At 40.3% G+C, this 144,179-nt stretch overlaps 1 protein-coding gene and 1 long non-coding RNA gene across 5 annotated transcripts; one reads left to right on the top strand and one right to left on the bottom strand.

The window, feature by feature from the left end:
• Nucleotides 1–31,792: 31,792 nt before the first annotated feature.
• Nucleotides 31,793–78,065, bottom strand: top2a (DNA topoisomerase II alpha). Of its 3 annotated transcripts, none has more exons than XM_059956416.1 (36): nucleotides 77,847–78,065; nucleotides 77,711–77,758; nucleotides 76,577–76,723; nucleotides 75,833–75,923; nucleotides 75,684–75,747; nucleotides 74,951–75,096; nucleotides 74,420–74,517; nucleotides 72,422–72,634; nucleotides 71,766–71,939; nucleotides 67,665–67,766; nucleotides 67,075–67,212; nucleotides 66,721–66,859; nucleotides 64,265–64,422; nucleotides 63,047–63,172; nucleotides 61,257–61,367; nucleotides 61,043–61,148; nucleotides 60,494–60,603; nucleotides 60,317–60,409; nucleotides 59,660–59,774; nucleotides 58,147–58,268; nucleotides 56,548–56,696; nucleotides 55,508–55,739; nucleotides 55,163–55,297; nucleotides 54,460–54,660; nucleotides 53,266–53,461; nucleotides 52,125–52,216; nucleotides 50,905–51,045; nucleotides 50,498–50,581; nucleotides 49,043–49,240; nucleotides 47,294–47,387; nucleotides 46,365–46,523; nucleotides 45,195–45,327; nucleotides 45,008–45,090; nucleotides 38,142–38,345; nucleotides 37,066–37,289; nucleotides 31,793–32,311 (listed from the first exon to the last, which is right to left on the bottom strand). In XM_059956416.1, exons 2-36 carry the CDS (start codon nucleotides 77,735–77,737, stop codon nucleotides 32,138–32,140), a joined length of 4,779 nt encoding a protein of 1,592 aa, XP_059812399.1. In that variant the 5' UTR covers nucleotides 77,738–77,758; nucleotides 77,847–78,065; the 3' UTR covers nucleotides 31,793–32,137. The 3 variants fall into 3 exon arrangements, with proteins under 3 accessions (XP_059812399.1, XP_059812401.1, XP_059812400.1); XM_059956418.1 differs by having other exon boundaries at nucleotides 77,711–77,755; XM_059956417.1 differs by lacking the exon at nucleotides 77,847–78,065 and having other exon boundaries at nucleotides 77,711–77,821.
• A 149-nt stretch (nucleotides 78,066–78,214) lies between these two features.
• LOC132384841 (uncharacterized) lies at nucleotides 78,215–126,148 on the top strand. 2 transcript variants are annotated; one of them, XR_009509012.1, is made up of 3 exons: nucleotides 78,215–78,346; nucleotides 82,545–82,631; nucleotides 124,836–126,148. It is a non-coding gene; the product is annotated as an uncharacterized LOC132384841 (long non-coding RNA). The 2 variants fall into 2 exon arrangements; XR_009509013.1 differs by having other exon boundaries at nucleotides 78,243–78,387.
• Nucleotides 126,149–144,179: the final 18,031 nt, after the last annotated feature.

The raw sequence follows: 144,179 nt of genomic DNA, 5'->3' as shown, positions 1-144,179 counted from the left end.
CATGTCCTTAAGATGCTGTGTAGAGCTGAAAGCTTTGCTTCAATAGAATTCTCCAAGGCAAATTGGATCATTGTGAATCACCCTCTCACTGCACATTCATGCCTTGCTCCATTCAATTCTTCATTGCCATTAAACTAGAATAATCCATTTTCCGGTTGTTCACAAATCCTAATAGTATGGCATTTGATTCACTGCACGAGTGCTGACTCCTGATCTATTTTTAAATTTATTTATTTATTTTACACACCTGGACTCTACTTCCCATACTCCCTTTCAACTCACCAATACTCTGCAGAGCTCCCTTTAAACACACAAGATCCTGTTTCTTGCCCTTCCTTTAAACTCACTGAGCGCCTGGTTCCTATACTCCCTTTAAATTCACCAGGTCACTGGCACATACTTAAAAAAGCAAAATAAGAGTGTGTTGGAGTATTGATACGAGTAACAGCCCCAAAAAGCTAAACCAAGCACCAAAGCCCTGAGTCTGCGAGATTATAAGGGCTTTATATTTCTCATGTGCCCACAGTGGCATGGAGAATTCCCAGGCCTGCTAGATGAGATCATTTCTGTTGGCGTTAGGAATAACAGTGAAATCCAAAACAAAACTCCAAAAATACAGCTTTTCTTCCCCCCCCCCCAAGTCACACACTCCCCTAATTTAGCAATTAATTTTCATTGCTTGATTTCCGACAAGTTAGAAGTCACTACAGGAACTTACCAAAACAGGCTCTCAATACTGTTTCTTTCACCCTCATGACCAAGAAAGATACAAGTATGAAGCACAGGGAACAGCAGGTTTATCTCCAGATTGGTCACCTCCCTGACTTGGAAACGATCACTGCTCCTCAATCATCACTGCATCTAAATTGTGGAACACCACCTGATAGGGCTTTCAGAATTACTTCACCAGAAGAACCGTAGCAGTTCAAGACAGTGGTTCCACACCATCCTAATCACTGTGGATAATTAGGAGTGACTATGAAGTAGATAAACTAAACATTAAATAAACTCTCAAAGCATCCAACTCATTGGAGTTGTGAGCACAACTTGGAGTATTGTGAGCAGTTTCGGGCTCCATATCTAAGAAAGGATGTGCTGGCATTGGAGAGGGTCCAGATGAGGTTCACAAGAATGATTCCAGGGATGAAAGTGTCAGCATACGAGAAGTGTTTGATGGCTCTGGGCCTGTACTCACTGGAGTTTAGAAGAATAAGTGGGGGGGGGGGGGGGAAATCTCATTGAAACCTATTGATTATTGAAAAGCCTAAGTGGACATGCAGAGGACATTTCCAATCATGGAAGAATCTAGGACCAGAGGGCACAGTTGCAGAATAGAACAGAGATGGAGAGAAATTTCTTTAGCCAGAGGGGATGAATCTGTGGAATTCATTGCCACAGACGACTGTGGAGACTAAGTCATTAGGTATATTAAAAGAGGAGTTGTTGGGTACTTAATTAGTAAGAGCAGCAATGTTATGCAGAGTAGGCAAGAGAATGGTTTGAGAGAAAAATAGATTAGCCATGACCAAATGGCGGAGCATACTCAATGGGCCAGATGGCTTAATTCTGCTCATATGTTTTATGGTCTTATGGCAGCAAAAACAAATCAGACCAAAATTCACATCCTTTCAAAACATTACCAAAGTACATTCCAGCTAATTAACTTTTCTGAAGCCCAGTCATTGAGAAACGAACAGTCAACAGCAGCATTCTGACAACTGTCAGATAATCCACTTTAGACGTGCTCTATCAGGGATAACCATTAGACAGGACACCCCTGCTCTTCGTTTACACCCAAAAGACAGCATTACAGACTATACATTTCACACTCAGCATTGCACCACCATCCTGATAAGCTCTTTATTAGCAAGGAGGTCATAAGTAACAGGGAGAAGGCAGGAGAATTGGGTAGAAAGGGATAATAAGTCAGCCATGATGGAATGGTGGAGAAGACTTGATGGGCCGAATTGTGTAATTCTGCTACTATATCTTATGGTCACATTGTAGCACAGAAACCTGCTGAGGGAGGATGGATCAGAGTGTCATGACTCACAGGAAAGGCAGAACAGTGAAGCCTTTGTTGTGCTTTTTAATCTTAGAAATAATTTCCCTAGTAAAGTAACCCTCTACAATAGGAAGGCCACCCATGACTCACAAGTACCCTACTGACCAGCAAACCAATATTGCAAGCTCTGGACAGGGTCTGAAGTCTTAGTTTGTGCCTTGAAGATAGAGTTGTTACACCAATATGATTCATTTTCCATCCCTATCCATGTATCCCCACTGGCTGATGTCCTAATATGCGGAAGGCCTAATCTGATCTCCAACCATTGCCTATTGTGTGACTTTAACACTTTAGCTTCTGGCTCAGACAGGGGTGTCACTATTCTGGCAGAGCCCCTCCCCCCAGAGCACATCCCTTTAAATTAATCAGGGTTTGTGAAGAACACAGCAAAGACTCATCCTGCAGTCATTTACTTTTATTTTTAGCCTTGTACTGCTGTGTGGCTGACTGCCCAGAAATATTTGGTCCCAGAAAGACACGAGTGCAAGAGATTGAAATAGACATAGCCACTCAACCCTTGTAGCTCCCAGGCAGAATTACTTAGATATTGTGTTTTGCAGATATGAAGATTTACCTCACTGAGAAGGACAAGGTAATGGAGTGCAATAATGGTGAAAAAGAAGAATTAACTATGTTCTTGTAGCTCAGATAAACAGATTCCTGGAATTACTCATTGTAGAAATACTGAACTTTTAATGCTCTTATGTAATACAGACATGCCGGCCTCTCTCCTCTTGAACTGAATTTATGACACAGAGACGTTGGTTCACGCCTTCCAAAAACGGACTTCATTTAAATCCCATATCCCAGCTCTTGGTCCACAGTCTTGAAGCCAGGTGGTCATCATGATGTAATACTTTGGAATTCTGATCATAAACATATTTTGAAATTAATCTTTGGGATGTGTGTAACAAGAAGCAGAGAAACAGGCCTCTACTGACCACAATGCTAGTCCCATTTGCCTGTATTTGGTCATTATCCCTCTATTTCTTTCCAACTACCTGTCCACTTGCCTTTTAAACATTGTAAAACATCTGTTTCCATTACCTCCTCCAGCAGCTCACTCCAAATATTTTCCTGCATCGCTGACAAATTTCCCCCTCTTGTATCTCCAATAAATTTCTCCACTTAAATCTGTGTCCTCTAGTTCTAGATTCTCCTGCCCTGGGAAATATATTCTGACCATTCATGCCCTTCATAATTTTGTATTGGGTCACCCTCAGCTTCCTATGTTCCAAACGTTCATTATAACTGCAGCTCTCCATCCCAGGCAACATGCTGGTGAACACCTTCTGCACTCATTCCATTGCTACCACCACATCCTTCCTGTAGTGTGCAACCTGAACTGTATACAATACTCTAAGTGCAGTGTAACCAATGTGGTGTGCAGTTGCAACATGACATCCTAGCTCTTTTACTCAATTCCTCAGCTATGAAAGCGAGCATACCAAAAGCCTTTTGTCACTACCCTATACACCTGTGTCACCATTTTCAGGGAGCTGTGGACTTTCATTCGAAGGTCCCTCTGTGCAGCAATGCTCCTAAGATCTCTGCCATCTACTCTATATGACCTACCAGAGTCAGACCTCACCCTCGTCAAAATTAAGTTCCATTGCTACTGCCCTACTCATGAGTCTACGTCACCCAACAACACCCATGTGGTCAGTTAGCCTGCTAACCTGTACACCTCTGGAATGTGGGAGGAAACCGGAGCACCCAGAGGAAACCCATGTGGTCACAGGGAGAATATGCTGCTTCCAGACAGTGGCAGGAATTGAACACAGTGCTATGCTAACTGCTATGACCATGCCATGCTGGACAATTTCCTGGAGTCACAAAAGAATGCCTTTTCCACCACACACAAGTGTGTACTACTAAACTCTTCTCCACCTTGGTGCCAAGGGTTAAACTGTCATGGTTTTTTAATATATAAAAGAAAGCAAGCTGCCAAAACCGACAACAAAAAATAATTCTATTTTCTTAATAATTTATTTGGTTGTTATTTGCTCAAATCAAATGCCTCTGAGGCCCAAGGGTAATAATGGAAATAGACAAACATATTTTTACACGATAGATGAAGGCATCTTAATGACACAAATACAAAATTTTATATAGTTTATATTGATTTTTAAAAATAAAAACTTTTAATTCACTGAATAGTTATAGTTTCTCCCCAGATTATGACAGGGCGCTGTTCCTGGGAACTGTCTGTAACCCAAACAGTTCACAAGTCAGAATGTAGAACATTACAGCATAGATCCTCTTTGGCCTACAATGTTGTGTCAATCTTTTAACCTACTCCAAGATCAACTTAACCCTTCCCTCCCTCATAGCCCTCCATTTTTCTTTCATCCATGTGGCTATCTAAGAGTCTCTTAAATGTCCCTGATGTATCTGCCTCTACCACCATCTCTGGCAGCATGTTCCACACACCAAACACTCGTGTAAAAAGTCTACCTGACATTCCCCCCCCATCACCTATACCAGGGGTGGGCAAACTTTTTGACTTGTGGGCCACAAAGGGTTCTAAAATTTGACAGGGGGGGCCGGACCAGGAGCAGATGGACGGAGTGTTTTGGTAATACACCTCATAAGAGAAAATAAAATATCATGGGATATGTAGAAAACATGTGCTTTAATTTCAATTGAAAATGAACAAATGCATTACAACAAAATATCTGTCTTTGAAGTCTCATGGTATTTAGCTATTTATTGAAATGACTTTTAAAACACTGAAAATTAAATGAATAAAATACAGCTTTTTAAAATAGTAACAGTTATTATTTTAAAGCACTGAAAATTCTGTTATCCTTCAAGATATTATCATCATCACTCTCCTCCTGACTGTCTTTATTTCAAAAACGGTAGGAGATGCAGGTCTACTTGTCCTGCTCCTTCTTATTCAATTGTCCCCTGTGCCAAAACTCAACAACGACCAGCCAGTATGCGGAGCGCGTTATTTGATCTGGAGCGCATTTTTTATTTTGAGAACGTACATGCACCTGCGCACTACTCATGTCCATCACTTAAAAGAAATGACATGTAACATGTAAGGCTTATTGAAAAAAATATTTTCAAATGCATTTTTTACATAACACAACGAAGAAACTTATTTTTAATTTCAGTGGGAACAGTGTTGTTGGTCTCCCTTTTTAGCCAGCGCATCAAAGTCTGGATTTAGTTTTGTTGTGGCGATTCTCAGGATGGATCTGAGGTGTTGGTCAGTTAACTTGGATCTGTGGCTGGCTTTGTTGATGTTCATGACGCTGAACGCCTGTTCACACAAATAGGTTGAGCCGAACAAAGAGTAAAGCACAAATGTGGAGTAATACGCTGCACCTCAACAAAGGTCAATGTGTAGCGGTGTGCTACATGCAGCGCTAAAATTACGACACGGAGTCGGTAACTGCAGTCGAAGAAAAAAAACTTTATTCAAAATCCCCAGCCTCACTTTTAAGCCTCCCTCAACCTGCCCCCCGTGGCGCAGAGGCTCCAAAGCTCTGTGCTCGCAAACCCCCGCAGGCTATCTCCCTTAGCCGGAACGCTGGCTAATTGTGAGCCGGTTCGGATGTGCCAGGAAACGGGTCGCCACAAATGTATATAGAGTGCGTCATCTATTGGGAAAACACCAGAATTGCGGGGAAAAAACATTAACAAGGTTTATTAATATAATTTCATCAAGTTCTGCGGGCCGCATATGGCCCGCAGGCCGTAGTTTGCCCATGCCTGCCCTATACTTACCTATCACCTTAAAATTATACCCTTTTGTATTAGCCATCTCTGCCCTGGGAAAAAGGTACTGGCTGTCCATTCTAGCTATACCTCTTATCATCTTATATTGTATACCTCCATCAATTCACCTCTTTTCCTCATTCACACCAAAGAGAAAAGCCCCAGCTCACTCAACCTTTACTCCATCCAGGCAACATCCTCCTTTGTATCCCTCTAAAACTTCCACATCCTTCCTATACTGAACACAGTACACAAAGTGAAATCTAATCAGGGTTTTATAGAGCTACAACATTAGCTTGTGGCTCTTGAACTCAATCTCCTGACTAATAAAGGCCAAAACACCGCCACCTTCGTAACCATCCTATCAACTGGTTAAGCTAAAGTCTGTCCCGAGCCTTACAGGCTCATCAGGCCGGTGCTTATGCTGGTTTCCGTGGCGTGAAGTGACTGAGAGTACGAGACTCCCCCTGGATAGGACGCCAGTCTATCACGACACTATCAACTTGTGCTGCAACTTTAAGGGATATATAGATGTGAACCCCAAGATCCCTCTGTTCCTCCACACTGCTTAGAATCCTGCCACTGACCCTGTACTCCACATTCAGGTTTGATCTTCCATTAGTGGCATTAATATTTAAATAGCATAGGTCAACCAAGGATAACTTCTAGTTAAACCAGGGAGTTTAATTCAACCAGATTTCTCTGCAAGTTGCAATAATATTATCACAAACAATCCCATATGGCAGAAAATGCCTGCCCTGCTGGCAAATCAGCTCTCATTTATATATAACTACAGAATATATGGACTGTATATAGAGTGAGCATTCATAACCTGCAGAAGACATTATATGTATAATAATCTGTATATATTATAATCTCTCAGTATTCCCATCAGAATCATACGTGTTTGATGTCAAAAGATTTTACCCAAGATCCTGTTCTCATCTAAACTTTATTCTTCCAGCTGCCCAATAAAAACAACTACAACTGACAGATCATAAACAATAAGAGATTCTGCAAATGCTGTCGATCTTGTGCCTCTCTCTCTCTCTCTCTCTCTCTCACTCACTCAATGCTGCCTGACTTGCTGAGTTCCTCCAGCACATTGTGCATCAATGACAGATCCGCCAGTGCTGCAGCATCTTTGGTTGGCACCTCTGCCCTTCAGCTGTACACATACAAGACAAAATCTAAATCACTAGAAAGGAATACACACTCACTCCTTTCATAATATTTGAGCATCTTCTCAAAACAACCTAACTACAGACACAGTGCACTTAGCCAATATGGTTTCCCCTAAATGGGTTATGTTATGCTTTTCTGACTGCTGTACACTGCAATTGTAAACACTACAATTAACTCTCCACTCAGACAACTCAAGATGAGAATCTTTAGATAGAGCTCCAAAATGCATAAGCAACATCCACATTTATTCATGGTTCTGAAATGTAGTTAGCAAGATGGGTTTAATGAGACAAATAGATTGGTCAGTCATCTCTCCCCCACCGGGCTGGCCAGTACCATGGGCACCTCAAGTTGTTCTCTAAGACCGAGCCTGCTACATACACACCATCAAACCACTATCACCTTGAAAGACCCATACAAGGATGACGTTGAATAGGTTTCTGCACCATGTTGGGTCTGAGATGTTGGAGTATTGGGTAAAATTTGGAGAAGAGAGGAAAAAACTATTGGAAAAAGACTAAAGAGGGGTTTATTTCAGTTAATAAGATACTTTGCATAACAAAGTTTCAGCATTCTACTGACAATCATAAGTCCACTGGCTTCATTCTTGTGGTCTACTCTTATTCAGTAAATAGTGTAAATTACAGCCTAGCAATACAAAGGTAGTGTTGGTCTCTGTTTATGATTCAAAGTCCATCTTACAATGCAAGTCAGTGCCCTACACATTACACTTGTTCAACTTTCCATCAAACAGGTCAATTTAATTCATGCTCCATAACTAATGAAATATGTGAATGCAAGTTAAAGGCAGGGCAAGGTCATTATGTCCCACTATTCCATTCCACAAAACAGCAACTAGTATGTGTAACCTTACTTTCAGTAATCTTTTACCCCCATCCTTGTCAAGAATCTATCTTGCCTTAAAAATATTCATAGACTCTACTTCAATGACCTTTAAAATAAGCCATCAACTCCAGTCTCTCTCTTCTAAAGTCTAGTATATATAACCCTAGTTTGTTAAATCTTTTCTCATAATGCTATCTACCTGTATTGGGTACCAGTATACTAAACCTTCTTGGAACTGCATCCAATTATTATTTATATCCTTTCTTTTAATAAGGAGACCTCTACTGGTCATGCTGCTCCAGATGTGGTCTCACTAAAGCCTCACATAATTGAGCTTAACTTCTGCACTTTTGTGGTAATTTCCCTGAGTAACATACAATCATATTAATTACATTATTCTTTCCTAATTACTTGTTTCCTTACTCAGTAGCCATTTGCAAATCATGCACTTGGCATCTCAGAGCTCTGCTATCTTTTCCCACTGTGATAATGTGTTTCTTTTATTTTTCCCACCAAAATGGACAATTGCCAGAGAAACTTACTCATTCACTTAACCCAACTATCCTTTTGTAGCCTCTTTAGGTCTTCACAACTTTGAGAACTAATTACAACATACTGCTAAAGATTGGTATTAAACAAGTTAATGTGCAGACTACAAACACAAGAAAATCTGCAGATGCTGGAAATCCAAAGCAACACACACAAAATGCTGGAGGAACTCAGCAGCTCAGGCAGCATCTATGGAAAAGAGTAAGCATTCGACGTTTCCGGCTGAGACCCTTCATCAGGACTGGGAAAAAAAGATGAGAATGGGCATTATCTGTTTTGGTGATGCTGCTTGAAAATAACTAATAATCAGGACATTGCTTAAAAATTTCCTTACTCTTTGAAAAGCACTTCCTTCACTTGGTTCCTTTTTTTCTAAACTTTTTTTATTGCATTTTTAAATGGTTACAAAGTATGAAAAAACAATGTATATAACCCTTACCCCCTCCCCTTAACCCCTCCCCCCTAACTGCCCTACAGAAAAAAAGAAAGAAAGAAAGAAAGAATGCCTGGTTGTTGGAAGATCTCCACATGCTCCATGGAATTCGTAACAACTTTAATATGTATATTTATTTCTTTCCCCTAATAACCAATTGTTTCATCTTCAGAGCATCTATATATTTAATCCTGTCTTTTGTAAATAAGGGCTCCAAATTTTCAGAAATGTTTCATATTTATCTCTTAAATTATAAGTAATTTTTTCTAATGGAATACAACCATAGATTTCTTTCTTCCAAGAATCTATACTTAAATGTGTATCCGATTTCCAAGTAACTGCAATAGCTTTTTTGGCTACTGCCAGTGCAATTTTTATAAATTCTTTCTGATACTTATTTAGTTTGAGTTTGAGTTTGAGTCTCATCAGTACAGCATAACTTTGACACTTCACTACTGCTTGGGATGTTGAATTATGTGTCGAGTTCTTTAGAGTTTGATTTGAACCAATATATTTCTGACCGAGAAGCCCTGACTTTAAAATGTTTAACATGAAATTAAAACACAAGATCCTAAACATGGCTCAAGAAATCCAGCATGATCCTTTTGACTCTTACCAATTTTTACCAATGCACCATAGAAAGAATTCTGCCTGGATGCATAATAGTTTGGATTGGTAATTGCTCTGCACACGACCATATGAAACTGCAGAGAGTTGTTGACACAGCTCAGCACATCACAGGAAACAGCCTCCCCTCCATGGACTCTGTCTACACTTCTCACTGCCTCAGTAAAGCAGATAGCAGAATCAAAGATCCCACCCCCTGGACAATCTCTCAAGATTCAAGATTGTTTAATGTCATTTCCTATACACAAGAGTAAGGAGAACAAAATAATTGTTCCTCCAGATTTGATGCAGCACAAGAACACAAAAGATAAAGAACACAATAATAATAAAAACACAATAAATACAATATAAATACATAAGATGGCTGATATACATAGATTGATTGTATGCCTATAAAATGATGCTAGGCGGTACATAAGGTGACTGAGGGGAAATAATTAAGTAGTGGAGGAGTTAATAGGTGGAGGTGTTTATTAGTCTTACTGATCAACTCTCTTCTCTCCACTTACACAGGGCAAAGGTTTAAAAAGCCTGAAAGCATGTACCACCAGGCTCAAGGACAGCTTCTACTGCACCGCTATCAGACTCCTGAATGGACCTCTTGTACGATAAGATGAATCCTTGGCTGCCCAAGTTACCTCATTATTATCTTTCATTTTATCATTTATATCACTGCACTTTTTCAGTTGCTTTTACATTTTATTCCGCACTATAATACTATATTCTAGCTCAATACATTGTGTTGATCTGTATAAAGAGTATGCAAGACCAACTTTTCACTGCATCTTGGTACGTGACAATAATAAACCAATACCAGCTTAATTTGTCATGTCACACAGATTAGCATTGATACATCACACTTAAAAGCATTGCATATTGGATACAAAAGAAAGGAGGTTATGACTTTCTGTAGCCTCCAACCTGATAGCATGAACATCAATTTCTAACTTCTGGTAATTTCTCCCCCACCCCTTACTCTCCTTCCATTCCCCATTCTGGCTCCCCTCTTACCTCTTCTCCTCACCTGCCTTTCACTTCCCCCTGGTGCTCCCTCCCTCTTTCACTTTTTCCCGTGATCCACTCTCCTCTCCTATCAGATTCCACATCAGTGGATGTTCGTTACTTGGATTTTCAGAAGGCCATCGATAAGGTCATTCAATGGTGGAGAACAGGCTCGGGCAAGCACAGGCTGAGGTTCAAAGCAAGTAAGAAACTTTCTAGCAAGTATTTTTCCCTCCCTGTTAGTGCATAGCTAGTGTGCTGAAAATGGATCTGGAGGCAGTGTAATGTTCCTTGTGAGAGATGGTGGGATGTGGGAAATTTGGGAGACCTCCAGTCTCCCTGTTAACTGTATCTGCATGAAGGTCATCGAGCTGCAGCTCCTTAGAGATCATGTTAAGGAACTGGAGCTGCAGCTTGATGACCTTCAGCTCATATCGGAGCACGAGGAGGTGACAGGTAGGAGCTGCAGGGAGGTAATCACGCTGAAGATGTAAGAGGCAGGGTGACTGTCAGGAGAGGGAAATGGAGCAGGCAGCCAGTACAGAGTACCCCTGTGGTCTTTCCTCTCACTAATAAGTACACTGCTTCAGATGCTGTTGGGGATGGGAGGGGAATGGGGCTACTGAGGGGAACCCAGCGACCAGGTCTCTGGCACCAATATCCTCTGTGGTTCAGAAGGGAAGGTGGGGAGGAGCAGAGCAGTAGTGACGGGGAATTCCATAATTAGAGGAGCAGAAAGCAGGTTTTGTGGATGTGAAAGAGACACCAGATGGGATGGTGCCTCCTAGGCGCCAGGGTCAGGGATGTCTCAGATTGGATCCACGACATTCCAAAAGAGGAGGGTGAGCAACCAGAAGTCGTGGTACATATAGGTACCAACAACATGAATAGGTAAAGGGAGGAGGTCCTGAAGAGAGAATATAGGGAGTTAGACAGAAAGCTGAAAAACAAGACCTCCAGGGTAGTAATCTCTGGGCTGCTGCCTGTGCCAGAGCAAGAATAGGAGGATTTGGCAGATGAATGCATGGCTGAGGAGCTGGTGCAGGGGGTAGAGTTTCAGATTTCTGTATCATTGGGATCTCTTCTGGGGAAGATACTTTATGACCTGTACAAAAAGGATGGATTACACCTGAACCCAAGGGGGACCAATATCTTTGCAGGCAGGTTTGCTAGAGCTACTGGGGAAGGCTTTAACTAATTTGGCAGGGGATGAGAATCCAAGTGATAGGTCTGTGGATGGGGTGGTTAGTGTACAACTAGATGCAGTGTGCAGTGAGACTGTGAGGAAGGACAGACAGATGATAGGGCAAAATTGCAGTCAGTGGGATGAGTTGAAGTATAACAGGGGTAAAATCAAAAAAGGGTGATGAACACAGGACTGAAGGTGTTATATTTGAATCCACTCAGTAAACAGAATAAGGTAGATGATTTTGTAGCACAGTTACAGATTGGCAGGTATGATGTTGTGGGCATCTCTGAATCATAGCTGAAAGAAAATGATAGTTGGGAGCTTAACATCCAAGGATACACATTGTATCAAAAGGACAGACAGGTAGTCAGAGGGGATGAGGTGGCTCTGTTGGTAAAAGAAAAATCAAATCAAATCCTTACAAAGAGGGGAGATAGGATCGAAAGGTGTAGAATCCTTGTGGGTAGAGTTAAGAAAGTACAAGGGTAAAAAGACCTTGATGACAGTTACTTATAGGACCCCGAACAGTAGCCAAGATGTGGGATACAAATTACAACAAGAGATAGAAAAGGCATGTAAAAAGGGCAGAATGGTGATAATCTTGGGGGGTTTCAATATGCAGGTAGACTGGAAATATAGGGTTAGTGCTGGATCTCAAGAGAGGGAATTTGTAGAATGCCTACAAGATGGTATTTTAGAACAGTTTGTGGTTGAGCCCACTAGGGTGTTATGTAATGACTCAGATTTGATTAGGAAGCTTAAAGTAAAGAAACCTTAGAATTGATCCTGCAGTTTGAAAGAGAGAAGATAAAGTCTTATGTATCAGTATTACAGTGGAGCAAAGGGAATTACAGAGGCATGAGAGAAGTGCTGGCCGAAATTGATTGAAAAGTGACACTAGTAGGGATGATGGCAGAACAGCAATGGCTGGAGTTTCTGGGAGCAATTCAAAAGGTGCAGGATAGATGCATCCTAAAGAAGTAGTAGTATTCTAAAGGAAGGATGAGGCAATGTGGATGATAATGGAAGTCAGCATAAGACAGCATAAAAGCAAAAGAGTGGGTGTATAATATAGAAAAAACAGTGGGAATATAGAGGATTAGGAAGCCTTTAAAAACTAACAGAAGGCAACTAAAAAGTCATAAATAGAGAAAAGATTAAATATGAAGGTAAGCTAGCCAAATAATACAAAAGAGGACACAAAAAGTTTTTTGCATATATAAGGAGTAAAAGAGAGATGACAATGGGTATCGGACCACTGGAAAATGATGCTGAAGTAGTAGTAATGGGAAACAAAGAAATGATGGAAAAACCTAATAAGTATTTTGCGTCAGTCTTCACTGTGGAAGACATTAGCAGTATGCCAGAAATGCTAGCATCAGAGGGCTGAAGTGAGTGTTGTTGCTATAACTAAGGAGAAGGTGCTTGGGAAGGTGAACAGTCTGAAGGTAGATAAGTCACCTGGACCAGATAGACTACACCCCAAAGTTCTGTAAAAGGTAGCTGAAGAGTCTTAAAAGAACATTACTAATGCTTCCACAATTTCTGCCCCTGATATCTTTGTCCTCCATTATTACCTGTCCTATGTTATCTTCCCGTGTGGCCTGATATCCACTCTCACTTCTCTTTTACTCTTTATATATCAGAAAAAAAGCATGTGGTTATCTCTTTTATATTATTGGCTAACTTACTTTCATCTCATCTCTTCCTATGGCTTTTTTAGTTGCTTTTTGTTGGTTTTTAAAAGCTTCCCAATCTTTCCCACTAATATTTGCTATATTATATGTCCTCTTGTTTGCTTTTATGCTATCTTTGACTCCCCTTGTCAGCCATAGTTATGTCATCCTCCCTTTAGAATACTTCTTCATCTATCTATTCTGCAGCTTCTGAATTGTAGGTGGGTTGGACAGGTCAGACAGAGTAAGATGGGGTTGACTGAAAGAGCTAAGGTTGAATGTAAAGAGGCTTGTTCTTGTGAGAGAACTTAGAACTAAGTGGTTTGACAGGGAGAGGTGTTGAATGGAGGGAGGATCACTGAATAAAAATAAAAGGTTGTCCATTTAAAGCTGATGAGGTAACTTTTTCCCGCTCAGAAGGTTATAGCTCTTTGGAATTCTCTTCCTCAAAAGGGATTGGAAGCTGGGTCTTTGAATAGCTTTGAGGTGAAGACAGATTCTTGACAGGCAAGGCAGGGATGTAATGTTGAGGTTACATTCAAGTCAGCCACAATCTGGTTGAAAGGTAGAGAAAAACCAAGGAACTGGTTAGCTCTGTCCTGCTTCTGGGGCACATGTCTGTATGGAAGTATCAAAGGAGTTCTGGACACATTTATTTCACTTAAGTACTTAAAGAGTCTGAGGAAGAATGGGTTGACGAAATATCATTCAATTTCTCAAGTCCAAAAGTCCAAACCTTCCACTGACAACATATACATTTTAAACCCACTCTTCTCTGTTCTATATATTAAATAGGTCAAAGAAAATTCTGTTAAAATATCCTCTTCCTACTCCCCTTCATTACAGGAGTAGGGTCATAGAGTGCAGAAACAGGCCCTTTGCTCCATCCAGTTCATGCTGAACTGTTATTCTGCCTAGACCCATCGACTTGCATGTGGATCACAGCTCTGCATACTCCCATCCATGTACTTATCCAAATTTCTCTTAAGTGGATGTGGGTTGCAATCAAACCCACATCCACCACTTCTGCAGGCAGCTCAGTAACAACAAGAACAAAGAACTGCAAAACAAAAGTCTTGCTCGTAAAACAAGGCGGCATTGTCTTATTATCTCAGTTCATCAAACTTCAACTTGTTGCAGCCATCAATCTTTTGTGTTTACTTTCAAAGTTTACAAAATGGTCATTAAAGCAACAACTCCATTAATTCCACCTAGCAGAAATTAATGACTGATCTGGACTAGTAAATGTGTCAAATTTATGAGGTCTTGAAGGCCTCCGTCAGTCAGAGTCGACCATGGGTGTTGCATCTTTTTTGTCTAGATATGCAAGCCTGGGCAGTATGATATCGAGAGCAAATTGTTGCCCATGTAGCAGGCTCCCCCTCTCCATGCAACTGCTGAAGCCAAAGGAACAGCAGAGACCCATACAGTTTGGTACCAGCAACATTGCAGGAGTTACCAGTCAGCACTGAACTCAATGTAGGACTGCCTTAGGGACTCCAGCTCTGGATCTTTCCCTCGGGGTTTACTCCCGAAGCCTTCCCCATGAGTGGGTATAGTCACAAAGCAGCGGAGGTTTGAGATCAGAGTTTTCCTTCTCCTAGGTGAGTTGCCAACCACGGCTAATGAGCCCCATCTGCCCAAAATGACTGGCTTTAAGGCACCAGTAACCCACCTTTGCCCCTTGTCCTGTCAGTAGAAACTGTTCTGCTGGGCTTAGTAACTAAGTCACACATGAAGGCCAGGAGATGGACTTGGTTGTCAGAGGCTGTTTGAGGCACATGCCATTGGGAGCATTAAATAGGTGGTGAGAGCTTGTCTTCTACAACAAGCTTAAGTTCTTATCAGTTAGTAATTCTATTGGTCTTATGATTTATAGCAGCACACTCAGTGGCTACTTTATTACACCTGCTCATTAATATAAATATCTAATCAGCCAATCATGTGACAGCCACTCAATGCATAAAAGCATGCAGACATGGTCAAGAGGTTCAGTTGTTGTTCAGACCAAACATCAGAATGGGGAAGAAAAGTGATCCAAGTGACCTTGACCGTGGAGTAATCGTTGGTGCCAGACAGGGTGGTTTGAGTATCTCAGAAACTACTGATTTTCATGCAATATAGTCTCTAGAATTTACAGAGAATACTGCGGGGGGGGGGGGGGGGGGAGGGAAATCGAGTGAGTGGCTATTCTGAGGCCGAAAACACCTTGTTAATGAAAGAGGTCAGGAGAACGATCTGACTGGTTCGAACCGTCAGGAAGGCAACAGTAACTCAAATAACCACACATTATGACAGTGGTGTGCAAAAGAGCATCTCTGAATGCAGAACACTTTGAACTCAAAGAGGATGGGCTACAACAGCAAAAGACCACAAACATACTATTACTTATTAATAAAGTGGCCACTGAGTACATGTTTCATAGTATTACCATTAAGGTGTATGATGATACACAATGAAACATACCCAATGATAATAAGATCCAAATTTTCATTTCCATTTTAATACTTGATTTTATCTGGACAGTACTTGTAGGGATGACAACTGAACTCATTGTTACTGGATTAATGAAACAGAAAAGCCAAATTCAGGTGGGTATCTTGACTATTGTGGTATCAGTTTATAATTGTGATATACACTGAGATACAGTGAAAATCCTAGTTTTGCAAGCATCCAAAACACACGTTCCTGGAGATAGTACAAGGGAAAAGCTATATCAGATTGCAGAACAGTGTTACAGTCAGAGGAATTACAGAGCAGGTAGACAATAATATGCAAAGGCCAAGTAGGTAGATTGTGAGGGCAAGAGTTCATCCTTAATATGCAACACATCTATTCAAGTGTTATAACAGTAGGACAGAAGCTGTCCTTGAGCCTGTCGACATGGGATGCTTGTTAATTCAACAGGAAACAGTAGAGTTTCTGTGACATACCAGTTGGTTTTTTAACTGGTCATTGTAAACTGTCCTGTGATTAGGCTAGGGTTAAATCAGTGGGTTGCTGGGTGGTGCGGCTCAAAGGGCCAGTAGGGCCTGTTCCGCCCTGTTGCTCTAAATAAATGAAAATAGTTTTGCTAATATAGGGGGCATACAAAAGAATTCTGGAGATGACACAAATACTAGTAGTGAAAAGGAAAGCTTTAGACTGCAGGAAGATACAGATCACCTGGCCATTTGAGAAGAAAAGTGGCAAGTAGAATGCAATCCAGAGAAAGCCGAGGTAATGCAGTTGGTGATGTGCAACAAGGCAAGACAATGTTCTGCTCTGCTGGGTGAGAAGCTGACGGTGATGCAGGTGGATGCTTCCCTGGTGTCATGGATTATTGATTACCTGACTGGCAGACCACAGTACGTGCGCTTGCAACACTGTGTGTCAGACTGAGTGGTCAGCAGTACTGGGGCTCTACAGGGGACTGTCCTGTCTCCCTTTCTCTTCACCATCTACACCTCAGACTTCAACTACAACAGAGTCTTGCCATCTTCAGAAGTTTTCTGATGACTCTGCCATAGTTGGATGCATCAGCAAGGGAGATGAGGCTGAGTACAGGGCTACGGTGGGAAACTTTGTTACATGGTGTGAGCAGAATCATCTGCAGCTTAATGTGAAAAAGACTAAGGAGCTGGTGGTGGACCTGAGGAGGGCTAAGGCACCGGTGACACCTGTTTCCATCCAAGGGGTCAGTGAGGACATGGTGGGAGGATTACAAATACCTGGGGATACGAATGGACAATAAACTGGACTGGTCAAAGAACACTGAGGCTGTCTACAAGAAGGGTCTGTGATGAACTATGTGCCTGTCTGGACACGCCCCCTGCTGACTGCTCCTGTGGCTCCTCCCACAGGCCCCTGTATAAAGGCGATCTGAGGCCTGACGCTCGGCCTCAGTCTCCAGGACATAGTATGATGGACACTCACTCCTGGTTCCTTCTTCCAGTCAATAAAAGCCGATATCTCGCCTTACGTCTCAGTGTGAGTTATTGATGGTGCATCAGGGTCAGAGCCGTCTCTACTTCCTGAGGAGACTGAGGTCCTTTAACATCTGTCGGACGATGCTGAGGATGTTCTATGAGGCTGTGGTGGCCAGTGCTATCATGTTTGCTGTTGTGTGCTGGGGCAGCAGGCTGAGGGTAGCAGTCACCAACAGAATCAACAAACTCATTCGTAAGGCCAGTGATGTTGTGGGGGTGGAACTGGACTCTCTGACGGTGGTGTCTGAAAAGAGGATGCTGTCCAAGTTGCATGCCATCTTGGACAATGACTCCCATCCATTCCATAATGTACTGGTTAGGCACAGGAGTACATTCAGCCAGAGACTCATTCCACCGAGATGTAACACTGAGCGTCATAGGAAGTCATTCCTACCTGTGGCCATCAAACTTTACAACTCCTCCCTCGGAGTGTCAGACACCCTGAGCCAATAGGCTGGTCCTGGACTTATTTCCGCTTGGCACGATTAACTTATTATTTAATTATTTATGGATTTATATTGCTATATTTCTTCACTATTCTTGGTTGGTGCAGCTGTAATGAAACCCAATTTCCCTCAGGATCAATAAAGTATGTCTATCTGTCTGTCTGTCTTCAATAAACTGGAGCATATGGATAGGCATGGAATAACAGATGGACCTTGAATTGCATGTTGAAAAGCTATATGGACAATTTTATTTTATTAGAGGTCCAAAATGCAAGAGCAGAAATATTATGCCAGAACTACATATAGCCCATGTTAGTTCACAGCTCAAATATGGAAGGCCTTATTTTACAAACCTTTTTTGATAGATTTCAGTTCTGCATGGAGTTATAAGGTACTACGGCACAGAAACATGCCCTTCACCCCATGGCTATGCCCATGTGCATGTCCTTTATCTACAGAGTCATAGAACATACAGTATAGTATAGGTCCTTTGGCCCACCATGTGCCGAACTTTTGGTGTACGCCAAGATCAATTTAACCCTTCCCTCCTGCGTCGTCCTCCATTTTTCTATCATCCATGTGCCTATCTAAGAGCTTCTTAAATCATTCTGATGTATTAGCTGGGTGTTCCACACATCCACCACTCTATAAATCATCTACCAGTAACGTTCACTCAATTTTCTTCTTCACCTTCTGTAAAGATGAACTATTTGTAGTGCTACACTCCATATTTTGGCTACACTCCCCTGATTACTGTGTGAAAGGGAAGCTGATCTCTACCTTGTCGAGGCCAGGCGGCAATTCTCATACCTACCCCTCGGAGAGGACCCCACTCTGGACTGCCAGAAAACTGTCCAAGCCTTCCCTGGTAATGCTCCCCAACTCTTCTTCCACTACATTGACAATTGCATTCAGTGGTGCTACTTCATGCACCTATGCTGATCTCGTCAATTTCATCAACTTTGCCTCCAACTTCCACCCTGCCCTTAAATTCACTTGGCCCATTTCTGTCTCCTTCCTCCCCTTTCTCACTCTTCCTGTCTCCATCTCTGGAGATAAGCTGTTTACCAACATCTTTTATAAGCCTAGTTGTTCCTACTGCTATCTTGACTACACCTCTTCACACCCTGTCTCCTGTAAAAATGCTATTCCCTTTTCTCAGTTCCCAAAACATCAGAGATTACCTCCTCCTTCAAAGGACTGGGTTTCCTTTCCTTCACCATTGATGTTATCCTCACCCACATCTCCTACATTTCCTGAACATCCACACTCACCCCATCTTCCCGCCATCTTAACAGTAATAAAATTCCTCTTGTCCTTACCGACCACCTCATGAGCCTCTGCATCCAATGCATCATTCTCTGGCCATTCCCATTCTGACATATTTGGACATGGTGACCACTTATGCAACGATGAGGCCACCCTCAGGGTGGGGGAGCAATACCTTATATTCCCAACAACTTGTGGAATATGGAACTGAGCCACAAACTATGCAACATCTCCCGCAATGCCCGTCGCTAGAGGAATCCTGTACTGTTGCAGATCTTGCCAAATTCAACAAGGCAGAAAAATGTGTCCAGTTTTGGTTGGGCCATGCATGTATAGACTGTCTGTGGCACAATAAGAAGAAAACCTTATATTCCATCTAGGTAGCCTCCAACCTGATGGGTTGGGTATCGATTTCTCCTTCCGATAAAAAAAATCCCCCCTCCTCCCCTCTTCTTCTATTCTCCACTCTGGCCTCTTACCTTTTCACACCTGCCTATCACCTCCCCCGGGCCCCCTCTGCCTTCCCTTTCTCCTATGGTGCACTCTCCTCTTCTATCAGATTCCTTCTTCTCCAGCCCTTTACCTTCCCTACCCACCTGACTTTATCTATACCCCCCTCCCAGCTCCTGTTTATTCCTTCCTTCCTTTCCAATCCTGAAGGGTCTCATCCCAAAATGTCAACTGTTTATTCATTTCCATAGATGCTGCCTGGCCTACTGAGTTCCTCCAGCATTTTGTGGGTGTTCCTAAAGGAAACTGTGAAGGCGATAGACTCAGTAGACTCCTGCACTACTGCCTATTCCTTCTGTCCCTTGTTCCTGTACACATGGTGTGACTATCTTTCTAGAACTCACCTAGAAAAGCTTGTAAATTGTGGCTCACAAACTAGGAAGATAGGAAGTTTTGTGCCAAGCACCCTACACCAGTGACTATATTCTCTTTCTATCTCTTTCCCTGTGAAGATAATCAGAGATAATTTTAGTTTCTTATGATAGCCATTGACATTTACTGGAAAATGCACTTTGTTCGGCATGATTGTGCTGCGCCTATTTCCTTTCGCCAATATACCTCCTGTCAATAAATTAACCTATTAACACAAGCAAAAACACAGATCGACTATTTTGGAGACTAAGAAGATGCTCAACATCTGGAAAAGGAGCTAAAACTATTTCAGTTTTCGTTAATTTGGGATCATACATCAGCGCCTCAGTTTGACTATAAAAATGTTTCATGCATTGAGACCCATCCAGAACATTATCAGGTAGCGTATTCACTTTAAGAGGTATGCATGGGTTGCTAAGGGCTCTCAAAACCATCCGTTTCATCATTAACAACATACTTGTTGCTAAGATTTGAAGAAAACTTGCGATTTTTGATAGCTACATTGACACCGTCCATGTTCAAAAATGATTTTATTTCGACTTTTCCCGCCGGCAGGTAGTCCGCTGTAAAGTTTTCACTCTAACATTGTGCTTCAGCTCCCTCTATTAAATCCAACCTAAACGGTTTTTTATTTGTTCCACTAGCAGCCGCAGACATTGGAAAACAAACCTCTCATTAGACCGAGCAGAGAAATGTGTCTCGTTACAAATTTAAATTTCGTAGGCGGACCCTCCAAATAAACATCTAGTAAATCGGACTAAATTATAACATAAAAGACCGTGCCTTTTCAATAATTAATATATACACTGAAATGCTAAACGAAAACAACGGAAAGAATGGTTAAAGAAAGTGAGCGGGAAATCTTCGAATTTAAGGCAAAAACTTTCCATTGCAGAACCCACCTTATAAAGTCTTGACACTCCCTCTAGCTGCGTATGGAATCACGGTTCCATTTTCACCTATTGCCCGCAATTCGGCTGTCCGGGAGGGTAATGAACGATTCTGACGATCGCAAAACAGCAAAATTCGAGGCCTTCAGTCCTTCTTACTTTTCTTGCCTGAGGTTAACAATTCTTTTATAGATGTCAGTGCGAAAAATCTTCGTTTCAAATGATTTTCTCTTGCTGAACCTTTAAGAGCGAAACGGCGCTAGATTTTTTTTTACAAAATTAATCTTTAAAGAAAGGACACTCGTGGTTTCCTTAACTGGTTTAACAAGTGTTAAACCATACTTTGTCTAGTTTGCAAGCGAGTACATTCGATAGCGTGAGGCTTTTAAGAAATATTACCAAGTCCTCTGTGCAAGAGCTGTATTAGTAAGTCGAATGACGATATCAACAAGCCATGCTTACTTATATGATGCCAGTTTGTCTTGGACTCAGTCACGCTTCCTAATCAGCACTCCAAAAATATTTCAAAGTAAATTGATAAGCAGTCAGCAAGATGAACAGTTACATTTTTTTTCGGGTGTTGATATCGAAACTCGTCCTTACAACAACTTGCAATTACATAGCGCCTTTCCTATTAGTTAGAATGTCAAGGGACTTCTTTCAGGAACAGGTGAACGAGCAAGACTTCGACATCCCAGCAGATAAATGCTGCCTGACCTGCTGAGCTCCTCCATCAATTTTTTTTAATGTGTTAATCTAGTTTTCCAGTATCTGTAGAATCTCTTATGTTTGTGCAGCAGATAAACCAAGTGTGTGATTTAGTCCAGGTTGCAAGAACATTTTAAAAATTTCAGAGCTTTAGGGCCTAACTTTTTAAGGCACGTGCAACAATGGCAGAGGAGATATCCAACCTGTGGTTGAGATATATTTTTGAGAATTATAATAGAATGGTCACTGCACAGGAAAGCTTTTTGAGATGGTGAATGGAGACATCTTGGGGACAGTCCACATTACAACAGTAGTGCTGAATGCCTTAAAGTGTATGCAGAGAGGTAAGTGTCTGGGACATAGGATAAATCTAAGAACACCTTATGAAGCTGAGACTTTAAGGCACTGGTCAGCCACACTTATGAGTGTTGCGAGCAGTTCTGGTCCCCTTATTTAAGAGATGTGCTAGCATTGGAGGGGGCCCAGGAGAGTTACAAGAATGATTCCGGGAATGAATGGATTAACGTCTGAGGAGCACGCTTGCTAGTTTAGAAGAACGAGGAGGGATCTCATTGAAATCCATCAAATATTGAAAGGCCTAGACATTGTTGATCTTTCTTATAGTGGGGGAGTTTAGGACTGCAGGTCGCAGTCTCTGAATAGAGGGACATCCATTTACAATAGACACGAGGAGGAATTTCTTTAGCCAGTGGGCAGTGAACCTGTGGAATTCATTGCCACAGACAGCAGTGCAGGCCCAGTCATTAGATATATTTAAAGTGGAGGTTGATAGGTTCTCGATTAGTCAGGGCATCAAATATTATGGGGAGAAGGTACGAGAATTGGGTTGAGATGATGGAATGGCCTAATTCTCCTCTCACGTCTTATGGCAGAGAAATTACAGGAGGACTGGGTGAGATATATGCATCCGTGGGTGAAGTGCCAGAAGACTGAAAGGTGGTAAATACTGTGCCTTTATTTAAGAAGGTCTGCAAAGAAAAACTTGGGAACCATAGACCAGTAAGCCTAATCTGTGTGGCAGTTAAGTTACTGGAGGGGTTAAGATACACATGTATTTAGATTAGGTATGTCTCACAAATTTGATCAAGCTTTTGAAGAAATAAATAAGCAGATCAATGAGAGTAGGCTGGTTTAAGTAGTCCTTATGGACTTCAGTGAGGCTCTTGATAAGGTTCTACATAGTAGGCTGGGAAGTTTAGATTGCACTGGCTTCAGGGAGAGCTAGTTTATTTGATAGACAATTGATAGGAAGCAGAAGGTGATGGTGTTACATACATTTTTGGACTGGAAGCCTGTCACTAGTGGTGTGTGCCCGGGGGGGGGGGGGGGGGGTGGTCCTGTAGTAAGCCCACTGCCATTTGTCATCAATGGTCAATGATTTGGATATGAATGTACAAGGTGAGGTTAGAATGTTTGCAGATGACGCTAAAATGGTGGTTGTAAAAATAGTTCAGGAGTTAGAGGCAAGTCAGTCAATTTGGAGTTTAATTCAGATGTGCAGGGTGTTACATTTTGGGAAGGCAAATGAAAGCAGGATTTCTCAGTGAACAGTTGGGCCCCAGGGAGTGATGTAGAACAAAGACCTTGGAGTGCAAGCAGATGATTCCCTGCAAGTCACATCACAGGTACATAATGTGGTAAAGATGGCTTTTGGGCACATTGGCCCTCATTACTCAGGGCAATGAGTACAGAAGTTAGGATATTATGTTGCAGTTTTACAAGACATTGGCAAAAATACATTTGGAATACTTGTGTTCAGGTTTGGTCTCTCTATAAGATGTCATTAAACTGGAAATAGTGCAGAGATTTAAAAGGAAATTGCCAGGACTGAGTTATAGAGAGGGTTTGAGCAGGCTGGGCCATTATTCGTGGGAACACAGAATGATGTTTTATAGAGGTGTGTAAAATCATAAACATAGATAGAATGAATGCAGTCTTTACCCATGGATTGAGGAAAATCAAGTAGAGGCCATGGGTTCAAGAGATTTAATAGGAACCCAATGGGCAAACATTTTACTCAAAGGGTCATCTGTAATGAAGTGAGGCAGGTACATTAACATTTAAGAGACACTTGATTAAGTACATGATAGGAAAGGTTTAGAGTGGGGGCTCCCAGCTTTAAAAAAAAATGCCATGGAGCCTTACCATTAACTGAGGGGTCCATGGACCCCAGGCTGGGAATCCCTGGTTTAGAGGGGAATACTGTAGGCTGAACACAGGCAAATGGGACCATTTTAGATGGGCATCTTGGTTGGTATGGACAAGTTGGGCCAAAGGGTCTGTTTCCATGCGCTATGACTACTTGGAGAAAAGTAATATGCATGTTTGAAGATATGATAATACTTAAAAGAATCTGTATCACTTAGTAGCTCAGGAAAAGGATTACAGCATAGCAAATGCTCTACTAAGATCATTGCTTCCTTCTCCACTCAAATCTAATATTTTGAAATAATGGACCGATGTTACAGCCATACATAATTCTACACTTACTAGTGCTTTCATTCCTCTTTTCTAGCAGGGCTCAATGCAAAAGCTGCAGGAGCCAATACGAGTACGTGTACAGCTTTTTGTACCTAGAATGCTAAACTTGTCTTGATGTCATGATAATCCAAGTGAGGAAAATCCTGGGAATAGGTGTAGCCTGTTTGTTCCTGAAATCCTTTCCATCATTCAGTTAGATCATCTCTGATTAAAGATATCAATGAATTACTAATCCTGGTTCTATATCCTTTAATAGTTCCTTAAAGTTTTTCCAATTTATTCCCAACTTTAAGAGCTTTGGGAAGGTGAAGCCCCTGGAAAGCAGTTCCAACTTAAAGATTGCAACCTGTCCTCAATCTAATCATCTTTATTCATTTCCTTAAGTTCTTTATGTTGGGTGTGCTTTGTTGTGTGAGTGAATTTACCAGAGAAAATTACTGGTAAATACAAAACAGCTACTTCATTCGACAAAAGGTACAGCAGGCATCATATGAGATGCTTTCGGTTGAAAGGTCTGCTGGCCCAATATGGGGCTCGGTATTTTATGTGCCAAACATCAAAGGACAGCTCCATATTTACAATGTATGGACAATCTTTCTTAGAAATAACATAGAACCTTCACCCCTCCCGGTTCACATCAACACCACAGACATCTAAATGAATTTTAATCAGCATTGGCTGGTCTGGGATTCAGGGCTTTCAGGAACCCATTGTCCAGAGTTGCACTCCAAATTAAATCCACAATACATTTTTAGATGTTAAGACTGGTAGCCAAAGTCAATTGTTACATGTATATGTCCTAAACCCAAAAATCACTAACAGTCCCTCCTCTTGGACCTCCTGGGCAAAACTTAATTTGTACCTGGAAAGGCCAATCTAAAGGAAGATCTATTCAAAAAATGCCCTATTATTTCATTTGACTCCACACCTACCCTATAATCCCTGATCACTACCTGCTGAGCAATTGATTGTTCCAGTAATTTGAACAGGTCTTTAGAAATGCAGCTTTGTTTGTATACCTGTTGGCTCTTCCCCTGCTGGCCAGATGCAGCTTAATCATATTCCTCATCTTCACTCCTTCATTCTCTGGTAGCTTTCCAGGGGCATCTGCAAGCTAAGTGCATCAGGCTCACATCGATGTACCAGAAGGAGTTGGGGTGCTCTCTATTTGAATGAGCAAATAGAGGCATATAAGGTAGCAAAACTGAATGGGAAGTTGGATGTTTGGGAAGCTTTTAAAATCTAACAAAAGGCAACTATAACCTATAAGGGAAAAGATGAAAAACAAGCCAATAATATAAAGCAGGATACTAAAAGTTTTTTCAGTTATATAAAGAGCAAAAGGGAGGTGAGAGTTGATATTAGACCAGTGGAAAATGACGTTGGTGAGATAGTAATGGGGGACAAAGAAATGGCAGACAAACTTAATGGGTACTTTGCATCAGTCTTCACTGTGGAAGACCCTAGCAGTGTGTCAGAGGCCCATGAGTGAAAGGGAACAGGAGTGAATACCATTGCTATTACAAAGGAAAAAGTGCTAGGCAAACTCAAAGGTCTTAAGGTGAATAAGTCACCTGGACCAGATGGACTACATCCCAGAGTTCTGAGAGAGGTTGCTGAAGAGATAACAGATGCATTGGGCATGATCTTTCAAGAATCACTTGAATCTGGCATGGTCCTGGAGGATTGCAAATATCATTCCATTTCTTAAGAAGGGAGGAAGGCAAAAGAAAGGAAATTATAGGCCAGTTAGCCTAACCTCAGTGGTTGGGAAAGTGTTGGAGTCTATTATTAAGGATGAGGTTTTGGGGTACTTGGAGAATAATAATAAAAAATAAGTCAAAGTCAGCATGGTTTCTGTAAAAGGGAAATCACCTGACAAATCTGTTAAGAGTTCTTCAAGTAATAAGCAGGGTGGACAAAGAATGGACAAAAAAGTGGCAGATGGAATACAGTTTGGTAAAAGGATCGATAGTGTGGACTATTATCTAAATAGGGAGAAGGTTCAAACATCAAGTGCAGAGACTAGGAGTCCTCATGCAGGACTCTCATAAGGTTAAATTACAGGTTGAGTCTGCGATAAAGGCAAATGCAATGTTGGCATTTATTTCGGGGGAATAGAATATAAAAGCAAGGGGATAATGCTGAGGTTCTATGATTCACTAGTCAGGCTGCACTTGCAGTATTGCCAACAGTTTTGGGCTCCATATCTCAGAAAGGATGAGAAGAGTACAGAGCAGGTTTACAAGAATGATTCTGGGAATGAAGGGGTGAGGAGTGTTTGGCAGCTTTCGGCCTGTGTTCGCTGGCATTTAGAAGAATGTGTGGGGATCTCATTGAAACCTACCGGATGCTGAAAGGACTATATAGGGTGGATGTGGAGAGGATGTCTCCTGTGGTGGGGGTATCCAGAACCAGAGGGCATTGCCTCAGAACTGAGGGGTGATCTTTTAGAACAGAGACAAAGAGGAATTTTTGAGTCAGAGAGTAGTGAATCTGTGGAATGCTCTGCCACAGACTGCGGTGGAGGCCAAGTCTGTGGGTATATTCAAGGCAGAAGTTGATAGTTTCCTGATCGGTCAGGGCATCAGAGGATATGGCGAGAAGGCAGGTGTATGGGGTTGAGTGAGATCCTGAAATGACAGAGCAGACTAGATGGGCTAATTCTGCTCCTATTTCTTATGGTCTGCAAGGACCTCTCTCTGGTGGCACCCCCATCTGAGCTGTCTAGTCGATCACTGGCCTGACTACTGAAAAGGCCCAGCTCATTTGTATTCACTTCCCATTCAGGCTGGGGGTGACTGCCTTCAGATGTCGTGTGTAATCTTTCTAAGTTTGCCTTGCTGTCAAAGTTGTGGAATTTGCTGTCTCTGGTTTAACTTAAATCCCTCATCTATTTTACCCAGTATCTTATCTGTAATATGCTGTTCAACTAATCATCTACTTTTAGCAACCAGCCTTCATTAGTGTGATTACCATTACACTTTAGCATGCTTTTCACTGGTTTCTGTCATACTCTGTGTCTTCTGCATTCGTGTTTGCTGTGGATCTGTTTTCATCAACTGTGGTCATGTCTGATGTGGCTGGCTGATGTTGGTCTCTTAGGTTCTCTGTAATTACATGGTTACTGGGTACACTTGATCCCCCTGCTGTTTGTAGGGGCAACAAGAAGATGAGTCGTACAGTTTAACCGGGGTTCAGTGTTTCCATTGGCTACTTCACCATGTTTGCACACAGACACAAGTATCACTTGTAAAAAGTACCATCTGTAGTTCTTATCATCTGGGAGCAACCCCTTCCTTTCAGGTAGCACCCTCACCATGACTTAGTCACCTGGGTGTGGGAGGACTATCACCTTTCCCTCTGGCTCTCTCTCTGATCAGCGATGTGCTCTTGTTGTTTTGCTGTCCTTAAGCAGTTACAAAGGTCTTTCACATAGTGTCATTCTATCCCTGTAAGCCCCAAGCAACCCGTAGTTACTCCAGAAGGGAGTCACATTGCTTGCTCCATCAGTAATTCGTAGGGGCTGAGACCCAGTGTGCAGTTTGGAGTTGTCCATAATCTCATCAGGATTCCTGGTAATACACCAACCCATACCTTTCTCTGTCTCAGCTATAGCTTTGTCTAAGGCATTCATGATTGTTTGGTTCCTTTCTACCATTCATGAATTCCAAGGGCGGTATGGTACATGGAACTATAGTCAAATCTCCAACAGTCAGCACATTTGCTCATCACTTTCCCTGTGAAATGTGCTCCTTGATCTGAATCCACCTGGACTGGGGTTCCCCAGCTTGGGAGGATTCCCTGAACTAGGATCTGTGCAGCAGTGCAGTCCCTTGTTGGGAAAGCCATTACCCACCGGGTAAAGTGATCCATAATTACTCGACAGTAGCTTTCCCCCTGCTTTTTGGAAGGAGTCCTGTGGTACATCTAGATACTTTACCAGGGTCACGTTGGTTGATTTGCCAGCAGTAGCTTTATGCCCTTACCAGGCTTATGCTGGGCACATATGATACAATGGCAGCAGAATTTCTCAACATCCCCGCCCATCATCAGTCCTGCTGGAGGATCGTGATCACGCTCTACCTTCCCTGATGAATCACTCTAGGATACAAATCCAGTATCCTAATACATGGTGGTGCCACGACTCCTTCCTCCTCATGTGTCCAGCTCCCATCTGGTTCCTCCTTTACTCACTTTCTCTTTGCCTCCACCTCTTCAGATAATTTTACTAAACTGTATTCAGTTGTTTCTCCATACACACCTGCAATTTCAATTGCCTCTTGTTCTGCCTCCTGATGCCTGCCCACTCATTTTCTTCCTGTTCCTTACTCTCCCCTTTTTGGTGTTAACTTTAATTACTGCCACCTCTGCTGGCAAACTCACTGCTTTCAGTAGTTGTATTTGGTGCCGATGCTGAATACCTACCCTTCTGCTGTTGGTGACTGCTCTCAGCCTCCTGGTATTCAGGAGCTCTACAATGGTATGGGGTGTGCATTGTAAGAGGTGTCCCATCATTACAATTGGTTCACTTACTCGCACTGCCCATGCGGCAGTCTAAAGCTGTGATGCAGTAGGTAAGCCCTACTGCAATGGGTGTGTGTTTCCTTGAATATGCCACTGGCTTTTCTCCCTATGGTCCTGCACCACTACTGTCTTGCTGCAGTATAGGCAAACTGCATCTGGTAACCCTAGCGTGGGTGTAAAGACCAGGGCTTTTGTGATAAAGCCTTTTTCTCATCTGGCTCCTCATCTTATTTCTTCTGGAGGGGCCTTCTCTCCTTTAATTAAGGCCTGTATCGGGGCCACTGGTACTGAGAACCCTGCTTTGAAATTACAGCCGTAACTGAATAGACCCCAACTCCCTACGTTTACTGGATGCGGCATGAAGCTGTTTGCTGAACATCTGTCATCTGACTTGTCCTTCCTTCCCTGGGGAATGGTGTACGGTTTGCTTTCCTATCTGACCCTTGTGTGGACTTGCAGCATCTCTAAAACACTGGTTATTGCCCCCAAGTGACCTGCTTCATCTTCTGAACAGATTAGATCATCTGCATATTGTAAGCATGTCAAACGCTAGGGCATTAGATTGAGCTTTTCTAAAATCTACACCTTATGAAAAATGGCTGGACTATTGTGGAGTCCCTGGGGTAATCTAGTCCATGTACAATTCTGCACACCTAGGGTGAAGGCAAATCAGTCAGGGGACTCAGGTGCCATGGAGACAGACCATGGACAGTCAGGATTGTTGTAGGGCTTACCACAATGGGATGCAATATTGGCGTGGTCTTAAGGGCAGTATAGTCTATTGTTAATTCAGGTGATCCATTGGGCTTCTTTCCCAGCTATAAGTTCATAGTTGACGCAATTTCTGAATATCACATTGTGTTTTAGTTTCTTCACTGTACCCTAAACAGCCGTCAGGTGCATCAGTTTTTATAGGATGCTGCTTATTGGGTTTATGCAGGCCCCCCTCCATTTTAACTGGGTTCATCTTTACTCAACCACAATCTTGCTTGCATCTAGCCCACACTGCTGGGAACTGCTGACAAAGTAATCCACAGACAACATCCTGGTTCCAATCTCTAATGATCAGGGCAGTTGCGACAAAGCTAGCCAAGTTGTGTATCCTATTGGTTGTACATGGTCGCTGCCCCTGACTAGTCTATATTATTTCTCCATTCCCTGAATCTATAATGGCCCCTGCTTCCTTTAGAATGTCTATTCCAATGATAGTGCCCTTGTTATTTGTACAGTCCCAGAAATACACTGGAAGCTGCACTCCAGGTTCGAGTACCTGCTTTCACTGTTTTCCCTCCTACACCCTTAATATGAATAGCCTGTCCAGCTGTTGGCAAGGGTAGGTCAGTTATGAATACTAATGCCCCCGTGTCCACTAAAATATTGTTAGGGGGCCTACAATGAAATACTGCTGAGTATATCCGTGGGTCAACAGTGCTGGCAGTGGGGACGGCCGCCTTGTTTTCTGACCTAGAAGCCATCTTCACCAGCTGTGATCTGATTGACAGATTGGTCATTGACAGGGTGAGTGATTACATGTCTGCTAATTTCACCTGTTTTTTTTTTGGACACTGCCTCCAACCATGTCCCTATAGGACACAACTGTACCATATCAACATCTATTCCAGTAGTTCCTTGCTTCGTGCCCTGGTTGCTGGCAAACAAAACAAACCCTCTGGGACATCACAGCAGCTGCATCCACTTTACAAATTCTCTCGCGCTTTCTTTGGTCTATCTCACTGGCTCACGAAACTATTGCAGAGGTCGACCTCACCGTTACTGCTAAATCTAAAACTTCCTGGTGGGGTGAGCTCAGGCCTTCCTTCATCATGTTCAGTAAGACTGGGTTGTCCCTGCCTGGATTATCCAACACTGAATACTCATACGCTGGATACTTATGTTCCACGGTTATCTCATCAGCTCTTTGAATCATTGCCATTATTCTTCCCCAGTTACTCACTTCTTTTTCAAAGCTTGCATTCCCAGCAGTCGTCCGTGTACCATCCCATACCCCCTGAGCCATACTGTCCTGTATATTCTTCAGGTACTTTGCTTTTATCAACACATGTTTATCTCTAGGGTGCATCCAGTGAATTTCAATCATTTCCTTGAGCTTGAACCGGAATTCTGAATTCCCACATGCAACTTTAAGTGAGGGTAACTCTGACAAAATGCTCTGTTTCTCCCTGGGATGAAGGGCTTGTGAATGGTCATAATCAGAGTCAAGGGCTGGCTCGGATCATCAGGGTTCTTGACCTGACGTTGCCTGACCTCAATAGGTGCCACCCTGACAGATATATCTGGGTGAAACCTCTCCCTAAATTATCTCCACACTATGCAAAATATAAATGAGGGGTACCAGTTAAACAGCATATACTTAAAACCACAGAGTACTACTCTGCAATGTGCCCTTTTGAGCACCTGAACTCATGATTCCCACTGTATTCCTTTGCATCACTTTTGCAAAACATTTATGCTAAAAATGCAGCTCCCTGAACGAATATACATGCTCCCATTCCAGCATCCCGAACCGTCGGTAACCACCCTTTGCAGCTGGTGGCCTCGTCTCAAAGTTCTATCTTTTACATAAGCACACTTGCATGTGTGCACACACTTTTATATCTACCAGTGCTGCTCTCCATGTTCGTGATACCTCATGTTCCTGTGTACCACCAACCCGAACAGATCCAACTGAGTGCTAATTTTAAAATACTCACCCACTTAGACTGCCAGGATTGCTGGCCACACAATAGGTCGCACGAAGGTATCCCTCTCCTGACACCAAATGTCGTTGTGTGAATGAAGTCACTGGAGAAAAGTACTGGTAGATAGAAAATGACTTTTTTTACTTGACAAAACAAGTTGAAAGGTCTGATGGCCCAAAGTAGGGCTTGATATTGAGTGCCAAGCAAAGGACAACTCCATGTTTACAATGTACAGACAATGCTTTATTTGAAACTACATGTAACCTTCACACCTCCTGATTCACATCCATACCACAGATATCCAAATGAATTTTAATCAGCACTGTCTGGTCTGGGATTCAGGGCTTTTAGGAATCACTGTTCAGAGTTGCACTCCAAACTAAATCCAGAATACATTTTCAGATGTGAAGACTGGTAGCCAAAGTCAATTGTTAAATATATATGTCCTAAACCCAAAAATTGCTCTATGTGTGTATTCACATCCAATGATAGGTCTGTTAAGTGGTTGTAGATTTGGAATAGTATACCATTAGGTTTAAAGAAATCTGATGAACACGAAAGTTCTAATTAAAAATGCAATTTTTAAAATGGACTAAACCAAGTAAAACAGATGTTTATTTTGTGCTACCACTGAAACAATGAACAACTGTTTAAAGAAACAATAATTAAATGCAAGAGTAAGAGGACAGGTTGGAGAGTGTAAGAACAAGTCACCAGCAAATATTTACAACAATTAAAATTAGCCAACAACATTTCAACAACTATCCCCTCTCACCTCATCAAGATAAAATCAAGAACAGGAATTTTGCCTTTTCCATCCACCCAAACCAAAACTAGGAAAACACTGACAACTGAAGAACTGTGCTTAGAACTAAATTTGACATTTCCATAGTTTGTCAAGCTTGAAACAAAATCAGTAGTGCAGTGCTAAAATCGAACCAACTAACTGTCTTCAAATATATCCTCATCCTCCTCCTCATCAGAGTCCTCCTGGTATTGGACAGGCTTTTTTGCACGACCTGTTGTAACTCTGGGTGCTATATCCATGTTAGCAATGAAGTTGGAGTCTCCAGCATTATCAATATGGAAACTGTCATCGTCCAGCATCTTGGATTTCTAAAAAAACAATAAAGATAAAAAACTGAAGATTTAGGTCATGTTTTATCAAGTTGAGTAATGTCAAAAGCACAAAATTTTAAAAAGAAATGCAATGGTTACTATGGACTTTCCAAAATCAACAGCAAATACATTAATCAGCTAAGTAGCAGCATTCATTAGCACTCATTACCTAATACTGCAACAAAATAATCACCACCAATTTATGACTGACACCACAGTAAGCTGGAATGACTGCTCAAATATAGTTTAAGTTTGTAGCAATGTCCAAATTCATCCCCTCATATGCTAAAAGATGGACTCAATCTCCCAATCCAGTTCACTGCAGCCCTTGCACTGTCACCTGCACTGCATTTTCTCTGTAATGGTAACACTCTATTCTGCATTCCTTTCTTTTTTTTTACCATCTCACCGTACTTGTGTGTGGAATGATCTGTCTGGATGGCACACAAAGAAATAGAACTATGCCATTCAGCCCATCAAGCCTGCTCTGCTATTTCATCAAGATCCATTTCCCTCTCAACCTCATTCTTCTGCCTTCTCCCTATAACCTTTCATACCCTGACTAATCAAGAACCTATCAAACCTCTGCCTTAAATACACCCAATAACTTGGCCTCCACAGCAGTCTGTGGCAAAGAATTCCACAGATTCACCACCCTCTGGCTAAAGAGATTCCTCCCCATCTCAATTCTAAATGGACACCCCTCAATTCTGAGGCTGTGCCCTCTGGTCCTAGACTCCCCCACTATCCTCTCTACATTCACTCTATGCAAGTTGTTCAATATTTGATGGGTTTCAATGAGATCACCCTTCATTCTTCTAAGTTTTATCAAGTACAAGCCCAGAGCCATCATTCTTCAAATGATTACCCTTTCATCCCCAGAAACATTCTCATGAACCCTTTCCAATATCAGCACACCCTTACTTAAATAAAGGGGCCCAAAACTCCAAGAAGCCTCAGCATTACATTCTAGTCCTCCCAAAATAAATGCTAGCATTGCATTTGCCTTCTACATCATCGTCTCTTCAGCTACCTCTTTTAGAACCCTGGGGTGCAAGTCCATCTGGTCCAGATAACTTATCTACCTTCAGTTTCCCAAGCACCTTCTCCCTAGTAAAAGCAAATGCACTCAACTCTACCCCTTGACGCTCGAACTTCTGGCAGACTGCTAGTGTATATCTGGAGAAAAAAAAATTTTTTTTTTGGTTTCCTGTTTGATATTGGCTAGCTTAGCTTCATATTTTATCTTTCTCCTCCTTGGTTTCTGTTGGTTTTTAAAAGTTTCCCAATCCTCTAATTTCCCCCCTAATTTTTGCTCTATTATATGTGCACTCTTTTGTTTTTATGTTGGCTTTGACGTTCATTGTCAGCCACAGTTGCATTATCCTGCCTTTAGAATACTACTACTTCTCTGGGACGTATCTATATCCCGCACACTCTGAATGGTACCCAGAAACTTCAGACATTGCTGCTCTGCTGTCATCCCTGCTAGTGTCCCCTTCCAATCAATTTTAGCCAGCTCTTCTCTCATATCTTGAATTTCTTTTATCCATTGTAACACTAATACATCCAACTTTAGCTTCTCTCTCCCATGTTGCAGGGTGAATTCTATTATGACCACTGCTTCCTAAGGATTGCTTTCCCTTAAGCCCCCTAATCCAATCTGGTTCATTACACAACCAAAATAGCCTATCTCCTAATGGGTTCAACCACAAACTGCTCTTAAAAGCCATCTTGTAAGCATTCTACAAATTCCCCTTCTTGGCATCTGGCCGGATTTTCCCATTCTATCTGCATATTGAAATCCCCCATGGCTACTATAACCTTAGCCCTTTTGCATACCTGTTCTATATCATGTTGTGATTTGTAGCTCAGACCTGCTACTGTTTGGAGTCCTGTATATAACTCCACCAGGGCCTTTTTAGCTTTGCAGTTCCTTAAGTCTACCCATAAGGATTCTACATCTTCTAATCCTGTGTCACCTCTTTCCAAGGATTTGATTTCATTTAAAAAAATATATATAAAACAGAGCCACCCCACCCCCTCTGCCTACCTGCCTGTCCTTTTTGATACAATGTGTATCCTTTGATGTTAAGCTCTCAGCTGTGATCTTCTTTCAGCCACGACTCACTGATGCCCACATCATACCTACCAATCTCTTAATTGCGTTACAAGAGTATCCACGTATTCCGTATGCCTCATGCATTCAAATACACCTTCAGTCCTGTGTTCGTCACCCTTTTTGATTTTGTCCCCGTAACACTGTAATTCATTCCACTGACCGCAATTTTGCTCCATCATCAGCCTGTCCCAATAGCCTCACTACATACTGCTTCTCTGCTTGTACTGCCCTGTAACTTCAGTTTCCATTTCCTGCCAAATTAGTTTGAAACTCTCCCAATAGCTCTAGCAAACCTGCTGCAAAGATATTGGTCACCCTCAGGTTCAGATGTAACCCATCCCTGTTGTACAGGTCATGCAGTATCATCCCCAGAAGAAATCTCAATCATAGAGAAAACTGAAACCTGACCCGCTGTGCCAGTTTCTCAGTCATGCACGCACCTGCCAAATCATCCTATTCTTACCCTCACTGGCTCATGTCACAGGCAGCAATTCAGAGGATGCTACCCTGGAGTTCTTGCTTTTCAGCTTTCTACCTAGCTCCCTAAATTCTCTCTTCAGGACCTCCTCTCTTTTCTTACTTATGTCATTGGTGCCAATATGTACCAAATCTTCTTGGCACCTGGGAGGCAATGTACCATCCAGATGTCTGTATTGCATCTACAGAGTCTTGTGTCTACTCCTCTAACTATGGAATTCCCTATAACAACTGCAGTCCTCTTCTCCCTCCTTCCCTTCTGAGCCACAATGACATACTATGTACCCAGCTGCTGCGGCTCCCTTCGATACATAGGATCAGCATTTGGTCATTTGGCCTATTAAGTCTGCTTCACCATTCCATCATGGCTAATTTATTAACCCTCTCAAACCCCATTTTTTTTTTTTACCTTCGCCCCATCCATACCTTTGGCCTCCATGGCTGTCTGAAGCAATGAATTCCATGGATTTTCACTCTAAGTACATTTGGCAAAAATAAACTGCACTAATTCATATTAAAATGTCACCATGGCCACACCACAGCCTGCAATTTCTAAGAGGAAACACTGACCAGGCAAAAAGAATAAAATAGTATGAGTATGAGGTGAAATCACAAGTAGAGCTTTCCCCCTTTAACTAGCTGGTGACCTGTCAAGCATGCAGGTCTCAAATTGACCAAGCCATTATACAAATGCCCCATTCTCTCTTGTCCAAATTTAATTCCCCAACCCAATTATCTAATTAGATTTGTGCTTTGTAAATTTAACAAGACAAAAATAACAATCCACTTTAAATTAAAGCTTTTAAAAGCAACGAAAAGGACATTTCACATCCTTGTTGAACTGAAACCAAGCCAAAATAAAGGAAGAGCAGACTGCTAATCTACTGCATCAGGTGGTTTTCTTCATTACATTATTTATGCGCAATGCAAGAGTACTGCAGTCTCAGCTGTTGCATTTCACTTTAAACCGCAGCCTCTAATGCTCTCAGTTGGACACAAGTTCCCACCTCACTTTTTCTAATAGCAAGAATATTAACCCACAAGTAATGCTTTGACGAAAGAAATGAATGCTATTAGCACAATACTTCTTGGAGTATGCTGGGAGTAAATTAGATGTTGTGCTTCCTATATCCCAAAATTGAAAAGTGCTCTACAGAGCTAGAGCCAAAGACAAAATACACAAGAGTAGGGTTCATGAGATGAATGAGCCAAACTGTCTCGATTTGCATTTGTGCCTACTCCCAGGTGTCTGAAAAGCAGACTATAAGCCACCTTTATGTTTCGACCATCTCTGGATGAGGAATGTTTTCCTCAAATCTCTTAAGCCCTTAATTTAAACCTATGCCCTCCAATCAGACACTGCTGAAGGGAAAGGTTTCTCATCCTTATATACAACCCCTCAACTTCTGTATTAGTTCCTTATAGCTTATATTCTCTAAACCAGGCAACATCCTGCTGAATCTCTTCAGCATTCTCTCCAAAGCCTCCACAAACTTCCTTCAAAGCAGTGATCAGAAATGCACACAATGCTTCATATGTGGCCTAACCAAAGTTTTTATGCAGCTGCAAATCATCTCCCATCTGCGCACAGCCTCAGGATAGAGGGGCGCCCTTTCAAAACAGATGTGGAGAAAATTCTATAGCCAAAGGGTGGTGAATTTGTTCTTGATTGGGCATGGCATCAAAGGTTACGGGGAGAAGGCCCGGGAACTAGGGTTGAGGAGGAGATAAAACAAAAAAAGGACCAGCCATAATGGCGGAGCAGACTCGATGGGCCAAATAGTCTAATTCTTCTCCCATGTCTTTGACTTTTATACTCAAATACCCAACAATGAAGGCAAGCATATCATGACATCTCCTTGTCAATGTATGTACTTCTATTGCCATGATGAGGGAGCTGTGAATTTGTACCCCAAGATCCCTTTGTATATCAATGCTCCTTAAGAACTCTACCAATTACTGTATAATTTCCTCCTCCATTTGGCCTCCTAGTTCCTTAAAAACATACTCACCATAGATATGATAGAAATCTCATTGTTATCCATGAACCCCTATATTATAGTTCCATTTTGTTAACTTCAAAGATGTTTAAGTTTAAAGGTAATCAAAAAAGATTTAAAAATAAAATCTGAAACAATGTATCAACACTCACTTTGGTCTTAGTGGCTTTTACAGGTATGGTTCCAAATCCATCTTCCGAATCTGAGTCAACGACCTTCTTTCTTTTGGGTACTTTAGCCTTAGCAGTCACAACTTTCTTTGGAACTGTGTCTTCATCGGATGATAGGTTAATGCTTGTTTTAGCAGGCAACTTAGCAGGTTTTGGAGCTGCCTTTTTTTTGGTAAGAGCATCAAAGATGGAAGGCTGTTTCTCATCTGGAAATAATTGCATTTTGTTTAGACCAAGTTACTGAGTGTAATGTTACTTTGTTACTATACAATGACAGTACAGCAAATACAACTTGAACTGTACAGGAAATGAGAATGTAAATGAGGACAAGTCCCATTTTGCTGACTGAACTGTTCAGCTGAGCAAAGTCTGCAAGTGATAACAGTTTTACCTCCTCTCCAATAGTAGGGACCAGGGAAATCAAAGCCTAAGAAATTCACTAACACTTGTATATAATTGAGATGATGGTCATGGGCCTGTCACTTACAGCAGCAAGAATGTAGGCAACGGATTGAACTGAAGCTAAATTAAGCAAGTTGATTCCACGCATGATGTGCCAATACAAATGGAGCAAAAGAAAACAAGTTCAAGGGGTGTAGAGCCAGGGAATTGACCAAGGGCTTGCTGCCAGTCTTTCACAATGAGCACAGTTGACACCTAGGTCAGCTGCTGAGCCAAAGCCCTGATGTTAGACCAGGGGATAGGCGGGAGCTACCTTGGATTGTGAGCTTGGGAGTGAATGGGAGGTACAGTTTGTACCATAAGGAAGCTTACTGATAGATGGGGCCCCCAAAAAAGAGAACAGGAGTAAATCAAATGATTTTACGAGTTGAACAAAGACATATTCAGCCCCCACAGAACAAGGATTAATGAAATCCAAGTGTAAAAATTGCAAGGTGGAGAGTATGCTTTGGAATGATGTGGACTAACTTCTCTCAAGAAGAAACAAGTATTACATGAGTCATTAAATGTGCATCTATTTCAAAAGTAATAAGTGTACAAGCGTGACCATGCAGTTGTAAGCCATACCACATCTTTACTGGCTTGGGTTCACTTGCCTTTTTTAGAAGTGGTGGTGGGCTTTTTACCAAGAACACGTTTTTTTGGTGCTGCTTTGTCTCCAAGAGATTTGGCTGCTGGTTTCTGGATTGCTGCTTTAATAAGTTCAGGTTTATCTTCTTTTTCATCTGCTACATCATTCTGCATCACTGCAGCAGGCTCATCAGAATCAGAGGAGAGTGAATCGAGTATGTTTTCTCCAACTGTGACAAAAAGATAGTTCAAGATATTTTCATTTAAATATTACACCTTATATTTACATTAATAGAAAGGTCCTGAATCTTTAAAAAATTCAATACCTGTGTACCATAAAGACCAAATACTTTCCTCAAAGCGGAAAAAATTTAAAAAAGTCTTTTTTACTATCTCAATGGATCATTTTATTTTAAACATACACAGGCTTAAGATTATAATCATAATTAATCAGTGTCATATCATACCAGATTATGCTCTGGAAGACTGATCATCGCAATCATGTTTAACAAGGTAATCAGGCAGCACTGGAAATTTTACTAATACCTGCATAGTTTAGAAAATACAAGTCAAAGATTATCATAAAAGTCAATGAAGATCAATTGCAGAGTACAGGAAAGGTATGCTCCCGTTATAAGGACAGATAGGTATGGAACGATAAGAGAACTGATGAATTTAGTCAAACAGTAAAAGGAAAAGTATGTAAAGCTTCAGAAGTTAGGATTAAACGAAGCACATGAGCATAAAAAAAGCCACAAAAGAACTAAAGGGAATTAGCAAAGCCAAGATGGACCATGAAAAGTCATTGGCAAGAGGATTAAGGTGAATCCTAAGACATTCATCAGGAGTAAGAAGATAACTAAGGAGAAGGTGGGATAAAGGGTGGAACATTTGCTTGGATGTTGAGAATGTGAGTGAGGCACATAATGAGTACTTTGCTTCAGTATTTACCAAGGAAAAGGATATGGAGGACCAGGAGATCAGTGCTGAGTGTGTAAATACGTTAGGGCCATTAGAGGTCAAGGAGAGTAAGTGTCGGGCTTCCTAGTGAGAATTAAGGTGGCCAAGTCCCCAGGGTGTGATGGGATTTACCCCAGGTTATTGAGGGAGGCAAGAGATGAGATTGCTGGGCCCTTGACCATATCTTTGTGTCTTTAGCCACAAGCAAGGTTGTAGAGGACTAACAAGTGGCTAATGTTCTACCTCAATTTAAGAAGGGAATAAGGGATAATCCTGGGAACTATAGACTGGTGAGTCTCATGTCAGCTGCAGGGAAATTGCTAGAGAAAATTCATAGCGATAGGATATATAGTATAAGCATCTGGAAACCCATGGGCTAATTAGGAAGAGCCAGCATGACTTTGTGCTTGGCAAGGTCATGCCAACTTGATTGAGTTTTTTGGCAAGATGATGAGAGATTGATGAGGGTAGAACAGTGGATGTTTGTCTACATGGATTTTAGTAAGGCATTTGACAAAGTCCCTCCTAATCCAGAAGATTAATATGCATGGAGTCCACAATGAATTGGCTGTTTGGATTCAAAACTGGCTTGCACATACAAGACAGAATAGTGGTTGAAGCGACTTATTCGAGAGTGAGGTCTGTACTTAGTGGAGTTCTGCAGGTCTGTGCTGGGACCTCTGCTGTTTGTAATGTATACAAGTGACCTGGATAAAAACGTAGATGGGTGGTTAGTAAATTTGCAGATACCAAGATTGGTGGAGTTGTGGATAGTGTAAAAGACTGGCAAAGAATACAGTGCAATATAGATCAGTTGCAGATATGGGCTGAGAAATGGCAGATGGAGTTTAACCCAGATAAATATGAGGTGTTGCACCTTGGTAGGGCAAGTGCAAGGAGGCAATACACGGTTAAGGGCAAGATCCTTAAACAGTGTTGCTGGGCAGAGAGATCTTGGGATCTAAGTTCATAGCCCCTTGAAAGTGACTACATGGGTCAATAGGATGGTTAAGGAGGCTTATGGAATGCTTGTTTTTATTAGTTGAGTTCAAGGTCATGAGGTTATGTCGCAACTTTAAAAAACTGATTAGGCTACATTTGTAGTATTGACTAAAGTTCTGGGCACCTCGCTATATGAAAGATGTTGAGGCTTTGGAGAAGGTGCAGAAGAGGTTTACCAGGATGCTGCCTGGTTTAGAGGGCATATGCTATCATGAGAGGCTGGATAAACTTGCATTATTTTTTTCTGGAGTGCCAGAGGCTCAGGGGAGAACTGAGCATATTTACAAGATTATGAGAGGCATAGATTGTGTAGACAGAGCATCTGCTTCTCTGGGCTGATGCATCTAATACCATAAGGCACGCATTGAAGATGAGAGGGTGTAGGTTCAGAGGGAATGTGAGGGTCGTTTTTTTTTTAAACTCAGTCGTGGATGCCTGGAACACCTGCTTGGTATAGTCATAGAGGTAAATAAATTAGAGGCTTTTAAGAGATGTTTAGATAGACACATGGATGTAAGGAAAATGAAGGGATATGGACATTGCGTAGGTGGGGGGGGGGGGTGATTCGTTTTTGTGTATTCTTGATTTGCTTCTGTAGCTGTGCTGTACTGTTCTCTGTTCTATATTCTAAAGTCATTATAAGACAATACTCAGGAGAGTGGGATTAAAGAAAGCCTTTTCTGATTGGATGCTGGTGACTAGTGTTCCACAGGGGCCTGTGTTGGGACCATTTCTTTTTACGTAATATGTTAATGACTTAGACAACAGGATTGATGGCTTTGTGGCCAAGTTTGTGGATGATATGAAGATAGGTGGATGAGCAGGTAGTTTTGAGGAAGTAGTGAGATTACAGTAGGATTTAGATTAGGAGAATGGGCAAAGTGTATGTTCAAGCACTTTGGTAGAATAAAAAGGTAGACTGTTTTCCAAATGGAGAGAAAATTAAAAACTGAGGTGCAAAGGGACTTGGGAGCCCTCCTGCAGGATTCCATAAAGGTTAATTTGCAGGTTGAGTCAATGATGATGAAGGCAAATGCGATGCTACCATTCATTTTGAGAGGACTATAATATAAACGCAAGGATGTAATGTTGTGGCTTTATTAAGCACTGGTGAGGCAGTGGTGAGCAGTTTTGGGCCCCTTATCTAAGGATGTGCTGACATTAAAGAGGGTTCAAAGGAGGTTCACAAAAAGGGATTCTGGGAATGTCAAATAAGGAGCATTTGATGGCTCTGGGCCTATACTCACTGGAATTTAGAAGAATGAGAGGTGACTTCATTGAAACCTGATGAATGTTGAAATGCCTCGATACAGTGGAGGTGGAGAGGATGTTTCCTATGGTGGGAGGGGGTAGTCTAAACACAAAAGACACAGCCTCAAAATAGAGGGGCATCCTTTTAGAATGGAGATGAGGAGGAATTTCTTCAGCCAGAGTAGTGAATCTGTGGAAATCGTTACCACAGGCAGCTGTGGAGGTAAGTTATTGGGTATATTTAATGCAGAAGTTGATCGATTCTTGATTAGTCAGGGCATGTAAGGGTATAGGGAGAAGGCAGGAGACTGGGACTGAGGGGAAAAATAAATCAGCCATGATGTAATAGCAGAGCAGACTCAACAGGCCAAATGGCCTAATTCTAGAAACAGAAAACCTACAGCACAATACTGTTGACCCTCCTTATCCACAAGGGATTGGTTCCGGGACGCACCCCCCCCCCCCCGATACAAAAAAAATGTGGATGCTCAAGTCCCTTATTTAACCTATCTCAGTGCGGGTGGACTTTTGGACCCTGGGGAGCTCTGGAGCGTTTCTGTTCCATTGACAGAAAACAATCACGACTGAAAATAAAGTGGAAATAATAAAACGGTCGGAAAGAGGTGAAATGCCATCGGTCATTGGAAAAGTGTTAGGCTACAGTTGGTCAACGATCGGAACAAGTTTAAAGGATAAAGTCAGAATAACGGAGCGTGTGAAAGGCCCTGCCCCGATGAAAGCTACAATTATTACTAAGCAATGTAGTGGTTTATTTATTGAAATACATACGTTTCTTAAGTGTTTTATATGCATAGAAAGGTAAAATAAATGCTATATACTAAGACAAACGTTTGACTGACACTAAATAATACCGGATGTACCTGTTCCGACTTATGTACAAATCCGACTTAAAGACTGCCTGTACTTTAAATTACCTCTAGATTTCTTATAGTACCTAATACAATGTAAATGCTATGTAAACAGTTACAGGTGTTCCTCGTTTATCGAATGTTCGCTTTACGACACCTCGCTGTTACGAAAGACCTACATTAGTTACCTGCTTTCGCTAACAGGTGTTTTCACTGTTACAAAAAAAGGCAGCGTGTGCCGAGCAGCCAAGCTCCTCCCCCAGAACTGCATTCTAGCCAGCATTGCTTAAACACGTACCTGTGAGCATTAGCGATGAGTTCCAAGGTATCGGAAAAGCCTAAAAGAGCGCGTAAGGGTGTTACACTTAGCTTAAAACTAGACATAATAAAGCGTTTCGATCATGGTGAACGAAGTAAAGATATAGTGAGTTTGGCTTATGGAAGTTGATCAAGATGATGTTGAAGAGGTTCTGGCATCCCATGACCAAGAACTAACAGATGAAGAGCTGATACAATTGCAAGAGGAAAGGATAACAATTGAAGCTGAACACATTAGCGAACGGCCCTAAAGTGAAGTCGTCCAGGAACTGAATGTGAAGCAATTGCGTGAGATTTTTGCTGCGATTGACAATGCTACAATGATTGCAGAAAAGTATGACTAATTTTGACAGGGTACGTAGGTTTAGGGCATATTTGCAGGATGGTTTGAATGTTTACAAAGAACTGTATGATAGAAAAATGTGCGAGGCTAAGTAGTCAAGCATACTGTTGTTTTTTAAGCCTTCCACATCAGCCACAGCAGATGACGAAACTTGACCTTCAACATCGAGGCAGGCAGACACAGGTGACCTGCCTGCCCTGATGGAAACAGATGACGATGAGATGACACCCCAGTCTCCTCTACCTCCCACCACCCCAACCTCCAACGACTCAGCCTGACACAGTGTGCTCACTGTTTTCTCAGTTCCGGTAAGTGAAACTACACTGGACGTACATTATTTCTACTTTATATAGGCTGTGTATTTTTATGAGTTATTTGGTATGATTTGGCAGCTTCATAGCTTAAAGGTTACTGGGAAGCGTGCTTCTGCCAAGAGCGCTTGCGCCGAGTGTTTTTGCCACAAATGCTGCCGAGAGCGCTTGCGTGAGATTTTCGCTACGGTGGACAGTGCTGCAATAATTGCAGAAAAGTATTCCTACTTTATATAGGCTGTGTATTTATCAGATAATTCCTGCTTTTACTATGTATTACTGTTATTTTAGGTTTTACGTGTTATTTGGTATGATTTGGTAGGTTATTTTTTGGGTTGCGAACGCTCACAAATCTTTTCCATATAAATAAATGGTAATTGCTTCTTCACTTAATGACGTCCCGGCTTACGAACCGTTTCATAGGAATGCTCTACCTTTGAATAGCGGGGGAAACCTGTACTGTATTGTTTAGGGAATACAAGAATAAAAAGTCTGTACATGCTCAAACAACGAGTGCTGGAGAGAGAACTTCTAGGTTTTCCCAATCTGTGGTTGGTTGAATCTGTGTATGTGGAACCCGTGGATAACGAGGGCCGACTGTACTCAATGTTGTGCCGAACATGTACTTCTGCTTCTATATCTTATGGTCTAATACACTTATTTCGCAGTTTGAAGTTAATATCGCTTCATTATAAATTTTTAAATTTTCTGGTTCTAGTTATTCTATGAAACACTTTGTGCTCATTACTAAGTCAATATTTTGTCCTGAGGGTAGATGAAATAATTATCCCCATGGTGAGCCCAAGGGTTGCCATTGCAAAGAATCAGGAACCAAGTACTTACCAATCTGCTGTGCAATGCAATACCTCATCTTCAACATTTATAAAATCAGTGGCAACAAAAACAAGTATATGGTATTCATATGAATACTCAAGAGTTTACAACTAAATGTAATGGGAAATTAACAATACATCAAATACAATACATGTACACTTAAACTTCCCCCACCCCCAACAGGCACTGTCTTACTGGCATCCTGTGCCACAGCAGTTGAATTTGCTTTTATTGAAAAGCAGAATTCTGTAAGTGCAATAACTTCGACATTAAGTCAACATTTCTGTAATAAATTTTCCCCATCCTTTATCACTTTTAGTTTCCTTATGTTTTAACAGTACAGGTCCCCCCCCCCCCCCCCCCAGTTTACAAATGTTCGCTTTACGCCAATTCGCTTTTACAAAAGACCTACATTAGTAACTTGTTTTCGCATTAGGATTTGCGCTTTTATGATTATGTGCCAAGTTTCATTGCTATTTCACCACAAGAGTATCAATCATAACAGAGCCCAATTATCAAGAAATATCTTTTATAACACAATGTATTGTTTTCCTGTTCGTTAAACAGGGGTCAGCAATACAGGGCAAAGATGAAAAACAACATCTTCATCCAAAGCTTGGCAAATCTTTGGAATTTACTACCGAAGAGGACCATACGTTCTCAATGGCTGAGTATATGTACAGAAAAGATCAGAACTTTAGATTTAGAAGGAATCAAGTTAAGCGGCACTAATGTAAAAGACCAGCTATGATTTTGAACACGATCGAAAGCATAAGATTGAATGGCGTTATCTTACTACCATATCTCACGTTCTTATGTAAACTATTCATACTGTTTTGCAATTCAATGAGCAATTTTATGCCTCAGAATAGCAGTTTTAAGATCAAACGTAAGATCCTGTGTTACATATGATTCTTTTACACATTTGGAAATATAACCATTGAAGCATTTATAATGCTTCAAATCTTACATCAAAATAAATGCTTTAACATGAAAAAACTTACATGCTTTGGAAGATGAATTTGTAGATTGCAAAACTTCATTTGCACGGGGAACAGTTTTAATCAAAGCTTTTGACTGAACTTTCCTGTATGCAACAGAGATTATAGTTACCACATAATATATAAAAAATGGATTTCTATTCCCTAGGTATCAAGTCCACCAGCTTCTAAAATTTAATTTTACACCTACTTGGGGGGATGGCTTGCTTTTGGAGCTGAAACCTCCGAGCCACTGTCAGAAACATGAAATTCATCATCGCTCTCAGCGCTCATTCCAACATCATCATCATCTTCAGATGAAAGCACATATTTGGCCTTTGAAGCTGGTAGGAAAATGAAAATAAAATATCACAAGTCTGGAAAGAATCAAGGACACGAATAGTCGAAAGTGATGGAAGCTTTGAAGTTCAGAATTTGAAACTCAATTGTTAAAAACCATAGCACAGGATGCCAATGTTTAAAAGTAATTATGTCAAGATTACAAATCTAAACCACAGAAAAAGTAATTTGATATGGAATATGCCATAGTTTAAGACCTTTGAAAGGAATGAGCTGCAGCAATAAGCATGATTTTGATAAGAAAAGCTTACAGTGCCTTTTAGATATAACTTGTATTTCTATCCAGATTACTCAATTATCTTTTAACTGGAAAATATGTACAACAGATAAGAAACAAGGAATTAAAGGCTGTCAATGGTACTTGTCAGTGACTTTGCTTCACTGTGCACTAATGCAGATCAGAAACACACATACATTCATAATTGTCAACTCTATACTAATATTCTTTAAAGATATTTTATTGAGAATTTATTTCTTTTACCTTTAAAAAATTAAAAATTTGAAAACAGTTCATTTTAATATGACTAGTGAAGAATTAAATAATGGACTTGTTCAATAAAGGGAAACACTAGAGATACAAGGCGAGCTGCTCGTCATTTGAAAGATCTGCAAGATATCTTTTAGTCAATTTTCCAGGTTTGTCAGTACCCCTCCGCAGCTGCCATATTTCTACGAAAATTTAATGAGCAAGCACTTTGGTTACCTTACTTGATATCCAATGTGACAAAATGTCCATTCAATTCTAATTTAAATGCATTTTATGGCAAATATCACTGAGGATAAAGAAAACAGCTCAAGTTCACTCTTCTGGGTTTCTTTCTCATTTCATCAGTAAATGTATTACTATCCTACCATCATTTGATCTGCATGCCTCATGCCATTTTCTCTAGCTGAAATATTATAGCAATCTTTGACATTTTAGTATAGATTAACCAGTATTTACCATTAATACCAATCTTTAAAATACTGTCCTCTTATGAATTTTAAATATCTAGCATGAATGCAAATTCAAGGACTCTACCTGTCGCCCTTTGTGGTTTTCTTCTGGGAGGAAGATCAACAATTTCCAAATCAACATCTGATTCTGGCTCAGAATCAGACCAAGGGTTCTTTTTCTTTTTTTCAAGAGGTTTAAACTGAAGTTTTGTCTGCTTCTGCGCCATTAGCATAGTCTTGGACGCTAAGTATGGAAGAGAGACTATTCAGTGAAATCACATCAGGAGCACATGGTTGATTATTCCAGGTAGTGACTAATTACACTTGAGTAATGCTAAACCAACAAGAAACAATCGTTTTTCATATAGGCAAAAAGTGTAATGTCATAAGTATTTTAATTTCAGGTACACACGTGGCATGTAAAAGATACAAAAATAATGCACATTACAGAAACAATAAGGAAAATAAGTTGCACCAGAGTCATTCAATGCAAGTCCTAAAATGTTTTAATTTTAATCAGAGGAGAAACACTTCACTCACAGAATCTTTTGCAAAATATCATGAAAGCTGCTGATTGAGAAGTGGTGAACACCTCAAGCATTTAATAAAATTAAGTAAAGAACACAGCAAATGAGGGGACAATAGAAAATAGGGCCAGCATTCATGTGCAAACTAAAAGGGAAAATACATTAGGTAGGTCAAAAAACTTGTTCTCATCATAGGAGTGGCTAAGTTACTCTACTAACTATAATGGAGATCAGTCACTGTAACAGAAATTCAAATTCCACCATGGAAACAGTAGTCTCTTTATTAAAAAATCTGCTGCAACCCCGTCAAGACTTTACAACTCCTTTAATTTTGCACAATCATGGAATCACTCTTTCTCCCATTTCTGAATAATTAATACACAGGACTCAGTAGAGTGACAGAAAATAAGTCTGCACCCCCTTTCATGAGTGTAGCAAAAGTCTTTAAGTTTGATTAATGTTGGTCAAATAACATTAAAAAACATACCTGGTTGTGCTCTTTTAATCAGGCTTACATGTTCAAGAGAATTTTCTTCTTTATCATCAAATTCCATCTTAACAGCAAGCGAATCTGTTTCACCCTGTGAAGCAAAGTTTAAAAACAGATACTGAAATTTTTAAATAGTCTTGACAAATAACTGTCACTAAAGAACCTTATACTCCAGTTCCATAAAATAATTGATCCAAGGCTAAGTGGAATTTTGAATATTTTCCACTCTGGTCTGCAAGGTTAGTTTAGCAACACACATACATAACTGCAACTGATGAAACAAGACATCCAATATACCATACATACAAATAAGACGGTCTGAATTACAAGCAGTGAGCACCTCCTTGGGTTCAAATGAATAGTAACGAAGCATCAGCTTCCTATTGCTCTAGAATTTTAATTTCAAAATACATGAATATTATATTTAACTAGCACATCATAATGGAGGATAAAATAATTGCACTCATGGCTCTGTCCCAAGACCACTCCTTTACTCCCTGTATACCCATGATTTTGTCGCCACCCACAGGTCCAATCTGCTAATTAAATTTGCTGATGATACTACACTGATTGGCCAAATCTCAAAAAATAACAAGGCAGCCTGTGAAGTCATCATCCTGACACAGTGGTGTCAAGAAAACAACCTCCCCCTCAATGTCACAGAAACAAAGGAGCTGGTTGTGGACTACAGGAGGAATGGAGACAGGCTAACTCCTATTGACATCAATGGATCTGGGGTTGAGAGGGTGAACAGCTTTAAGTTCCTTGGCATACACATCACCGATGATCTCATGTGGTCTATAGATCCTGGCTATGTGGTTGAAAAGGCACAACAGTGCCTCCTCATTCACCTCAGATGGTTGAAGAAATTTGGTATGGGCCCCCCAAATCCCAAGAACTTTCTACAGGGACATAATTGAGAGCATCCTGACTGGCTGCATCACTGCCTGGCATGGAAACTGTACTTCCTCAATTGCAGGACCCTGCAGAGAGTGGTGCAGATAGCCCAGCTCACCTGTAGATGTGAACTTCCCACTGATCAGGACAATTACAAAGACAGATGTGCAAAACAAAAAAGGCCTGAAGGATCACTAGGGACCTGAGCCACCCCAACCACAAGCTGTTACTATCCGGGAAGCAGTACCGCAGCATAAAAGCCAGGACCAACAGGTTCTGGGACAGCTTCTTCCACCAGGCCATCAGACTGATTAATTCATGCTGACACAACTCTTCGTATGTTATATTGCTGTATATACTATTTATTATAAATGACTATAAATTGCACTTTGCACATTTAGACAGATACAATTTAAAGATTTTTACTCCTCATATATATGAAGGATGTAAGTAATAAAGTGAATTCAATTCACTGCATTCATATCACATTTTGTATTTTGTAGTTTACCCTTTACCGCTCTCACTGATTTTTATAAGTTGAATAAAGGTCAGAGTAGCATTAATACATTGTCGTAATCAATACATATGGAAGAACAGAATCAAGGTCAGAATTTAAGTGGACAACTTCAGTGACAATCTTTACAGATACCTAATGCAGTAATTAATACTGGTAAAACATGTAATACTCATTATGCACAAATTTCATGTTTTTTGGTACAATGTTGTCAGCACCAGGGCCCATTTATAATAGTAACTGTCAGTGTTTTTGGTAATGCACTTACATTTTTGAATCAAATACAAGTCAAAAACTTTGCCTTAAACGATGGCACTACAAATAGGTGTGCTCACCTTTCCTTTTTTCTTGATAACTTTTTTGCTGGCCTCTGCCTTCATGGCAGTAGTAACTCTAGGGACAATCCTTCTGCCTTGGGGAGATGGCATGGTTTCCTCCAACTGCAGCTTTCTTACTTTACCCTTACCAGCTTTTCCTTTAACAGCCTTACCAATGTGAGCCATCTCATTTTCTTTTTCCTGCATCTCCACACGCTGAATGGAAAAAGATTGTTTTGAAAAGTTAAAAAAGATGTCTCCAGTGAAAAGACAGACGAGCAATGTTATGTGAACTTATTTGATGAAAGATTTCAATGCTAGCTTGTTAGATGCTACAGGGTTTATCTCAAGAGTGTAGGCTTGGGCAAGTGATAGGACCTTGAGGAAGACCTACAGTACAAGAACTTCTGATCAATGGCCACTGAACAGTGACACATTGGTATGAGTCAGACTGGTGGTCAAAAGAGGAATGGGTGACAGAGGAAGAGAGGCAGTCAAGGAAACTTTTGGGGATGGTTTAAACCAAGATGGCAGAGGAATGAGAGATACAGCTTTTGCACTGTTTGGGGATAGGGGAAATACAAAAGGGGAAGACTCATCAAGTCCAGTTAACTTAAGAGTACATGGGTGAAATGTAAAGCTAGATTATCTATTCTAATGTATAGAAAATAACTAATAAGCTAGAAGTCAGAATTGATGAGTATGTGGGAACATATTATTTTGATAGTGTTGCTATCAAACAGTCATGGATACAAAGGCAGAACTTGCAACTCAACATCCCTGGTCATCAAAACTTTAGGCATATTGTAGGGTAGGGAAATGTAAAAGAGATGATACTGCAATATTGATTATGGAGTCTATTTCTGTAAAAATGAGGGAATCCTCGAAGGCTCTTCAAATGATGCCATAAAGATATGAAGCTTAGTAAGAGAATGGTGCATCTGTTTATCAATAGGTCCTTCTGGCCCTTCGGCCCATGCTGCTCCAGCAAACCCAACCCCAATTAACCCCAACCTATTTATGGGACAATTTACAATGACCAATTAACCTACCCAGTAGGTCTTCGGGAGGAAACTGGAGCACGTGGGGAAAATCCACACATTCCACAGGATGGATGTACAGAGACTCCTTACAGAAGAGCGCTGGAATTGAACTCCGAACTTGGGAACATCCTAAGCTGTCATAGCGTTGTGCTAATCGCTACTCTACCTTAGCGTCCATATCACAGACATCAATGAGTATCGGCCTCAGGCACAGAATGTGAAAGAAATCACCTAAGAGGCTAGAGGCTTGGCTTGTGGACAGCTGATTGGACAGGCTGCGATCATGATCTTCAAGCAGTGCAGCGAACATCAGTAGAAATTGTGTTATGTCTGTATTAGTATGACTCAAAACAAAAGCAGGCCTGAGAAAAATTACTGGGTAATCTCAAACACCAAAATAAACCATACATCACCCATCAAAAACAATTACCTCAAGCTCCTCAATAAAAGCTGCCAGATCTTCCTTCCACAAGTTTTCAGGGGTTTTCTTTTTCAGATCGTTTAATTCCCTCTCCTAAAGAAAATAAACCAGAATTTCAAACAAAGCATTACATCAAATTCAGACAGCAATAATCCCAACTCCCAAAACTAATACCATATCAGTGATCCTATCTTTCCCCAACTTAGCTAAAAATGCATTCATGCTTCCTGCCAATTTAAGATAAATGGTTTCACAAGTTTATATACAATACATTTAAAACCAATAAAAATTAGAAACAAATGCAAAAGTCTCATAGTAGCTGAAAGTTTGAAAACACTGATTTGAGACAATATAATTTCCAAATACAAAACTTCATATTATTTGGTATCAAGCCCTTTGAACCTGTAGAAACCTACTTTGACATCTCTCTGCTTAAGCAATTCATCTTTCTTTTCTTTGGTCAGATACCACATGGGCATATTCAAAAGATAATTGAAATCTGGACCAGAAGTGGTTGCTTCTTCCTCCCCTGTATCTTCCAGCTCAGATTCTTGCCCCTGTCAACAAGATATTTAAGACATAACATTTAAAAAAAAAAGATTTCCCTCAAACTTAAGTTGAAATAAAAACTGCTACTTTAAACTTTGCAAATAATGGCTTAAAAAAACAAATTTACATTTCTAAATTCTCGTGAATTTGGGAAGAAAATGCACAAGTTCCTTCTCCTGACATTTTATTTGGGTCTGCAAAGCCTCAAACTATAGCTATTATCAGCAAAACTATGATAATTTAGCCATGGGTTCTCCTGGGGCTTGGTACCACTGAGCCGCAGAATTATTTTGCATCACTATCTACCTACCATTACAAAGCTTTGAATTCCCACAAAATGTAATATTTACCTGCATAATCAGTTCAAAAGAACTAATCTTCAAAGAAAGAATTGAAATTTAGTTTTGTAAATAAATGTTACATACCCTATCAGGCTTAACTGTCCTTGACATACTAGTTGATGCCACTAAGATGGGCAGCCATCTCTTACTGTCTTTATCCATACTTACACCAAATTCATCTCCATACCATCTCAATTTTTGTCTTGGGTCATCACTGCTAAAAACTCGTAACAGCTTCACTGACCTCTTAATTTAACTGCTTTAATGCTACCCAATTTGTCTTTCATATCTCGCATTCCCCATTACCTCAGGTTTAATTTGAATATCTGATCTCTCTACCCCAACTTGCACCCCACCCCCCAATCATTTGCCTATACTCGCTGGCTTAATATTGGTGCCTGGTTTTCCGAGTTATGCTTTTCTGCATTCCCGTAATATTTTGCAGTCTGAAATCTTCAAGGATTTTTGAATTCTTCGGTTATTGCCTCGACTGCTGGAATCCTTGCTCGATCTCATTTCCTAAAATTCACCATCTCACTTTCCTCTTATAATGCTCAAGAAGAAAGAAAAAAATCTCCCAATATCCCTCATCAAATTTTGTCTGAAATACAGCCATGCAAATAAGTTTCACAGCAACTGTAAATGTTTTTACTTTAGTTCTACTTGTGAAATAATTATAAAAACATTAAAATTAAAATTGTCAATGTTTGAACAGTTCAAAACAACTCCTGTTACTCTTCCATCACCTTTTCCTGAGATTCTTTCCACCCTTTTATAGGATCTGAATCGTAACCTCGATCAAGAAGTAATTGAATCAATTCACGTTTTGGCTTGTTTTCTATAAAGAAACAAAATAAATACATAAATAAATCAATAATTCAATAAAATGCCAACAGAAGTGGTTTGCAGTATGGAAGGCCATTCAATCCACTGAGTCCATTTCAATCCCTTTTAGCCCCTTTCCCCACTCTCAGATCAGATCCCTAGAAATCCTTTCAGGTACTTTTCCATTTTCCTTTTGAATGCCTTTCATTCTAGATGCTTCGATCTTGATGAAAAGCCTACTAGCAGCCCTTTGAAATGCCACAAACACGATCAAATGCATATTTCTCACTGATCCTTTGCATTACCTCATCAAAAACTCTATAGCTTGTTTAAAAATGGTTTTCCTTAATCAATGAGTTCTTGCTCAAATTATTTATTCTCCCATTCATGTTTCCACCTCACCTGTGCTAGACTGGTTTCTAAGATATACCCACTATACTCTCTCCTCCAAGATGGTCGATAAAGCTTGTGTCTTTGACCTGGAGTTTAGACTTTTATCCTAATGTTCACATTGTGTCTCAATAGTAATATTTATCTAATCATGTTCCTGTCAAGTGCCCCAGAATACTGAACTATCAGTGCAAACTGAATGTAAATCATTGTTGTGCACATGTTTGAGAAATGCCTGCTAGATTTTGCTGAGAACTCTGTTCCAATTCTATTTTGGTTTCAACAAAATGTTTATATGGATAGCAATCAGATGACCTTCAGACACATTACAAATGTAACAAAGGTGTAAAACTTATATAGTGAAGTCACATAAGGCAGTAATGTTCATGAATGACTTCAATGTTTAATAAATCTAAACATTACCATAATGACTAATATAATGCTAATGAAAGTGTGTTGATATCTTGCCTTTCATAAAGCATCACTAAACTAAGCACATTCTGCCACCAAGTTGATTCCTAGTTATTCTCAGATTCTTTTTAAATATTCCTGAACTTAAACTAAAATTAATCATGTTTCAGAAATTCATCTAAACATGGTCATCGAAATATCCAATGGCAAAATGAAAATAAATATTGCTTAAAGTAAAGATGTGGGCAATTTAAGACGTACCAATGATCAGTTTGCCTTCAATCTTCTCCAAGATGAAACGAGCTTGGTTGCTTAGTTTTCCATATTCTGCTCCCAAAAATCCCTCAAGCCAATCTTTTCTTAAATTATAATATTTCATCCTTAAGTCGAAAAACTCTTTCAGCATTTCTTGTACATTTTCATACTTTTTCAGACAACCAACATGATCAAATAACACCTGAAGAGACAGAAAACTAAAATTAAATGACCAACAATCACAGCAGCTATGACTGCCTGGTGTGCTAACCTACTGCAACAATTATGTGTCTGTTGTTAGAAAAATAACTAGTTTGAGAGATTTTCCATCCACCTATTTTATTTCCAAAGGATTTCCCCCATTTAAGCCCTTAACAAAGCTCATTTTCCCCTCAAAGCATTCAAACCACAAATATTGGTCTTCAGCTTCTTGTCCTTCAGACTCAAAGTGGAGATAAGATGTAATGTGTATAAAACCACATAAAATTATAGTGCAGCCAATAAATCTGGGGACCCAGTCCCAATCTGCACTAATAGCCAGGCCTCTTTACTACAATTTCCTCACTTGAAGTGGGCAAATATATCACCCATCTGATACAAGAATTCCCACAGTCCTCAGTAATTATATTGGGTGGATCTTGCAAATAAATTTGCAAAGGAAGCTTGTGCCTACATTTGTACACTGTTCAGAAATTTATTGGAAAGAATTTTGCAATTATTTTGTTTAAACTATAATAATTTAAATCTAACAACTGATTTGTACAATAACATTAAAGCTAAACCATAAACATTCTTCTAATGCCTACATTGGAACCCACCTCCTGATCCACAAAGACTACAAATTAAAATTACACGACTTAACAGCACATGCTTCCGCTAGTAAACGGTCGCTTTCGAATAATCCCTTTACCTCATGAGAATCTAACCAATGTCCCTTTCTTCAGGCTTTCAATTAAACTGCGCAGTGTGCCCTGCATGTGACCCCATCTGTATATTTAAACAAGGTCAGCTTGGGTCAAATGTCCCAATCTGGACAAGTTATCATTGAGCTATGTCTGCAGCAATAGGAACAGAAGGGCAACCTGAAATATTTAAGTGATGCAGATTCTGAAACTCCATCTAGTGTACAAGCATGGGCACTAGCACGATAGCATCTATATAATTTTGCAATATAAGCGAGTTTACTACAAATTACTTTACCATTGAGTTACATGTAAGAGGAACATTCAGTTTGAAGACTTTATGCAATCCTGCTAATTCAGCTTCAGCCAGCTTCTGTTCAGTCATCGTTATTATGAAACGCACAGTGGTATCAGTGTGATACTCTTTATAGTCAGTGATCAATGACGGAGTCTTGTCTGTTCCATTCAACATTGGTTCAAGTACCTGCTCTTTGTACACCTAGACACAAAATTAAATGCATACAATTAAAAACAAAAAGTAATCCTTTGCAATTCCTTGATCAAGACATGCCAAACCCCCAACATTAGAGACTTCTAGATCGAGTCTTAAAATTTTCTCTCTTCCCTAGTTGTCCACAAGCCAAAAACCAGTTGCAGAATTCATGAATCATTTGCACAAAAAGCAGATAACAAAATGTAATCTGGGCACCATGGTAGCATAGTGGTTAACACGACACTAAGTGCTCGGGACATCATAATTCAGAGTTTAACCACAGCATCCTCTGTAAGGAGTCTCAGTATGTTATAATCCAAAGTCGCATCAGCTAGGTTGTAAATTGTCCCGTGATTAAATTAGGGTTAAATCTGGGCTGCAGGGCGGTGCAGCTTGAATGTCCTATTCCATGATGTATCTCAATAAATAAAATACTCATTGACATATAAAGGCATTTCTACAGAAAATTTATGCTACAGTTTAACAATAAAATACCAACAAAAATTACCTGAGTCCATGTCTTGACAGGAAGTTCTGAAATTTCTACTGTGGTGGCATTCAACACCGAGATTTCACCATTGATCATATACTGATTGGCACCCAACTCAAAAATTGTTCCTTTGAAGTTCTTGTAATTAGGAAGCTAGAGAGAAACAATCCAACATAGGCATTAGAAGAATTTACATTCAGGTGCTCTGTAAGAATAAGATTTATGGTTTGACTTTATTATAGAACAATTCTATTGATCAGCTTAAATTATTATAATCTAAAATAATTGCAAAATTATTTCCAATAAACTTAACAGTATACAAATACAGACACGAGCAAAAGATGATAGTAATTGTTCTCCTACCATAGGGACTGGATCATCTCCATCCAGCAAACGCCTAATATTATTAACAATTTCTCTTGCATCATAATTGGGAATTTTGCAAGCCCATCCCGTGCCAATACCATCAGCACCATTCACCAGCACCATAGGAATAATAGGGATGTACCACTCAGGCTCCACTTGCTGGTTATCATCATACAGATACTTCAGAAGATTATCATCCACAGCTGGGTACAACAGCCGGGCCAAAGGACTAAAGGAAACAAATTCTGATCACAACCACAATTCATGGAAATTAATAAAAACAATTTTGACAACTTACAATACATTTCAATCTCTAAAGTGTCATCTTTAACTACATCTCATGAAATGCACTAAAAAGTGCATTTTAATACTTTAAAATAATTGCGCTGACTAAATTCACACAAAAGAAAATACTGCAAATATAAAAGTCATTGGAGCCTCAAGTGCCCTGAATCTTCAAGGGACAGGATCATGAATTTCTAGGCCACCATCCTTGATATTCACTGTGGGCTTGACACCACCACACCAACTACCCTCACATCATTCAGCTTGGTCTCCCTCCTTTTTTTTTTTACTATGGTTCCAATCTCATGGTGTCATAGACAATCATATAAACATTTTGTGAAGGATGATGTTTTGCATTCTTGGCTCTGCACTTTTCCTACTCCAGACAGGCTCTTCTGGCTCCATTTTGCCTAACATATGCATTTTAAAACCAGCATATTTGGGCCACTTCCAAGTTGCCCTTTTTAAGAAACTCCTCTACAAATGTTCTTTCTGGTTATTAGATATCTTTGATACTTTGATTCAAATCCACAACCTGTATTCCTAAGATATCTTTCTAAAACCAGTATTTTGGTGCTTGTTTAGGATTGAGAAAACTTCTGACTACTCCAAATATGCACTCTATTCTTATCAAGCATACCCTATTTATATTCAGCCATACTTAATCAACTATACATTTACTCTTCAATAAAAATACAACAAATTATCAATCAGATCAAATTACTATCTATAAATATTATGAAGACACAAACCTGAGCATAGTGAAAATGTATCGAGGACTTGCAGCATCTTTGCCACCATTAAGTCTTGTACCAAATTGCCCAATTGGCTGCAGAAGATTGATATTATTGCTGCCTATGAAGTTCTGAGCTAATCCAACAATTGTCATCATGAGGGATACCTAGAAATAACAATCAATTCAGCAGTTAACAAAGTACAATAGAAATTTGACACAAGATCCGATTGAGTTTTGATTAAATACCATGAAATCAATAATTTGTCAATGGTGCCGTTGTGGTATAATTGGATCCTTCAATGGTTTGAGATATGATTTTTACATGTTTCCATGCAACTAAACCTCATTATGAACAGTAAGTCTGAAGTGTACTTTAATAAATTCTACATTTCAGGGTACACAGCTCATTGGACTATAGTTAATACCTTGTTAAGGAACTACACCTCAAATTACAGTATCTATTACATTACATATGAGATTACAACAGTTAATACAATGGAGTGAATTCAAAATGCTTATTTCATTCATATTTTCCATTGCTCCTTGAATATTTAGATTTTAAAAAGCATTACAGAATAATCAAATTTTCAGTAACACTTGTATATCTTAATACCCCCATTATTGCTTTCACTAAGATGTACTACTTGAGAATGTGTGTTCAAATGGATTTAAAGATATTCATTCTGAGCATATAATTTATACAACTCAGTGTGCAATTGTGCAGCAGAATGTCTCGAGGACAGTCATATCTATCTTTTTCTTTTTGTTGCAAAAAGGGTTGAAAAGAGATTTGCTTCTCAAAGTTTAATTTTGGACAATTTGGAGTTTACAAATGCTGACTTTGAAATCATAACATTTCCTGAAGAGTTGTGTTTTTAAACAAATGTTTAAATCAGAAAATGGTTTATTTGTTTTCAGGGGTTCCATAAACCTACAACTCATGTGCATCATTCACCCTAGTTGCCACAAGGTTTTCTTCTTGAATCACTGCATTAATCAACCTCAGATCTTTAATTTCTACAGCCTTCAAAAGTGAACTTTCAATGATAATGCTAAATTAGTAGCCAGTACAATACAGCACAGTATTATTTAACCTTCAAACTAAGCACTAACAGTTAAGCACGGATGGTACTTGAGAATGGATCAAGGAGATCAAATGTGATAGCTTATGTATTTGCTACATATAATAGTTTAAAATGGGGAAAGGATATCTCTGAATAATCCATCATGTCAGCAACCTAACACATACTAAACATTTGTTCTCGAAAAACATTCACTTTAAAGTGACACCATGACACTGTGGATAAAATCTATCAAGGGATTTTAACTTCAGTAGATGATCCTACTGTAAATTACCAAACAAAATAGGGAAAAAGTGTCTTCTGGAAATTTTGAAGGAAGCCACCATCCAACTCTGACATAGCATGGAAAGGCAAAAACTACAGAAAAGTTATTTTATAATTCACTGAAGTGCAAGAAATCAATGTAGAAAATAAAATCTGTTGTTTTTACAATATGATGCATGGCACAAAACTACAACATTCACATGATAAATTCTGAAATCATCATGAATAGACAATGGACATTAAATACCAGTTAACAAATAGCATCTTACCTCACCATGATGATAGGCTGACATCTCAGCAACAGAACCAGCTAGCTGAGCGACCTTGACTTCACGTTTGTCATTCCGCTTGAAGCAGGTAAATAAAACCTTTCGTTGACCAGGCTTCAGACCTTGTAATTAGAGTTTTTTTAAAAAAACGCTAATCAAATACCTTAAACTACAATGCAGTCTTAAAAGTGAAATTTCTTGCTTTGCCACTTTCTGCAGTTGTGGTCAAGATCACCAGGGATCAGTGTCTCAAGAGTGCTGCATGAACACTTGCATGCACCATATGCCAAAAGTGACATGAATGGAAAATTGTGAATGATTGTTTTTTGTTTAATTTACACCTGAACTGCATGCTATCTATGCTTGTTGTAGATGGGGCTATTTGCAGCACCAGGCCGTCACATGGGAAGCAGAGGGGGTGCCCAGAAACAGATTGCTGTTTCCACTTTTCTGTAGGTGTATTGTGGGGAGAATGTATTATATATGATTGCTTCCCATTCAACTGTATAACAAAAACAGGGCAGTTCTGCATGCAACTGAGAAACCACATACAGTAGGTACTTCAGCACATAACTATGGGAACAAAACTTCACGGCACTGCTTATACTATATTTCTGGCCATTTTCAGGATTTTCTGTAAGAAATTGAAACAGGCACTGGCATTATATATAGTAAATGTTTATTGCACCAAAATTAGGAGAAATCCATTTTTAAGTAATCATATCCCATTCTGACTGCATAATAGGCAGGATACTAAAGAGATAACAGTAATTTTATGGAACAGCAATTGGGATGAATGTCATCAAGGACCAATTAGCAATGCAGACTTTGCACAACCAGAAGTTGTGTTATAGAGGTAGACACAATTTCTAAAGACATTCCTTTAGCAAAAAGTGACACTAGTGTGAAGGACAACTAGTACATAAGATTTAAGATAACTAGCAAAATAGTTAGTTAGATAACTATATTTTTCAAAAGATAGACTAAAGTTTTTCTCATCTAGAGGAATTGCATGAAAAAGAATGATAAATGCAGCTTCAACAGGAACTTTCAAAATACGGTAAAGTCTTTTTTTCCCCAGTAAGAGCTGCAAAATGGGCTAATATATGCAATTCCTTTCCTTCTACCAACCTATAACTTGCATTACCAGCAATTCTATTTCCTAACTGAAAAATATGACCAGATTTAGAACGAATAAAACAAATTGTTGGAAGACTCAGTGCAGATAAAACATTAACTGCTAATTTTCATCGATCAGAGGGCACTTGACTCAACAAATTCCTCCAGCAATTTGCCACAAGTTCCAACATTTGCAGTTTCTTGTGTCCCTGAGATTTATAACAAAACAGCTATTTATTCTTTCAATGTCTATTACCCATCACAAATGGCACTATCATAAGGAAGAATGGTGATAATTTATCAATTTTCAGGCAATTTTAAAAGTTAAATAATTCCATTGAGATATTAAGCCTTTGTCAAGGGCTGCACTTAAAAAAAATACCCAAAGACTTACCATCCACAAGTGATGGAATTGACCGTTCATTGTCAGAGTTTGAGAAGAGAACCAATTCCTTATTTATGAAGTCATTGTATGTCAAATATTTTGTACCTTTTCCATACAAGAATTGCTGTAAACAAAAAAAATCAGCTGTTGAGTGCAATTCCAGAAGTATTCCAAAAGCTGGTCATTCCCTAGGTTTTTGACAGGAAAATAAATAGAAGTTATGTCCCACCAGTCATCTCTGCCATTCAAATAAAATAATCGGTGATCCGGTTGTAACCTCAACTCTTAATTATTTTGCATATTCTCTGAGCCTTATTAAAAATAGATCAATCCACTTCTGCCTTAAAAACATCCAGATACTGCTTTCACCACCCTTTGAGGAAGAGACTTTTTAATGGCCTTCATATCTCTCTCTGCAACTTAGTTTCCTAATTAACATTGTCAGCAAATTTACAGCATCTTCAATCCTTTTATCCAAACTATCAATATGAATAATAAAACATTAAAGCCCAGCAATGATCCCTGTGGCACACAACACATTACAGAATTTGTCCATGCCAACTGGGAGTTTGTTTTCAGTAAGTCACATTCAAGATTATAGTTTGCTATATAGCTATATAATAAAAAATTGCTGCAACCTATAGCTGAAAGAAAATTGAAGCACACCTCTGGCAATCCATGTAATTTTCGCTGTCGCCTATCAACCATGAAGTTTGTCAGCCATTCTTTGCGTTCTTCAATTTTTTTCTTGCTAAATGCCTAATGAATGAAAGCAATAGTTAAACAACTACAGTGACAAAACTCTGACTTATGCCAATAAACTGCAAGAATTAGGCCTCTCACCAGGGTGATTGCAGCATCATCTTCTGGGCCACCATATCTAAAGGGGATACGATGTCTCGCCATATCAGCAAAATATTCCTTTGCTTCCTTGGAAGTACTTGTACCCAAACCTAGATTTAGATTCAGTAGCAATATTTAACTCCACAAGCATACATCTAAACAGCAACAAAAAAAAATAACACGCCCAGAAGTCAGCATATAATTTTATTTTCCCCACAGCATCACACAACTGAAAATAGTTTTATTGCCATCCACTATAGTGAAACACAATATGGTTTATTTCCACATAACAGATGCAGTAGAACACTGGAGGGGAACATGAAACTCGCTGCCCTGAGAGCAATTACCACTTGGCACTCCCAGGACTTCCAAGGAATTTAAAACATGAAATTAAAAATAAAATTTCAATCAAAGAACCACCGATCTTAGACTAATCCATTCCCAAATATAGAGTAAGGATGATAAAAGCAGATTTGCAACTATCAGCAAAATTTTCCGCTAAAACAAATTAGGCTCTTACATTGTTGAGAGTACCACCACACAACAAACCTTTGTAGTACTTTATTTTCCAAGTCCTGCTGTTGTCAGTGCTCTTTTTCCATTCATCAAATTCAGGTAGACTGTAAAATGCAACTTCCTCCTTGTTTTTGGACACCTGGGAAAAACAAAATCTTACTTCATAATTGAACAGTTAGGCCTTGTTAGCCATTTATTAGAGGACTGATATTTCAACTGATAATATTCCAAATAGTCATGGACAAACCTTTACAATTGGTGTAATAAATTCCTCTATAAAGCTATGTTTGATCAGTGAAGGCCAGTTGTGATGGATGAAATTGATCAATAAACCCTTGATGTGTGAGCCATCTTGGTCCTGCAATAAAGAAAAAGTAAATTAGGATTTATGCTATGAGAAAGATGTACCAGAACTGCAGAGATTGTTTTAACACTTTTATGGAAGTTATGTGGATTCCCATACTGAAAATTACTTCCAAGGTAAGAGATATCTTGCCCTTTACTACCTTTGCAGTTTGTGGTACCTTTTATGCTACTTCTACCTTTGCAAATATGCTAACTATAAACAGGTAACTTCACATGAGTAATATGTACTTTTGAAGTTTACCATAATTTACTGAAATTCCACACTTCCTAGTGAGGAATTGGAAGGTTACAAAGGCAACTTTCAAACTACAAATTTTAATCAAGACAGCAGTAAAAACAAGGCAGTCTCACTGCAATGCACCACATTTTTGTGCTTTTGTAACTGCTGCCACATAATGGATGCAGCATTAAAATAGTTCTAGCTAAGACTGTTGCAAATAATTTTTCCTGCACTTGATTTGACAATAATCAAATATACTGATTACATGCTCTAAGGTCAGGAATTGTTTCTACTAGCACTAACTTGCAGACAACTAAAATTTCAGGAGGTTGTGGACAAGATTCTAATCAATACCTCCAGACACCTTAAAACTTCATTGCATGGTAGAGCAAAGAACATTTTTGCGGGTCTGTCTGCTGAAAGCAAATTGCCTGAATTAATCTTATGTAAGACAGTCCTTTTGGGTACTTTTTCCCTATACTAGTGCCTGGGTGAGCATATAATTGGTGAGCTGCTGCGAGTGAGTAGAGGACCAGGTACTTAAACAACTTTATAAGATGTATTTGACTTCAAGGATACTACTAGGGAATTCTTAAGTCAGTGTCTCTTCAGTCTCCTTGAAATCATACACTAGCGGGACTTGAAGGTGCTAATGCTTGCTTCTCCTCTAAGAGGACCACAACCATATCATGGTTTGGAGGCTTGCGTGCCTCAATAACCTGGAGAGCTATGTTAACTGGAGCTAGGGGTTTCTGCTTTAGCTCTTGGTAGCATCACCCATGACAAACAGGTCAAAGGGTAGAGGCCAGACCAAGAGAGTCAGGGCTAACAACACTGAATGATAAAACAGAATAGTTGCGGAAACAGCAATGAAGAATACTTCTACATCTGAGTGCAAAAGTATCCCCGAGTCTCCACTCAGACTTGCATGATTGACAGTAGTGAAAATCAAGAGGAAGCTGCTGACATGATGAAGGAAGCCCTGAACACTACCAGAGTGGAAGACCTTCAATGCTGCCCTAAATGTCAGCAGTGTAATGGGAAGTAAGAGCATGCTTCTGCATAAATAGTTTACAGACTACTTAAGTACATGGCTGTACTTATGAAAATTGCACATTTGTTTTCATCAAGTGTGTCCAGGGCTGTACATGCTCAATTGTCAAATGTACAAAGGGCCCATGGGTGAAGGGAGAAGAGACTATGCTGGCTTTGCAGTCAATGCGGAACCATTGCAATTTTCTATCAAGTGTTATTCTTCATAGAAACTAGTGTACAGGGTATGTTTTAGTCTTTAGGAAAAAAAAAACAGGGCCAAGTATTGTGTGAAAACAGAAGATGGTTTGTAGTGTGGCTTCAAATTAACATATGGTAAATATATATCTTTTTTTAAAGGCTGAAATTTTACACATGGTTAAAACAAAACACCATTTCAGAGAATTTAATTATATCACCTGATCTGTCATAATCATCAATTTTCCATAACGGAGAGTTTTCAGAGACTCCTCATCTTCATAGTTCTTCTTGTATTGCAGACCAATTATCTTTATCATGTTGTTGATCTCTGTGTTTTCCATTATCTGTAAATCAAACATTAAAAGTGTCATCCAACTATTTCTGATGGCCCTCTAAAGTATGCACTGAGGTTCAGCCAGCAATTCTCTCAGCTGTATTATAGCATTCTAGAATTGAGACCACTCCACAGACTTGATTCTATGCTGATGTTGCAGTACAGCAAGTGTTCTGATGTGAAGTTAAACAAAGGTCCAATTTGATTGCATCGTTCTGTACATTAACAAGGCCCAGTCATTATTTATCCTTTAACCAACAGCACGAAAACCAGATACAACTGAGATGCACAAATGGTTGGCACCCATTGCCTAAACAGCAAAGAGCATCAAGATGTTCTGGATAAGCCAATAAAGGCACTATAAAAATGCAAGTCTATGCTCCCAGCCAAGTGGTTCTTTAATACTCATGGGAAGCCATTATAAAGACATTTTTTCCCCCGCTATATCAGATAAACTAGGAATTGAACAATTCTGTTTTGACCTAAAGTAGCCAATATAGTCTCAACCTTGTTAAAGAAAATATAGAATTGATGGAAGAAGTTACCTGGGAGACTACAACATGGTATAACAATTTATAGAAAATGGACTCACTTTCAACAAACATTCATTCATGTTCTTGATATTCATTATTATTTATTTTTGTATTTGCAGATTGTTCTTTTCTGCACTCTAGTTGAATGCCCTAGTTGGGCGGTCTGTCGTTGCTTGTTACTGTAATTATTCTATGGATTTACTGACTAGGGCCTCAAGAAAATGAATCTCAGCATTATATATGGTGACATTTTGATAAGTTTACTTTTAACTTTAAGAAAAAAAACTGCTAGTATGCAAGAATTTGTAGAGTCAACTGCACTACCACCAGATTTGACTTCATGAACAGCCATGTTAGGGGCCTAAAAAACAACTCGAAAACATGATCAGCTGCTGATTATTCCTTGTCACAAACACAGCTTATGCAAGATTACAAAATAATTTCTTTGTAACTGCCCAGAGCAAAATAAAACAAATGAGTAAATAAAGTTGATGCCACAAATTTAGATTTTGAATTTATGGAATTATTTGAAACTTTAAAAATAATTTTTGCAACTTGTGCCAACATACCTGTTTGTGAGAAGCTTCTCGTACATTGAGAATTTTCCCTCTAAGAGGAAACACACCATATCTATCCCGTCCAACAACTCCCAGACCTGACACAGCCAATGTCTTGGCTGAATCTCCCTCAGTTAGGATGAGAGTACAACCATGAGAATGCTTAGTTCCTGGGAAAAGGAAATTGCATTGTGATGATCACAATAAAACTTGTATCAAAATATTAATTTATTGGGCAATGGAGATCTTAAAAAAAAAAAGCAATATACATTTCCAAATGGACAAAAATGGTTGAGAAAAAAAAAAAGGAGATGCATAGCAGGTATAGGCAAGTAGAATACAAAGCTTGTATGTGCCTGTCAGGATAAAAGGTAAAGATAACATGCTTAGGGAACCTTCGTCTTCAAGAAATATTGAGGCCCTGGTTAAGGGGGAAAAAAAAGGAGGTACATAGTATGTATAGGCAGGTGTTTATGCAGTTTAGGAAATGCAAGAGAACACTTAAAGAAATCAGGAAGACTACACAAAGACATAAAGTTGCCCTAGAAGACAAGGTGAAGGAGAATCCTAAGGGATTCTACAGGTATTTTAAAAGGATTGCAAAGAACAAAATTGGTCCTTTAGAAGACCAGAATGGTAATCCATGTGTGGAACCAAAACAGATGGAGGAGATCTTAAATGAATTCTTTGCATCTGTATTTACTCAGGAGACGGATACAGAGTCTATAGAAGTGAGGCAAAGTGGCATCAACTTCATGGACTCTATACAGATTAGAGGAGGTGGCGTTTGCTACCCCGAGGTAAATCAGGGTGGATAAATTCCCAGGGCTCGACAAGGTGTTCTATGGGAGGAAAGTGCAGAAATTGCTGGGGCCCTAGCAGAAATATTTAAGTAATCTTTAGGGACAGGGGACGTACCAGAGGATTGGATGATCGCCAATTTTGTTCTGTTGTTTAAAAAACTCTAAACATAAACCTGGAAATTATAGGCTGGTAAATCTGACATCAGTTGTGGGAAAGTTATTGGAAGGTATTCTAAAGGACTGGATATACAAGTATTTGGATAGACATGGACTGATTAAGGATAGTCAGCATGGCTTCGTGCATGGTAGGTCACGTCTTAAGAGTTTTGAGGAAGTCACCAGGAAAGCGGATGAAGGCAAGGCAATGGATGTTGTCTACATGGCCAAGGCACTGTACGGGAGGCTGGTCAAGAAGGTTCAGTCACTTGGCATTCAAGATGAGGTAGCAAATTGGATTAGACACTGGCTTTGTGGGAGAAGCCAGAGTGGTAGTGGAAGGTTGCCTCTCTGGCTGAGGCCTGTAACTAGTGGTGTGCTACAGGGATTGATGCTGGGTCCTTTGCTGTTTGACATCTATACTAATGATCTGGTTGATAATGTGGTTAACTAGATCAGCAACTTCTGGATGACACCAAGATTGGGGGTGTAGTGGACAGTGAGGAAGGCTATCATGACTTAGAGGGATCTGCATCAGCTGGAAAAATGGCAGATGGAATTTAATGCAGGCAAGTGTGAGGTTTTGTACTTCAGATGGACCAACCAGACTAGGTCTTACACAGTGAACATCAGGGTACTGAAAAGTGTGGTAGAACAAATGGATCTAGGAATACAGGTCCATAATTCATTGAAAGTGGAATCACAAGTAGATAGGGTTGTAAAGTTAGTTTTTGGCACATTGGCCTTCATAAATTTATGTACTGAGTACAGAAGATGGGATGTTATGTTGAAGTTGCGTAAAAAGTTGATGATGCCTAATTTGAAGTATTGTGTCCAGTTTTAGTCACCTACCTACAGGAAAGATGTAAGCAAGGTTGAAAGAGTACAGAGAAAATTTTCAAGAATGTTGCCAGGTCTGGAGGACCTGAGATACGAGGAAAAATTGAATAGGTTAAGACTATATTCTTTAGAACATAAAACATTGAGGGGAGACTTGATAGAGGTAAACAAAATTGTGAGGGAGATAGGATAAACACAAGCCAACTTTTTCCTCTGAAGTCAGGTGGAAAAGTCAGGTCATGAGTTAAGGGCGATGGGTGAATAGGAGGGGAAACTTCTTCACATCAAATGGTCATGAAATTGTGGAATGAGCTGCCTGCACAAGTGGAGCATGTGAGCTCGATTTCAATGTTTAAGAGAAGTTTGGATAGGTACATAGATGGTAGGGAAGTGGCTCCGGAGCAGGTTGACGAGAGTAGGCAGTATAAATGATTTTGGCATAGACTGGATGCATCAAAGAGCCTATTTCTGTGCTGTACTTATGATATTAATACTTTTTCCTTACAGTTAAGATTACTATATTTAGTATTAAGTGAGCATAACAATTCAAATCTTTCAAACCTATAAACTTCCTCATTAAACATTCTTCACATACGTATCAATTCTAAACTTAATTGTTAATAATGTCATGCTAGTGCCAAGAGCCCCAAATAAGAAGAATTATTGTACCAGCATCATTAGCATCATCCAGTTTTGGAATTCCCTTGATCTTGGTTTGTTTTGCTCCTGAACATTTTTTATTAAGCATATTTTGGGCTTTAAACCGAACCCAATTCAGGATGCTTTCAATGATACCACAGGTCATCACCTACAACAAATACATAAAATTATTTGGTGAAATAAAATTCTGCCACGAGGATAAGTTTTAATAAACCAAAGCAATTAAGGCAGAATAATTTGATTTCCCATCAAAAATGAGTTTCCAAATTTGCTGTTTAAGTGATGACACAGCTTCAGTGAAGTTCAAGCAAATTGTGCAAATCTAAAAATGCAGTTATGTATCTAGTTAAAAATATAACATACCGCTTTGATGAACTTCTCAGATAATACACATCGTGAACCAAAATTCTTTGCTTGAAGAGTCATGTTCTCTTTAGTCTGGGAGTCAAACGTTGGGTTTTCAATCAAGCTATTCACAAAGACCCAGAGGTGATTCTTTACCTGTCACAATCAAATTCACAACTTAATACAGATACTTTTTCTGTCTTAAAGAACAGATAAATTAGTGCAATCAAAATGCTCAAGTCATAAAAAGCAAAACCAATACATCACTACCAAGCTTTATGAAAGGAAGATTACTGTAACCAGCAACTCTGAAGATTAAAAACCAAGACATTCAGATGGCAAATTGAGAAGGTAACTAAGACTAGTCATCATTCTGTAGCTCTATTTTGTAAAGATTAGTATGCAACTTTATTATTTCTAAAATGGAGGATTTTTCAATATTATGCAAAGTTATCAGATGCCTAGTGATTGCCTTTGAAACGTTGGTAGAATATTGCCAACCCTGAAAGTGAAGATTGAAGAAATTAACACTATATTAGATACAGCTAAAAGATGCAATTCACTTAAAAAATTAAATGTTACCATTCTGCATTTTGGGCAATTCTTACCTGGAATGGTTTCACTGTCACACCACCTTTATTCTTCTTTTTTACAACCTCAATTAATTTGTTAACCAATTGGTCAGTGACATAGTCAACATGTCGGCCACCCTGAAAAAAAGAATCAAACACTTAAGTGCTCTGCAAGTAATGCCCTCAGACAAATGGTACTTAAGTTCTGAAATTCACTAAAACACTTAAGTGAGACTTTGGGGTACTATCGGTTTAAAAGGATAATGAAGGCCAAATCCAGTGGTCTTGTTACCAATATTTCCAAAAACCCTGAAGCTAAAAGCACAACAAATGTTGCACTTTATAAGTATTAAGTAGAGGTCAAGGCACAACTGCACAGGCGCGTGAATGTCAGCGAGTTTCAAAAGACAGCTTTATAGAGCGGGCCTCAGAGTAGGAGGGCTTTGAATCAACGGGGCTTCAGCTATAATAGGTTGAAGTAAGTTAACTCATTTGTGAGGAATAGGAAATATGTCTGCGAGGCCTGTGTTCTGTACTGGGTGTTGGATGTAAGATGTAAGATGTCCAGCCTCCCACATCTGCGCCAGGTGGTTTGAGTTGCAACTCCTTAGGAACTGGGTTAGGGAACTGGAGATACAGCTCGATGATCTTTACCTGGTGAGGGAAAGCAATGAGGTGATAGAGAGCACCTACAATAAGTACTCCTGTTTGAGTACTATTGGGGGCAGGAGGGATGACCTATTTAGCAGTAGCAACAGAGGTACAGTCTGGCCCTGTGGAACCTCTTTTGGGGTAGGTGTGACCCGTACAACAAGGATGGATTTGCACTTGAATCCGAGAAGGGGACCAATATCCTGGCAGGGAGGTTTGCTAAGGATATTCGGAGAGTTTAAACTAGAATTGCTGGGGGGTGGGAACTGTACTGAAGAGACGGAGGAAGGGGAGGTTGGCTCACAAATCGAGAAAGCTTGTAGACAGTGTGAGAAGTAGGATAGATAGGTGATAGAGAAGGGATACGCTCAGACTGATGGCTTGAGATGTGTCTATTTTAATGCAAAGAGTATCATGAACAAAGCAGATGAGCTTGGAGTGTGGATCAGTACTTGGAGCTATGATGTCGTGGACATTACAGAGATGTGGATGGCTCAGGGGCAGGAATGGCTACTTAAGAGTGGCAGGCTTTAGTTGTTTCAAAGGACAGGGAGAGAGGGGCAAGAGTTGGGGACGTGGCACTGCTGATCGGAGATAGCGTCACAGCTTCAAAAAAAAAAGAGGAAGTCATGAAGGGATTGTCCACCGAGTCTCTGCGAGTGGAAGTTAGAAACTGGAAGGGGGTCAATAACTTTGTGTTTTTTTTTTTAAGACCACCCAATAGTAACAGGGACATTGAGGAGCAGATAGAGACACAGGTTCTGGAACAGTGCAATAACAGGGTTGTCGTGGTGGGAGATCTTAATTTCCCAAATATTGATTGGCATCTCCCTAGAACAGGATGTTCAGATAGAGTGGAGTTTGTTAGGTGTGTTCAGGAAGGTTTCCTGATAAATATGTAGATAAGCCTACAAGAGAGATACTTGATCTTGATCTGGAAATGAACCTGGTCAGGTGTCAGGTCTCTCAGTAGGGCAGCATTTTGGAGATAGTAATCACTATTCTACCTCCTTTACCATAGCATTGGCGAGGGATAGGAGCAGACAAGTTAGGAAAATGTTTAATTTGAGTAAGGGGAAATATGAAGCCATCAGGCAGGAACTAGGAAGTATAAACTGGGAACAGATGTTCTCAGGGAAATGTATGGCAGAAATGTGGCAAATGTTCAGGGGATATTTGCATGACATTCTGCAAAGGTACTTCCAATGAGACAGGGAAAGGATGGTAGGGTACAGGAACCATTGTATACAAATGCTGTTGAAAATCTCGTCAAGAAAAGCTTATGAAAGGTTCAAAAAAACTAGGTAATGATAAAAATCTAGAAGATAAGGCTAACAGGAAGGAGCTTAAGAATGAAATTAAGAGAGCCAGAAGGGGCCATGAGAAAGCCTTGGCGGACAGGATTAAGGAAAACCCCAAGCTGTTCTACATGTCAAGAGCAAGAGGACAAGAGTAGAGAGAACAGGACCAATCAAGTGCGACAGTGGAAAAGTGTGTATGGAACCAGAGGTGGTACTTAATGAAAACGATGTTTCAGTATTCACTATGGAAAAGGACCTTGGCGATTGTAGGGATGACTTACAGCAGACTGAAAAGCTTGAGCATACAGACATTAATGAAGAGGAAGGGCTGGAGATTTTGGAAAGCATCAAGTAGGATAAGTCACCAGGACCAGATGAGATAAACACCAGGCTACTGAGGGAGGTGAGGGAGAAGATTGCTGAGCCTCTGGCAATGATCTTTGCATCATCAATGGGACAGGAAAGGTTCTGGAGGATTGGAGAGTTGCAGATGTTGTTCCCTTGTTCAAGAAAGGGAGTAAAGATAGCCCAGGAAATTATAGACCAGTGAATCTTACTTCAGTGGTTGTTAAGTTGATGAAGATTGTGAAAGGCAGGATTTATGAACATTTGGAGAGGCATAATATGATTAGGAATAGTCAGCATGGCTTTGTCAAAGGCAGCTCATGCCTTACTGGCCTGAGTGAACTTTGAGGATGTGACTAAACACATTGATGAAGGTAGAGTAGTAATGTAGTGTATATGGATTTCAGCAAGGCATTTGATAAGGTACCCCATGCAAGGCTTATTGAGAAAGTAAGGAGGCATGGGATCCAAGGGGACATTGCCTTGTGGATCCAGAACTGGCTTGCACACAGAAGGCAAAGAGTGGTTGTAGGCAGGTCATAGTCTGCATGAAGATCAGTGACCAGTGGTGTGCCTCAGGGATCTGTTCTGGGACCCCTTCTCTTTGTGATTTTTATAAATGCTCTGGATGTGGAAGTGAAAGGATGGGTTAGTAAATTTGCTGATGACAGAAATGTTGGGGGTGTTGTGGATAGTGTGGAGGGCTGTTCAGAGGTTACAGCTGGACATTGATAGGATGCAAAACTAAGCTGAGAAGTGGCAAATGGAGTTCAACCCAGATAAGTGTGAGGTAGTTCATTTTGGTAGGTCAAATATGATGGCAGTATATAGTATTAATGGCAAGATTCTTGGCAGTGTGGAGGATCAGAGGGATCTTGGGGTCAAAGCTGCTGCACAGGCTGACTGTGTAGTTAAGGTATACCGTGCATCGGCCTTCATCAACCATGGGATTGAGTTCAACAGCTGAGAGGTAATGTTACAACTGTATAAACCCTGGTCAGACCCCACGAGTACTGTACTCAATTCTGGTCACCTCACTACAGGAAGGATGTAAAAACTATAGAAAGGGTGTAGAGGAGATTTACAAGGATGTTGCCTGAATTGGGGAGCATGCCTCAGGAGAATAGGTTGAGTGAACTTGGCCTTTTCTCCTTGGAGTGATGGGAGGGCGAGAGGTGACCTGACAGAGGTGTATAAGATGAGAGGCATTTATCTTGTGGATAGTGAGAGGCTTTCCTCCTCAGGGCTGAGATGGCTAACATGAGAGGGCACAGTTTTAAGGTGCCTGGAAGTAGGTACAGAAGAGATGTCAGGGGCAAGTTTTTATTATGTAAACATAAAGAGTGGTGAGTGCATGGAATGGGCTGCCGGCGATGGTGGTGGAGGCGGACACAATAGGCTCTTTTAGGAGAAGCTTGGATTGGTACAAGTAGTTTAGAATAATAAGGGCTATGGGTAACCCTAGGTAATTTAAGTATATGTTTGGCACAGCATCGAGGGCCAAGGGGCCTGTATTGTGCTGTAGAGTTTATGTTTCTAAATGCAATCTATTATAATGAAAAAAAGCTTTGATATGTCATTTTTACTTTTTCTAAAAACATCAACTCCAAAGTGGAGTTACAATTTCACAGGCAACAAATAAGCTATTATTTTTGAGTCAGAGTCTGCTGATATTTCTTCAAACTATTGCCTGATTGAGATCAGTTATCCCAACGTAATAAGTTAAAACCGCAGACCTTTGAAGTTTGTGTGGTTCAGTCACTTCACTAATCACAATGAGCCAACAGGAGAACCACTGATGATTCTATTAAGTATCTGAATTACAGTCTAAATTAGTTACCTTTGTGGTAGCAATGCTATTTGCAAAGCTTATCTGCTGGAAGCCTTTCTCACTCATCGTCACACAGACTTCCCATCTTTCGTTAACAACTTCATGCACTATTTTGAGTGGGTTGCCCACTTCATCCACTTTGCCACTTATGTAAAGATCCACGTAACTGCGGAATCCAGAAACCTACAAGTAGTGCAGGATGATGGCATCATTATGGTCTATTTAAGAAAATTATTTTGCTTAAATGCATTTAAGCCAATATCCAGAAAATTACAAAACCATTTATTTACTCTTGCACTGATATTTTTTAAATAGGAAGAAGAGTGCCATATATCAGAGTTCTCAATGTCTAAACTGTTCACCTCCCTTCTTATTGTCTATTGTCTATTATTCAAGAAATTACAGGTTTAAAACTAATGTAAATGGCACAAAATAACCATTCTGGGATTATCTGTAGTGAAAAGAACCAAAGCATTATTTTACTACTCAATATAAATATGCATAATCCACTGTACATGTATAATAGTAAAATTAGAACAAATCAACACAATTACAAAACAAGCACAAATCCCCTTACAATTTCCTGAGTGTGATACATTAAAAAACATTTGACCTCAAATATGTATACTGAGAATTAAATATCCAGTCTATTATATGAAACGTACAGGTAACTTTTTGCCATTTAGGAAAACTTTCACCCCTTTGCAGGTGCCAGCAATATCATATGCTCTTCTTGACATAATTGCCACAATGTCTTTATCAAGAGTTTGCATTTTGAATTTAGGGAGATCAGGTTGAAAGGTGATACAAGTGTAATCATCACCATCAAAATGCTTGATTTTAGCCTCTTGTGCCTCACCCATATTGTTCTTCCAGGTCTACAGAAGAGAGCAAAATAAAATTAGGAATTCAACCCTTGATTAAATGCAATAATATCTTAAAAGTTCATTTATGAAGATTGTAATTGAAATGTAATTAAAACAACAGCTGTTTATTATCAAAATTTAAATAGGTAGACAGTGAGGGAAGCCACTTAACAATTTGACTGAATAGTTTCCACACAAAACACGAATCCTTCTAATCAAAAAGAGTTGCAGAGGCTCAGTAACTGAGTACAGTTCAAGCTAAAGTTTTAAAATATTCAGCTTTAAATGACATAAATCAATGGTACGTCTGATCATATTGCATAGTAGGCTGGAACAATCTATGTACTATTGAATCAAAGATAAGTTTTAGTAGGGGGAGTGGACTTGGGAGTAAGGTTCAGCAATGATCTTGCTGCCGTATGGTGAAAAAAATTAAGGGCCATCTAAACCACCTTTCCTCCTGATGATCGTAACCCACTAAAAATGTGAACATAGATAAAGGTTTCATTACTTAGCGCAAAAAATCTTTAAGGGTACATCCCCTAGCTTCTTTACACTGAATACTAAATATTAAAAGTTCTATGTAAATACAGGTGTCCCGTTTTTCTAACGTTCGCTTTACGACACCTCACTGTTACGAAAGATCTACATTAGTTACCTGTTTTCGCTAACAGAAGGCGTTTTCACTGTTACGAAAAAAGGCAGCACGCGTAAGTCAGCGGGCGAAAAAAGGCAGCGCATGCACCGAGCCCCCAAGCTCCTCCCCCAGAACTGCATTCTTGCCAGCATGGCTTAAACACGTGCCTGTGAGCATTTTAACTTTATGTCGATTTATTTTGTGCATCCATTAGCAAGATGAGTTCCAAGGTATCAGAAAAGCCTAAAAGAGCGCGCAAGGGTGTTACAATTAGCGTAAAACTAGGTATAATAAAGCGTTTTGATCGTGGTGAACGAAGTAAGGACATGAATTTGGCTAAGGGTTTGTGGAAGTTGACGAAGATGATGTTGAAGAGGTTCTGGCATCCCATGACCAAGAACTAACAGATGAAGAGCTGATACAATTACAAGAGGAAAGGATAACAATTGAAGCCGAATGCACTAGCAAAAGTGAAGTCGTCCAGGAACTAAAGGTGAAGCAACTGCGTGAGATTTTTGCTGCGATTGACAACGCTGCAATGATTGCAGAAAAGTATGACTTTAATTTTGAAAGGGTACGTAGGTTTAGGGCATATTTGCAGGATGGTTTGAGTGCTTACAAAGAACTGTATGATAGAAAAATGCGCGCAGCTAAGCATACTGTTGTTTTTCAAGCCTTCCACAGCAGATGATTAACCTTGACCTTCGACATTGAGGCAGGCAGACAGACATAGATGACCTGCCTGCCCTGATGGAAACAGACGACGATGAGATGACATCCCAGTCTCCTCTACCTCCCATCACCCCAACCTCCAACGACTCAGCCTAACACACCATCATCAGTGTGCTCGCTGTCTTCCCGATTCCGGTAAGTGAAACTACACAGGACGTACATTCTTGATATAGGCTGTGTATTTTTATGTGTTATTTGGTATGATTTGGCAGCTTCATAGCTTAAAGGTTACTGGAAAGAGTGCTTCTGCCAAGAGCGCTTGCGCCGAGTATTTTTGCCGTGAGTGCTTGCGCCAAGTCTTTCTGCCGAGAGCGCTTGCATGAGATTTTCGCTACGGTGGACAGTGCTGCAATAATTGCAGAAAAGTATTCCTACTTTATATAGGCTGTGTATTTATCAGATCATTTCTGCTTTTACTATATGTTTACCTGTTTGAAACATTTCTTGTACTCCTTACAAGCAGTTTCCACAGTAAACTTTGTACTGAAAATGTTGCAGAGCTTTGCACCATAACCATTTCGCCCACCTGAAAAGGGAAATTATCTCTAGTTAATTTAAAAAGACATAAATTGATGCCAAAAGTTGCAACTTACAAAGACATTTTATTATTTGTGTTACTTAGAGTATCATACATAGGGCAGTTAAGCATTAAATCCAAATATAGATGAAACAAATAAATATGGAAATTACATTGATATGACAGTTTTCTGTACAGTTCCCCTGGACAAAAACATTAGTTTTAGGCTGGCTTTTCTATTCTGATAGACATGCAATGAAATTGCTTTCGTAAGCTTACATTTTAATTATATTTCGTTTATTGGTTAGAATGATCATGTGAATTTAAATTTTAAACTGAATTCAAAATAGTTTGCAATTTGAAAAGCTACAAATGATTTCTATCTCATACTTAAAATAGTCATCATATTCATTATTACTTGAAGTTCGAAGTTCAATCTCACCAGTGACTTTCTTCTGATCATCATCATAGTTGCTGGAGGTCAGTAGCTGGCCAAAAATGAGATTAGGAACATAAACCTTCTCCACTTTATGCTCCACAACAGGAATCCCCTTTCCATTATTCCATATAGTAATTGTATTGTTCTCACTGTCATAGAGAAAACAGTTATTTTGCTTGCTATAATACACTCTACTTATTGTACCATTGTAAAGATTCCCAGTGGAATCCTTACAGAAAATGGCTAGAGTACAAAGAAAATGGAGTGCACATATTTCTTGTCCTGGACAGCACAATTACCAGAGGACCTAACAATATCTAAGTATGCATAATCAACTAAAGAGAATTAATGTTAATGTTGGGAAATTACAGGCAAGTTAATACATCACCTGCATTCTATTATGCACATTTAATTTACAAGACATAATTAATTTACTATTTCATGGGTACGGTTCTACTATATTTTTGTAATATATCCACTGCTTTGGACTGTGTCAATGGAACAAGTTCACAGCCAAAGAATTAGAAAACAATTTGAAGATATAAATGATTTGGGATTACACTTTGTCTGAAGAGTGGGCACTATTTAATTTTTGAGGTCATCTGACACTATTGCCCTCTAAACCAATGTACATTTTGTAATTAGCTTTAAAGCAATACTTTGTTCACTCATCAACATGTTCAAAACATTTTGGGAAAAAAACAAAGGATTTCAAAATAAATTTCAAATGACTTACGGATCAATGGTGATTTTGATGCAGGACATATTTTTATCTCTCTGCTTGTTATCAGCCGCATTCACTAGTTAAACAAGACATGAAGTTAATTTGCCATTGTAACTTTGTAGCACAAATTTAGAAAGGTAACATAACTATTCCCCACCTACCTAAAATTTCATCAAATATCTTGTATAAACCAGGAACAAAGGTCACTTCTCTGCAATTTAAACCAATTTCTTCATCATACACCCACATTTGCTGTGAAGAAATAGAGAAACATCATTTGTACCCATAGCTGTTATTTTCTCATCTCAAAATGAGCATTCATAAAATTTATAAATTCAGCAGCCTGGAACAAGGAGAGGTCAGTGCGAAAAAGAAATTTAGCAAATTTCTGCTGCTGATTAGTGTCAGTGTGCAGCTTTGAAAAAAAAAACATGTGGACATTACAGCAAGACAAGCAGACCTAGTGTCACAACATAAAACATGAGATTTATAAGGGGGGGGGGGGGGGGAGGAGGCTACCCTTAGACAATATCTTTAATTCCCTCCAAGGAGAAGATGGGTTAACAGCATGTATTTGCTATTCATGCACTCCTGCAAATATACACCATTTGATCTCAATTCTCCCTTCAAGACTGATGTCAAGTAAATTGTTAATACTGAAATACCTTTGAAAACGGAAAAGCACAAGGATAAATCACTAGATCAAAATAAGATAAAATAGCTCCAATCATCTTGAACGGAAATTAAATATTTTCTTAAAAGATGAGTGATGACCATATTTTGTGATTCATTAATTCATCAATTAACAATCTGAAGATCACAAACAAAATAGTGGATGAGTTTGTACAACACCAAAAATATTACTTTAGTAGTTTACATTAATTGTAGACAAGTTAAATCTTTACCTGTGAAACAGGTTCCACAGAGCCAATATAACTGTCTGGACGGAGCAAAATATGCTCTAGCTGTGTCTTCTTCTGGTAGATTCTTTCCACAGACAATCTTCGATCATCACCTTTCTTCACCTTAGTGACCTGATTGGGAAGCAACGGCTGTGGAAAGACAAAAACAAATTAGAAACGTTAATAGCAAAGTAAATACAAATACTTTGTCACCAAACAATTGATTCTAGAGCGTACAATCATCACAGTGATATTTGTTTCTGTGCTTCGCGTTCCCTGAAGTACAAATCGAGGTAAATATAATAAAAATTTAAATTATAAACATGCAAATAATACGTACAAAGCAAGCTTTGTCAGCTAAAGTTAGATATTAAATTCACGACTTCAGTGACCAAAACGGATGGGGAGGCTTCTGCAGACTACACCCAACTTCATGTCGTCTGCAAACTTTGCAAAAAATCCATCAATTCCATCATCCAAATATATAACTTAAAACAATCGACCCAACACAGACCCCAATGGAACACTAGTCACCGACAAGAAAAGGCTCTCTTTTTTCCCCTCGCTCTTTGCTGGCCGCTAGTCGGCTAATTTTGCCTGTAATGAGCCCCAGTACATCCCTAGGTTATATTGGTCGTTGACACAAACTGCGCATTTTACTCTCCTTCATGGACACGTTTTTAAAAAAGCTGAATTGCTTTTCTTTTGTATTACCTCAAAATATCATATACAGAAATGGATGTACATGCACATGTACATGTTTTATGGTAAAAACAAAAAAACGAAGTAAATGCCTAAAAGTAAACTATTAATTATGAAAGGACACTGAATTTTGCCAAGACAGTTGTTTACCGTGTGGTACGCCTTTCGATAAGAGAATGGACAAGAAGCAAACCGTTAAAGAACATGAACTCACGTTTGCAAAGCCCTACAAATTATGTTCAATAATTTATTTTAAAGCCGTTCTATTCACACGAAACAAGATTTCTAACTTTTTACATTAAAGGTTCATTTGAGGGGAAATCCCCAGGATAAATCTTAAGCTTTAAAACCGAAATACTTAACTTCTATCCTTGTTTTTAAGATTCTAACTATAAATAGATCCGAGAGGAAGTCTGTTAATTAAGTTATACTTACTCGTAAGGGACTTGAGGCAATATCCATTGTTCCACAGAAAAAAACCTGCTAAGGGAAAATAATTATTTTGTCAGTGTAGACCAAAAAAAGCACAACGCTCCGCGCTCGCGCTCAAACGCTAATGAAATTCAAAAACCTTCGTTCGTCGAACGCCAGTCCAGTTGCTTTTCAGCGCGCTTATACAGCAGCCAATCACAGGAGACGTTGCGCCTCTGTCCTCCTGAGAGCGTTAACGGTTCAGGCTTCAAATATGATTGGACAGTTTGGTTCACTGCCCGATGCGAGATGCATTGTGGAAGTTGTAGTCCACAATTACTTCACGTAAACAGAATAAGATTGAAAAAGATAAACACAAGAAATTCTGCAAATGTTAGAAATCCAAAGAAAAATACACAAAATGCTGAAGGCACCCAAGGGTTTCGGCCCGAAACGTCAACTCTTTCTTTCCATGGATGCTGCCTGATCTGCCGAGTTCCTCCAGCATTTTGTGCATTGCTTAAGATTGAAAAATGTTCCGCTATGGCCCTCAGACTCCGGAGTCCTGTTGGGGTTGGTACAAAGGACTGAACCTGCTATTGGGAATTGCTCTCAGGCAGTAAAGGGGAGAGATGGCCGGAAGCGACGGAGAAGACAAAGGTAGCGAACAGGAAGTGGTATTCAATGAAATGTGGAGGAAGGTGAATAGCAAAATGGTCGATTAAGGATTGTAGTGGTTTATCGTCCACTGATGAAGGCAGTAGACGGGATTGAAATAAAAGGAAGGAAGAGTTTTAAGTTTTTTTCCAATCAGAAACAGGAGAAAATCTGCAGCTGCTGGAAATCCAAATCCAAGCAGAGCAGGCACTCAGCAGGCCAGGCAGCATCGATGGGAAAATTCACAGTCGAGGTTTCATGCTGAGAGTTTTCATCAGGACAGGAGAAAAAGAGATTAAGAGTCAGAGTTAGGAGGTGGGGGAAGGGGAGGAAGAAACACAAGGTGATAGGTGAAACCAGGAGGGATGAATAAAAACACAAAATGCTGGCAGAACTCAGCAGGCCAGACAGCATCTACGGGAGGAGGTAGTGACGATGTTTTGGGCCGAAACCCTTCATCAGGAGTGAAGTAACATGGGATGGTCGAGGGGGGATAAGAAGTGGGGGGAGGGATAAAGTTGAGAGCTGGGAAGTGATAGGCTGGAGGGAAATAGGCTGGGTGAAGGTGGAGAATTATGGGAAATGAGAAGGAAAGGTAGGGCTGGGGGGAGATTATAGTGGGGGGGAAAGAGAGAGAAAGAGAAACAGACTAAAATATAGATAGGGATGGGGAAAGGGGGGGGGCAGGGGTATCAACAGAGGTCTGTGAGTTGAATGTTCAAGCCGGAAATCAATCCTGAAGCCAGTTGGAGTTAGTTTGTTGCGGAGACATGCACCGAGGAAGGATATGTGACTGTAATACCGGGTCTGGGTAAGCATGTGGTCCAAAAGTTTCAGGGCTGAAGAAATAGTAGGTTGGAAGCAGAGAGAGAGCCTCTCGCTGAACTTCCGTCAGAGAGAAGATCTGAACTTCTTCAGTGTAGGCATCACTGGAAGAGGCTTCACAGTAGTGAATTCAAAGGCAACACGAGTAAATCTGCAGATGCTGGAATTTCAAAGGCAAATCGAGTGAATCTGCTGGGAAGTTGATTGGTGATTGGGCTAGAGAAGGGGGGAGCCTGACAGCAGAAGGCAGAAGGCCATTGAAGAGGGTGGAGCACCAGAGGGAGATGATGGGCAGGTAAGAAGAAGGAAGTGGGAATGAGGAATGATGGTGGCAGACATCCCACCCTGCAAAAACTTTTTAGATAGGTAGCATATCCCCCCCCACCTCGGTTGACCTCCAAGGGTCTATATGTATACAGGACATTTGATTATGAAAGAACACAACAATTTATTTGATCACATATTGAAACTATTTACACACACACACATATTCCTTGTTGAGTTTCTTGTTGGCAGTCTCAACCTCAAAGCAGTCTGTGTCAATGAATTTGTTAATTTTGCAAGACATCAGATTCACAAGTGTTTCGTGAGACAACTGAATTCTGTCTTAATGTGACGCACTATGCTGAATGCCCTTTCTACATCCCGGTTAGAATTTGGCAGCACCAAAAGCAGCTTCATCAACTGACAGAACTCTTTGAATCTCAGCTGCCCTGTACTCACAGATTTTACTTTGGACAGCCTCCCCCAGAACTCATCAACTGGCAAACTTTTGTAGTTTGGCACCAGTCCTTCAAGGTTAGTTGAGACATAGGTCACTGTTGCAAACAGTGCAGCGAGCAACACGGTCATTATTTTTGACCCCTATTAGTGTAGTCTGGGGTGAAGTACGTTTAATATTTTCTTTTTTTGGAACACTCTACCATGGCGCTGCAGGACACTAAACTGAACTGATGGAAAATGAAAGAGAGAGAGAGAGAGGTCAACTGTAAAGCCCGCCCACAGAGAAAACGGACAGGTCTACTTAGCACAAAGAGAGACCAATCAGGATTTTTTCTTTCCCGCTCGTTCTCTCCCTCTCTCTCTCTCTCTCACACACACACACACACACACACACACACACACACACACACACACACACACACAGAGAAAGAAAGGGCTGGGGAAGCACCAGAGATGGAGAACAGGCAAACAACTAAATATGTCAGGGATGGGGTAAGAAGGGGAGGAGGGGAAGTTAGAGAAGTCAATGTTCATGCCATCAGGTTGGAGGCTACCAAGGCTCCCTCTGGTGCTTCCCCCCCCCCCCTTCTTTCTCATGTGGCCTGCGGTCCCATGATCCTTTCCCTTCTCCAGCTCTGTATCACTTTTGCCAATCACCTTTCCAGCTCTTAGCTTCATCCCACACCCTCCGGTCTTCTCCTATCATTTCACATTTCCCCCTCCCCCCACTACTTTCAAATCTCTTACTATCTTTCCTTTCAGTTAGTCCTGACGAAGGATCTTGGCCCGAAACGTCGACAGTGCTTCTCCTTATAGATGCTGCCTGGTCTGCTGTGTTCCACCAGCATTTTGTGTGTGTTTGAATTTCCAGCATCTGCAGATCTCCTCGTGTTGGCGGAATGTTTAGATTAAATTGTGAGGACACTCAGTCCTTGTTTATTGTCATTTAGTAATGCCTGCATTAAGAAATGATACAATGTTCCTCCAGTATGATATCACAAAAACATAAAGCAATTGGATTCAAGATATTTTATGTGATAGGATGATACAAATTTGGGTGGGAACAACATTAAGGAGTATGAGATAGAAAATGGGACTCCACAGGGGACTGTATTTAGACCATTAGACAATAAGGTATAGGAGCAGCATTTAGCCATTTACCCGTCAAGTCTGCTCTGCAATTTCATCATAGTTGATCCAATTTTTCTCTCAGCCCCAATCTCCTGCCTTCTCTGTGTATCCCCTCATTCCCTGACCGATCAAGAATCTATCAACCTCTGCCTTAAATATACATACAGACTTGGCCCCCACAGCTGCTTGTGGCAAAGAATTCCTCAGATTCACCACTCTCTGGCTAAAGAAATTCCTCCTCATCTCTGTTCTAAAAGGACACCGTTTATTCTGAGGCTGTGTCCTCTGGTCTTAAACTCTCCCACCATGATCCTCTCCACATCCAGTCTATCAAGGCCTTTCACCAATCGATAAGTTTCAATGATGTCACCCCTCATTCGTCTGAATTCCAGCAAATGCAGGTCCAGAGCCATCAAACACTCCTCATATGACAAGCCATTCAATCCTGGAATCATTTTTGTGAACCTCCTTTGAACCCTCTCCAGTTCCAGCACATCCTTTCTAAGATAAGGAGCCCAAACCACCAATACTCTAAGTGAGGCCTTGCCAGTGCCTTATAAAGTTCAGGCTACTCCTTTTTAATATTATGATCAATGATATTTTCTTAAATGTTGGCTCAGATATTTCTGAATCATTATATGTTGATGACGAGGCAGTATGGAAGAGAGGCAGGAATATAAATTATATAGTTAGGGAAATGCAGGCAACTATTAATGAAGTAGAGAAATGAGGATGTCAGTGGGGTTTAGATTTTTTGTTGCAAAGACTCAAGTTATTAGTTTTTTTTAAAAAAAGAACATTACACCCACAATTGATTTCATTTTATATGGAAAATCTTTTAAACAAGAGTCAGTGGTAAAATTTCCAAGTACGTGGATGGACAGAAGGCTAACATGGAAGGTGCATGTGAATAAAATTCTAAAGAAGTGCAAAAGAGCCCCTAATGCACTCAGGTGCTGAGTTGACTGTGATTATGGTGTCAGTAGGAGGTCCTTTGTTAGGATATCACTACCATCATAATGTATGTAAGTACATATTTGATATTTGGAAAAGCATTAGACTTTTTGATATTATTTGAGTTTCTTTTAGGGGGTTGGGAAAATTAGTAGATATACTTCCTGTCTTTTTGCTCCACAGGTAGTGGTAATGCACCTTATGCTGGTCTGCCAACTGCCATTAAACTTCACAAGAAGAAAAAGACTGACAAAAAAACCAATGTGCAAAAGAAGAGGGTCTGAACATAATTCAGTATGCAGACTGATACATTCAAGGGTCCAAAACAGTAGGCTGAGAGATGCACTGATGGTGCAGCCACTGCAAAGGCAATGTGAGTTACTGAGTTTAAGGCTCTGCTGATATTGCACACCAAGGGCTGGAAGTTTAAAAACTCCTTAGAATAAAGTAATGCCCAGAGTATATAAGAAATACTTAGCAGGCCAGGCAGGTTTTGTTGACAGGAATGTGAATTCTTGATCTGTTACTGTTTGATTTTAAAATTTCTGTTGTTTTTCCTTTAATACAGTAGATGTGCAGCAGAGGGCATAGTTTGTTTGCAAATCATCGTAGTGTCACAGAGATGGGCCCAAGTCATCCATGCCTTCTTCCGGAGGTAGTCTCATTTTCTTGCTTTAAACCTCTGAACATCAAAACTTTACAATTTATACAGGTGTCCCCCCCCCACTTTACAAAGGTAGAGTGTTCCTATGAAACCTTTCTTAAGCTGAAATAGCGTAAAGCGAAGAACCATTAATTTATACGGGAAAAATTTTCGTAAAAGCGAAAATTCTCTTTGTAATCGAAAACAGGTTACTAATGTAGGTCTTTAGTAAAAGCGAATTGGCGTAAAGCAAACATTTGTAAAGTGGGGGACACTTGTATACAGTTCTGTGCAAAAGTCTGAGGCACATATATATAGCTAGGGTGTCTAAAACTTTTGCACAGTATTGTATTTGTTTTTGTGGAGCAGAGAGTGAGTTTGTAAATCTAGTGGGAGCAAAAGATTTTGGGAATGGTGAGGGTGGAGCACCGTGGGAGGAGCGTGGACAGGCGGATGAGAAGGAGTGCCAGGGTGTGGCATGGCACGGAGACACTAGGCAAGGTAACTTAAGTTAAATTGGTTAAGGATGGCACTGCTAAAGTTCAGTGCCTGTACCTACCAGTGGTTAACAGAACAGAGAATACAGCTAAATACTTTATTAATAACACTTTTTCTGTAAAAAAAAATTAATGTTAAATGATCACCGCAAACAATGAAGTGGTGAGTGAAGTCGAAGTGGAGGAGAGACAGACTCAAGGCATGACCACCTAAACTGAGAGCAAGGTTTGATCGATTTAAGCGCCAGGTCAATTTGGGAAGGTCGGATACAGGCTGAAACGTGGCAGTGGGGTCCAGGCTCACAGCATATCAATGCAACAGGGCTCGAGTCCTAGGGCGAGGAATGACCTGATGTTTTGGACAATTTAAATGCCGGGCCAGATGGATTGAAAAGGCTGGGTGTCGGGATCAGAGGCAAGGGTTGGGCCAGTTCTGCTCGCTGTTCTGTGGCTGTGGCTGCTCCGGGCTTTGTGTCTGCAGGCTCCGTGACGTTTGCTCTACTCTGTGCTGAACTGAGACTGTGGGCTGTTCTGAGTTTCGAGTCTGAGGACTCACTTCCATTCTAAGTGCTATTTGCTTACTTTTATAGTTTGCATGATTTATTTTTTCTCTCTCTGTGCATTGGGTGTTTGATGGTCTTTTTTATGGGTTCTTTTGCGGCTGCCTGTAAGGAGGTTGCATAACGTATACATACTTTGATCTTTAAACTTTGATCTTTTGATTCCAAACAAGAAGCAAGAAGTACACACAATACTCCAATTGTAGTTTGACCAACATATGATTTGTACAACAGAAACAGACCTTTTGGCCCATAATGGCTTCACTGAATACGATGCCAAATTAAACAAAATCTCTTCCTGTGCATCATCCACACAACTCCATTCCTGCTTATCCATGTGTCTACCTAATAGCCTTTTAAACACTATTGTATGTGCTTCCAACACTGTCCCTAGTAGCTGTTCCAGACACCCAACATTGTGTGTAATAAAAACTGCTGCCCTGCACATCTCCTAACTGAGGACACAATAAACTGTTACATGTACAGTATACTTAAAGTACAAGCAGAGAAAATAACTGCAAAGAAAATAACAATTTAAAATATCTCCCCCTTTGATGCTGACAAATCAAAAGTTCAAAGGTTCATTTATTATCAAAATATATAATTTTGAAATTCTTCATCTCCAGATAACCAGAAAGAAAATAACAGCAGCACGATCATCATTCAATCTGACATACTTTGGGCCATTTTCCCAATTGTTCTAGATCCTGTTGTAATCTTAAATAACCACTTTTTCTGTGCACTAATTTTTGTATAATTTGCAAAAATTACAAACATTCTCACCCAAATCATTAATATAGATGATGAACAGCAGTTCATCTGCAGCACACTGCTGGTCATAGACCTCCAATCTAAAAGACAACCCTCCACTACCACCCTGTGATTCCTACCACCCAGCTAATTTTGTGTCCATTTGGTTAGCTCCCCTAGATTCCATGTGACCTACATTCTCATGGATAAAGTCTTCCACTCTGTCCTCATCAATCCTCTTGTTCACCTTTTTAACAAATAAACTCAGTCAACTTCAGGGGACATGGTTTCCAACATACGAAGCTACACAAACTATCTCTAATTAGTCATTGTCTTTCCAAATGCATGTAGATCCTGTCTCTCAGAATCCCCTGCAGAATCTTTCTCACCACTGACATTAGTCTTGTGTAGTTCCTGGCTTATTCTTGCAGCTCTACTTAAATAAAGACATAACATTAACCACCCTCCGGTCTTTGTTATTTTTATGAATGACTTGGATGAGGAAATGGAAGAGTGGATTAGTAAGTTTTCAGATGACACGGAGGTTGGTGGAAGTGCTGCACTTCGGAAAGTCGACCTTGAAAGGTGTGTTCAGGGTTAATGGCAGGATTCTTAGCACTATGGAGGAATAGTGGGATCTCAGGGTCCACGTCCGTAGATCCCTCATGTTGTCATACAAGTTGGTAGGGTGGTTATGAAGATGTATGTCATGTTGGCCTCCATTAGTCAGCGGATTGAATTGAAGAGTAATATTGCAACTCTATAAAACTTTGGTTAAACCACACATAGAATATTGTGTTCAGTTCTGGTCACTTCATTATAGGAAGGATGTGGAAGCTTCAGAAATGATGCAGAGGAGATTTACTAGGATACTGCCTGGATTAGTTAGTATGTCTTATGAGGAAAGGCTGGGTGAGCTAGGGCTCTTCTCTCTGGAGCAAAGGACAATGATACAGAACTTGATAGAAGTGTATGAGATGAAAAGAGGCATAGATAGAGTGGACAGCAAGTGTCTTTTCCCCAGCATGGAAATAGCTATTACATGTGGGCATAATTTTAAGGTAATTGGAGAGGGGGATGATAGAGGCAGTTTTTTTTCACACAGAGAGTGGTGGATGCACGGAACATGCTGCCAGGGATGACGGTGGAGGCAGATACGTTAGGGATGTTTAAGAGACACTGTAGGTAGGCACATGGATGATAGAAAAATGGAGGGCTGTGTGGGAGGAAAGTGTTAGATTGATCTTAGAGTAAGTTTAAAAAGTTGGCACAACATCATGAGGTGAATAGCCAGTACTGTGTTATGGTATTTCACCCATGGCTAATGATGATACAAATGTCTCTGATTTTTTGTTTTGCTCAATACTATGCATCATAAGACCATAAGAGAATGGAACAGAAATGGGCCATTCAGCCCATCGAGTCTGCTTTGCCATTCCATTGTGTGTGTGTGTGTGTGTGTGTGTGTGTGCGTGCGTGCGTGCGTGTTTACATAGTCTTTTGCATAATGGTTGTTTGTCAGTGTGTGTAGTTTTTCATTCATTCTATTGTATTTGGAGTTCAAGTTTACCGTTATTCAACTATACACATGTATACAGCTAAATGAAACAACATTCCTTAGGGAACAAGGTATCAAACACAGTACATATATCACATACAGACATAAGATAATATTAATATAATAATATTAACAGATAAAAAAGTATTCTGTAGATGTCTAAGTTGGCATTTCTTAGTTCTACTGTGAATGCCTGCAAGAAAATGAATCTCAGGGTAGTATATGTTGACATATACAGTATGTGCTTTGATAATAAATTTACTTTGAATTTTGAGCCTGTCAATATATATTTAAGTAAAAACATAGGCCAATCAAGTGCAATGTATGTATAGTTATATCAGTGCTTTTAGAAAAATAGTTCAGATTTCTCTGCAAGATGCTTTGATATTGCTGCAAATTGAGTTCCCATACAGCAGGAGATGCTTGCAGCTCTGCAGCAATCGGCAAATCCATTCCTTCAGTCTTCCAAATGCTCATTTGTATGTATGGGTAGTATGTAAGTGAGGTGCTTATAACCAAGGGAGGGCCAGTACTAATCTTGCATTTACACCTTTCTTTTCTGACATCACATTATGATTTTATAGTAGGGAATACTAAATAGTGAAGATGAAAGAATTTCTTTACCACTTCCTTGGTCAAGGGCACAAATTCTGCTCAGAGGATACAGAAAAGACCGTAAAACATAAACCACAATACAGGAGAGCAGAATTAGGACATTTGGCCTATCTGGTATGCTCTGTCATTCCAACATGTCTGATTTATTTTCCCTCTCAACCCCATTCTCCTGCCTTCTCCTGTTAACCTTTGACGCCCTTACTAATCAAGAACCTTTAAACCTCCACTTTAAATATACCCGAAGACTTGGCCTCCACAGCTGTCTGTGGCAATGAATTCTACAGATTCACCACCCACTGGCTAAAGAAATTCCTCCTCATCTTTGTTCTAAAGGGACAGCCTTCTATTTTGGCCGGCTGGTGGCGCAATGGCATCAGCGCCAGACCTCGGAGCGAAGGCCCCCGAGTTCGAATCCAATTCGCCCCCCCCCCCCCCCCCCCGGGCTTGCTCTCCATCTGTGCCGGGCTGAGCGCCGAGCTAGCCACTCGGCCTCATGAAAAACAAAGGTCGAGTCAGGAACGTTCATATTGTGACCTGGTTGATCCGAAAGGAGACCAATCTTGACACCACGCGCCAGACAAGAATGGCTGACTGTCTGGTGCGACACGCTAAAAAAAATCCTTCTATTCTGAGGCTGTGCCCTCTGGTCCTAGACTCCCCTACTATAGGAAGCATTCTCTCCACATCCACTCTATCCAGGGCTTTCAACGTTCGATAGGTTTCAAATGAGATCCCTCTTAATTCTTCTAAACTCCAGTGAGTACAGACCCAGAGCCATCAAACCCTCCCCAGACATTAACCCTTTCATTCTGGGATCAATCTCGTGAACCTCCTGTGGACCACCTCCAATGCCAGCACATCCTTTCTTAGATAAGGTGTCCAAAACTGCTCACAATACTTCAAACATGGTCTGACCAATGCCTTATAAAGCTTCAACATTACATCCTTGCTTTTATATTCTAGTCCTCTCGAAATATGAAAAGAAAGCTAAACCAACATTAACTCAGTACCCAACCTTTGAGCTTTTCCCGATCTGCATGGTTCACCATCTAACTTACCCCTTAAAGTCTGGATCGGACTGGGAAAAGGAGTCAGAGACTATTCTTCCTATAATGAGGTGACCAATACTCCAAGTGTAGTCTAACCAGATTTTTATAGAGCTACAACATTACCTTGCACCTTTTGAACTCAATCCCCTGACTAACGAAGACAAATGCTCCATACAGCTTCTTAAGCACCCTATCAATTTGTGCGGCATCTTTGAGGGATCTATGGACATGGACCCCAAAATCCTTCTGTTTCTCCACATTTATGACCAGAACAACTTGATAGTTCTCCGGGCCCACACATGTGGCGAGAGAGGACGTTTAAGATCTTGTTCAAGGCTCCAGCCATCTTCCAATGTTGTACAGAATATGAATAGGTTTAATTGTGGATAGTGAAGAAGGTTGATGTAGATTACAACAGAGCATTGATAGGATGCAGATCTAGGTTGGGAAGTGGCAGATGGAGTTCAGTCCAGAAAAGTGTGAAGTTATAGAGTTTGGAATTTCAAGCTTGAAGGCAGAATACAGGGTTAATAGCAAGATTCTTAGCAGCATAGAGGAAGTACAGTACATCTGTTGAGAGAGAAGCAGAGTCTCAGCCCAAAATGTCAACTGTTTATTTCCCTCCATTGGTGTTGCCTAACCTGTTGAGTTCCTCCAGCATTTTGTGAATTACTCTATAACTCAGGGTAAAACTTTCAAGTCATAGGCTGCTAAGTGTTCACAGCATTTTCTGCTATTGTTTTAGGTATTGATATGGAGTAATAAAATTGAAGTTGAGAATCAGGACCACAAAGGTAGTCATCTTGGGATTGCTGTCTGTGCCACGCGACAGTGAGTATTGGAATAGAGTGAGGTGGAGGATAAATGCATGGCTGAGGGATTGAAGCAGGGGGCAGGGATTCAGATTTCTGGATCATTGGGACCTCTTTTGGGGCAGGTGTGACCTGTACAAAAAGGACGGGTTGCACTTGAATCACAGGGGGACCAATATTCTGGCGGGTAGGTTTGCTAAGGCTACTGGGGAGAGCTTAAACTAGAATCGTTGGGGGGTGGGAACCGAACTGAAAAGACTGGGGAAGAGGCGGTTGGGTCACAAATAGAGAGAGCCTGTAGACAGTGCGAGAGGGAGGATAGGCAGGTGATAGAGAAGGGATACGCTCAGATGGACGGTTTGAGATGTGTCTATTTTAACGCAAGGAGTATTGTGAACAAAACGGATGAGCTTAGAGCGTGGATCAGTACTTGGAGATATGATGTGGTGGCCATTACAGAGACTTGGATGGCTTAGGGACAGGAATGGTCACTTCAAGTGCCAGGGTTTAGATGTTTCAGAAAGGACAGGGAGGGAGGCAGAAGAGATGGGGGCGTGGCACTGTTGATCAGAGATGGTGTCACGGCTGCAGAAAAGCTCAACACCATGGAGGGATTGTCTACGGAGTCTCTGTGGGTGGAGGTTAGGAACAGGAAGGGGTCAATAATGTAGATAAACCTACAAGAGGAGAGACTATACTTGATTTGGTATTGGGAAATGAACCTGGTCAGGTGTCAGATCTCACAGTGGGAGAGCATTTTGGAGATAGCGATCATAATTCTATCTCCTTTACAATAGCATTGGAGAGAGTTATGAACAGACAAGTTAGAAAAGCGTTTAATTGGAGTAAGGGGAATTATGAAGCTATCAGCCAGGAAGTTGGAAGCTTAAATTGGGAACAGGTGTTTTCAGGGAAAAGTACGGAAGAAATGTGACAAATATTCAGGGGATATTTGTGTGGAGTTCTGCATAGGTACGTTCCAATGAGACAGGGAAGTTATGGTAGGGTGCAAGAACCGTGGTTTACAAAGGCTGTAATAAATCTAGTCAAGAAGAAAAGAAAAGCTTACAAAAGGTTCAGAGAGTTAGGTAATGTTAGGGATCTAGAAGATTATAAGGCTAACAGGAGGGAGCTTAAAAAGGAAATTGGGAGAGCCAGAAGGGGCCATGAGAAGGCCTTGATGGGCAGGATTAAGGAAAACCCCAAGTCATTCTACAAGTATGTGAAGAGCAAGAGGATAAGACATGAAAGAATAGGATCTATCAAGTGTGACAGTGGGAAAGTGTGTATGGAACCGGAGGAAATAACAGAGGTACTTAATGAATACTTTACTTCAGTATTCACTATGGAAAAGGATCTTGGTGATTGTAGTGATGACTTGCAGCAGACTGAAAAGCTTGAGCATGTAGACATTAAGAAAGGGGATGTGCTGGAGCCTTTGGAAAGCATCAAGTTGGATAAGTCGCTGGGACTGGACAAAATGCAAAATGTACCCCAGGCTACTGTGGGAGGCGAGGGCGGAGATTGCTGAGCTTCTGGCAATGATCTTTGCATCATCAATGGGGACGGGAGAGATTCCGGAGGATTGGAGCGTTGCGGATGTTGTTTCCTTATTCAAGAAAGGGAGCCGAGATAGCCCAGGAAATTGTAGACAAGTGAGTCTTAACTCAGTGGTTGGTAAGTTGATGGAGAAGATCTTGAGAGGCAGGATTTATGAACATTTGGAGAAATATAATGTGATTAGGAATAGTCAGCATGGCTTTGTCAAGGGCAGGTCGTGCCTTATGAGCCTGATTGAATTTTTTGAGGATGTGACTAAGCATGTTGATGAAGGTAGAGCAGTAGATGTAGGGTATATGGATTTCAGCAAAGCATTTGACAAGGTACCCCATGCAAGGCTTATTGAGAAAGTAAGGAGGCATGGGATCCAAGGGAACATTTCTTTGTGGATCCAGAACTGGCTTGCCCACAGAAGGCAAAGAGTGGTTGTAGACGGGTCAAATTCTGCATGGAGGTTGGTGACCAGTGGTGTGCCTCAGGGATCTGTTCTGGGACCCTCACTCTTCGTGATTTTTATAACTGACCTTGATGAGGAAGTAGATGGATGGGTTAGTAAGTTTGCTGATGACACAAAGGTTGGAGGTGTTGTGGATAGTGTGGAGGGCTTTCAGAGGTTACAGTGGGACATTGATAGGATGCAAAACTGGGCTGAGAAGTGGCAGATGGAGTTCAACCCAGATAAGTGTGAGGTGGTTCATTTTGGTAGGTCAAATATGATGGCAGAATATAGTATTAATGGAAAGACTCTTGGCAGTGTGGAGGATCAGAGGTATCTTGGGGTCCGAGTCCATAGGATGCTCAAAGCAGCTGTGCAGGTTGACTGTGGTTAAGAAGGCATATGGTGTATTAGCCTTTATTAATCGTAGAATTGAATTTAGGAGCGGAGAGGTAATGTTGCAGCTATATAGGACCCTGGTCAGAACCTACTTGGAGTACTATGCTCAGTTCTGGTCGCCTCACTACAGGAAGGATGTGGAAACCATTGAAAGGGTGCAGAGGAGATTTACAAGGATGTTGCCTGGATTGGGGAGCGTGCCTTACTGGTTGAGTGAACTTGGCCTTTTCTTCTTGGAGCGACGGAGGATGGCAGGTGACCTGATAGAGGTGTATAAGATGATGAGAGGCATTGATCATGTGGATAGTCAGAGGCTTTTTCCCAGGGCTGAAATGGTTGCCACAAGAGGACACAGGTTTAAGGTGCTGGGGAGTAGGTACAGAGGAGATGTCAGGGGTAAGTTTTTTACTCAGAGAGTGGTGAGTGCGTGGAATGGGCTGCTGGCAATGATGGTGGAGGCGGATACGATAGGGTCTATTAAGAGACTTTTAGATAGGTACATGGAGCTTAAAAAAATAGAGGGCTGTGGGGAAGTCTCGTAATTTCTAAGGTAGGGACATGTTTGGCACAGCTTTGTGGGCCGAAGGGCCTGTATTGTGCTGTAGGTTTTCTATGTCTCTCTATTGTCCCGCTTGGTGGCGCAATAATATCAGCGCTGGACTCCGGAGCGAAGGTTCTTGAGTTCGAATCTAAGTCAGGTTGAGTTGAACTAACAACTCGGCCTCGTAAAAACAAGAATAGCTTGCTGCGGAGACACCGTCAAAAGATGGTGCCCAGATAACTCCACTGCCGAGTTAAGGGCTTTTTTTTTCGTCTTCTTCTATGTTTCTATGTGAGTACAAGAAGTACAATCAAACAAGATAAATTAAGCTAATTTTGACAGACTTATTTTGGAAAACTGCATTGTTATGCACCTTGAAAAAATTATGAACCCATGGAGAGTCTAGTAATCGATGGCTGATGATGACAATAAATCTTAATTATATTTCTAGGAGATAAAAAAGCCAAAGCAAAAGTCACATTGTGTTGTTTTAAATAATTTAAACACTGACAGAGTAAAAGAAGAATAGGACAGAGTAGAGTCTCACTAAATTTGCCTTTGAAAGAATACAAGGCAAGCCTGTTAAAATCAACAGCTGTTTTGCACAATAGGATGCATTTATCCAAAGAGCTATAATGCAGGGTTAATTAGCATTCAAACAGGGGATGGGTGCTATAGTGAGAGAAAAGCTCCTGAAGTGAAAAGGAAGAGGGAATGAGATTAAAAACAAAATTGAATTATTGTGTAGTATTGTCTCATGTGAAGCACATCAAACCAGAGAAAAGAAACCCGTTAAATAGTATAATGGAACTCCCAACAGCAGAGAATCGAGAGTGTAGGGCTTCAAAATATGGGACAGAAAGAGCAAAAAAATTAAACTTTTCCACTGAATTTTAATACAAGAGATAGAAAAGAGCAGATTAATACTGTACTGTTACTCACCCTTTTCATCATCGACATGGCTGAGATCAAGCTATTACAAATTTTCAGTTAATTTGATAGCAGGCTTCAATTGAAGGAAACACTTACAAACAAAGTTATTCTTAAAAGGGCACCAATAATCCAAAGGCTTTCTCTCTTAATGGTACTCCACCTACTAATTAAACATTTGGAAGAAGTTTATATTCAACAAGAAGCATAAGATTTATTTTAAAATTATTAGTCTTTGAGGAGCATTTGATGGCTTTGGGCCTGTACTCTCTGGAGTTTAAGAGAATGAGGGGAGGGGGGTTCTCATTGAAACCTATCAAACCTAGAAAGGCCATGATAGAGTGGACGTAGAAAGGATATTTCCAATGGTGGGGGAGTCTAGGACCACAGGGCATGTCCTCAGAATAGAAGGATGGAGAGGAGGAGTTTCTTTAGCTAGCGGTTGATGAATCTGTGGAATTCATTGCCATAGACTGCAGTGGAGGCCAAGTCATAGGGTATATTTCAAGTGGAGGTTGATAATTTCCTGATTAGCAATGGCATTGAGCTTATGAGCCGAGAGGTAATGTTACAGCTTCATAGGGCCCTGGTCAGACCCCACTTGGAGTACTCTGCTCAGTTCTGGTCACCTCACTACAGGATGGATGTGGAAACTAGAGAAAGGGTGCAGAGGAGATTTACAAGGATGTTGCCTGGATTGGGGAGCATGCCCTGTGAGAATAAGTTGAGTAAACTTGGCCTTTTCTCCTTGGAGCGACAGAGGACGAGGGGTGACCTGATTGAGGTGTATAAGATGATGAGAAGCATTGATCATGTGGATAGTCAGAGGATTTTTCCCAGGGTTGAAATAGTTAACACGAGAGGGCATAGATCTAAGGTGCTTGGAGGTAGGTACACAGGAGATGTCAGGGGCAAGTTTTTTTACACAGAGAGTGGTGAGTATGTGGAATGGGCTGCCGGTGACGGTGGTGGAGGTGGTAATGACAGGGTCTTTTAAAAGACTACTGGATAGGTACATGGAGCTAGAAAATTAGAGGGCTATGGGTAACCCTAGGTAATTTCTAAAATAAGTATGTGTCTGGCACGGCATCATGGGTTGAAGGGCCTGTGTTGTGCTGTAGGTTTTCTATGTTTCTATGCAAGAGAATGGGGTTGGGTTAAGAGGGATAATAAATCAGCCATGGTTTAATGGTGGAAGAGACTCAATGGGCAGAACAGCCTAATTCAGAGAATCAATCAGAATCAGGTTTATTACCACTATAACGAACCCGGTAACTGGGTCACTTACCAGCAAAGATTGAGAGGTCCGTTGAAGTCTGATGGTACTATTTTTAGAAGTCTGATGGTACTATTTTTAAAAGTCTTTATTTATAAAGGGGCACAAAAATAAGATTAATACAGACATTCAGATAATATACGTCGTCAATATTCAATCTAAAAACGCGGGTATAATAATAATCATCAATTAAGCATTAGCTCTATCGTTTGTCTAGGGCGGGGGTCGGCAACCCGCGGCTCCGGAGCCACATGTGGCTCTTTTACGTCTGTGCTGCGGCTCCCTGTTGCTTTGGGAAATAATTGGTTGTGGCGACCCTTTTCCTGGCACATCCGAACCGACTCACAATAAGATAGCCTACGGGGGTTTGCGAGCACAGAGCTTTGGAGCCTCTGCGCCATGGGGGGGGGGGGCGGGCAGGTTGAGGGAGGCTTAAAAGTGAGGCTGAAGATTTCGAATAAAGTTTTTTTCCTTCGACTGCAGTTACCGACTCAGTGTCGTAATTTTAGCGCTGCGTGTAGCACACCGCTACATGGTCAGTATTTAATTAATATGTATTTTATGTTAGTTTGTTAGTTTTTGAAATGTAAATCTAAATTTGAAGATTATGGTGATCTTGTACAATCTAAATAAGACGTTGTGGTGACCCATTTGCTGACACATCCGAACCGGCTCACAATTAGCCAGCGTTCAGGCTAAGGGAGATAGCCTACGGGGGTTTGTGAGTACGTGTCTTTTGCAGCATCCGCGCCCATGGGGGGCGGGTTGAGGGAGGCTTAAAAGCAAGGCTGTTTAGTTCGAATAAAGCTATCTTTGACTGCAGTTTACTGACTGCGTGTAGCAACCGCTACAACGTGTTTTTATCGCTGGCTGTCCAGAGGGGAGGTGCTGAAACGCTTTGTCGCGCGTCTGGAAGAAGTGAAAACTTTCCTGGGCAGCAAAGGGCTCAACTTTCCTGAGCTGGAACAGCCAGAGTGGCTGGAAAAGCTACACTTCATGGTAGACATGACAGCGCACCTGAACACGCTGAACACAGCTCTTCAACGGGGTAAGGACGTACAGCCCTGCACATGTTGGAGGATGTTTTGCATTCGAGCGCAAGTTGACGTTGCTTGCCAGAGATTTACAGAAAGGCACATTGTCTCACTTCCCCAATTTGAGAGAGTTCAAACAATGTCACGACATGATAAATTCGGAGTATTTACATTCTGCAAACATCGCAATGCAAACATCGTTTGGGAAATGCTTCTGTGAGTTCAGAGAGGAAAAAAACACATTATCCTTCCCGGTCACTCCCCTAAGCATCGATCCATCCCTACTGAATACGACTGCATTGTCAGGTGTGAGTCAACCTGAACAAGGATGATAAATATTTTAATTGCGTATTATTTTACGTATATTCATATGTTTTCATTGTTCAGTGAAATAGTCCTTTTATTTTTCAGGTTGACAGCTGGCTGACGTTATTTTTGGTTTGCTGCTGGCGGCAAATTTAAGTTTGGCGTTTTTCATAAATACAAGAAGGACTCAAATAGACGTTGAGTATTTTACTTAAAAGTAACCTTCAACCCAACGTCTTTTTTTTCGGAGTTCAAAATGTTTTTGTTGCATGCAGAAATGTAATTTTGTTTTCTCTGCAGGAGTTCATCAATTTCATAAATACAACACATTATAGTTTATTTATACATAGCATAAAGGCAAAACAAAATGTTGTATGCAGTGTTATTTCATTTTAAATGTCAAACGGGTTTTGCGGCTCCCAGTGTTTTCTTTTCTGTGGGAAACGGGTCCAAGTGGCTCTTTCAGTGGTAAAGGTTGCTGACCCCTGGTCTAGGGGATATTGTATTGTCCGATGGAAAGATAAAAGTCACTGTCCTTTCAAGCTGCAGCTCTTTGGGTTTAAGAGAGATGGTTTTAAACTTGCCCGGGTCTTTTATGAGGCCAATCCATTGAGTCTGGGCAGTTGGTTCCCCGTTGTTAGTTCCAGGTCTTTTTCCATGGTACCAGCCAAGGGAACCGAATGCACGTGGCTTCCTTCAAATGGCTTCCCGCTATTACGGGATCGCCAGCGTTTCTTCTGGTGCATCTGAGGGGCTGTCCCTACAGCCACTCTTTTATCTTAACTCGCAGGGTAGTAGATGTCAATCAGGTTGGGGTGATGCAATCTCTCTCTCAACCAGCCCACTTTGCCCGAGGGCTTGCACGTAGCATAGTCCCCAATCCACAAACGTGGTCTCCAGGAGACAATGGCCATGTCTCTCTCTCTCATTTCCTGGGTCCTCTGACCCAACCCAATCATGCTCTTGCGATTCTCACAAAGGAGGGGGCTACCCTGCACCCTTCGGCTCCTCAGAGCTGTGGTACATTCATAACACCACCAGCACGTGTCGTGAAATTTGTTAATTTAGCAATAGCAGTTCAATGCAATACATAATATAGAAGAAGAAAAAATAAAATAATAATAAATAAATCAGTATAAGTATATTGAATAGATTAAAAATCGTGCAAAATACAGAAATAATATATATTTAAAAAGTAATGAAGGGTTCAATGTGCATTTAGGAATCGGATGGCAGAGGGGAAGAAGCAATTCCCGAATCACTGAATGTGTGCCTTCAGGCTTCTGTACCCCCTACCTGATGGTAACAGTGAGAAAAGGGCATGCCCTGGGTGCTGGAGGTCCTTAATAATGGACACTGCCTTTCTGAGGCACCGCTCACTGAAGATGTCCTGGTTACTTTGTAGGCTAGTACCCAGGATGGAGCTGACTAAATTTACAACCTTCTGCAGCTTCTTTCAGTCCTGTGCAGTAGCCCCTCCATACCAGACAGTGATGCAGCCTATCAGAATGCTCTCCATGGTACAACTATAGAAGTTTTTGAGTGTATTTGTTGACATACCAAATCTCTTCAAACTCCTAGTTGTTGCTGTCTTGCCTTCTTTATAGCTACGTAGATATTTTGGGACCAGGTTAGATCCTCAGAGATCTTGACACCCAGGAGATTGTAACTGCTCACTCTCTCCACTTCTGATCCCTCTATGAGGATTGGTATGTGTTCCTTCGTCTTACCCTTCCTGAAGTCCACAATCAGCTCTTTTGTCTTACTGACGTTGAGTGCCAGGTTGTTGCTGTGGCACCATTCTACTAGTTGGCATATCTCACTCCTGTACACTCTCTTGTTGCCAGCTGAGATTCTACCAACAATGGTTGTATCGTCAGCGAACCTATAGATGGTATTTGAGCTGTGCCTAGCCACACAGACATTGGTATACAGAGAGTAGAGCAGTGGGCTAAGCACACACCCCTGAGGTGCACCAGTGTTGATCATCAGCGAGGAGGAGATGTTATCACCAATCTGCACAGATTGTGGTCTTCCGGTTAGGAAGTCGAGGATCCAATTGCAGAGGGAGGAACAGAGGCCCAGGTTCTGCAACTTCTCAATCAGGATTGTGGGAATGATGGTACTAAATGCTGAGCTACAGTCAATGAACAGCATCCTGACGAAGGTGTTTGTGTTGTCCAGGTGGTCTAAAGCCGTGTGGAGAGCCATTGAGATTGCATCTGCCATTGACCTATTGTGGTGACAGGCAAATTGCAATGGGTTCAGGTCCTTGCTGAGGCAGGAGTTCAGTCTAGTCATGACCAACCTCTCAAAGCATTTCATCACTGTCGATGTGAGTGCTACCAGGCAATAGTCATTAAGGCAGCCCACAATATTCTTCTTAAGCACTGGTATAACTGTTGCCTTTTTGAAGCAAGTGGGAACTTTCGCCCGTAGCAGTGAGAGGTTGAAAATGTCCTTGAATACTCCCGCTAGTTGGTTGGCACAGGTTTTCAGAGCCTTTCCAGGCACTCCATTGGGACCTTCCACCTTGTGAGGGTTCACTCTCTTTAAAGACAGCCTAACATCGGCCTCTAAGACAGAGATCACAGGGTCATCAGGTGCAGCAGGGATCTTCACAGCGTCAGTTGTGTTCTCCCTTTCAAAGTGGGCATAGAAGGTGTTGAGTTCATCTGATGGTGAAGCATCGCTGCCATTCATGCTATTGGGTTTTGCTTTGTAGGAAGTAATGTCTTGCAGACCCTGCCAGAGTTGTTTTACATCTGATGTCACCCCAACCTCATTTGAAATTGTCTCTTTGCCATTGAAATAGCCCTCTGCAAATCCTATCTGATTTTCTGGTACAGGCCTGGCTTGCCAGACTTGAATGCAATAGATTTAGCCTTCAGCAGATGACGTACCTCCTGGTTCATCCACAGCTTTTGGTTTGGGAATGTGCAGTAAGTCTTTGTAGGCACACACTCATCCACACAGGTTTTAATGAAGTTGGTAACAACTGCAGCATACTCATCCAGATTCAAAGATGAATCCCTGAATATAGTCCAGTCTACCGATTCAAAGCAGTCCTGTAGGTGCTCCTGTGCTTCCCTTGTCCAAACTTTCTTGGTCCTCACTACTGGTGCTACAGTCTTCAGTCTCTGCCTATACTCCGGGAGTAGAATTACAGCCGGGTGATCAGACTTCCCGAAGTGAGGGCATTGAATAGCAGGGTAGGCGTTCTTGATGGTGGTATAACAATGGCCCAGTGTATTGCAAGTGATCTGTTGATGGTAGTTGCTTAGTGATTTTTTTCAGACTGGCCTGGTTAAAATCCCCCAAAACGATGGTGAAGGTGTTAGGATGCGTGTTGATCCCATTGCTCAGATCATCTAAAGCTTGATTGACATTGGTCTGAGGTGGAATGTACACTCCTTACAAAATGATCCCGGAGAACTGTGGTAGGTAAAAAGGAAGGCACTTTACTGCTAGATATTCCAGGTCTGGTGAGCAGAATTGGGACAGCACTGATATATTTGTGCACCAAGAAGAGTTGATCATGAGGCATACTCCCCCACCTCTGCTTTTCAGAGACTCTATAGCTCAATCCTGACAGTGTATAGTAAATCCGCGATCTGAATTGTGGCATCTGGTATGGAAAGGGTTAACCAGGATTCCATGAAACTAAGGACACATGTGGTCCTAACGTCCCTCTGATTCAGCACCTGGCTCTGAGATAATCGATTTTATTCACCAGAGACTGCACGTTTGCCAGCAAGATCGTCATTATTGGGAGTTTAAAACCCCGTTTCCTTAAACGCACTTGTATCCCTGATCTGCAGCCACACTTCCTCCATGGAATCCTATGAGGACGCATCCGTCCACAATCAGTATTTTTTCCATCAGTTTTAAGCAGCGATAGTTTGTTTAAGCACATTAAGACATCTTTGTTGACTGTATTAACCCTGGAAGAAGTTGTGCTCCTATATCCTATAGTCTTATGGTTATGGTCTTAAATAGGACAGAATAATTAATTGATAAAACAGAAAACCCAGAGTTTGATTAGTGAGTTTTAATTGCAGACTTTATTGGAAACAACACAAAAACTCTGAAGAAGGAGTATGCCACTTGGTTCCTCAAGTCTGCCTCATCATTCAGTGCAGTCATGGTTGATTTGTTCCAGGGCTTAGCTCTTTGTGGCAACTCATTGCTTTCAATAACCCAATCTTTCAAAAACTGGTCTATCATTTCTTTAAATATCTATAATCATCTAATCCAACAATATTTAAGGGGTAGAGAATTTGAGACACATTGCTCTTTGATAGAAGACTATTCCAAGAATAATTTTACCTGAGTTATGTGCCAATGCCAAAGATATGTGAGAATACCCATTAGAAGTTAAAGTTACCTCCCAACATTCAGTCTCAATGGAGTTATAGACCTAAATGTGTGGAACGGAGTACAATCAAAGGCTAAAATAAGTCATGGACAGTGGGTGCCCAATTAACCAATACATAGTCTGTTTTCTTATTAAAACATTAATGTACTTGTTAATCTCATTAAATCTATAAATATTAGATTATTAGTCACTGGTTGTTAAAAGATCTTTGTACTTATATTGCAATGGTGGTGTTTTTTTGTCCACCTCCATTTGCCCACAAGAAAAATAAAAGTCAACCATACTGTACATTGGTCACTTTGAAGGCACACGTGGTCGAGCATAGGTAAGGGTTGCAGATTTGCTTCACTGAAGGCCATTAATGAACCAGATACATCTTACAAAAATCTAATAGTCTCTGTGGCCATCATTACAGATATCGGTTTTTCATTCCAGTTTCATTTTATTGGAATTAAATTGGCCCACTGCCATGGTAGGATTCAAAGTCATGTATCTGGATTTGTGGTCCAAATCTCTCCAATCAAAACCACTGTGTTACTCTGTCATCAAAGCAGCATTTCTCCCGAAATTGCAACTAGTGAGTCAAAGCATACAGAAACAGAAATACAGGTAAATGCAGAATATTTGTTAGAAAAATATGTGATTGGAAATCCAAAGATGCCATTGATATCTTCATTGATTTGTTTATTAATAATCCAGTTGTTCAATTTATGGTTTACACCCTCAGATACTCAAAAGTACCTTTGCTGTGTCATACAATGGACATTCAGTAATCTTGAGGGATCTAAAATAATTGAAAGAGAATGAAGTCTGGTCAGCTTATTTTTTCCCAATACATAATTAGTTCTTAAATAGTACAAGGAAATAAATCAAACATGCAGATACTATGAAGGTTCAGAAACAAAATAGAGACAAATTTAGCACTGGCATCCAGAGAATAATTTTTCCCTATCTGAGTTTTGTGTTCTGACAAAAGGTCTATAATGTTGACACTGTTCATCTATTCCTCATTCTGACCAGCTGAGTAGCTCTAGCTTTTTCTGGTTTTACTTTGAAATTTAAGAGACCACTAGACTGGTATATGGAGGAATTTAAGGTTGGGAGTTATATGAGAGGCAGGGTTTAAGGGTCAGCACAACATTGTGGGCCGAAGGGCCTGTACAGTGCTGTACTGTTCTATGTTCTATGAAATTGTGGCTTTTGTTTTATTAATGTGGGACTGGTTTGGATAAACATCAGTCCAAAATGTGTTCAGCAGATCCCCTGAAACACAAAATCTACTAAAGATGAACCACCTAATTGATCTATGATTAATAATTAACTTTGTTATGACATTTATGAGATAGGCTGCTTCATTAGGTAAAGTTCAATGCTAGAAAACCTGACAGAAATTAATGTGAAAGGAAATCATTAATATTGTGGATCAGACAGCAGTCAGGAGGTTATATCTTAGAGTTCCAGATATTGATCCCTAAAGTAACTCCAGTTTCCTTTGAGTGCTAATTGATTGTATTGTTTATATTCAATGGTAGACACCGACGTTTCTTTCTTTCTTTATTTATTGAGATACAGCATGGAATCGGCCTTTTGAGCCACGCCACCCAGCAACCCCCCAATTTAAAATGGCAGAGCAGATTTGATGGGCCAAATGGCCTAATTCTACTCCTATCTCTTATGGTCTTATATTGAAATTTAATATTTTGTGGCAGCAATACCTTGCAAAAACATAAAGTTCAGTGATACCGAACCTGTTTCTTATTCATGAGATCAGCTTAGCTACATTGGGTTTTCTTAAGACTGTCTCAAACTATTGCTACTGTCATTCGTCAATATCTTAGTTCCATTTAAAATGCAAGTTCTGAAATAAACTGCATCAGTAATACCAACAAGAACTGTTAGCAGAGCATGATTTTGTTCATATTTTAAAAACATTTATCGTCCCTTTTTTATCACTTAATTTTTCACTCTTCCCTAAAGACGGATCACTGGTGAACATCCATCTTGGTTTCTTCTATGTAAGACTTGACTGCAATAAATTGCTTTTTGATGTTCTCTCCTTATTTCCCACCAGCTGTTAATGGCATAGTCAAATTTAGAAATGTACTTTTTTTTAAAGGACTGAAGCCAACAACACTACACTGCCTTAAAGCTTCACACACACTTCCTCAGCCTTGTGAAGTGAAATCCATATACCTATTCTTGAGTTCTGGAACACAACCAGGGCTTTTAATATTGAAACTAATGGAAAAAGCTTTTGCAGTTGACTAAATTTCATGAAAAGAACTGTTCTGTAAATCAAGGAATACCTTTATAAGTTAGGTTTGCCTCAGATATAGAACATGGAACATTATAGCACAGTAGAGGCCATTTGACCCACGAGGTTGTACTGACTTTTAAATTTACTCTAAGATCAATCTAATGCATCCTTCCCACATATGCTCCATTTTTCTTTCATCCATGTACCTATCTAAGTCTCTTAAATGATTCTATTGTATCTGCCTCTACTACCACCCTTGGTAGTGCATTCCACACTCTACAACCTTACCTCGGAGATTCCTCCTATACTTACCTCCGATCACGATAAACTAATGGCCCCTTGTATTAGCCATTTCCATCCTGGAAAGAAGTCTCTGGCTGTCCACTCTATGCTTCTTATCATCTTGTACATCTCTATCAAGTCACCTCTTAACCTTCTTCCCTCCAAAGAGAAAGTCTCCAGCTCACACACCCTTTCCTCATAACACATGCTCTCTAATCCAGGCAGCATCCTGGTAAATCTGCTCTACATCCTCTCTAAAGCTTCCAATAATGAGGTGACCAGAACTGAACACAATACTTCAAGAGTGGTCTAACCAGGATTTTATAGAATTGCAATAGAATCGTGGCTCTTGAAATCGATTCCCTGATTAATGAAGGCCAACGTCTTAACTACCCTATTGGGCAGCAATTTGTTCTGTGTTCTGTGTTCGAGCATGTTTAAAATTGCAGGGAGGGATGAGAAGTGAGAATAAATTGAAGGTTGAACACCAAGAGAATCCAGATGAAACTACTGCTCTTAGTGCCTCCAAGGGAGGGTAGTGAAGGCTTGTTAATCATAGTTGATCTGTGAAGGAGGTGTAAGTATTGAGTGAAGAACGATTGCACAAGAGAGAAAAGAGACAGTACCAGTACTGTGAGATATAGAAAACAGGAGCTACTTAATATCTGAAATAAAAACAAACGCTGAAAATAGACAACACTTAGGCAACATCTATTGAAGAGGGAAAAGTTAAGTTAATATTTATCTATCTATCGATGTGAACTTCCCAGTATTCAGGACATTTACAAACATTTACAAAGACAGGTGTGTAAAAAGGGCTGGAAGGATCATTGGGGACCCAAGTCACCCCAACCACAAACTGTTCCAGGTTCCATCTGGGAAACGGTACCGCAGCATAAATGCCAGGACCAAAAGGCTCCGGGACAGCTTCTTCCACCAGGCCATCAGACTGATTAATTCATGCTGATGCAACTGCATTCCTATGTTATATTGACTATCCTGTTGTACATAATATTTATTATAAATTGCACATTGCACATTTAGACAGAGATGTAACAAATATTTTTACTCCTCATGTATATGAAGGATGTAAGTAATAAAGTCAATTTAATTCAAGTCAATTCAATATGTATATACTGTATGTACATATTTATTTATTGAGATACAGCATGGAACAGGCCCTTCTGGCCCTTTGAGCCTTGCAGCCCCGTAACCATAGCCTAATCACGAAACAATTTACAACGACTATTTAACCTATCAACTGGTATGTCTTTGGACTGTGGGAGGAAACTAGAGCACCTGGAGGAAACCAACGCAGTTCATGGGGAGACGTACAAACTCCTTAGGCAATGGTGGATATTGAACCCGGGTCGCTGGTACTGTAAAGCGTTGTCCTAACCACTACGCCACCGAGCCGATGACTTTGCCAGTCCCTACACAAACAGGAAAGGATGGTTATCAGAAATTGTTGAACACTTACTTGAGTTCCAAGGGCTACATATGCCAATATGAAAGGTGGCATGCTTTCCCTGAGATGCTGTGGAACCAGCTTCAGTGTGGAAGTGGGATGGAGGATTGAAATGACAGGCACCTGGAAGCCCATCTTGCAGTTAGGAAGACGGCTTGAGGGGGAATGTAACATTCCTTACCTATTTTAATGCTCCACCTAAAGGCAACAAGTGCCTGGATTTATAGGTACATACGCCAGATGAAATCTGTAGATGAGCCCATATAGATTGGTGATGAATTAAGTGGCTTCACACTGACATCTGCAACCTCAGGAAGAATCAGACAGTGGGCTGCCAGGTTGCAACTTCCTTGATTTTCAGACCCACTGTATACTATTGCTCACCAATCAAAGCCTTCCACTTCCAGAGTAACACACATGAAATGCAGGTCAGGCAGTACCTATGGAAAGGAATAAGCAGTTGATGTTTCAGGATGAGACCGTTCATCTGGACTCTTACACTTCCACTGGAATGTAAGAATCTGTTTATTAAAAATATCCATTTGTTCAATGTTGTACTTGATGGAGATATAATTTGGGATACTTGAGCAATTTAACTGATCTAACTTGCTCAATCGTAAAAGTTAATTGAACACAAATCCAAATCTCTCTCTAAATTTAAAACCTTCAAGGTAAATGATTAGATGGTTGCTGAAAATCAGCAGTTAATTAAAAATTGCATTCTGTGGAATAATAGAACTGAGAATCCCTTGTGATGCGGTACCATGATTTTTGATTGACTGTAGGAGAATGAAGGGAAATTTGACAGAGCTATACAAAATTATGAGGGCTATAAATAGGGTAAGTGCAAGCAGGCTTTTTCCACTGAGATTGGGTGAGACTTGGACTAAAGGTCATGGATTAAGGGTGAAAGGTGGAATGTTTAAGGGGATCATGATGGGGAACTTCTTCACTCAGGATGGTAAGAGTGTGGAACAAGCTGCCAGCAGAAGTGGAGGATGTGGGTTTAATTTCAAGATATAAGAGAAATTTGAATAGGAGGGGTATGGTGGGCTAAACTCCGGGTGTGGGTCAATGGGATTAGACAAATTAATAGTTCAGCACAGACTAGATGGGCCAAAGGGTCTGCTTTTGTGTTGTGATGCTGCATGATTCTATGATTCTGTGACATGTAACTGGTTTGTTGATTAGTAAATTCACTAATTAGATGGCTGATATTGTGGAAGTTGTGGTAAGGCAGAGGTTAAAGCGAGGATAGCCTGGGGCAGCTGCAGTCAAGCGAGACCTCTGGAGATACCTCTGTTTACTCCAGATGAGATAGGCTGGATTAACTACAGCAGTGTGTACTCAAGCCAGATGAGTAAGGCCTCCATAGTGATACTTTTCTAGAAAGGTCTTCCTAAAACATAGCACCCCTTTATATAATAGACAGAGACAGATGAGTAAACAGAAAGATGTGAAACCTACCCATCAACTAAGGGACAATCGCTTTACTAAATTCAAAATATCATCGGTTGTCAGCTTGAAGTTTCAATTGAGTTTAACACTTCTATTGTGAATAGCAATTGATCTTGAAAGTAAGGAATTCAAACATATACAATTTACCAAATGGTCAATCCATAAATAATAAACCAATTCTGTATAAGAATCGATGCTGCCTGGCCTGCTGTGTTCTACCAGCATTTTGTGTGTGTTGTTGTTTGAATTTCCAGCATCTGCAGGTTTCCTTGTGTTTGCTCTGTATAACAATAGCAGTTTTCAATTCAGATGTCAGAACAGTGTGGGTGACAGGGGCCATGCTGGTTTCCTTGTGCACAAGTAAAATAAAAAGAATGATTGAGTCAAACTATTGCATTAATGTTCCTTGAACAAAAAATGGTTTACAGTAACATTAATGACTAACCATCCTTTTTGCACCCTTGCACCTGCTACTGCAGTTGTGACTGAGAATTAATTGCACAAATGTGATCACAATCTTCATCAGAATGATGTTTGAAGATTTTTAAAGCACTTTTTTGATGGCACTGTAACATCAAAACCAGCCTGAAGAAATCCAATGTTACATCCAAATACTGGGAAGACATTGCATTCAATAGGTACATCTGAATGAAACCTGCTTAAGAGGAAACTACTACATGACAACAAACTTCGCTGTGCGACAGAACAAGTGGCAGCTGAGGAAGGAGAACTGAACAACCATTAACCACAACCACCACTTTCTCTTGACCACAATGCACCAGAATATGTGAATCCTGGATCGGCCTCTACAACCACCAAAGACAACCCCTTGGGAGAACATCATACTCGACTTGAGTGATCGCACTACTAATGATCAGATGGTTAAAGTCACAATTAAAATCTCTTGAAGCTCTGAGATATAATTCGGACGGATTCTTAGTTTCACTAGAGATTGGGGCAGGTAAAAGATGAAAAGCAGTGAGCCTGATGTGGGTTCCATGGGAGACCACAATTATGGATCTGTGACCTTGAACAGGTTTGCTTTTACTTTATTTCGGCCTGTTGTGAGTAGTTCTAGGAATAGCCACTAGAGGTCACCATACTACCTACTGTGACTTGGAGCGATCAGTGTCATTGGTATAATGGCTGGAAAGCATCAGAAACAAAATCAGGTTTATTATCAGCCGTGAAATTTGTTGTTTTGTGGCAGCAGGACAGTGCAGGCTTAATAAGTTACTATAAGTTACAATTATAAACAAACAAACAAATAAATAAATAAATAAATAAGAGCAAAAGAGGAACCATACAGAAATCTGATGGGCGAGGGTCGTAAACTGTTTCTACAACATTGAAGATGTGCCTTCAGGTTACTGCACCTCCTCTGTAGTGGCAGTATTGTGAAGAGGGCATGTAATGAGAATGATGGATACCACCTTCTTGAGGCATCACCCTTTGAAGATGTCAGGGTCCAGTGGGATGAACGTAAGACGACTGGGGACCCATCACTGCTCCAGACTTCCTCTGCCCTCACTGTCTTTGTGATGTGTCATCATCTTCTGGCCAGCTCCTCCATTGAGATCCCACATTCCAAAAAGACATATGGGTTAGGGTATCTTGCCTAGGTCCAGGTCACTTTGGAGTGGGCAAGATGAGCAAGAGCGGATTGTGATTGCTGGATTTCTGCACCTATCATAATTTATGTATCACCAACTCGTACTTCCAGACCAAATTTCAACACAAGGTTTCCTGGAGACACCCTTGTTCCAGACACTGGCAGCAGCTGGAATTGATCCTGGTCACGTGCTCCTTCCTCAGCTTTTCACACGTTCCTACCATGGCGCAGGCTGCAACACAGACCACTCGCTGGTGTGTTGCAAGATCAGACTGCAGTCAAAGAAGTTCCATCACGCGAAGCAAAAGGGAACACTCTCAGTGATGTCAGCAAGGTGTCTCATCCAGACCTGCTAGAGCAGTTTGCTAAGCCCTTCGAAAAAGAACTGAGTGCCCAGCAGTCTGGAAACTCTGTCGCAGAGAAATGTGATCTTCTGCGGAATACCATCCACAGCACAGTCTTAGCTACCTCTGTGAAGAAGACCTCAAAAACAAATGACTGGTTCTAAGCCAAATACAACAAAATGACCTCCGTCATCAAAACCAAACGTGCTGCTCTAGCCCAGCGTTAGCGTTCACCAACTGAGAGGAACCTGCGGATCCTCAAGTCTGCCAGAAGTAAAGTTCAGCAGGTGCTGCACTAACCTCAGTGAAGGTATCTAGACCGCAGCACCGACAGGCAATATCAGGGGTATCAGGAAAGCACCTGGCCCCTCTCAGAGAAAGTTGGCTCCTTTCAAATCCAGACCTGCTCCAGCTCTGCACCCACTACATGAAGGCCTCTGTCAGTGCTGGCAGGAAGGAGCTGTACTGCAGGATATGAGGGAAACCAATCTCATTACCCTCTACAGAAAGAAAAGTGAGAAAAGCAACTGTAACACCTACAGGGGCACCTCCTTTTTGAGTGTTTTTGGCAAGGTCTTTGCCCGAGTCTTCTTGGTCCACCTACAGAAGCTGGCTGAACGTGCCTACCCAGAGTCATAGAGCGGCTTCTGTGCTGAAGGGTCAACTGTGGACATGATTTTCTCTCTCTGTCAATTCTAGGAGAAGTGGAGTGGACAAAAGAAGCCCCTCTATGTTGTGTTTATTGATCTCACTAAGTCATTTGACTCTGCAGAGATGGGCTCTTTCAGATCTGCTCTAAGGTCGGCTGCCCATCATGATTACAGAGCACGATCAATTCCTTCAACAACACCATGAAAGGGACTGTGCAGTACAGCATCTCTTTGGAGCCCTTTGACATAAGCAAGGTAGCGTTGTTGTTCCAACACTATTCAGGATTTTCTTTGCCCTTTTCCTGAGCTACGCATTTGGCACTGCACTAGAGGGGATCTACCTCCTCACTAGATCAGATAGCAGGCTTTTTAACCTCGCCCGCCCAAGAGCCAAAACCAAAATACACAAGGCTATGATCAGAGACATCCTGTTTGCCGACAGAGCAGCAGTCACGACGTACACTCCACGGTGCCTCCAGAGCTTAATGGATCATTTCTTCCAGGCCTGCAAGGAATTTGGTCTGTCTATCAGCCTGAAAAAGACAAATGTTTTGGGACAAGATGTGAAGGCACCAGCAGTTATTACCATTGACAACCACAAACTGGATGTTGTTCGTCAGTTCACACTGTCTGGCGTCCACCATCAATGACAACCTCTCCTTGAATACAGAAATTGACAAACGCGTCGGGGAGGCTGCAATGGACTCTTGCCTGTCTCACCACACAAGTCTGGGAGAACGCCAAACTGTCAGTAAAAACAAAGCCGAACAGCAGCCAGACATAGAAACAAATAATAAGCAGGAGAGAAGGTTGAATACCTTCCATTTAAGGTGCCTTTGTCGCATCCTGGGCATCTTCTGGACACGCAGAGGTTCTCTCTCATGCCAGACTCTCAAGCGTGTACACTTTGCTCAGGCAGCGTAGGCTGTGCTGGCTGGGCCATGTCTGCTGCACACTGGGTGGCCACATCCCAAGACATCCACTATGGTGAGCTGCTTCAGGCAAGAGAACTGCTGGCCATCCACAGCTGCACTACAAGGATGTCTACAAGCAGGACATGAAGGTGTTGGACATCAACATTGAGTCCTGGGAGGAACTTACAGACAACTTGTAGATCTGTTCTGGGATCCCTCCTCTTAGTGACTTTTATAAATGACCTGGATGAGGAAGTGGAGGGATGGGTTAGTAAGTTTGCTGATGAGACAAAGGTTGGGGGCGTTGTGGATAGTGTGGAGGGCTGTCAGAGGTTACAGCGGGACATTGAAAGGATACAAAACTGGACTGAGAAGTAGCAGATGGAGTTCAACCCAGATAAGTGTGAAGTGGTTCATTTTGGTAGGTCAAATATGCTGGCAGAATATAGTATTAACGGTAAGACTCTTGGTAGTGTGGAGGATCAGAGATATATCAGAGAGGACACACAAAGCTGCTGCGCAGGTTGACAGTGTTGTTAAGAAGGCGTATGGTGTGTTGGGATTCATCAATCGTGGAATTGAGCTCAAGAGCTGTGGTCAGACCCCACTTGGAGTACTGTGTTCAGTTCTGGTCACCTCACTACAGGAAGGATGTGGATAATATAGAAAGAGTGCAGAGGAGATTTACAAGGATGTTGCTTGGATTGGGGAGCATGCCTTATGAGAATAGATTGAGTGAACTTGGCTTTTTCTCCTTGGAGCAACAGAGGGTGAGAGAAGCTTTTTCCCAGGGCTGAAATGGCTAACACGAGAGAGCACAGTTTTAAGGTGCTTGGAAGTAGGTACAGAGGGGATGTTAGGGGTAAGTTTTTCACACAGAGAATGGTGCATGTGTAGAATGCACTGCCAACAAAGGTGGTGGAGGCGGATACAATAGGGTCTTTTAAGACACTCTTAGATAGGTACACGGAGCTTAGAAAATAGTGGTGGGGTAATTCTAGACTGCTTCTGGAGTAGGTTACATGGTGGGCCAAAGGGCCTGTAATGTGCTGTATATTTCCATGTTCTATGTTCTAACTGCACCAGGTGGAGAAGCACCCTGAAACAACACCTCATGTTAGGTGAGGAAGAGTTTCTGAAAGTGGCAGAAGACAAATGAGCCCACAGAAAGGAACGCTGCATCTCCAGCAGAGCTGAGACCACTCAGAGATGTGACCTTTGCTACTCTTGCATTGGCCTCGTCACCCACAGACGGACAGTGCTGTACCAACAGCATAGGTAGTTAGGACGCAACATCCATGTTGACCCCAGTCAACAAAGAGCCACTGATGGGTTAGGGTTAATAAGTTGTGGGCATGCTATGTCGGTGCTGAAAGTATGGTGACACTTGCAGGCTGAATGAATAGTCTCGGCTCAAAATGTTTACTGGTCATTCCCCTCCATAGATGCTACCTGATCTGCTGAGTTCTTGCAGCATTTTGTGTGTTGCATCAAGTTATTGAAGAGTCCAACAACTCATGAATACTATCTTGCTATTCCTCTTTTGCAACTTTTATTATTTTTTAATATTATAACTTACAGTAATTTTCTTGTCTTGCACTCTGCTGTTGCCACGAAACAACAAGTATCATTAAACCTGATTCTGATCCTGAATTAATAAGTTTAAAATATCAGTAGAGATTTTTCACCAGGTTGGGACAAATAAGTATGCTGTTGTTATATATATGTAATAAAAAAGGCTCACAGTTCATACTTTACAAGGTGAAGGGTTTAATACTTTGCTAGCGTGAATGATGAATATGACTTGCAGTGTTACATTTTGTAAAGATAGGTCTCCAAGAAATTAAAGATTGACGCTTGAGCAGAATTCAAAGTTCAAGGTTCAAAGTAAATTTATTATCAAAGTGTCTATATGTCACCATATAAACCCTGAGATTAATTTTCTTGTGGGGATACTGAATAAATTCAATAACCATAACAGAATCAATGAAAGACGCACCAACAGGGCGAATATCCGGAGTGCAAAAGACAACAAGCTGTGCAAATATAAAAAGCAAGAAAAAAAAAGCATTAAGTATCGAGAACATGAGATGAAGAGTCCATGAAAGTGATTCCAAAGATTGTGGGAATGTTTCAGTGATGGGGTGAGTGAAGTTGAGTGAACTTACCCCCTTTGTTTCAAGAGCCTGGTGGTTGAGGGGTAATAACTGTTCCTGAACCTGGTGGTGTGAGTCCTGATGCTCCTGTACCTCCTTCCTGATGGCTACAGTGAGAAGGGAGCGTGACCCAGGTAGTGGGGGTCTGTGATGATGGATGCTGCTTCTTAGTGACAGCGTTCTGTGTAGATATACTCAATGGTGGGGAGGGCTTTAGCCATGATGAACCAAATTCAACATTTGAGTTCTATATATATAGCCTTAGAATACCGCACTCGTGTAAAACTGAATCATTCTGCACACATGCTGGTTTACTAACCCAATTCTAGCAGATGGACTTAGAATACATAACTGAGGATTGAAGCAATTTCTCTACAGCAATAAACCGATCTTATAATAACAACCATTCTGGTTTCTAAATGTTTTCACATTAAATACGATGCTCACCTTCATCCTTGGAGATTGGGATGAAGTTAAGGGAATATGGAGATGGTATAGAATCCTGTCATCTCGCAGGAAGATGGAGGGAGAGACGACAACAAACAAGATGGACTGCATTGGTAGTACTGCATATAAACCCCAGTTCTTTAGAAAATAGGATTAAATCCAAGATCAAGTTTATTTACCATATACACTCAGAGGTCACTTTATTATGTAATCCTGTACACCTACTTGTTAATGCAAATATATAATCAGTCAATTATGTGGCAGCAACTCAATGCATAAAAGCATGCAGACGTGGTCAAGAGGTTCAGTTGTTGTCCAGACCGAACATCAGAATAGAGAAGAAATGTGATCTAAGTGACTTTAACCGTGGAATCATTGTTGGTGCCAAACCGGGTGGTTAGAGTAGCTGAGAAACTGCTGACCTCTTGGGGTTTTCATGCTCAACAGTTTCTCAAGTTTACATAGAATGGTGTGAAAAACAAAAAAAAAGCATCCGGTGAGTGGCAGTTCTGTGGGTGGATACACTTTGTATATCAGAGGAGAACGGCCAGACTGGTTCAAGCTGACAGGAAGGCAATATTAACTCAAACAACCACATAATACAATAGTGGTGTGCAGAAAATAACCTCTGAATGTACGACACATTGAACCTTGAAGTGGATGGGCTACAGCAGCAGAAGACCACGAGCAGACACTCAGTGGCCACTTTATTAGGAACAGGAGGTACTAATAAAGTGGCCAGTGAGTGTGTATTTACATGCATTAGGAATTTGTTATGGTATTGATGCACCATCAATAACTCACATTGAGACGTAAGGCGAGATATCGGCTTTTATTGACTGGAAGAAGGAACCAGGAGTGAGTGACCATCATACTATGTCCTGGAGACTGAGGCCGAGTGTCAGGCCTCAGGTCGCCTTTATACAGGGGCCTGTGGGAGGAGCCACAGGAGCAGTCAGCAGGGGGCATGTCCAGACAGGCACACATAGTTCACCACAGGTATATTGGTCAGGGCACGCCACATAACAAAAAGCAGTGTTCATCAATTATAAAGAATAGAGAATCATATACAAAATAAAAGTTAAATGTTGAAGTATGGATAAGGAATAAAATGTGCTTATACATAAAACCAGCATGTATTTACAATATAAACATCATTACAAAACATGTTTTAAAGTGTTTACAGAGCAGTGCAGTGACAGACAGAGGGGTGTAAGGGTGGGGGTGGGGTGTAAATAGAATGGTTAGTCAGATTAATTGCCTGGGGGAAGAAACTTTAAAAAGACATGATGTTTTAGGCCTATAGCACTTTATAGAAGGGAGCACTTAGTAAAGGCAGCTTGCAGTCTTGGCCCGAAACATCGACTGTTTATTCCCCTGACCTGCTGAGTTCCTCCAGCATTTTGTGTGTGTTACTCTAAATTGGTTTATATTGGTATTGGCTTTGCAGGAGTTACATTGCATAAAACTCCAATGCAGAATGATTGACATAAGGACTGTTACAGCATAGTTAGAGCTGTGAGGATAGCTTCAGGGGCTATTTTGTGTTTTGTGTGTGAGATGTGGGAATTCTGGGAGACCACCAGCCTCCCGGATAGCCATATTTGTACCAGGTACACTGAGCTACAGCACCTCGGAGACCATGTTAAGGAACTGGAGCTGCAGCTCAATGACCTTTGGCTCATAAGGGAAACTGAGGAGATGATAGATCAGAGCTACAGGCAGATAGTCATCCCTAAGCTGCAGGAGGCAGGTAAACGGGTAACTGTCAGGAGAGTAAATGGAAATTGGCAGCTGGTACAGAGTACCCCTGTGCCTGTTCCCTGCAATAATAATTATACCACTCTGGATACTATTGAGGGGGACGACCTACTGGGGGGAGTCGTGGCAACCATGCCTCTGGCACTGAGTCTGGCATTGTGGCTCAGAAGGTGGGGGGGGGGGGGAAGGTGATGATACGTGATTCCATAGTTAGAGAAGCAGACAACAGATCCTGTGGTTGCAAAAGAGACACCCGGATGGTATGTTGCCTCTCAGGTGCCAGGGTCAGGGACATCTTGGATTGAGTCTAAAGGGGGTGGGTGAGCAGCCAGAAGTCTGGGTACATATTGGCACCAATGACGTAGGTAGGAAAAGCGAGGAGGTCCTGAAGAGAGATTTTAGGGAGTGGGTAGAAAGCTGAAAAGCTGGCTCTCCAGGGTAGTAATCTCTGAATTGCTGCCTGTGCCACGTGCCAGTGAGGGTAAAAATAGGATGATTTGGCAGATGAATGTGTGGCTGAGAAACTGGTGCAGGATTTCAGTTTTCTGGACACTTTATGACCTGTTCAAAAAGGATGGGTTACACATGAACCCAAGGGGCACCAATATCTTTGCAGGCAGTTTAGCGAGAGCTGTTGAGCTGTTTCTTCTCGTTCTATTAGCCATGAAAGATGTTGGAGACGGAGATTATGTTCAGTTATCTCATCACTGCTGCCATAGTGTCAGGTCAGACAACACAGCCTCCGAACAGTGGCCAGAAATTGAACTACAAGTTACAATAGAAGATGGAAAATGCATGTCAAAAGGGCAATATTATGATAGTCATGGGGGATTTCAGCATGCAGGTAGACTGGGAGGGAAAATCATGTTGGCTATTAGATACTAGCATGGATAGAGCATTGGCTGATTGGCTGGAGGCCGAGTGAGAATAAAGGGAACCTTTTCCGGTTGGCTGCTAGTGGTGTTCCCCAGGGATTAATCTTGGGACAGCTTCTTTTTACGTTGTTTGTCAATGATCTGGATGATGGAATTGATGACTTTGTGGCCAAGTTTGTGGAAGATACAAAGATACATGGAGGATCGGCTAGTGTTGAGAAGACAGAGAGGCTGCAAAAAGACTTGGACGTATTAGGAGAATGGGCAAAGAAGTGGCAGATGGAATACAGTGTCAGGATGTGTATGGCATTGCATATTGGTAGAAGGAATAAAAGCTTGGACTATTTTTGAACTGGGAGAAAATTCAAAAACTCGAGATGCAAAGGCACCTGTGAGTCATTGGGCAGGATTCCCTGAAGGTTAATATGCAGATTGAATTGGTGATAAGGAAGGCAAAATCAATGTTGGCATTCATTTCCAGAGGACTAGAAAATAAAAACAAGGATGTAATGTTGAGGCTTTATAAGGCACTGGTGTGAGCAGTTTTGGGCCCCTTATTTAAGAAAGGATGTGCTGACGTTGGAGAGGATTGAGAGGAGGATCATGAGAATGATTCCGGGAATGAAAGGTTTATCATAAGAGGAGTGATTGAGGGCTTTGGGCCTTTACTCGCTGGAATTTAGAAGAATAAGGGCAACCTTATTGAAACCTATCGAATATTGAAAGGCCTAGATAGAGTGGGCGTGGAGAGGATGTTTCCTATGGTGGGGGAGTCTAGGATCAGAGGGCACAGCCTCAGAATAGAGGGACATCATCTAGAACAGTGGTAGGAGGAATTTCTTTGGCCAGAGGGTGGTGAATCTGTGGAATTTGTTGCCATAGGCAGCTGTGGTGGCCAGGTCATTGGGTATATTAAAGATGTTCTATTTAGGTTCTTGATTAATCAGGGTGTGAAAGATTATGGTGAGAAAGAAGGACAATGTGGTTGAGAGGGAAATGGATCAGCCATGAAATAGCAGAGTAAACTCAATAGACTGAATGGTCTAATTCTGTACTTATGTCTTATGGTCTTTTGGACTGAGGTAGTGAATCTGTTCCTGATATTAAGTTAATAATTCATTTTAGAGATGTATTGGAATCCCAAGATATTATAACAGTCTTGTAAGAAGTACTTTCCCAAAGATGCTAAAGAAGCAGGGTTGTTATAGGAGAATAGAGAAAGCTTAATACTGTTTGAGAAGATAATGACAGGGCTCTGCATATTTTTCCTATAACCACCTGTTGTTTGTGCTATTTGGTGCACCTCAAAGCACTTCAATAACCTCCAGCACTACTGTCCATAAATTCCCCCTTACCATAAGACCATAAGGTATAGGAGCAGAAGTAGGCCATTTGGCCCATTGAATCTGCTTCGCCATTCAGTCATGGGCTGATCCAGTTCTTCCAGTCATTCCCACTCCCCTGCCTTCTCCCCATACCCTTTGATGCCCTGGCTAATCAAGAACCTATCTCTCTCTGCCTTAAGCACACCCAATAACTTGGCCTCCACTGCCGCTCATGACAACAAATTCCACAGATTTACCACCCTCTGACTAAAGTAATTTCTCCGCATCTCTGTTCTTCAATCCTGAAGTCATGCTTGCTTGTCCTGCACTCCCCTACCATGGGAAATAACTTTGCCATATCTAATCTGTTCAGGCCTTTCAACATTCGGAATGTTTCTATGCGATCCCCCTTATTCTCCTGAACTCCAGGGAATACAGCCCAAGGGCTGCCAGACGTTCCTCATACAGCAACCCTTTCATTCCTGGAATCCAAAACTGTTCCCAGTTTTGGAGCCCAAAACTGCACTCAATACTCCAAGTGTGGTCTCATGAGTGCCTTATAGAGCCTCAACATCATGTCCCTGCTCTTATATACCTCTAGAAATTAATGCCAACATTGCATTTGCATTTTTCACCACCAACTCAACCTGGAGGTTAACCTTTAGGGTATCCTACAGAAGGACTCCCAAGTCCCTTTGCATCTCTGCATTTTGAATTCTTTTCCCATCTAAATAATAGTCTGCCTGTTTATTTCTTCCACCAAAGTGCATGACCATACACTTCCCAGCATTGTATTTCATTTGCCATTTCTTTGCCCATTCCCGTAAACTATCTAAGTCTCTCTGCAGGCTCTCTGTTTCCTCAACACTACCTGCTCCTCCACCTATCTTTGTGTCATCGGCAAACTTAGCCACAAATCCATTAATCCCATAGTCCAAATCACTGACATACATCGTAAAAAGCACCGGTCGCAACACTGACCCCTGTGGAACTCCACTGGTAATCGGCAGTCAGCCAGAATAGGATCTCTTTATTCCCTCTCTCTGTTTTCTGCCGAACAGCCAATGCTCCACCCATGCTAGTAACTTCCCTGTAATTCCATGGGCTCTTAACCTACTAAGCAGCCTCATGTGTGATATCATTATCTAATGAAAAAATAACAAAGAAAATTACCAACCTGGAAAGCAGAAGCAGAAGGAACTTGAAGAATCAATTGAAGGTGCCCACCCCATGGAGTTCTTTGCAAGTTTTTTGAAACAGCTATTCCCTGATTTATTGCCGCCCGTGCCTAAGTTGGACCACGCCCATCGATCACTGGTCCCCAAACCAAAGGCAGGAGAGCGTCCCAGGTTGGTCATTTTATGTTTTCATGAATTTCACAATAAGGAGTTTTTAATCCGACATACCTGTTGAGTTGGAACAATTGATTTCAACGGGAAGATGATTATATTCGTGGAAGATTATACACTGGAGGTTATGGTTGAACATGTCAAGTATAAAGAGGTCATGTCACTGCTTTATAAGGAAGGGTTTAAGCCCTCCCTTTGTTTCCCCGCACGTCTTAGAATATTTTTGAAAAATGGTGAGTGTAAGTGGCTGGGATAGATTTAACACGTACAGAAGTTTTTGGAAGCAGAAGATTAATTGCGTTATATCTCTTACAAGAGCAATTATCTTTTAAATGTTGAACAGAATAAGGTTTTAATAAACTTACATTTTGACCATTTATATATCTTGTTTTTTGATATTTTCTTTGATATTTTTTACTATTTTATTTATTCTTTTTTGTGAGGTTTCTTTATATATATTTCTTTTGAAATTGTTAAAATGAATCCTCTTATGTTTTGTATTTTTCATCTAAGTTTTTTTCTCTGTTTTGTCTGGGTAGGAACATAACAACCTTGAATATTTTTGGAGTTTTGCCAGCAGGGCTCATTGGGGAGGGTTGTCTTTAGGGTTAGTGTGCTGGCTTTTTTGGCTTTGGGAGGGGGAGGGGAGTGGGGTTTCTTTTTTCTTTTTTTTCTGGAAGCTGGGTTGGGCTACCATCCAAATTTTCTGTTTGAGTACCTTATTTTATGGTCTGTCTTTTGGATCTAATAATTTATGCTCTGATCTCTTAACTCTTCTGTTAATTAGAATCTAAAATGAAGTGAAATATTAATTTACTTAGCTTTAATGTGAAAGGGTTAAATCATCCTTTGAAATGGAATAAGATATTTGTTTATATTAAAAAGTTAAGGGCCCCCACTATTTTTCTACAAGAAACGCATGTACATAGCTGTGATAATGCATGCCTTTTTAATGGGTGGAGGGATCTACAATCTCATTCTTCATTCAGAGCAAAATCTCGAGAGGTCTCGATTTTTATAGATAATACAATTTCTTTTGTTCAACATAAAGTCGTCTCTGACCCTAATGGGCAATTTGTCATAGTGTCAGGGAAACTAGATAATAAATTAATTGTATTTGCTAATGTGGATGACCCAGGATGTTTTGAGCGTTTCTTTTCATTCTTGCCAGATTTGAGTTCTTATTCTTTAGTGATTGGAGGAGATTTTAATTGTTGTCTAGACCCAGTATTAGATCAGTCTTCTTTTAAATTACCCAAGCCTAATAAATCAGCTTTATTTATTCAATCCTTTCTAACAAAACGTGATATTGTTGATGTCTAGCATTTTCTTCACCCAGCAGAAAAGGAGTATTTATTCTTCTCTCATGTCCATCATTCCTATACTTGGATTGATTTTTTTTTATTGATAGTCAAATGATTCCATTAGTTCGATCCATTGAATATAAAGAAATAGCTGTGTCCAACCACTCTCCTGTATTCCTATCTTTAAATCTTCCTGGTTTCACTCATATGAAGAGATCCTGGCATTTTAATTCAACTCTGTTATCTGATAAGGACTTTCTAAAATTTCTGAAGAATCAAATTACTCTCTTTTTTGAAGAAAATGCATTGGAAGAGACTTCTAGTCTTATAATTTGGGATGCTTTTAAGGCATATATCAGAGGACAAATTATCTCTTATACTGCCTATATTAAGAAAAAAGCTAATAAAGAGATAACTGATTTAGTTAATCAATTAAAACAATTAGACCAGAAATATGCTTTGACACCAGACCCTGAACTATACAAAAGACGTATTGAAATTAAAACTAAATATGATCTACTTATAACATATCCAATTGAAAGCCAACTTTTAAAAGATAGAAACCAATTCTAAATACATGGAGAAAAAAACTGGTAAATTATTGGCTAATCAATTGAAGACCTTTAGAGCTAAACGGCAAATTAAAGAAATTTGTAAAACCAATGGTGATATGGCAACTGACCATTTTGAAATAAATGACACTTCTAGAGAATTTTATTGTAAATTGTATAGTTCTGATTCTGTTAAAGATGATACTGCAATAAACAATTTTTTAGACCAATTAAATATTCCTGGACTTTTGGTTGATAATTGAAAACAGTAGGATCAACCTATTTCTCAGAAGGAAATCACTGAGGCTATACATTCATTGCATTCTGGGAAATCTCCAGGACCCGACGGATTCTCTGGAGAATTTTATAAGGCTTTTTCTTCATTGCTTATACCTTATTTATGTTCTACCCTTACTGAGTCCTTCAAGGTCGGTAGGTTGCCATAGTCTTTTTATGAAGCTTCCATTTCACTTATTCTTAAAAAGAATATAAATCCCATTGAATGCTCTTCATATAGACCAATCTCTTTACTCAATGTTGATGCTAAGATCCTATCTAAAGTTTTGGCCTGTAGACTCGAAAATATTATACCTTCTATAATATCTGATGATCAGACAGGATTTATTAAAAATTGATATTTCCATTTTAATATATGACGACTGTTAAATTTTATCCATTCTCCATCCAAGGAAACATTGGAATGTGTGATTTCTCTGGATGCGGAGAAGGCTTTTGATTGAGTTGAATGGAATTACCTATTTAAAACCTTAGAAAAATTTAATTTTGGGCCCAATTTTATCTATTGGATTAAATTACTTTATTTATTTCCCTCTACTCGGGTCCTTACTAATTTTCAGATTTCTAAACCAATTAAACTCCAACGTGGAACCAGATAAAGATGTCCGCTGAGTCCTTTGCTTTTTGATTTGGTATTAGAACCTTTAGTAATGGCCTTTCAAGAGTCTTAAGATATTACCGGTATCTTAAGGAAAGGTACTATTCATAAAGTCTCACTTTATGCTGATGACCTATTGCTTTTCATATCTAATGTTACTACTTCTTTACCCTCAATGTTTTGTTTACTGATTAAGTTTAGTCAGTTTTCAGGATAAAAAAATTGAATTTACATCAGAGTGAATTGTTCCCTTTAAACAATTTGAAACTAACTGATATTAACCTTCCTTTTAAAATTGTAAGAAAACAGTTTACATACTTGGGCGTAACAATCACTAAGAATTACAAAGATCTATTCAAAGAAAATTTTTTAACCTTAATGAATTATGTGAAAAAGACACTTTCTAATTGGTCACCTCTCTCTTTATCATTGATTAGTGGAATTAATTCTATTAAAATGAATATTTTACCTAAATTTACATACCTCTTTCAAGCTGTACCTGTTTTCATTCCTAAGTTTTTTTTGATTCTCTAGATTTGATTCTTTCTTCCTATATATGGAAGAACAGAAAACCCTGATTAAATAAAGCCCACCTTCCAAAAAGCAAAAAGAATGGTGGCCTTGCTTTACCCAATTTTAGGTTATATTATTGGGCAATTAACATACAAAATCTTATGTTCTGGTTATATTATATTAATTGTAAGGATTGTCCAATATGGGTCTTTTTGGAAGCCAATTCTGTTATGAAATTTTTTATTATTTCTCTTCTTGGATCCTCTCTTCATCAGTAAATAAATTAACTGACAGTTTGGTGGTTAAACACACTTAAAGGATTTGGCTACAGTTTAGAAAACATTTTGGTTTATTGAGATTCTCTCTTTCCAGTCCTATTTTTTCTATTTTTTTAAACCATCTACAACCGATCTGTTTTTTAGAGAATGGGATAGATAGGCATTAAATGATTTCAGGATCTGTTTGTTGGAGGGAATCTTTCTTCTTTTGAGCAGCTCTCAGTGAAATATAACCTATCAAATACCCACTTGTTTCAATATCTACAGATTACAGATTTTTAAAGATCTAAACTACATATATTTTGTACTAGCCCCGATAAGAACATAATAAATGTAATTTTTAATTTGAAACCTTTTGAAAATGGCTCAATAGCTTATATTTATGGTGTGTTGTTGGGTTTGAGAATGGCTCCTTTAGATAAAATTAAAAAAGATTGGGAAAAGGATTTACAGACTTCATTATCTGCTGAGACCTGGAGGGTTATTTTCAAAATGGTTAATTCTTCATCGTTATGTGCTCATCATTCCCTCCTACAATTTAAAATAGTGCATAGGGCTCATATGTCTAAAGACAAGCTCTCTCGTTATATTGCAGATATATCTCCTTACTGTGACAGATTAATTCATATGTTTTGGTCATGTTCGAGCCTTGAAAAATATTGGAAAGATGTATTCCAAACTTTTTCTGTACTTTTTAAAAGTTAGTTTTAAGCCCAATCCTTTGACTGCCTTATTTGGTATTATTGAGGAAAGAGTTATAATTTTGGAGCCTTCTCATTCGCGGGTACTGGCTTTTATTTCTCTTATGGCTAGGAGGGCAATCTTGCTTAAATGGAAGGAGGTTGCCCCCCCCCACACATGCTCAATGGTTATGTGATTTCATGTCATGCTTAAATCTAGAGAAGATTTGTTGTTCGATTTCTGATCCTAACCAAGATTTTCAAACGTTATGGGGACCCTTTCCGAACTATTTTAAAAAATCTTTGAATTCTTATTCAAATATAGATCTGGGCTATTATTATAAAACATTATATGGTAAAATACTCTTTTTTTTTCTCTTGGTTTTTTTTTACCAACCAGCTTTGTCTTGGTAGCAGGTGTAGATTTTTTAATAATATAATTAACAATACTATTGTATTTCATCATTCAATTTATTTTATTTGATTGATCATCAATATGGGATACTATAATTATATCAGTGTGATTTATATACAGTGCATTTTGTCCTATCTTATTTTGATTTATAATAAGTATCCTTATGAATTCTGTATTTCTGTATATGAAACTTATTAAAAATATTGGGAAAAAAAAACTCAACCCATAGAAACTCTACACCTTCCGATCCTATGTCATCCTTTTCTAATGATTTAGTATTATTTCTTATACACAGGGCCACACCACCCCCTCATCCTACTAACCTATCTCTCTGATACACTCTATGTCCTTGGACATTCAGCTCCCAATGGCAGCCATCCTTTAGCCAAGATTCAGAGATGGTCACAACGTCATACTTGCTAATGTGTAGCTGAATTTCAAGATCGCCCATTTTATTTCTTATGCTGTGTACATTCAAATATAACACTTTCAGTCCAGTACTTATTGCTTTCTGTTTTAACTGCACCATGCCTCTATTGCCCTGTAACTCATCCCACTGACTGTGATTATACCTCATCTCCTGCCTGTCTCCTTTCTATCACCTCTGTTGCATGCTATCTTTGATTTACTTCTGTTTTCCCCTTCCTCAGCTCTATCACTCCAGTTCCCATTCCCCTGCCAAATTAGTTTAAACCCTCTCTAACAGCTCTATTAAACCTGCCCGCTAGGATATTGGACCCTCTTGGGTTCAGGTGTAACACATCATTTTTGTACAGGTTGTACCTCCCCCAGAAGAGGCCCCAATGATCCAGGAATCTAAAGCCCTGTCCCCTACACCAGTCTCTCAGCCATGCATTAATATGCATAATGTTATTCTTGCGCTCGTTAGCACGTGGCACAGGCAGCAATCCTGAGATTATTATCCTGGAGGTCCTGATTTTCAGCTTCCTACCCAACTCCCTGAATTCTCTCTTCAGGACCTCCTCCCTTTTTCTACCTATGTCATTGGTACCAATGTGTACCAAGACTTCTGGCTGTTCACCCTCTCCCTTCAGAATACTGAGACATCCTGTACCCTGGTACCTGGGAGGCAACACACCATGTGAGTATCTCTATCAGGCTGACAGAACCTCCTCATCTAAAGTTAACTGAAGGTTAAAGATCTACCCAGCCAAAGTTAACTGAAGCCTTATTTGTCACATATACATTGAAACATACAGTGAAATGAGTTGGTTGCATCAACGACCAACACTGAGGATTGTGCAAATATCACCAACACAGCGTGCCCACAACTTATTAATCCTAACCATATATCTTTGGAAAGTGGGTGGAAACCCAAGCACCAGGAGGAAACCCATGTGGTCATAGAGAGAACATGCAAACTCATCAGGCTTCAGGTAGCTAAACCAGAATAGACAAGAAGTTGAACTTGCAGCCTATGTGTGTGAGTCAAATTCATTCCTGCAGAGTATGTTCTGAGCTGTGGAACTGTCTTCCAAAATTTCGTTATCAGCCACTTACGTCAATTCAACTTGCAATTACAATAATAAAGCAAGAGATTCTGCAGATGCTGGAAATCCAGTGCAACACACACAAAATGATGGAGGAACTCAGCAGGTCAAGCAGCATTCATAGAAATGAATAATGGAGAGACCTCATGGAGAAGTCGATGTTTTGGGCTGAAACCCTTCATCAGGATTGGAAGGGAATGGGGAAGAAACCAAAGTTACAATATGCATTTTCAGGACAGGAAGATGGTAAGCAATACACTGAGCTTGTTAGTATTCCCAGTAACTCCCACGGTATCATAGTTTTGTCAGGTGTATGCGATGTTGCAGTGGGAAGGATCTTTGTGCTGGAAAAAGAAACAGGGAAGCCCAAATTGATGATGCTTGAGAGACCCACCAGAGGAAAGAAGCCGTTATCACTGTTTTTCTGTGTTGGATTTAAACCAAGGTACAAAAGTGAAAGTACACTGTTCTGAGTAATTCATGATGATGATTCATGGAGATGCATTTAGGAGTCTAATGGGAGACTTGATTGAACAGCTTGAATTAGAATGAGATTTTTACTCAAGGCTGCCAATGGAAAAAAAGAAACACAAGATGAGACAGTAATTGCCTATAAAAAGTCTTTATGTCAGTACTTAGACTGAGAATGGTATATGACAGATTGAGAAAATACCCAAATGAATTCACATTGATAGCTGCAAGACTAAGCATTGTCCATATCTATCCAGTGAACATAAATTCATGTGCAAGTATTTTTTTTGCGTGCAATGGCAAAAAAATCATTCCTTCAACTAGACTTGAAATGCCCAGAGAACCTGATTGATTTTACCATAATGGAGCTCATTGCTATCATTTTGTAGAAGTTATTAAATAGAGAGTAGCTGAACGACCGGAGACTAAAATTATTAATTGGTGATTTAATGGTGGAAGTAATGCCTCCAGAATGCAGAGTTACTGACGACAGACATCAGAAATGGATCTGGCAGTTCTAGCTGCCTTTAGATACCGAATGCAAATAATGCTTCATTAAATAAAGAAAACCATTCTCTTGGGAAGAAACAAGGATCTAAATTAGAAGTCACTGAGTCAGGTTCCAGAGACTACTTGACAAGAAACAAACACCACAAATAGAGGCCTGGGGTACACTTAAAAATAAGTGGATAGCACAGAGATGAGAATTGTTAGAGATAAGAGGAAAAGAGATTAGAATTAAACTGGAGTGGCATATATGTATCACATATACAGTATGATGTGGTGCCACAGATAATATTTTACTGGAACAGTAACCTATGAACTATGAAACCATAACCGCAATGATTGGTTGAGATTTAGATTTTAGTTTGGGGGAAAAATGGATAAAAGCATGAAAATGACTGAGAGATGTCAGATTGTCATAAAAACCCAATTGATTCAGTGATGTCCCTTAAGGAAAGAAATTTGCTGTCATTTCCAGTATTGATATTTCAGTTCTCTTTCAGATACAGTACCTTTTTTCAGTCTACATTCTATATTAAGTAGAAATATAGAGTCGAAGATTTATATAGCACAGAAACAAGCCCTTTGGCCCAACTAATCAATCCTGACCAAATTGTCTACTTGACCTCACCCCAGAGATGCCAGAGAACTGTATCCTCTGCTGTTCCTTATGTTAAAACATCCATTAGTGACTTGTTCATTGCCATGATTATTCTCTGTCATTCGTTTATAGTTTGACTTGATTGTTATAACTACATTTGATCACCTTCAGTGAACTCTAGGTGATAATTAATTGATCTCTTGTACATAAGAGATTTGAAATGAACTCTTACTATAACCAGAGAGGTTATTGCACAAATAAATGTAAATATCATGGAGAAAATTTCAGAATGATGAGGACTTATTACTGAAATGTCAGGACTAATTTGATAGTCTGGTTAATAGCCTCACAGCTAGAATGTTGATAAGCTAATTTGGAAAAACCACGTAAGATATTTTTTATTTAATTCACATAAGAGGCAATTTTGCATTCCAGCATATCCAATAGGAAACTTTACTTGGAAATCCTGAGCTTGTATTGCAGAATTGACCCTTATAATAAATTGCTGTTCATTTTAAGGTTCTATATACAAAATCCCCATGAAAGATTATACAAAGAAGTGCACAAACCTGAATGCTGAGTTTACTTTAATCAATTTAGATATTAATTCATCAATATGAGATAGGCATATGGATAATTGGGCTTAGAAATTCTTCTGCACAATGCTACAGTTTCAAGCACCTAGAAGAGAAGACTCACTTTAACAAAATTTGCTCTATTTTCTAGGAATGCTAAAGCCTTTAACCAGCCAATTTTGGAAAGTTTTACAGTGGATCAACTTCTCTGAAGCTGAACAGTAGAAGTCATTCAAAACTATGAGTCCATGTTTTTCATTTCTGTTTTTTTGTGAAATTAATAAAATTGTAACATTTTTTTCTGAATTTTTATTTGCAGTATTACAAACATGAATATTACAAGACCCACTTGCACCTACCACTTCCATCATTCAAGTTTCAAGTTCATGGGTGTCAACATCTCTGAAGATCTATCCTGGGCCCAATGTATTGATGCAATTACAAAGATGGCACGACAACAACTATTTTTCATGAGGAGTATGAGGAGGTTTAGTACATCACCAAAGACTTCAGCAAATTTCTGCAGATGGAAAATATTCTAACTGGTTGCATCACTATCTGATATGAAGGGGCCACTGCATAGGATCAGAAAAAGCTGCAGAGTTTGAAAACTCAGCCAGCTCCATCATGAGCACTAGCCTCCCCAGTATTGAGGACATCTTCAAAGAGGCATGAATGGGTCAAAGGTAGAGTTCTATTTTGTAACTGCCCTAATGCATTTTTATGGATACTGTATGTCATTCATTCTCAGATGACATATATCCCTTGTATTTCACCATTGATCCTCTATGTAAAACACTAATCTTGTAAGCCACCGTTTATGGCAACAAAAGCTGGCATTGTGATAACATGTTTTTCCAACCATGACAATAGACTTGGAAATTTTTTCTTGAGCTTGTAACTCCAGATGAACATTTGGTGATTTTTTCTTCACCAGTTCTATCTTTTACATTTCCTTAATTTTAATAGCTTCATCTTTGAAGGTTGTGTTTTCATCCAGATGCAAGAATTTCTTCCTTAAACCACTCTAGCTCCCTCACATCTAATGTTTTCCTCAAAATCCTTCTTCTTTAATAAAGCCTTTGGATAATTGGCCTGATATTTTGTTTCTTTGTGTTTTGGGTATTAATTTCCTTATAGACAACTCTATAAGTGATTCCATGTAGAGAGCTGTGGATGCAGCTCAACACGTTATGGGAATTAGCTTATTCTCTATGGAATCTGTCTATACTTCTCTATACCTTGGTAAAACAGCCAGTATAATCAAAGACCCCATCCACCATGAATATTTTGTCTTTTCCCCCCTCCCATTGGGCAGAAAAGACAAAAGACTGAAAGCATGTACCACTAAGCTCAGAATGTCCTCCAAAATTCTGTGTGTGCAGCATCTATCTCACTGATATAAAACTATTGAATGGATCCTTAGAATAATAAGATGGACCCCTGACCTTTAGATCTGAACCATTCTGACCTTGCACCTTATTGTCTACCTGCATTGCACTTTCTCTTACTGTAACATTTTACTCTGCACTCTTTTATTGTTTAACCCTGTACTGCCTCAATGCACTGTTGTTATGAATTGATCTGTATGAACAGTATGCAAGACAAAGTTTTCACTGTATGTAAATTTATGTGACAATAATAAATTGATTTACCAATTTACATAACTATAAGTTATTGTTGACTTTCATTAACAGAATCTTGTAACTTATATTTAAAAATATTTTGATTTCCACCTTTTTAAAATCTTCATAGTCACTCAGCACTCCCCGGCTTCCTCTCTTGAAGCCATTGACTCCCTGCTGAATGTGGTTTCATATCATGCCGAACTTCTCCCATGTGTGTATTCTTCATGTGTGTGCTTTGAGAATGAACTTTGATTTCGTGCACTGAATAATCCATGACTAAACTTATCCCTGTATTTTCCAATCAGATGTACATTTGTAACAGATATTGTAGTCGAATAACTATGGCCAATTTTATCTTCCCCTTTCTTAGTAGTATCAGGTTAAATTGGATCTCTGAACCGACAATTAACCAACTCATCAACGCCATTTTACAATTTTTGCACAATTAATTAATTAATTCAGAGACACAGCTCGGTAACAGGCCTTTTGGCCCACAAGACCACACCACTCAAATACACCTGACCAATTAACCTACTAACCCGTACCTCATAGAATGTGGGAGGAAACCAGAAAACCTGAAGAAAACCAGTGGAGTTACAGGGAGGACATACAAACTCCTTACAGACAACAGCGGAATTGAACCCAGGTCACTGGCACTGTAATACCCTTATGCTAACTGCTATGCGACTGTGGTGTCCCTTAACTTGATTTTGTTCTCATTCTCCTTTATAAAAATCTCTCAATATCGACTGAATATTGTAAATTATCATATTTATTGTCTATTTCACTGTACTGCTGCAGCAAAACAACAAATTTCACCACATACACTATGTGAGTGATATTAAACCTGATTCTGATTTTGATTCTAGTACTGTACTGAAATTAATACAGTACTTGTTGGAATATCACCAAACCCCTACCCAGTCTAACTGCAATAATATATTAGGGACCAGGCCTAGTCTTCCAGTTGTAATTCCAAAACATTAAACTAATTAGAAGAAAAACAAAAATGCAAGGAGATAACTTGTGTGTGTTCCTTTACTTTAAGTGAGGCATGCACTTATGGTTTAGTGACATGATGGTGTATGCTATTTACATACTTATACATACACACACACACACACACACACACACACACACACACACACTACTCTATAATACAACTCCTACATAGACACCCACAGCATAGTAAATTTTAAATTGTCCCATTCAGGCCAAAATATTTAATTGCTGTGGAGGATTTCTTACTTTTATGGGGTAATGTCTTTCCTGACAAGGGGGTCACTCTCCTTGGCAGGAGAGACTTGTGGCTGTGACTCTGCCTTCTTCTACTATCCATAGTGCTTTCCCCTTAGATTCCTTCTTCACCTCTCCTGCCTATCCCCTCCCTGCTTCCTCTCCCCCACCCCTTGATCTTTCCTCTGATTGGTTTTCCACCCTCTCCCCACTTTCTTTATAGGGCACCTACCTCCTCCTTCCTTAGTCCTGATGAAGGGTTTCGACCCGAAACATTGACTGCTTCTTTCAATGGATGCTGCCCGACCTGCTGAATTCATCCAGCTTTTTTGTATGTCTTGATCACCTTTTCCTTTACCTTTTGGAAAGATACCTCACAATGCTTTATCCATTGCCATTTCTTCCTGATCTGTAGTAATGAGTTTGTTACGAACCCCATAACTGGGTCACTTACCAGCAAAGATAAAGAGGTCCGTTGAAGTCTGATGGTACTATTTTTAACAGTATTTATTGGTTAAAAATACACAAAAATAATATCAATGCAAACATACAGATAATATACGTCGTCAATACTAAATCTAAAAGTGCGGGTATAATAATAATAAGAAATAAGCTCTATTGTTGTCTAGGGGATAATGTATTGTTCGATGGAAATCTAAAAGTCACTCATTTCATTCAGGCTGCAGTCTTTGGTAGGAGTCAAGAGAGAGATTTTAGAAACTTGCCAGCTTTTCCTTTTTATGATGTCGATCCTTCGAAATTTCGTTGGTGTGGCCTCTTCTTTAGCTAAGCCATTCTTCCGTGGTAAGGCCCCAATCCCAGGCAACGGGAAAGGACGCACACGAGCCCCCCCACCGGCTGTCGCTATTAAACGTTGTCACGGGATTTCTAGCGTTTCTCCTGGTGCGTCTAAAGGGGTTGTTCCCCAAACCCTCTTTTATCCTTACTCATGGGGTCTCAGATGTCAATCAGGTTGGGATGATGCAATCCCTCAACCAGCCCACTCTGGTCATCTCCTGAGGGCTTCAATGAATAGTACAGTACTCAATACACAATTCTGTCTCCAAGAGACAATGGCCGTTATCCGTGGCTTTGTCTTGCGGAGGCCAGGGCACATTCCAAGCCTTGTGTATTCTGGACATTTCTCTCTCATTTCCTGGGTCCCAGACCCAAATTAATAGCGATCTTGCAATTCTCACAAAGGAGGGGGCTACTTTGTACCCTTCGGCCCCTCAGAGTTGTGGCACATTCGTAACAAGTTCAAGGGGTGGAGCATTGTAGCCAAGTTTGGCAAGAACCTGTTATAATAATTGACAAATCCTAAAAAGGTCCACAAATGTGACTCATCCTTTGGCCATGGTGCATCCACCACTGCTTGAATTTCTTCATCACACTTGTGTAATCTTTTTGTGTAAATAAAGTGACCACAATAAGCGATGCCTGTTTTAAAGAATTCACACTTGTTGCATTGTGCTGTTGCCCATAATTTTCTCATCTTTTTAACGCCGTCCTGAGATTTTGGAGATGTTCCTCACTGGTAACAATGATGTCATTAAGGTGACACGGAGTGCCTGGGCAGCCTTGTAGCACTTGGTCCATAGCTTTTTACCAGAGTGCAGGTGCAGATGCTACTCCAAAAATAAGCCTATTGTAATTATAAAGCCCTTTATGTGTGTGTTTTTGGTGAGAAAAATTTTGGATTCTTCTTCCATCTCCATCTGTAGGTAGGCCTCAGCTAAGTCCACTTTGCTGAAGTGTTTCCCTCCAGAGAGGTTTGCAAATGTATCCTCTATCCTGGGCAGAGGATATTGATCTATTTTTAGTAATGGGTTGATGGTGACCTTAAAGTCACCACAGATCCTGACAGACCATTTCTTCTTACCTACTGGGACCACTGGCGTTGCCCATGGGCTCCACTCAGCCTTGAAAAGAATTCCTTCAGCCTCCCTGTGATCTAGCTCACTGGCTACTGTATCACCGATGGTATAAAGAACTGGACAGACTTTGTAAAACTTGGGGGTGGCATTTTTATTTAACACTAATTTACCCTTGATATGTTTTTGAGTTTTCCAATGCCATCCCTGAACACTGCTGAGGGATCATCCAGTACCTTTCTTAATCCACTTTCAGTTGACCCTATTGCAGGGAGTGTGGCATGCGAATGATGAATGGATCTTTGATCAAGTTGTAGTTATCTCAGCCACGATCCCACAATGCTGATCCTCCTGTTTTTACCTCATACAAGCCCAATGGGGCTTGTTGATTGTTGTATTTCACCATTACGAATGTCATTCCTACAGGAGTTATCTTTTCTCCAGTGTAAGTTTTGAGTTGGATATCTGCAGACTTCAGTTCTTATCTTTAAAATGCTATTGAAACTCATTTTGCGGAAAGACTGAAACAGCCGAGCCAGTGTCCAATTCCATTTTAATTAATTTGCTCTTTACTTCTGGTGTAAGCCATACTGTTTGTCTATCGTCAATTTTCACATTTTAAATCTCAAGGCTACTCAGTCCTGTGTCACTCTCAACATTATCAGATTTTTCATCAACATACAGATTAGTGCTCATTTTGAAATTGCAACTTGATTTTTTATCTTCTTTTCTTCTCTGGCAATCCATTTATTTTTGTCTGTCCAACATGCTCTTTGTATGTGTCCTACTTTGTTGCATTTTCTGCAAGCTTCGCCTTTAAATCTCCATTGGTTTGGTGCATGTGAGTCCCTGCCACAACGGTAACACAGTTTGTTCATCCAGGCTGGCTTCTGCTTAGGCATTCCAATTTTGTTCATGCTCACTTTCATTCCTGACTGCAACTGAGTTGCGTTTTGTCTGTTGTTTCCATTGATACAGATATTTCAACTGCTCTTTTAAACACAAGTTATACTTCAGTTAGTAGCCGTTTTTGAATGCTTTCTTGTATGATTCCACAAACTAAATGATCTCTCAGTGCATCATTAAGCCCATTTCCAAACTGGCAATGCTCAGTTCTTCTTCAATTCAGCCACGTAAGCTGAAATGGACCCCCTTTCCTTTTGATTCAGTTTATGAAACCCAAAGCAACCTGCAATCAAAAACGGTTCTGGTTCTAAATGTTCCTGCATTACTTTCACAAATCCAGCCAAGCTAATTTTGGCTGGTTTGGTTGAAGCAGTCAGATTTCTAAGCAAACTGTATGCCTTTAAACCCGATACACTCAGCAAAACTAGCATCCACATACATTTGCTTTAAAATACTGCTCAATCCACTCAGTATACAAAATCCGGTTATCTGTTGTGCAATCAAATGCATCTATCTTTCTACTTTTTAAAATTTATTATTATCGCCTGGTACTCACTGTTCACGAACCTGTGAATTTGTTCATTTTCTGTCGTTTTTTAAAACGTGACCATTTCTGTCCCTTCCCAGAGAAGCACATGCTGCGCTGCTTCTTTTAACTTGAACATTTTGCTGTTCTTCAACAGGTAGGTAGTCATCTTGGGTTTGTTTTAAAACATATTCGCTGCCACTGCTAAGAGAAGAAAAACAAGGGAGACAGGAGATAACTCACGCACGTTCATTTTTACTTTAAACAAATGCACTTATGACATGGTGGCATGATGACATACGCCATTTACGTACTTTTACATATAACCTGTTTTGAATTATTTAAACAAAGGATGCTTAATCAACAACATATTTACAATATTAATCAAATATTCTTGAAATGTTAAATCCACAACAACATGCAGTGGAATTTCTTCCTTAATCCTCTCTCGCTAGCAAGGCCAGCAGTCATTTCTTATCTCTCATTCCCATTATAATAAAGTGATGAATTCTCTTCTTGAACTGACACAGTGTAGGCGAGGAATATACTGTACTTCTATTGAGCTGTTTGGTCCCCAGGGATTGGCTGGTTACCGGTTTAGTCAGTGAGCCTTTTTAATGATATGAAAATATTCTGGAAATTCTTAGATCTTTTTGAAAACAGTATAAATTTACAGACATGATCAAAGGAATCATGAACAGCATTTCTGACTAATGTTGTGAATAAGGTGCTCCAGAAATCAATTTTTAAAAACGTTCAAAATACTTCTTATTAAGATTTATCCTTTAAGAAGCAAATCCTGAAGGTGACCACAAGGTATATTTTCCATTAGAGACAATAGATAGAGAACAGTGATTATTACTGTATCAGTAATTACTTTCAGATACATTGTTTGGATTATCTAGAGACCAGTCAAGGTGACCCTATGAAGACAGAAGAGTGATCTTACATATAATTAAAAGGACCTCAGAATTCCAACATTCACGTCTTGGATGAGTCAGCCTCTCTCTCTCTCTCTTAGTCCCTGGGAACGTTATTTTACACCCTTCGACTCCTGAGACTTAATCATTTCAGAATGTTTTGCAAGCCATCAAATTCACAAGAGTGTCAGGTTCAAGCAATTTACAAACCATTTTCATGTGTGACAGCTTTGAACACACACATTCTTCTGAAGAAAACAGTTTATTTTAAATGTTTGCAAAAGGTTAAATCAGTATGAGTCCGGCTTGCAGTACAATATCATATTTCAGATGCTGCTATTACAGTGAAAGTGAAAGACAGATTTATAATGGCAAACCTACTGCTAATTAGAAAAATAATTCTCCATTTAATAATTCAGATTATTCATAGCAAATAGCAATACCATAAAAGGAGATAAACTAGGAACTTACAGACTGTGGCTACTTTATTAAATGCCTCCTGTATCTAATGAAGTAGCCACTGAGTGTATGCTTGTGTCTTCTGCTGCTGTAGTCCATCCACTTCAAGGTTCGATGTGTTGCATGTTCAGAGATGCTCTTCTGCACACCACTGTTGTAATGTGAGATTATCTATCGCCTTCCTGTCAGCTTGAACCAATCTGACCATTCTCCTCCGACCTCTCTCATTAACAAGGTGTTTTGCTGTTCTGGTAAGATGGCAGTGCACTCAGACACAATGGCCTGTCCAGAGCCAAGCAAAGTTGTTACTGTCTTTTTTAAATGTCTTTTTTATGATCCGAAGACACTGCTGCATTTTAAGAACTTTGAGTACTTCAGGTCTACCCCACCAGCGAGTTGCTCATTGTTAGAGGAGCTAGACTTGGTGCGGACCGTGTTGCTGCCTGCTACAGAAAGGCTTTGGAGTCGGAGCGCAGAGGTGGTGTGCAGTCTGATGGCAAGTGATTTTTTGGACATTTTTCTTGTGATCGCAAGACCCTGTTGGATATTGGTAATGTGGAATGCTGCAAGTCCGGTTCACTGGTTTATTGGTGGGACCAACAGTAGGGGAGCTGCGTGGCCTCAGTTACAGGGCAGACTAGGCCTTATGCTGCTGGTCCACATATTACAGCTACCCATAAGCGGAGATACTGCAGGCCCTGTGGCTCCGTGTCCATGCTTGATGCTGTCCTCTACCGTTTGCTTGCTGGAAGAGAAGGTGGATTACGTGCGTGTGTTTATCTGTGGAATGTTGAGGGCTTATCCTTGCTGACAATCATCCACGCACCATCAATTTACAGGACACGTCACTCAGGGACTTGGGCTATATTATGTTTTTTTGTGTGACTGTATGTTTACTGCTATCTTATATGTGCTATATATGCCTTGCGCTGTGTACAACCATTAGTATTGTGATTTGCACCTTGGCCCTGGAGTAACACTGTTTTGTTTGGCTGTATTCATGGGTATTCATGTATGGTTAAATGATAATTAAACTTGAACTTGAACTGCCACTCACTGGATTTTTTTTTTTGTTTATCGCACTATTCTCTACAGCCTGTTGTGTGTGAAAATGCCAGATCAGCAGTTTCTGAGATACTCAAACTAACCCCTCTGGCACCAACAATCATTCCATGATCAATATTTCTTCCGCATTCTGATGTTTGTCTGAAGAACAACTGACCATGTCTGCATGCTTTTTATGCATTGAGTTGCTACCACATGATTGGCTGATTAGATATCTGCATTAATGAGGTGTACAGGTGTACCTAATAAAGTGGCCACTAAGTGTAGAATTATGGTATTGAATTCAGGTAATATGTATTTAAGGACTTCGAACCAAGGCAATGTTATTTCACAAATCTTGTTTTTATTGTACCAGTTTACTAGATTTTTACTTTAGTTTTGGGGATTATGTTCCAGATTGTAATTTGGTCTGCTTGTAACAACAGATTAAGTGAATTCGATTTCCATTACAATGGATTTTCAAGGATTTGTTGTGTTTCTTATGATATTCAGCCTATTTTTTGAGGGAAATGATTAAATCAGCAATCTGGAACGTAATAAAAACAAGTCAGGATTTAGCACATTTTGCTCTGCAATGGAATAAATGTATTGCCAGATGTTTTGAAACTTTTCTTCATAAATTCATTGTTAGCCAGAATTGATTGAATTAGTGGTTCATTATATTTCTTACAGCTTTGTGTATTATTGAATGATTCTGAGATTTGAACTTGTTAATATTCTCATGCTGACCTCTTTGATTAACTGTCCTGAGTTTATTGCTTGAATAGTGACCATTTATCACTGTGTGACAGCATAGGACACGGGTTTTGGATTACACCAATGATTTCGTGCACTTCTATGCCACACAACATGTGGAAAGAGATCCAGTGATTAACTCAGAGGCAAGAAGAAAATGGATGTCAAGCCAAAGTTAGAGAGATTAGGAATGGCAGGTACATTCAGATAATGTTAGTAGTATCATTTCATGCGTGTATAAGTGTCTGTCAAATCTTAAAACACATTCGACCTCATACATTAAAACAAAATGGGAGAAGGAAGGAGGGATAATTATGTCAGAGGAAGAATGGACAATAATATGGAGGTATCAATGGACGTGTACCAGTTCACAGAAGTGGCGGGAGTTTGGGTGGAAAAACCTGATAAGATATTTTATTACACCCTCTCAAAAATCCCATTATGATAGTAACCTCCCTGTTTGATGGAGAAATTGTGGAAATCAAAATGCAAACCATCACCATATTTTCTGGGATTGCCCCGTTATCAAATACTATTGGAGTGGGATACACAATGCCCTACAAGACATTTTTAAATGTGAAATATCCTTGGAAAGTAAGACCATATATTTTGGGTATATACCTCAAGAATGGTTGAAAAAGAGATAAATACTTAATGAATATACTGCTGGTGGCAGTATATGGTTATCACTGAAGAGAAATGGAAATGGTTATCACTGAAGAGCCCAACTTTAAATGCATGGGTGGAAATTACAATGGACATTTACAAAATGGAGAAGATAACAGCATCTGTCAATTATAAATTGGAACAATTTGATTCATACTGAGAAAAATGGTTTAATTACAGAACACCCCATAGGCCTGATTTTATTCTTACAAATCAATGATTATATTGTAAAAAAAGATCACTTCCTACTTGTACATAGTTTTCCTTTTGTTTGTTCTTTCTTTTCTTCTCTATAAGTGTATACCTCAGATAAATACTATGTGGAGATTTGTGGCAAACATGAATATATGATATATACAGTATTTGAAATACATCTTATGGAAATGTTTATATGATGCTGAATTTCAATAAAAAGTAAATGACAAAAAAAAGGAATGGCAAGTACAAGTTTGGTTAACAATGCAGGTAAGGTGGAGAGGAAAGTGGACAGACTGAGAGGATTTTGGATCTAATTTCCTGTAAGTATGCATAGATGCCAACAAGGAGAAGGGTTAGTAGATAGGGGGTGTATCTTTAAATAAGAAGAAACACTTCTACATTGAAATAAAATGACTGGAAAATGTTGAGTGACGAGGGAATTAGATTCAATTATAATCACACCCTCTCACTCTCTGAACCTAACCCATTCACACTCTCTAGGTTCACAGAGGTGCTGTTGTGAAGCACACACATCTAGCTATTAGATCCCACTGAGCTGATGGCAAAGGAAGGATGCTGAGGGACGTTTTCCCTCTTTAAATCCCTCTTTTTAGGGAAAATATTACTTCCTCAATGAACCAATTTCCAAGCATTACGTTTCTTGGAACTACCCAAGCAATGCATCTATCCAAATACCCAATAATGGCCTTTGAATAGTCATAATCTGGGTTCCAATGCCTCTTTTGGAACCAGCTCTCAGGTTCAGCTTAAACTGGGTGGTGCATATTTTATTCAATCGTATAGATGTCAAAAAGATGGATAATGTCTGGATCTTTTTTTAAAGCACCCCCACAGTCTTAAGGTTGCCAAGTTGGCAGGAGGTTTGTAATCTCCTTGTTATTCTGCTGGGTTGTTTACCTGAGGAATAAATAATATTCATGGCACTGCTAGTTTCACTACTCTGAGTAATGCTCAGATATCTTTGTAACTACCTAAAAGGGCACACTGGAAAAGAAACTTGGAACACAGCAGCCTTTTGTTGGTACGGGTTTTGATATTGGTATTATTATTGTCACATGTACCAAGATACAGTGAAGAGTTTGTCTTGCATACTGTTCATATTAGATCAAATCATTACACAGTGCATTATATGATTAAGTGTAAGATCATAACCAGGTAGATTGTGAGGACAAGGGTCCATTTTATCATACAAGAGGTTCATTCAGGAGTCTGATAACAGCGGGATAGAAGCTGTCCTTGAGCCTGGTGGTACATGCTTTCAGGCTTTTGTACCTTCTGCCCGATGGGTGAGGGGAGAAGAGAGAATGTCTGGGGAGGGTGGTGTTTTTAATGATGCTGGCTGCAGTGAAAGATATAGACAGAGTCCATGGAGGGGAGGCTGGCTCCTGTGATGTGCTGAGCTGTGTCAACAACCCTGCAGTTTCATGTGGTCAGTAAGAGTCAATGGTGACTTGCCAAACTTCTTTAGCCTCCTGAGGAAGTAGAGTCATTGATGAACTTTCTTAGCATTAACATCAATGTGGTTGGACCATAACAGGCTATTGGTGATACTCACACCAAGGAACATCAAGCTCTCAATCCTCTCAATCTCATTGTAACAACAATGGACCATGTCAAACAACACGAGGAAATGCAGGGTTGCAGCCAACATTATCACCTTCTGCATTATGTCATGCTGGGAAAAGATTGCCTCAAGCCAAGATAAACTTTAGGAATAAAGCTGTTGTTCTTCATGATACTTTTGCAAACAACATTAGGGAGAATCATAACATCATTTAAATGTCAGAAAAAAACTATGGAGCAATTTGTAGGCATTAGTATTGAAGCTTTGGAAATGTCTATTGAATTAATTCTGACTTGGATAGGATTGCTACTTTTAAGACAAAGGACAACAAATGATTTATCTTAAAAACACAAAATGCTGGCAGAACTCAGCAGGCCAGACAGCATCTATGGGAGGAGGTAGTGATGATGTTTCGGGCCAAAACCCTTCATCAGGAGTGGAGTAACATGGGATGGTCGAGGGGGGATAAGAAGTGGGGGGAGGGATAAAGTAGAGAACTAGGAAGTGATCGGCTGGAGGGAAATGGGCTAGGGGGAAGGTGGAGGATTATGGGAAATAAAAGAGAAAGAAAGGTAGGGCTGGGGGGAGATTATAGTGAGGGGGGAAAAAGAGAGAGAAAGAGAACCAGACTAAAATATAGATAGGGATGGGGAAAGGGGGGGCAGGGGTATCAACTGAGGTCAGTGAGTTGGATGTTCATGCCGGCAGGTAGGAGGCTACCTAGGCGGGAGATAAGGTATTGCTCCATCAACCTGCGTGTAGCCTCATCTTGACGGTAGAGGAGGCCATGGACAGACATGTCGGAGTGTGAGTGGTCTGTGGAATTGAAGTGTGTGGCCACAGGGAGATCCCGCCACTGCCGGAGGACTGAGCGCCGGTGTTTGGCGAAGCGGTCTCCCTTTACCTGCATGTGGCCTCATCCTGACGGTAGAGGAGGACATGCCCATGTCCAGACATGATTTATCTTTGTTGGACTAGAAAGCAGAACAAAATGTTATGCAGAGTGAGTGAGTAAATGTAAGAAAAATGCATTTGGAAATTTTTATCATTTGTCCAGTTGCTAAGTACTGTTAGTAACTATGTGCTATCCACAGGTTCACGTGACGTAAAATCCATGGTGATACTTCTTCCAAGCTTTTTTAATTTAAAACTGTATAACCTGGTGTGGTACTGAGCTGCCCACTGAGAAGAGAAAGTATTAAACCTATTATCTCTGAGGTATCTCTGACGGTAGAAGGGGAACTATAATCACCTTCAGACTTCAAGACTTAGGAAAAACTCAGCCCTTTTAACATTTCCATCACAGGCAAAGCCCTCCCCACCATTGAGCACATTTATATGGAGCGCTGACACAAGAAAGCAGTAGCCATTATTCAGGCCACGCTCTCTTCTCACCACCACCATTTGGCAGAAGGTAGAGGAGCCTTAGCTGCCACACCACAATGTTCACGAACATTTATTACCCCTCAATCGTCAGGCTGCTGAACCAGCGTGGGTAATTTCACTCATCTCAAGAAGATCTAAAGAATTGATTCCATAACCTATAAACTCCCTTTCAAGGACTCTATGACTTATGTTCTCAAAATTTTCGTTTTATGTATGCATGTTTTTATTTATTTATCTATTTGTCTATTTATTTATTTATTTATTATTATTATTATTTATACTTGCAGATTGTCTATTTTGCATATCGGTTGCTTGTCAGTCTCTGGAGTTTTTCATTGAGTCCATTGTATTTCTTTGTTCCACTGTGAATGCCTGCAAGAAAATGAATCTCAGGGTTGTATATGGTGACATATATGTACTTTGATAATAAATTTACTGTGAACATTGAACTTTGAAACGGACGTCAGATTGTGCCTGCGGTCAAATATCCATTGGAATTCGCTGTCTGAACTTATACATGAAGAATAACCTCTGGACAAAGGTACAGGAAGGGCAGTTCGTTCTTGTGAAACTTTAATACAGTGGGAAATCAGTGCTTTTAGAGCCAGCTGAGAGAAAAATAAAAGGACATATTCCAAAATTCCATAGAATAATTCCTCAGAATAATTCCATAGAATTACTGAAAGAAGAACTAAAGAATAAGCAGCCAACATAACAGGCATCTATTCAGTGGGTTTACAATATTCTGAAAAATTACTGCCGGGACTTGAGAACCTGTGTTAACGGAAAAGGTTGAATAAGTCAGGGCATTATTCCTTGGAGCCTAGGAGAATGAAGAGAGATTTAGTAGAAGAATACAAAATTATGAGTGGTATATATTGGGAAAATGGGCTTTTTCCACTGAGGTTGGGCGAGACTAGAACTGGAGTTCATGGGCTAAGGGTGAAATGTTTAAGGGAACTTCTTCACTCAGAGGGTGGTGAGAATGGGGGATGAGCTACCAGTGGAAGTGGTGAATGGGGTTCAGTTTCAACATTTAAGAGAAATTTGGCTAAGTGCGTGGATGGGAGGGGTATGGAGGGCTATTGTTCGGGTGTGGGTTGATAGGATTTAACAGAATAATAGATTGGTATAGACTAGATGGGCCAAAGGGCCAGTTTCTGTGCTGTAGTGCTCTATGACTCTATGATTCTATTAGTCATAAATGTTCATCTGTCAACTAACCAATGGAAGATCAGAATACAGTTTTAATTAACCCCTTTGTTAGCTTTTAACTTGAGAGGACTTTCCCCAAACGAAGGGAGAAAAAGCAATCTCTGTCAACTTGAAGTGAAGAGCCAGAACCTTTCAACCTACTGTTTAATTTAGAGATATGATTTCCTTTCCCAAGGCCCTATCTGCGTCTTGGCTGAGCTGGAACTCAATTAAAGGCAAAGCTGTCATTAACCATCACGTTTCCCCCGTGGGTTCACTCCACCAGTGAACAAGGGTATTCAAAAAGTCAAATTGAGCAGTTAGCCTGAGGCATTCATCACGAACTCTGCAATTCAGCAGTAGCTATTTTTAAAATTTCTCCAATATAAATTAACTTTATAAATTTAAAATGCTATCTTTTCATTCTTCAACTATACTGATCAGCAAGAGGGTGATGCAAATTAACCTTACATATTCTGTTTGTTTCTGGTGTGGGGTGATGTTTATCTTACAATGCATGTAATTTATTAAATTGGATATGTGCCTCTCTCTTGGTTGGGCTTTATATTGACCTTTCAGATGAGTCCATCAGGAAGAATGTGGGTATGAGAGAGTCGACAATTCCAGACAACAGAGACATGTGAGATAAAGCTTCTTTGTACATGAACTGCGCAGCTTGGATCCACTGCCAGTCAATGGACTGAAGAACATCAGCAACCACTTCAAGCGATTAGCTTTTTATATCAAAACATACAGTGAAATGTGTCATTTGCGTGAGAATGTGCTGAGGGTAGCCCACAAGCTTCACTCTGCTTCCTGTGCCAACATAGCATCTCGACAGCTTGTGGGAGGAAACTGGAGGATCCGGGGCAGTTGTGGGAGGATGAATAGGCTCCTTACAGACAGCAGTGGCAATCGAACCCTGATTGTACAGCTGGTGCTGTAAAGTGTGATGCTAACTGTTACACTACTGTGCTGCCTTTGAGGAAAGGGTTGATCACAGCAAAAGCAAGGCCATGACCTTTGACATCTGCTTCAGCATCAGGTCCATTACCTATTGGCCGCGGGAATATGGCTTGGAGGGGTCAAAGCATGCACCAAGGGCTAGGTGGAGCATATAGAAAAACTGATGCAGAAAATGAGATTCTGGGTGCAAAGTGGATTTTGATTTGGGTGAGAATTGCTTCTGGTGTTGTTGTATGTGTTGGAGGCTGGTAATGAGCACCTGAAGTTTTGCAGATACTATTGGGTTGCCTTTTGCTTAATTTGGAAATCAAGAATGAATCATCTTAGCAGAAGTGTGATATACAATGGGGGAAAGCTATACCTTTCACACCTTTGATCCTGTTGTGGTTGCAATAAATTGGCTACACAATCACCAAGGTACCATAAGACCATAAAACTTATAAGCAGAATTAGGCCATTTGACCCATTGAGTCTGCTCTGCCATTCTATCATTGAAGACTTATTTTCCCTCATCCCAATTCTCTTGCCTTCTCCACATAACCTTTGATGCCCTTACTAATCATGAACCTATTAACCTGTCAGCCTCCACATCTGTCTGTGACAATGAAGTACACAGATTCACCACCCTCTGGCTAAAGAAATTCCTCTATATCTCTGTTCTAAAGGGACATCCTTGTATCCTGTAATTGTTCCCACTGGTACTACAAACGTAGACTCCTCCACTATTGAAAACATTCTCTCCATGTGCACTCTCTCTAGAGCTTTCAATTTTTGGCAGATTTCAATGAGATTCCCCCACTTTCTTCTAAATTCCAGTGAATACAGGCCCAGAGCCATCAGACACCCCTCATACATTAACCCTTTCATTTCTGGGATCATTCTCGAGAACATCCTCAGGAACCTCTCCAATGTCAGTACATCCTTTCTTAGACATGGGATAGAAAACTGCTCACAATAGTACTCACAAAAGTTTGGTCTGACCAATGCCTTATAAAGTCTGAGCATTTGCTTTTATATTCTAATCCACTCAAAATTAATGCCAACATTGAATTTTCCTTCCTCACTACTGACTCAAACTGCAAGTTAACCTTTAGGGAATCCTGCACAAGGACTTTCCTTTGCACCTCTGATTTCTGAATCTGCTCCTTGTTTAGAAACTAGTATGCACTTTTATTCCTTCTACCAAAATGCATGACCATTCTCTTTCCTACACTGTTTTCAGATGTGGGAATTCTGCATGACCAAAGGATGAGATGGGTTCCGTTGAGCTGGGTTTTTAGAGAAGTTGTTGTTGGAAAATACTTTGACCACAAGTGAATGTTCTGCAGGGAATGTTCTTGAGGCCCTGGAGACAATGGAATGATGACCCCTTGTTGCTGGGCCCATGAGCAGACTGTCTTTATTATTTTGCAGAATGCATTATCATTCAAATGTCCAGACAACCACCAAGATCTTGGCTGACAAGTGGTGAGGAGAGTCCACTATGTCCAATACATAATGTACAGATGGATTTCTGTATCCCCTCATACTGTTGTGTACTACTAAAGGGCCTGCAGTGAGTATGAGACTGATATCCCCCTCTTTCCTGAGTGTACATTTGCTAAGGGATGCAGTGGTCTTTGTTAGGGTTTATCCTAAGCAGCAGTGTGCAATGCCCTGGTTAAGATTTTTACTGCTACGTGGTAGGTATTTCATTTAGCAGTTCTGTAAAAGCAGTCTGTTCTGCTTTTAACATGTTTGGATTTGAGCTAAAGATAAAGGGTCATGATGTTCATGCTTAGGAATGTAGCATCATCCAATCAGGATGGTGGAATTGGGAGAAGTTTCTAGAGAACTCTGGGCAGAGGGGTTTTTGTGATGGACACTGGTGTGTGCCGAGGTCTTTTTGGTGGGAGCTGGGAGAAGACAGGATGGAAGATGGCTGAGGATGCCGTCCCTGTTGCACCAGGTGTTTGGTGCAGACGAATGGCTTCAAGGAGGAAGGACCAAAACTCCCTTGGGGGAGAACGTTTGTTTGAGATGGATTTCAAACTACATCCAGAAGGTGGTTTGTGCCTCCACGCTGACCGTGGGTCCAGCACGTGACTTAAGGACAATTTTGAGATGTGCTCCAACTTACATGCACATTTGTACTGGGTTAACTATAATGGGCCCTTTTTTTCCATTTTCTTTTTTCCTACTTACTATTCAATAGAATAGTAAGACATTTGTAAATATGCTTTCTTTATAATTGTATGCAATGTATGGCCTATTATTTCTTGCCAATGAGCAGTAAGTTGCACATTATTCACACAGATCCGTGTTCGGGTGGTCAAGGCATCCCAACAGCCACATCTCTAGAGATGCCTGGTAAAAAGGGGTTTCATGTGTAATACAGGACTCGGTGCTGCATAAGCACGCACTGAAACAAGCAGCAACTGCTGCTGGAAGTTCAATTAGCTGCTGAAAAACACCTTCTGGTCTACCCAAAACTTGGTTGTTTCCAATGCAAGGAGCTGTCCGTAACCCAATGGTATAGTAATAGGCATAGTAGGCAGTTGTTGATTCCAGGGGATCATGGGTTTGTGCCTCTGGTGGACTGTGCAAGCCTGGACGGGAAGATTTGAAGAACTGGCTGTTGCCCATGCAGCGGGTTCCCGCTCTCCATGTCACTGATGTAGTCCAAGGGAAGGGCAAGCGCAGTTATAGCTTGGCACCAGTGTTGTTGCAGAGGTTGCCAGCGTGAAGTTGTAATCAACGACAAACTGCCTTAGGGACCCCAGCTCAGGATTTCTTCCTTGAAGTTTACTCCCGAAGCCTCTCCCATGGGTGTGTATGGCCGCAAGACAATGGTTTAAAATCAGAGTTTTCCTTTTCTTAGGTGGGCTGCCAAGCCCCACCTGCCTGAAGCAACTGGTTTTGAGGTGCCAGTGGTCCGCTTTTGCCCCTTCTCGTCAGTAGAAACAGTTCCACTGGGCCTAGTAGCTAAGCCACACCTGAAGGCCGAAAGTTGTCAGAGGCTGTTAGTGACACAAGCCATTTGGAGCATTTTATAGGTAGTGAGAGCTTATCCCCACTGCCACCCCCGGCTATGACAACCTTAGGATCCCCAATGATATAAGCATTGTGTCATTGATCTATCTGGAGCTTGGCAAAGAAAGATTGCACTACAAGGCACTATGAGGAAACTATAAGCGTTATGACCACGGTTAGACATTGAGCAAGTTCACCATTAGTCCTGATAAAAAGGGCCTTTAGCTTCTTTATTCCTTTACATAGATGCTGTCGGACTTGCTGTATTCCTCCAGCATTTTGTGTGCATTAATGAAGAAAAGCTGTAGTTTAAGTCTTTCTTGCCATTGTACATTGTACATAATCCTGTTTAAAATAAAAGGTCTTTTGAAATCTATATAATTGAAAATGCGTTAAATAAAGGAAATGATCTGACTTGTACAGTGAATACCATATTACTTGCAATTTTTATGATTATTGTATATTTTTGAAACAGACGAAGTCCTGAGGAAACTCCCTCATTTGCATATGTAGCTGCTGAAACCCTAAATGCTGTCAGACTGAAATTTATGCATAGAAAAAAAATGATGTCATGCTTGTTTGAAATGGAAAGAGCTTAGGTCATATTGATGTAAAATCAATCTTGTAACTGGATTGAAACACCTTACTGCAGTACAGACTGAAAATATGTTTTGAACTGCAAATGGCAATACACAAATGTACTGTAACATATATAATGTGGCAAATTTTATGAGTAGATTATATATTGGGGAATTTTTAAAAAAAAAGGCTAAATAGCTTCTTCTTTCAAATGTTCTTTTTGTAATGCCCAATATTACTGCTTATAGTTTTGGAAACTGAAGCCTAGGAATTCAATTGTGTGAGGATTTTTCCTTCAGTGTCAAATAATTGAAAAAATGATTTTATCTGGAGTGAAACATGATAACAACCATGTTTTGTGTCACTCCAGAAATGCCACTAAATACTCGTGGATAGGAAATATTTGGAGAGAGACATGAATGAAGTACAGACAAGGGGGGTGAGCTGAGGTGGGCAACAGAGTTGGCATGGACGACTTGGGCTGTTTCTGTGTTGTTAGCAACTACAACTTTCTGGATAGCTTCCATTTATGCTTCTGGTACAAAGGAGCACATAGGGTGATATAACTTTCCATGTGATAACCCTTTTGAAGCATTTCAGAAGAAATTAAATCAATTAGTCCTGGAATGTCCATGAAATGGACACTAAAGTTTCAGTAACTGGATGTCTGGATGGTGTATCCTTTTACTTTGATTCTGATTAAAGTTCATTTATCACATGTACACAGA

The sequence above is a fragment of the Hypanus sabinus genome, chromosome X1 (genome assembly GCF_030144855.1).
Source record: "Hypanus sabinus isolate sHypSab1 chromosome X1, sHypSab1.hap1, whole genome shotgun sequence".
Classification (NCBI taxonomy): Eukaryota; Metazoa; Chordata; class Chondrichthyes; order Myliobatiformes; family Dasyatidae; genus Hypanus; species Hypanus sabinus.
This window is presented reverse-complemented; position numbering and strand designations above follow the sequence as displayed.

Bases quoted from the DNA above. Each gene is read 5' to 3' on its own strand.
- top2a (XM_059956416.1), bottom strand. From the start codon at position 77,737: ATGGATATTGCCTCAAGTCCCTTACGA. The intron at 71,940-72,421 runs GTACGTTTCATA...CACTACTTGTAG, and splicing joins TAAATGGCAAAAAGTTACCT to GTTTCTGGATTCCGCAGTTA. The intron at 45,091-45,194 runs GTAGGTGTAAAA...TGTTGCATACAG, and splicing joins AAAGCAAGCCATCCCCCCAA to GAAAGTTCAGTCAAAAGCTT.